Source organism: Pipistrellus kuhlii, unplaced genomic scaffold (genome assembly GCF_014108245.1).
Source record: "Pipistrellus kuhlii isolate mPipKuh1 unplaced genomic scaffold, mPipKuh1.p scaffold_m20_p_1, whole genome shotgun sequence".
Classification (NCBI taxonomy): Eukaryota; Metazoa; Chordata; class Mammalia; order Chiroptera; family Vespertilionidae; genus Pipistrellus; species Pipistrellus kuhlii.
The window spans coordinates 54,951,248-55,073,143 of NW_023425404.1; the positions used below are offsets into that span (position 1 = coordinate 54,951,248).

Below are 121,896 nucleotides of genomic sequence, written 5' to 3' on the forward strand. Positions count from 1 at the left end.
AAAGAATGACAGAGATTCCCACAAATTGAGCTCACCCACGGGGCAGGCAGAGGAAGAGAGTGGTCCCCAACCTTTCTAAACTGCTACAGACATTGACTACTGTCCATCCAAGAGGTTAGAGAAGCAGAAGAGAAGGTAAGAGAGGAGAACAAGAGAAATGAACTTTGTGCTTAAAGTCAGAGGCATCTCAGACAATACCAGGGAGACTAACCTCATGGCGAAAAGGAAAAAAGATAGGGAGCTAACTTCTAAGTTTTTAGATCTCTGAAAAGACCAATTGCTCAAGCAGGAGTAGCCAGGAAGCTTCATCAAAGAGCTCAGATGGGCTGAGAAACAGAACCAGGTGCAACTAGAGTGCAGAGCTCTCACTCAGGAAGCTGGAGAGGGGGAAACTTCTGGCCAGAATCAGGCCTCCTTAGTTACAAAACTCAGCAAGGCTTGTTTCTGAATGAACGAATAATTTTTATACTTATCCACCTAATGGACAGCAGGTGTATAGATCTGTGTAACTGCCTTACATGTATGCTTAGTACTATGTATTCAGCAAATGGTCTATCATCTACATACATATATTTACATGTAGTTATACATTTACCTAAAGGTATATGTTTACCATTTGCATACAGACATATGCGTATACAGTGTGATTCTGGAAGAGTGTCATTATTTTATAGTTATTAAACATCCACATACCCTTCTTTATATATGCTGTAACTGAGGACTTGATTCTTTCTATCACCCCATTTTTTCTGGTCTCAGTATCAAGGATAGTTTATCTTCTCTTAAGCAATTTTCTTTTTTCCTTCTTTTTTTGCCTTCCACGTGTCAGGAATTGTTTTAGGTAAGTCTTTTCTTTTGAACTTGACCGCTAGAAATTCTGGAGACACGTTTTCGACCTACTTGTAGCAAGTGGTATTGGACTCCATGGGGTGCATTTTTAGAAAACGGCTTTCATTCCTGACTCCATTCTATAGACCTTATTTTTCACTGTACGTTTTCATACTTCTTTTGTAGCTTATGTACATAAGCTATCTTGAATACTCATTTACTGGGACAAGATGGCATATAAATATAAAGAAATGTATGAGTGAAGTTGCAGAAGGAGGCTATAGTTATGGTGTGTGATAGTGATAATGCTGTTATCAGGGCAGTCCAGCAGTGATTACAGGGAGTCAGATCTCAGCCCTGTCATGGTTATCTCTGCTATTTACTAGTTGTGTAATGGAAGGCATAGTATTCTCTAACCCTTAATTTTCTCATCTTTAAAATAGTGACCTCCTGATATTTGGGGGAGATGGGTTAAATGAGGCAATGCATAGCAAGCACTTAGCAAAACGCACTCAATGAACATTCGCTATTCTTATCATCACTTGGAAGCAGTGGTTGGCCACCATTCCCGGCCAGGTCTGCTGTCACAAAGTTCTCTCCACCCTCCCCCACCCGTCTCCCTCCCCCCACATCTCCTACACCTGCAGAGGCCAGGCAGCTGTCTCCCACCAGATCAGATATTCATCAGGGCCCCAGAGCTCACCTCCACACCCGCCACCTCTTGCACGGCACAGTGCACGGCACAGTGCACGGCACAGTGCACGGCACAGTGCACGGCACAGTGCACGGCACAGTGCACGGCACAGTGCACGGCACAGTGCACGGCACAGTGCATGTATCTCCAGCCCAGTCTTGCACATTGCTACCAAGAAGACACTCAAAGGCGCAAGCTAAAGCAAGTCCGCAAAAGCCTTACCCAGCCCGGCTCTGAGCTCTGATATAAACAAAAAAGGACTCGTGTGCATGCATGAGCCTAACCAGTGGTCATGGACAACAGGGGGATGGGGCCATGCGTGGGGAGGGGTTTGGGATGGGAATGGGGGAAATGAGGACAAATATGTGATACCTTAATCAATAAATAAAAATTTTTAAGAGGCCTGGGAAAGCACAAGAGGCGCCCAGGAGCCATGCTGAAATACAGAACGACAAGAGGTCTGGGGGGACGAAGGACAGGGTAAGGAGGGTTGAGGGAGGGAGGGTGTTCCCCGAGAGCCGATGAGTGAAGCCGGTGCCCTTGGGCGCACACCTGCTGTCCAGCCGCGCGTTTAGGGGGGAATTCAAGGCACTCGGCGCCTCCCCAGCCCTCCTGCTTTCCCGGACCGCACCGTCGGGCTGGGAGAGGGAGAGGGCTGGGGCCAGAGACGAGGACGGGGAAAGGTGCTGGCCTCCGGGCACTACCCGGTGCTGGGGGCAGGGATCGGCAAAGAGCCGCAGCCGCCGCACAGCTCCTACGGCGATAGCATCAGTGGGCGTGCCCGCGGTGCCGGGAGGGAGCGCGCGGCGGAGGCAGGAGGAGGGCGCGCGCACAAAGTTTGTGCGGCGGCGGGTGCGCGGCGGGCGGCTCGCCGGCTCCGGAGCGGCGGGTGGGCGGCCCGAGGGCGGGGAGGCCCGGGGCGAGGGCCGCGCTGGCGGCGGCGGCGGCCGTGCCGAGGCGATGCGCCCCGCCGAGCCCGTCCCGCCGCGCTAGGTGAGCCGTCCGCACGCGCGGCCGCGGCCATGGGCACCCTGGGCAAGGCGCGAGAGGCTCCGCGGTGAGTAGCGGCCCAGGCCCTCGGGGGCGCCAGGGTCCTTCATCGGGGCGGGGGCCGGGGTGCGAGCATCCTCCGGAGGCCTCTCTGGGGGGGAGATTGTGGGGCGGACGACACGGGAGTCTTCTCTAGGGGAAGTTGCCGGCGACTCATGGGGACGGCAGGCTGAGATCTCGGCTCATGTCAGGGGAGATGCGCGCAGCGGAGACCAACGCAGGGGACGGTCGCGCCGGGAGCGCCCAGCTCCGCGCGCGGGGAAATAGGGAAGGGAGCTGGGTCGTGCGGCCAGAGTTCGCCCGGCGAGCTCCGTGGTTGCAGGGACCGGCCTCCTCCTCCCGCTCCTCGCTGCCCGGCACCTGGGACTCCCACTCGCGGACTTTCCCGGACGCCCGCACCTGCTGGGGCTCCGGGCTCCGGGGCGCCACCTGGCGGCTTCTGCGGGCCCTGCGGGTCTCGGGAGGGCCCGGGAAGGCCGGCAGGGCTTGCAGGGAACAAGCAGAGGTCAGGAAACCATGGAACCTGGGGGGAACCTGTATTCCCCACTACCTGTATTCCCCTCCACCCTACTGTGACTCCGGAGAGATGTTTCAGGGGGGTCTTGGGGTGCAGAATATGAAGAGTGACTGTTAGTGAAAAAGCTCTTGTGAGGAGAAAGAGGCCTGGAAGTGCCAGGTACTTTTGAGTTTGTCCCCTCAAAATCCTGGAATGGGACAATTGCCTGGACAGGGGCCTGGTCAGCATAGGGAAGGGCACGTGGTGCACTCCCCACATCTGTCCGCATGGACTCTGGGTGATGTGCCGGCCATGCCCAGCTGCACACGCATGCCCAAAGATGCGGGAAGCTTTGCCCTGCTGGACTGTAGAGCTAAGGGTCCTTGGTCTTTTATGCACCCGCCCTGTGTCCCCGAGGGTCCGACACCGTACCTTGCACTAGATGGAGGCGAAGGGCCTCAGTACTTTAAATTGAGCCTTTTGGGGAAGGGGATGGTCAGGCCTGCGAGGAATCCTCACTAGAAGCCAATAGAAGCCACCTTGCACGGCAAAGAAAGCCGTGGGAGTTGCCATACAAAGTTGAACCTTATATTGTGACCTCCACTGAGGCCACCTGTGCCTGGAGATGATTGTATTTGAACCATTTCTGAGTGTTGACAGTGTCCTTCAGCTACCTTCACTGGGCCTTAGCCAATATTGGCCTCAGAAACCACCTTAAGTTAATTTGTTTCTCTTAGGGATTTTTTTGTTTGTTTGTTTTGTGTTCTTTTTAATTCACAAGGGAATGGCTACTATCCTTGAAAGATAAGCCTCTGAAGATTAGTAGGTCTATTTGTTCTATGGGTTACAACACCTTCAAGACCTGACTATAGAGAAGTCTTTTATTAATCCTATGTGCAGCCATTTCACCGGAAGAGACAGTTTTGAAGGTTTGTCACAAAGTAGCCAGTCAAGAGGTTGCACAGAAGAGCTGAGTTCCCCAGGTCATGGTTCAGATAACCCCTCTCCCTAGACCTCTCAGGTCACAATTTGGTTTCTAGCAGCTCTTTTCCTCCCTGTTTTCTCCTGCCCCCAGGCCCTCAAATCTCTCTGGGCTCCATAGTTCCCAGGTTGCATTTTTCACACACACACACCCCAAAACTCCCTTCACGTTTTCTCTTTCTACTTGAATCTACCCCAGTCCTTTTTAGTTCCGGTAAAAGCATCTCACCTTGTGAAACAAAGTGGTTTCTGTTACTGCTGACATGAGGAACCATCACTAGAGTTAGAACCAGGGCAGTTTTCAGGGTCCTCAATGATCATTGCTACCACCTGAGAGAAAAAGTGGCATTTTCCTCTTATCCACCAGCTGAGAGACCGAGGGAGACACCTCCAGGCCCCCCGAGGGGAGAGCCATGTGTGGAGGCCCACCCTCTGCTTACAGGTGCCCCTTCTCCAGGGGTCAGAGAGAGGCACTGGCAGGCCTAAGAGAAAAAGAGGCTGTACTGAGAAGGACTTTATTGTTCTCTTTCCCAGCTCCGCCTCCGGTGGAGATCTTCATGGTAAAAAGGCAGCCGCTAAGGCAGAAAGCTGACTAATCCCAACAGCTGTCAACCAGCCCCGGGTTTGGAGACTGACAGTGCCTCCTGGAAGGGCAAGGCGCCCCGGTGGGCACAGGAGGCCTGCCTTCTGCCTGTCTCCGCACTGGTGGCCTGGCCCATTGCCCTCCTCATCCTGGACCCCACACATCCAGTGAAGGGCTCGGAGATGTCCTCCTGGTCTGAGGACTGCCCCGGACACAGGCAAGAGAAGGACCCCAGATCCTGCATTTATATGATCAGCTGTGATGTCAGAGGATGTTACTTTTGTCTTATGGTTGAATTGACCTTCCAGCCTCTCTCGCTCATTCTGATAGAGTGAAAAGTGCATAGTTCCAGGCACAGTAAATCTCGATTAAGCAAATAGAGCCAGAGAGGCACCCCGTACAAACCCCAGATCTAGCACAGAGGAGTTGTACTTGAGCAGGTCATTTAGCCTCTTTCAGACGCAGTTTCGGCATCACGAAATGGAGATGATGTCTCTCTGGGATGTACGCTTTAAAGACCATGCAGATCCCCAGCACAGTGCCTGCCCAGGTCGTAGGTTCCCAATCCATGGTGGCCATTATGACTTCCTCTCATTTTCAGGGACTGATCTGCTCCTGGGGCTATCTTAGGCCCAGGGTAAAAATCAGTAATGGCCAGAAATCCTGTAACACCACCTTTCAGAAATCCCTGCCTCTGATCAGTAGATTCCTAATAGCCAGTGACTGGTTCAGTTTCGCAGTTTCCCTGGGACCACCCTTGGTGAAAACGGAGCTCAGCAGCCGCTGCCAGCCCAGCACCCTGCAGTGGTTGTGAAATACAGGGTGCTCCCTCCACAGGTCTGGCTGTGTTCTGAGGGGCCCCATCGTTCAGCAGTATTCCTTCATAGGCTGTTTATGCCCCAGTGTTTCATTTTGGTTTCAGCACTCTTTTAGCCTCTCCTGTGTGGGATTTCTTGTCAGAGAAACCCTCCCCAACACTCCAGCTGCAACTGGCTCCCCCTTCTCTGAGCACATCACTGCCCTTCCCCTCCCACTCACAGGGCACTGAGGATGGACAGAGCTCTCTTTCCTTGGTCTGGGTATGATTCTCCAACGAGAGTTGTGCAGTGAAGAACTTAGAGATAGATGACGGTTAGACAGCATCAGCTAGCATGTAGTTAGTATGATTTCCAGTTCACAGAGAGCCCTCACATGCGTCGACTGTCCTACTGGCCTTCTCTGACCCATCACCATGTCTTACCCATGGGATAAGCACTTACTGATTGATGGGTGCCCTCGTGTGTTCAGCAAAGCACAGAGGGAGTAGCTAACGTTATGGGTCTGAGGCATGTTTCTTTTTCCTTTGCTTCTTGCCTCCTCTGTGTACACTGAGAAATAAGCAGGCCCGGTGGGGAGGGAAGAGTTAACGATATGCTCAAAGAAGTTACAAGTAACAAGACCCATCACTAGTGAACCTTCAGAGATGATGGACATGTGCCTGTGTGTGTGTTTATGTTTTTTAGTGGAAGGGAAAACAAAATGCTCAATTAACCTTCACGTATCATGTTGCAAGCAACGTGACTTATACTGTGAGGTCGTGATCAAAGGAAAAGCTAGGTGGGAGTGGGCAGAGGTGACCTGTATGCACTCCTAAGCCTTTCCGTATCCAGGCGTGCTCTTTTGGATTCTGTTCTGGCATGAAGCTCTTATGAGCTCTGCCCCTCCACACCCCCTCTTCCCCCAACAGGTAAGGACCCAAGTACAGGCTTAACGGAATGGTATTTAATGATAAAAATGACTCATAATGATTAGCTGTATTATCAATCATGAAAGACAGAATCTTAAACCCCACCAACATTTGTGAGAAAGGCAGGACTAGCTTAAAATCTAAATACCACCATCCTTCCCCCTTCCCCCTTCTCGCCCCCTGCACCCGGTCCTCAGTCTTTGACACCCCCCCCCCCCCAAAGTCCTTAAAGATGTTTTTGAGGCCATCTGAGTTTCTACAGGGTGTTGCTCACGATGAATGAATTTAGTCAAAGATGAGGTCTTCTGAAACTCAATTCTGAAGACCCAAGCCAGTGGCTTCAAGGCTGAAATGGAAAAGTATTTCTGGGACGGGAGGACAGCCAAAGCAGCCCTGCCTCTGCCTCTGCCTCTGCCTCTCCCCTCAGGCAAGGTGACAGCAGGCCGAAGCAGACCCAACCCCCAGAGGACCAGCCCTACTTGCAGCTCTGAAATCTCACCTTGTTGTTTGCTTGGGAGATGTCTCTTTAACAGCCAACCAGTCCGTTGGGTGCATTTGCCAAGTGGGAGGGGTGTATCTTCTATCAGCCCAACTCCCAGGATTAATTGTCTTATCTCCAGTCCTTCCCTCTCTAATCTGCCTTCAGAGCTGGAGCTGCCCAGGGTCTCCTTCCCCTCTGGCCGCTCCGCTTGCGCTCACTGCCTCCTCTCTTTCCCCAGGAAACCTTCCCATGGCTGCAGAGCTACCCCGAAAGCAAAACTAGAGGCGAAGCCAGCCAGCAGCCCCTTCCCCTCCCATCCCAGCCTGGCCCAGATCACCCAGTTCCGGATGATGGTGTCTCTGGGACATTTGTCCAAAGGAGCCAGCCTGGACGATCTCATCGACAGCTGCATTCAGTCGTTTGGTGAGTGGCCCACATGCATGAAAATCACTATCCTACTTGGTGCGTCCTTAACAAGTGCTTTATAGAATAGCAACCTATTGTAGATTGCATTTTGGCTTTAAAAATAGCTTTTTGAGCCTTTGAAATGCTGGAGAGGGTGCGCGGTGCCTGCGGCACATGACTGTGTGGGTGTAACAGGTCGTGATGAGAGGTGTGATTTAAAGTGAGAAAAGTTACCGAGGAGACTTTGCATTTTTCTTCGGATAGAGGTGTGTGTTTTTTTTGGTTTTTTGTTGTTGTTTTTTTGCGGGGCGGGGGGGGCGGGGAGTGGTGGATCATACGATGCTGTTGTGCGCCTGGTGCTTTGACTTTTTGTCCTCGTGTTCTTGGGGCACCCAAAAACCAGGTTCCGTGAGCAGACTCTATTATCAAACAGAAATGTGAAAGTTTTTGAATCATTTGGACAAAAGAAGTCTTAATAATTCCCTTTACAACCTGAATGGTACTTACAGAAGACTGGGAAGGGATGGGGTAAAGTTGGAACTTCTGTGACAGGGAGATACTGATTAATAAGCATTGCCATTGGGGGTCAAAGATCGGAGCAGCAGGCAGACTCATGCCGGCAGTGAATTACCTAAACTTGGTCCTCCATCATCACCTCATCACTTGAAGGATGCACCCCTCAGGGCAGCTGACAAGTAGGTATCTGCAAAGATGCCCTATTTTCAAAAAATTGTATAATCAGTCTTTCCCTTGGTTGTTATTTGTGAAATAGTGATGAAACAGTACTAGGTATTTTCTCCCTTTGAAAAAAAGGAATGATTAAAATTGATGGAAAAGTCATAGATTTCCCCTTTGCCCCCCGCCCCCATCCCTCCTTTTGAGCCCCTCATCTCCCATCATGCAGGAGAGGAGTGAACCCTAGTGGCTCAGCTCAGAGGCACCTGCCCAGCCGGCTCCAGGAGCCAAGCCGCCGGGAGGTGCTCATGTCCCAGGCCGCACGGCATGCAGAAGCGCTGGAACTCAGAGCTGGGACTCCTGGCTGGACTTGTTCAGTGCTTGGCCAGACCTTAATTCTAGAATTGGGAAAGGCTTGACACCTCAGGAATACTCACTTCGTGCGCTTCATTACAACACGGAGAAGAATAGTTTTGATGATTTCAACACTGTTTAAAGCAGTTGTTCTCAAATGTTAGTGCAGAATCGCATGGAGGATATAATGCGTTTGCTCCACCTGCAAAGTTTCTGCTCCAATGGGCTGGGGTGCGGTCCAAGAATTTACATTTCTCACACGTGGCCAGGCGGTGATGCCGACGGATGCAGCTGATCCAAACAGACCGCTTTGCTTTTTAACCAGGAAAAGAGGGGGGATTTTTATTGCTTGTTGGACCTTAACTTTAATTGAGTTTCTATTTATCTACACATTCATTTTTCAGTGGGGGATGAAGTCGGGGGCAGAATGAATGGTTTCCTATTTCAAATGAACCTCCATGGGAAATATGCGGGCAGGGAGAGGCGCTGGGACACAGGGAGAGGCGCTGGGAGACAGCGGAGCCTGGGGGAAGCGTGGCTGTGACAAGCTGTTCTGTCACCTCGTTTCCAGTCTAACACGCCGCAGCTCCTCACACAGGCCTGGCAGTCGGTGTCCTGGCTGTTAGCAGGGCACTATGACTATTTCACGCATGAAGATGTTTATGCTCTTTCCATCTCACTGTTGATGAAAAAATGGCGACCAGCAATGTATTTAGTACTTATCACGCTTTCTTCCTCCCATGTCCGTCATGCCGCTGCTGGCTGAGTATTAACCTTCCAGTAATCATGACATCAACCTGAAAAATACATGACTGATTCTGCAGTCCTTCCCTGAAAAAACCAAGCCCAGCCCACGCCCCTCAGCAAATAGTAGATTATTTCCTAGACTATGTTGAACTGAAGGATGTACCTTAAAATCCCAAAGCTGTAACAATCCCATGGAGCCTGAGAGTCTTCGGTGCTTGACCGAGAAGCATGGAAGTCCCTGATTGCCTGTGACGCTGTGCTGGGCAGTGCACCCAGAGAATGGCAGGGACTGCACACCTGTCCCATTCCTAGAGTTTAGAGCACCTGAGATGTGCCCTGTTCAGGAAAAAAGAAAAAGATACAAAACACAGGGCAGTCAAAAGCGAAGTGCAGGGAGAATAAATCCTTTATGCCATGTAGAGTTTGAGTCAGTTCACCTCCAGGGTGAGGGCCTAGATTCAGGAGGAGAGCCAGTGTTTGTTCAAACCCCTCTTGGGGCCGTGGGAATGTTTCAGGAAGGCAGGAAGGTGAAGAGCTCAGGGCTTCTCGTATTATACTCTGCGGAGTTTCCTGCCACAGAATTTACATGAAAGGGGAAAAGAAGAAAAGACACCGAATGTCTGGAGAGAACGGGAGACAGCACTTAGCCTGTGATTTTTGAGTGGTTGGTAGTCAGTTGACGTGTCCAGTGAGGGGAGGGAGTGAGATTGAGCCGCAGAGGAATGTCGGGGGGTAGGGATGGGCAGCAGCAGCAGAACTATGTCCTTGGGCTCCTACCTGTCAGCCTCCTCAGAGGCGATGGGAGAAGGGTGCAGAGTGAGGCTAATGTTTCTCTCGAACATGATCTCACTGGTTATTTCTCAGCCTTGGGTAGAAAAGTTGTCCTATGGTAGTGGTCGGCAAACTCATTAGTCAATAGAGCCAAATATCAACAGTACAACCATTAAAATTTCTTTTGAGACCCAAATTTTTTAAACTTAAACTATATAGGTAAGTACATTGTTATTAACTTAATCAGGGCACGTGGTATTTTGTGGAAGAGCCACACTCAAGGGGCCACATGTGGCTCGCGAGCCTCAGATTGCTGACCACTGTCCTATAGATTAAAGTCATCTAGTTTAGCTTTGTGTTAATGAGTTTAGATGCCATCACAGTTTAATATTCATGAAAGAAATGGGAAGAAATAGTACTGGAGGATTAGGGAAACCTGTTCTTATTTTATGGTAATCTCTCACTTCAGACCTTGATAGTGGCCACTTCTTCCAATGTGGAAAAAAAAAAAATTGTTTTGAACATCAAGACTGTAATTAGTTCATGTATGTTCTACTGCTTTCCCAGCCTCACTTGCATGCAGTTTGCTTTGAGGGGGGTTGAATTGGCTAGAGATGTGCTGTCCAATATGGTGGCCACTAGCCCCACATGACTGTTTACATAGATATTTCCATTAATTAAAATTATATCAGATATGAAATTTAGTTCCTATTTCAAATCCTTAACAGCCACAAGTGGTAGCTGCCTCCGGACAGAGTAATAGAAAGATTCCCATCATCGCAGGAAGTCTGTGGGGCATACTGGACAGGGTAGATGGCCTACTTGGAAGGGAAAAGCAACAAATTTTCTGGAAACTGAGGGATTTGCTTTTTTTCTAGCATCTCTAGGTAATAGTCTGAGTACTCCCTGAGGCCTCGTGTGCATTTGGCAGTCTTTACTGATGGCCCTCTCTTGAGTAATATTGGCCACTAGTTACCACCCACACTGTTCTCATTGGAAGGACTTACTACAGTGCTTTTAAGAATGGTGATCAACCCTGGCCTGTTTGGCTCAGTAGGTAGGGGATCGGCTCATGGACTGATGGGTCCTGGGTTTGATTCCGGTCAAGGACATGTATCTGATCTGTGAATGCAGGAGAAACCAATCAATGTGTCTCTCACATCGATGTTTCTCTGTTTATCTCTCCCCCTCCCTCCCAGTCTCTCTAAAAATCAATGGGAAAATATCCTCTGGATGAGGAATAAATAAATAGTTAAAAACAAAAAAGGAAGGGGTGACCAGCACCCACAAAGTAAGTGTCCTCTTGCAGGCAAGCCTCCCAGTGTCACATACAAGGTTACCGATTTGGGATTAGAAACACAGAACCCTGAGCAGTTCATTGCTTTACCATGAAGCAACCACCCCCACCTTCTGTTTCAATCAGAGATCACGCTTTACCTTCTCAGCCTGTTATGGGGAGTGAAGCCACTCTTCAGCTGAGCACAATGAGGCAAATCATCACAACCTGGTACATTGATGTTAGATGCGTGTGAGTCACACCCGCTGTTCCAGAGGTAGAAAAGACTGACAAAAATCATCGGGGCTTTTTAAAACGTTTTCACTTCGTAGGAGGGCTGCCAGCATTGGAGACCGAGTGGAAGGCTTCAGACGTCCAAATTCCCAAAGCTCTTCTCTTGTCCTCTTCTGAGTACAAGACAGCTCTGACAGCATCAGCAAGAAGGCTGCAAACACATGCCAGAAAGGGACCCTCCGGAGGCAGCTCTGCTGCTCTCTGCTGGGGCGTGGGAGGCAGCTGCAGGTCTTTGTCTTACCTGTCAGCATGCGGGGAAGCGCAGCCTGGCCTCGTACCTTATATTCAGAACTAAGAGGCCCGATGCACGAATTTCATGCAAGGGTAGGCCTTCGCAGCCCCGGCCACCTCCTGTGCAGCCCTGGCTGCCTCGGCCAGCCCCCCAACCCCGGCTTTTTCCAGAAGATCATCCGGATGGTTATTCCGCGGATAGGCCATTTAGTCGATTTGCACATTATGCTTTTATATTATAGATGATTATAGATGTTGATTTTTTTTTTTCTTGGAGTCCCACATGTATTGATTTCTTTTAAACTCAAAACAACTCTGGAATAGGCAGGTCAGCTCTTATTGTCTCCATTGGACAAATGAGAAAGTTAATTGAGCCTCATGCCCCCAATCTGAGGAGAAAACATGCTACTCAGGTGCTCCTTCCTCTGCCCCAGCAGCCCCTGGGCCCTGAGCTGAGGCAGGCAAGGGTCCCTCTCCTAGAACAGGCTTCCTCCGCTCAGGGGAAGCCCACAGGCCACACAGGGCCTGCCTGTCCTGGTCCCTCATCCTCCCCCAGGATGGAAATAAAACTCCATGAAATATAAGAACTTTATATTTGGATCTCATCTTCATAACAGGTGTCTGCCTGAAATGTTCTCTTAAACAAAGTGTTAATTGATTAAAATTACCAGGTGTTTTATATTAATGCTATCCAAAGACCGCCCAAATAGAAATACCCCAAAACTTCAGGTATAAATCCCACACCATGGAGCAGCTGGATGTTAAGGGTAAAACGCTACACCTGTTTTTAAAGTTAGAGCCAAAGAAGGCAAACACTCACTTGGAACCAAACACTCCATGGCAAAGGGAGGGGTGGGAATCCCTCACCACTCTGCCACTTAGAGTCTGCGCCAAAGCGAGGTGCCCCTGGCAGCAGGAGCACCAGACCAGAAGCCCGGGACTGACTGTGAGAGCCAAGGGCACCCGGACCCACGAATGGGCAACTCCAGGCTACAACGCCAGGTGTGAGAGCAGCGAGGGGCTCATGCCTGGGCCACTGTTGATGACATTGAGAAGACTACAGAGAAGACCACAGCAGACCAGTAGCGTCCTCAGTGGGACCCCCAGTTGCTGGAAGTCCTGGCCACAGGTTTCACATATAGAGGATGGTCCTCCGAGCACTCCCTTCCTAAGGCTTCCAGGTGTCAGAGCAGCTCGCAGGCATGGCTGTCCTTTTTTAAAGTCATGGACTGAATTAATTAGCATTCTGTGATCAAGATGCTGTTTATTCCAAGGAGCCTTTTTGCTGCATGTTTTACAGGCTGGCAACAGCCTGTGCCTTGGGCTGGCAGGTCTGCCTCTCACGTGTGTGAGATGAGGAAAAGGGAAACACCTTTTATGCTCTCATCTGTGCTCTCCTGTGGGGTATTCATTGCCGACCTCCCACAGTAGGAGAGGACAGCGGCAGTCATAAAAATGCTTGTGCATGGGGTTGACAGTGTCTCGGGAATTCTGAGCACTGTAGGTCAGTAAGTCCATCCAGAGAGATGAGATTGATTGCTGAGAGAAAGAGACAGGCAGTCAGGTAGGTCTAGATCAGTAGGCAAACTGTGGGTCAAGAGCCACATGCGGCTAGCAAGCTGCAATTTGCCGCTCTGTTGACTAATGAGTTTGCCACCCCTGACTAGACTCTCAATTCCAATAATTACAGGCTGTTGTTTCTTGTGATTAAGCCCCTATCCCAGTGGTCGGCAAACTCATTAGTCAACAGAGTGGCAAACAGCAGCTTGAGGAGCCGCAGTTTGCCGACCACTGGTCTAGACTGATGGTGGTTGGCTCTGTAAGCTGCTGAGCCTTTACCTGAATTGGTGCCATGAATTTTTTTTCCCTCTTTCAATTGATAGAAAATGGAAGCTCAGGGACATTAGGGAACCTGTGGGTTGTGGCCCAGCTCATTAGTGAGAGGGCCCCTGAGCAGTGAACTCGGCCATTTATGTCCCGGACCCACGTTCTTCCCTCCCATTCTTCCAGAGGTTCTCGCCCTTACCATGAGCGGGCATCGAGGAGGGGGTTCATCTCTCAGGTTCCTGAGCGCCCACTCCAGGGGTCCCCACTCAGTCGGCCGTCACTGTGCTGCTGACGAAGGTGACACGTGAACCGATGGCATGCTTGCTTCTTGGACACCCCGGTCAGTGGTCGGCAAACTGCTGCTCTCGAGCCACACGTGGCTTATGAGCTGCAGTTTGTTGACCACTGCCCCAGAGCCTCCTGCATTTCTATTCCTTCTGTATGTCAGAAATTCCCTTCAGCCTATTCCTCGTTGGCCATGGGAATAAGGAGGATGCAGGTGTGCAGGTGTCTGTTATCTCTGTGGTTTGGTCCTTCCTCTTCTGCATTTTCACTTTTACATTTACTGTGGTAATATAGGTCCCCAAAAGTAGTAGCTTAGCTGGTTGAGGGGTGGGGACAGGAGAGGCGCTTTCTATGAGAACTCTGAAAGTACCACTTTTCCAGCAGATTTTTTAAGGCCATAGATTGACGTGAAAGTTATTAAAGTTCATGATGGAAACACGTTAGGAAATAGTGTGAAAGCAAAAGCCATGTGCTCAGTGATTGACGGAAGCAGCAGTGGTTGGGCAGTGAGACCTGGGAAAGGTCCTCCGAAGTGGAAGCCACCCCTAGATCCACCTCCTCAGGGTAGGACCTGCCTGCCTGTGCCTGGAGCAGTTACAGCTGCTGGACTTGGGGACCTGTTCTGCAGATGGTTGGGGTCATCCTAGAGTGGTTGGGAAGGAAACATCTGGGAAAGAGCAAGAGTGTAAGCTGGGCCAACTGCAGGGGCACACCCCATGCAGGCATGCAGGCTCCCACGCTTCGTTAAATACTGTCACAGCCTTGAAAGACTTAACCTGCAAGAGCAGATTGCCAAATTTTCAGAAATTTTGCAAGCCCATTGTTAAACACGGCCATCATTAAAAATTAAATTGTAGCCTGGCCAATATGGTTTAGTGGTTGAGCGTCAGCCCATAAACCAGGAGTTCATGGTTCCATTCCCAATCAGAGCGCATGCCTGGGTTGTGGGCTCAATCCCCTGTAGGGGGAGTGCAGGGCAACCAATAGATGATTCTTTTTCATCGATGTTTCTACCTCTCTCCCTCACTCTTTCTCTCTCTAAAATCAAATTTAAAACATTAAATTGTATAAACCTACAAGATAAATTCTCAAAACTCATCATTGCCTAGTATATTACCACATTTTACTGTCATCTATGCTCTTGAGGTTGTCTGTTGTTCCCATGTGGTAGGAATGCTAATAGTGGTGAGCAATGGTATGCACAGCTCTTCCCAGCTCCATGTTCAGTGAAGTCGTGCTAGTAGCTTGACATTGTCTGTGCTGGGAGTATTCACCCCATGGAAATGGACAAGCACTGCTAACGAGGTCTTCTTCTTTTACCCCACCCCTGGAGAGGCCAGTGTTCAGCACCACTTTGCCCAGCTACAAGGGTGCTTACATTGCAAAGTTCTGAGGTGAGAAGGCAAGCTACAACTGGACATTGAATTTTGTATAACCTAATTAGAAGGTAATATTTGCCATTGTTTTTGCTCCTTTTATCTAGTATCTTATAAAACAAAGAAACATTATACCTTAAAGGAAAGGAAAGCAAATATCAGTGAAATTGAAAACTTTTCTTAAAGAAGTGACAGTGGAACTTAAAAATTAAAGCTGAGATTCTCATTCTGGAGTCAAAGTTACCACTCTGTAGGGTTTTCTTGTTTTGTTTTGATTTTGTTTTTATTTTACATTTACCTCCTCTAAAAATTCCTCATGGTTTAACTATCCCTTATTTTTGACCAACCAACCCTCAATTTTGTGAACTTCTATTCTTCATGTCTCACACGCTGTCTCTATTTGTTTCTGATTCCATCTGTTTAATCATTTGAGTTCATTTCATGCTACATGGTAACAGGGTGTATATATAACCAAGCTTTTGTTGAGTGTGTTTTCATAAATTTGTTTGCTAACTATATCTCCAGTTTTGCAAACTATCTGTTCATATCCTTTGCCTATTTATCACATTATTATTAGATGGTTGCAAAAGCTTTCTACAAAAAGAGGGAAAAAAAAAGCTTTTAACTCTTTGAATACCACATGCTTCAGGAATGTTTTTCCCTCTCATCCATTTTTACATTGGGGATTTTAATGTACAGAAATTTTACATTTCTATGTAGTTAAATTTTCCATTTTTTTCTGTTTTCTTTTATTAACTTGAAAAAAAATCTAATCCCTATTCCAAAGATTTGGTGAATATTCCATTATTGTTTTCATCAAGGTTTTATTAAATTCATTCTGTGATATACAGTAATTCTATAATCCCCTGTGTGGATGGTCAATAGAAGTTTGTTAGCAAGTTTTTGCTGGAGGAAAAGAAGCCTTCAGCTTTGTTTCTGAGATTACCACTGGCTTACCACCAGAGTGTTTAGACAGTCACTCTGCAGCACAGAGCCTCCGTTTCCTCTCCCTCTGGTTCTGCTGAAATGATTTCTGAGACCGAAAATATCTGGGAGAAGTTGTAATGAGGTCTTAAGTGTGAATTTGAAGAAAGTCCTACAGGAATTTTTATATTTGAAGAAAGTACTTTTTATCTATTTGCAGAGCCAATATCCTTAGGGCAGAGACTTAGGAAACCAACCAAATTTAAATCCATTATTTCTAAATTATTAATACACACTGAATCTATATTGTTATTACATAAAATTTTTATTATGATAACATGTACATAACATGAAATTGACCACTTAAATACATTTCTAAAACATTATTTTAGTAATAGTTAACTCGAGTATTTACTATGGACAACACACGTTTCATATTAGCATATGTTATATGCATATTCTTATTTAATTCCCACTCTTTTGTAAGTTTATGTATTTACAAAAACCTAACTGCAACTCTGCTCTTATATTTACTTTTTATTTTACTTTTTAAGTTTTTATTTATTAACTAGAGGCCCAGTACACGAAATTCATGCGAAAGTAGGTCTTCCTTCCCCGGCCGCCAGCACCGGCTTCCCACTGGCACCCGGGACCCGGCTGTCAAGAAGGTCGTCTAATTAATTAGCATATTACGCTTTTATTTTATAGATTGGTTAGAGAGAGACACACACATTTATTTCCACTTAACTATGCATTAACTTTGAAAATTATTCCTGCTCACTTTAGAAAACTTAGAAAATACAGACTAGGAAAAAAAAGGATATTGCAGTCATCTATTCTACCACCGAGAGCAAGATAAGCAGTGTCAACACTGTTGGGAATACCTTCCTAGATTCTCTTCTGTGCATGTTGATATGTACTGTAATCACATGAGCTCTTTTATGGTAAACTCACTGCAATTAACTCCACTTTCCATAATTCACATTTTAAACAATTACACTCTTAAAATCAGCGTCAGTTTTTATAAATAGGTGTGCTAGCACAGAAAGTTGCTTATTCTATCCTAAAATTGATTTTTAAAATAATTCTACCTTAATCCTTTCAAATGTGGGACATAAAAGTGACAGTTGCTTGGCAACTAAAATGATTCTAATGAGGAATTAAAAACATTACAAGAAGTGTAATTACTCATTTCTTTCTTTTCAAGGCCAAATGCTAAATATGATAACCAGGTGACTATAGTTATAATAAATGAAGAAAACAAGAAAGTATTGCTATTAACTTAAAATTCTAGGTGTGGGCTTTTTTTTCTTTCTTTCTTTTTCTTTTTACTGTATGAGGGAAGTTAGATGGGTTTTGTGGAAGAGAAGCTTTGTTTTCAGAAACAATGAAAAAGTCTTGTGTCCCCTAACTTTCTAAGTAGCAGCTGCAAAAGATCGGAAACGTGAGGTTGTTACAGTTTGGTCCATTGTGGTTCTTGTGCAGAGTAGAAGAGATGGCGGCCAGTGGTGTGATGAAGACCACGCTGCCCGTTGTCTTTTTCCAGAGAGCAGTGAAGGGCCCTGGAGAGAATGCCAAGGTTCTTACCAAAATCTTCAGGCAGGAGATGCTGCCAGGATGGAGCTTGGGTTGGAGGGGCACCGGCGATGAACTGAAATGGACAGAAGGAGTGGTGATGGGAGGTGCTATTCCTGCCAGTTTTGTAGTGAAGGAGAGAATGGGGTAACCAGAGGTGTGAGGCAGTCAGTGATGAAGTCACCGGGGAATTTGAGGGGTGGAGGAGCAGAGGTAAACATTCCTGGCATCCTTTCACTGACCTCTCTGAATTGCTGTCCAGGACTTGTATTGTTCTTTTTAATCTTGTGAAAAGCCCCATTGAAGGGGACAACCAGGGTACTTAGGGACCCAAGTAATGTCCTGCATTATCATTCATGAGTCTATCCTGTTAGAATATAATTACAGCTTTAAATATGATCAGCAATTAATCATTTTGGTTAATTTTACATTCACTTATTGTATGCCAAATGCATTTTCCTGCTTCCTTTTCCTCTTCCTCCCCAGTTTGTTGGTATCATGATACCTCTGATTTTTTTTCTTTCTCAAGATTTCTTTGGCTCTTTGGAGTCTATTGTGATTCCATAAACATTTTAGGGTCATTTGTTCTAGTTCTATTGAAATTGAAAATGCCATTGGTATTTTTATAGAGATCACATTGCTTGGGGTATTATGGACATTATTAATTCATCCTATCCATCAGCATGGTATATCCCTCCCCTTATTTGTGTATTCAATTTCTTTAGAATACAGATCTTGTATTTCCTTAGGTAAATGTATTTTTAGGTATATTATTCTTTTTAATGCAATTAAAAATGAGGTTGTTTTCTTCATTTCTCTTTCTGATAGCTTATTTGTATATAGAAATTTAACAGATTTCTGAGTATTAATTTTATATCCTGTCACTTTACTGAATTTATTTATTAATTCCAATAGTTTTTGGTAGAATCCTTCAGATTTCCTGTATAGTATCATATCTTCTGAAATAGTGACAATTCTACTTCTTCCTTTCTAATTTAGATACCTTTTATTCCATTTTCTTGTCTATTCCAGTACTATCTATACAGTACTGGAATAGACAAGAAACTAATAAAAGGTAATATGCTCATTAGAACAGATAGACCAGACGTCTTCTTCCAGACATCCTTCCAAACAAAGCCACAGTGGTGGGGCTGAGGCAGAGGTGGTTAGAGGCAATCAGGCCAGCAGGGGAGAGCAGTTAGAGGTGATCAGGCTGGAAGGGGAGAGCCATTAGGGGAGATCAGGCAGGCAAGGGAGCAGTAAGGGACATCAGGCAGAGTGGTTAGGGGCATCAGGCAGGCAGGCAGAGTGGTTAGGGGCAATTAGGCAAGCAGGCAGAGGCAGAAGTGATTATGCAGGCAGGTATGTGGTTAGGAGCCAGTGGTCCCAGATTGTGAATAGGATCCCAGATTGGAGAGGATGCAGACCAGACTGAGGGATGCCTCCTTACAACCCATGCATGAATTTCATACATCGGGCCTCTAGTGTTAAATAAGAGTGATGAGAGTGGCATCCTTGTCTTGCTTCTGATCTTAGAAAAGCAGTTTTTAGCTTTTCACTGTTGAATATGTTAGCTGTGAATTTGTCACATAAGGCCTTTATTATATTGAGATATGTCCTTCTGTACTCACTTTGTAGAGAGTTGTTGTTTTTTAATCAGAAGTGGGTATTGAATTTTAGTACTTTCTCTGCATCTAATTTTAGAACCATGTGATTTTTATCCTTCATTTTGTTTGTGTGGTGTATCATTTGATTTGTGGATATTGAGCCACCTTTGCACCTCTGGATCAGGTATATGATGTAGTTGAAGTCAGTGTGCTAAGATTTTGCAAAGGATTTTTGCATCTATGTTCATCAGGGATATTAGTCTGTAATTTTCTTTCAGTTGCAGTGTCTTTGTCTGATTCTGATATCAGAGTAATGCTAGCATTATAGAATGAGTTTGGAATCTTTCCCTACTCTTCAATTATTTTGTAATAGTTTGAGAAGGATAGATATTAATTCTTCTTCGAATGTTTGGTGGACAAATCAGATGGTTTATAAAGCCATCTGGTGCTGGACTTTTGTTTGTTGGAAGTTTTTGATTACTGATACAATTTCATATCTAATCTGTCCAGATTTTTTTTTTCCTAATTCAGTCTTGGAAGATAATGTCTCTCAGAATGTATCTATTTTTTTTCTAGGTTGTCCAATTTGTTAGCATAGTATTTTCTTATAATCCTTTGTGTTTCTGCCATGGCAGTTGTCATTCCTCTTCTTTCATCTCTGATTTTATTTATTTGGGCCCTCTTTTTGTTCTTGATAAGTCTGAGAATTTATTGACTTTGTGTATCTTTTCAAAGAACTAGCTTTAGTCTTATTGATATGCATTTTCTATTGGTTTTGTTTAGTCACTATTTAATTTATTTCTGCTTGATCTTTATTATTTCCTTTGTTTGGGCTTTATTAGTTTTTCTTTTTCTGTTTCCTTTAGATATAAGTTTAGATCATTTATTTTTTATTTATTTCTTCATTGCTGTGAATTTCCCTATTAGAACTGCTTTTGCTGTGTGCCCAAAATTTTAGAATTTGTGTTTTTATTTTCATTTGTTTCAAAATTTTTTATTTCCTCCTGATTTCTTCATTAACCCATTGATTACTTAGTAGCTTGTTGTTTACCCTCTATTTATATTTTTCCGGTTTTTTTTTCTTGTAATTGATTCTAGTTACATACCATTGTTATTATAGAAAATGCTCCATAGGATTTCAATCTTCTTAAATTTCCTGAGGCTTGATTTTTTGCCAAACTTGGACTATCTCTACTGCTGATTTTGGGGGAAATGTTATATAGCAATCTATTAACTCTACCTGGTATAATGTGTTATTTAAGGCCACTATTTCCTTGTTTATTTTCTGCCCAGATGTTCTATCCAATGATAAAGTAGGGTATTAAAGCCCCTTACTATTATTGTATCCATCTCTTCCTTTATGTCTGTTAATATTTGCTTTGTGTGTTTTAGTGTTCCTACATTGGGTGTGTAGATATTTACAAGTGTTATATCCTCTTTAATCTCTTCATCATTATATTAGAGGCCTGGTGCATGAAATATAATGGGTTCCTCAGCCTGGCCTGTGCCCTCTCACAGACCAGGGGGATGTCTGATTGCTGCAGAGGCAGGAGAGACTCCCACCACCGCAGCTGCGCTTGCCAGCCATGAGCCTGGCTTCTGGTTGAGTGGCGCTCCCCCTGTGGGAGCACACTGACCACCAGGGGGCAGCTCCTGTGGTGAGCATCTGCCCCCTTGTGGTCAGTACACATCATAGTGACCGGTTGTTCTGGTCGTTCTACCTTAACAGTTGCTTAGGCTTTTATTATATAGATAAGTCCCTTCTTTTCTCTTGTTACCGTTTTTGTTTTAAATTCTACTTCATCTGATATAAGGATTGCTATTTCTGCTTTCTTTTTGTTTTCTGTGCATGAAATATATTTTTTATTACTGTTCTTAACCTGTGTTAACGTGTTAAGTCTTGACAGTGTTAAGCATAAAAGTGTTAGTCTGAGTTATTTACTTCCAAAAGGACAGATATAAAATATAATATAAGTGGATTCAAATTTCAGCAAGAAACTGCAGCTTCCCATTTATAAAGGTGTTCAGGATCAAAACAAAAACTTTCAGTCTGGTCATAATGGAATATTGGGTGTTGTTATTATGTTCCTGCTATAAACAACGATAAAAATGGACAACATATGTGAAGCAACTATTTTCAACTATTGGATTGTGGATAAAATGAAAAGCCATATCTTGGCTTTTGCCTGGAGGCACTGTACAAATTTTGGTACAGGGAGCTAGGCCCTGGAGAGCAGCATCTTGCTTGGCAGAGGAAACAGAGTTTGTGTTCAGGGCTTCAGGGATTGCTGGAATTTGTGGAATAGGATACAGGAGAGAAGGGATCTCCTTTAGTCTTTGGCCAAATACTGAACTGTGTATGAATATGCTAAGACACCAATGACACCAATTAGTCACTGGAGGTCTGTGAGTCAGAGGAAGCCTCATACGTATCATATCACAGTTCCAACCAATAGGATGGAGAGATATAACACCTTGTACATTCAGTCTGAGAAAGACTGCAACATAGGAGTTGGGTTACTCTAGCCCTAGAATAAGAGCTACCCCTGACCTACACTAGCAAAGCCTAAATCCAGACCTTGATAGTACCAATGTAAGGCTCAAGCAAATTAAATGTCTCAGCATTGTATGCACCATGCCCAGCATGTAATGGAAAATTACAATACAGATAGAAGCAGGAAATAAGAAGAAAATAAGTTCATAGAAATGAACTCAGAGTTAGCACAAATGTTGGAGTTAGTCCATAAGGAATTTAAAACAGCTTTTTGTAAATATGTTGAAAGACTTAAAGTAGGGTGAACAGATGGGTAGCCTCAACAGAGAAATAGAAACAATTACAAAATGGAAATTCTAGAAGTGAAAAATAAAATACACCAAACGAAAAAATTCGCTGGTTGGGCTTCATACTTCATTGAACACTAAAAAAAAAAAAAAAAATGATCATTGAATTTGAAGACAACTCAATAATTCGAAAAAACGGAAAACAACACTAGAGTTTCAGGTGATACAACTGGAGCTTATTTGGAAATGAAAGGACCTAGAATAGCCAAAACAATCTTTTTATGTTTTTTAATGCTGCAGAGGTCTTTCCCCCCTACACTTACATTGCCATGACTTCATAGGGAGTGGGTTCCCGCAGCTCAGCCTCCATTCCATTGGTTCGCACAATCATTTCTGCTTGTCATCCACCTGCTTCTCTGGGTGGAGCAGGCTGATGCTTCAGTGGAACCCAAGTCCCTTTCTCTTTTGGCTTCCTTCCTTTTCTGATCATTTTCCTTCACGTGTTTCAGGGAGCTGTCTTGGCTCTTAGAGTGCCTAATATGCTCAATACATCCATTAATTCTCTTGGCAAGACTCTTGCCCTTAACTTGGTTGTTCACAGTAATAGCCACTGCTTGTTGGGTGACATTTTAGACGGTTAGACTCTTCCAGTTTTGCCATGGTAACATTTGTGGGGCACTCCTTTTTGAACAGCTCTCATTCTCTTAATGTCCACATTATCATCTTTCTTGTAGTTGCATATGTATGTGGGCAAAAGAACAATTCCATGTTTTCTGGAAGGCCTAGAGAACATATCCCTTTGCGTTAGTCATTTTGGCGAATTACTGGAAGATGGCGGTTCTGGCCAAAAGGCCAAAACAATCTTGAAAAAGAAGAATGAAGTTGGAAAATTGACAATACCTGATGTCAAAATTTACTATAGCACTATAATAATTTAGACCATGTAAGTATAGACAAATATATCAGTGGAACAGAATAATGAGTTCAGAAATAAATCCACATATATGGGCAATTAATCTTCAACAAAGGCACCAAAGTAAGCATGGAAAAAGGAATGTCCCTTCAACAAATGGTGATGGAACAACTGCTACCCATGAAAAATAAATGACTGTGAACTGTATTTCATACCATAACTTAAAAAATAATTTGAAATTAATCAGAGAGCTAAATATAAAGTTAAAGTAATAAGGCTTTTGAAAAGTAAATAGAATGTTTTTATAAACTTTTGGTAGGTAATTTTATACAGGATGCAAAGGATTTACCATAAATAATTTCTGCTCATCAAAAGAGCCATTAAAGAAATGAATGACCAAGTTACAGAATGGGAGAAAATACTTGGTAACACAACTCTTTGACAGGAATACATATATATAAACTCCTGTGACCCAATAATAATAAAAAAATAAACAATTAAAATGGACGAAAACACACACATCACATAAATCCAAATAGACACATAAAAAATCCTCATCATCATTAGTCACTGAAAAATGTGAATTAGAATCACAATGAGATACCACTGTTACAGCCACTGAAAAGGCTAAAATTAAAATACAACACCAAGTGTTGGTGAGGATGTGGAGCATCTGAAACTCTTAAGCATTACTGATGGGGCTATAAAAGGATATAATCACTTTGGAAAACTGCTTAGCAATTTCTTATAAAGTAAAATATTCACCTACCCTGGAGCCTATCAATTCCACTACTAGGGCTTCATGGAAGAGGAAGGAAAACATATGTTTGCAATATGACTTGTACCAGAATGTCCATAAGAGCTTTAACCATAAAAATCTAAAACTGGAACAACCCTATATCACTTGACAGCAAAAGAATAACCAGTGTTATTATTCAACAGAATACCAATATATCCATGAAAAGGAATGAACCGCTGATACAATTAACATTGTTTCATCTCAAAAACATTTTGCTTCATGAAAGAGGCATTGTGAACACACAAAAATACATACTGTATGATTTCAGTGATATGAAGTGCTAAAACAGGTAAAACTAATCTGTTGTTTTGCATGTGTATTTTTAAGACTGGCTTTATGGTTGGAGGAATTGACTGGGAATATTAAGAAATTTACTGGGTCATAGAAATATGCTAGATCTTAAAAGGGGTTTGATAGAGAAAGTTATTTTTAAAAAGAAAACAAACACCGAAACAGCCTATCAGAAACAACAAAAAAGTTCCTTCTTTAGGAACTTTAAGTGAAGAAAAATCTTATCACAATTCATGCCCATGAGGTCGAGCTTGCTAGAAGGCAGCAGCAGGTGGCAAGTGGTGATGACTAACTTCTGCTTCAGCTGGGTTACTCTGCGGGGCCCCTCTGTGATGGTGTGTGATCAAACATTCGAGGGGCCCAATCTGAGGGCAAATTTCTAGTAGTGCAGAAACTAGAGACCCCTTCTGATGACTCACTCAGCAGAGCCGGGAGATAAACCCCCCCTTATTTAATCAGGTGACCTGCTGCTAATGAAGTACTCTTTGACAACCCCAAGAACTAAAGAGGTACCCTAACAGGTTTGGCTCAGTGGATGGAGCGTAAGCCTGCTGACTCAAGGGTCCTGGGTTCGATTCCGGTCAAGGGCATATGCCTTGGTAGCAAGCACATCCCCAGTAAGGAGGGGGGGTGGTGCAAGAGGCAGCTGGTTGGTGTTTCTCTCTCATCGATGTTTCTAGCTCTCTCTCCCTCTCCCTTTCTCTCTGTAAAAAAATCAGTAAAAATATGAAGAGGTGAAATGGAAAATTCCTTGAAGGAGGGTTTCATTGAAATGTGCCAAGAACCCTCACGTTGTAATCATCCTTTTGAGTCTGTTCCAATCATTTTCCCAGAGAGGAAAACGATTGGAACAGACTGAAATGCTATAAAATAACCATGGGTCCTCTCCCAGCACAAGTGTTGTCAGTGGTTAAAAGACCCAAGAGCTGGGTGGCAGGAACGGGGCAGAGAAATGTTTCCCTGTCCTAGATGCTGTGCTCCTGTCCAGAGCAGAGCAGAGTCATCTGGGATTGAGCTTCTGGTGCCCCTTTGCCAATTAACACCTGTAAAGTGCTAGACCCCAGGGGACACCTCCTCAGACACCAGAGGCCGGGGGGAGACAGAAGCTGCCCACACCCACAGGCAAAGATCAGGGGCTCCAGAGGCCTTTATTTTAGAGTATGAAGGGCCAGGGTCTCTGGCTTCAGGAACAAAGTATCATCCCAGAACGTGGCTGTGCAGGGGATAGGATAGGGAAGGGGAGGGGAGATGGGGAGAGAGAGGTTGCTTTGCTAATATCCAACAGGAAACTGCCCGTGGCCCAGGCCTGTTATTTTTATCTTGGTCCCTGGCTCACCACAGACAGTGCTGGCACCAAACCCCCTATTTGTTAAACGCTTCCCTTGTATCCAACCCTGAAAACAACTGAAAGACCGCCCCACTGGGTTCTGAAATCGGAAGTGACTTCCTGGGCTCTCTAGTAGCTTCAAGACCTACTACCCCTGCCTGCAGGGCAAGGAATGGGCTCCCTGGGCTAACTCAGCCCACTCAAGCAGATTGCTCATCAGGTCCCTGGAAAGATTTCAAAAAATACAAGTTATGTGCCCCGTTCCTGGACATCCTGATGTGATAGATATGAAATCAGGACATGAATTTAGTGGTGGGGGGGGGGGGGAGGGGTAGCTTATTTTTATTTTCAACCTAACTAGGACATCTTGAAGTCAGATTTAATATATTTATTTGGTTCTGGATAAGCCAGAGCATATTCATCCTGAGATACAAAACCATTGTTTTTTATTTCCCCTGAAACTCCCCATTAACACCAAAGCCTGCTCTCTAGAAAAGGGGGAAAATTCCCCAAATTTTACCTATTGTGAATTTTTTCATTTTGTTGTGTCTCTGCCTCTCAGAGTGACTGTTGCCATGCAAATATGACTTGCAGAGTACTGAAGTCTCCAACACCTTAACACACTCTGTCCTCCGGTTTCCAAGGTTGCTATGCAGATGGGAGGTAACGGGAAATACTCACCACGTGGGGAAAGCATGGCAGCCCTTACCTGCGTCCATTTGGACAGGCCACAGGTCACAGCTGTATTTAAATCAACAGCAAGGACCAGGGACAGATGTACCAGCTGGTGCATATGAGGGACCAAAGGTAAAATAACAGCACTTACCCCACTGTGATACCGTGTTTCCCCGAAAATAAGACATCCCCTGAAAATAAGACCTAGCGCAACTTTGGGAGAAAAAGTTAATATAGGACACTGTCTTATTTTGGGGGGAAACGGTAAAACTCAGCTAAGCAGGGGACATCAAAGTCTTGCCAAATTCCAACCCATCCTTGGTGGCTTCTTGTATATTTTGAGGAGTCTGACTTTGCCTAAAAGTGAGTGACAGACTTGGGAAGCCCTCGAGTCGATGCTCCCCGTAGCATGGATGGCCTTCCGTACAGTTGCTCAGCTCCCAGAGCGGCAGAGAAGGATGTGGGGGGTGAAGATGCTAACGCTGGCAAAGTGGGGGAGGAAAAGAAACAGCTGTAAGTAACCGGGCTTCCTAAACAACAAATCAGTTGAGTTCAGCAAAAGCCACTCTTTATGTCATATTGGGATGTGGCCTCACTGTAGCAGCAAGCACGCGCGCACACACACACACACACACACACACACTCATTCTCTCTCTAGCCCTCCCTTGGTGGCTGTGTCCCTTCAGGGGCTATGCAATTAGGGAAAGATATGCAAGTAAAGATTACAATCAAGTTCAAGGCTCTCTAGAGTGTTCCACCTTGAAAAGAGCCCTGGGCTCAGGTTGTAGATGTAACAGCCTAGCCATTTGATTGGTTACTAGGTGAGAGGATGCTGCTTTCCTTTTTCCTTAGCAGAATTTTAAGATAAAGATCAGACTTGGGGCCGTTCCCCGATTAGTATGTGAGGTCTCCATACCCTGACCCTGACGCATTCCCACACTTCCCTCCCTGCCTAACTAAACTGTGCATCTACTCCTGAATGTAGGGTCTAGTAATAATTAATGTCGTTTTTTAACATTCGTTTAAAATCTTGCTTGTATTGACATAACCTTCAAAAACGTGGTATCTACAGAACGTGTGAAGCACAATTAACAAGTTTTGCTTGAAAAAGTTTGTGTTTGGTTTGGTTTTTGTTGCAAAACTAGGGCTAAGAAGATGGCGGATGAAGAGCATATTCGGCACTGCATGCTTTACGAGTTCCAATTAGGAAGAAAAGCAAGTGAGGCTGCAAAAAACATCTGTAGTGCTCTTGGTCAAGATGCAGTTAGCGCCAGAAAATGCCAGCGTTGGTTTGAGAAATTTCACGAGGGAAATTTTTCGTTAGATGACAAGAGTGGTCGAGGCCGTGTGTCCAATTTTGATCAAGAAGCTCTTCAAGCTCTTTTGTGGCAAAATCCTCAAATTACCCAACAAGAGCTTGCGACAACTTTAAATTGTTCACAAAAAACAATTTCCAATCAATTGCGTGCACTTGGCAAAGTCCAAAAGTTTGGAAAATGGGTTCCTCATGAGTTGACTGACAACAACCGTAATCAAAGAGTCACAATTTGCAGTTCGCTCCTCTCTCGTCAAAACCGTTTGCCGTTTTTAGAGCAAATTGTTACCGGAGATGAACAATGGGTGCTGTATGTTAATTTGAAAAGGCAGCCTCAATGGTTGGACAAAAATGAGGCTCCGCAGCCCACGCCAAAACCTGACTTGCATGTGAAAAAAGTGATGTTGTGTGTTTGGTGGAATTTTAAAGGAATTCTTCATTATGAACTTTTACCATCTACCCAAACCATTACAAGTGCAGTGTATAGTGCCCAATTGGAAAGGTTAGCCCAAGCTTTAAGAGAAAAAGAACCCGCGCTGATTAATCAGAAGGGCGTAATTCTTCACCACGATAACGCACGACCGCATACTGCAAGAATCACTGCTGAAAAACTGCGCCAGTTGGAATGGGAAGTTCTCCCTCAACCTGCATATTCTCCTGATATTGCCCCTTCCGATTACCATTTGTTTCGTTCTTTGCAAAACTTTCTTCTTGGAAAAAAATTTAATAATGAAGAATGCCTCAAAAATGCATTGACTGAATTTTTTGCATCAAAATCACAAGAATTTTACAACAGAGAGATTAAAATGCTTCCTGAGCGTTGGGCACAAGTAGTAGAAAACAACAGCAACTATATTGTTGATTAAATTTTGTTGTATTGTTTAAATAAATTCGATTTTAAAAAGTATTAGAAAACGACATTAATTATTACTAGACCTAATATTGTAACTCCCTCGTCCAAAAGTAGACACCGTTTCTCCCCCACCCAGAACACCCTTCCCTCCAGCTTAGTCTGTCCAAATCGGATCCCTCCTTCAAAGCCCACCTTAGATGCCACCCTTTGTGAAGGTTGAGCCATTGCTTCTTGTGAAATCTGCCTTTCGGCCTTGCCCACACCGCCTTGCCCACACTGCCTTGGCGATGTGTTTCCAGGCCTTACCGTACTCCCTCCACATCAGACCCCGTACTTCCTAGGCCTGGAGCTCCCAGCAGTGCCCAGCCCAGCGATCTCCCAACAAAAAACCCAGGGATCATGATAGTGGCATCAGCCAGGAACACCAACTTTGCCAGTTGCTTATCTGCGGTGACATTCACCATAGTTAACTGGTGCGGCACAGGCCCCACCCATCAGAGGACCGGACAGATGGAACATCCCTTTGTGTGCCTTTCTCGTCCATAAAATAGGCACAGTCCCTGCAGACCATACGTGGGGAAGTGTTCTGCAAAGTGAGCATTCTGCGTACATCAGGCAGGGCTGTTCAGTGGTATTTTCATGGTTTGTGTGTGGCGTTCATAGCCCTGCCTCAGCTTTCCCTCTGCCCTGCTCACCGTTCGGGCTCCAGGAGCTGACCAGGGGGTTGTGCCCACCGAACAGGACAAATTGGAGAACTCAGAAACCAGCGGTTAGGTCCCACAGACAGACAGGATGCTAGCTTCTGCAAGCATCACTCCTTACCGTTTCCATCCTGAGAAGGTCAGTGTTTCAGTAGATAAGTTTTGGACGATCTAATGGAAACCAAATGCCTAGAAAAGGCTTTCTGAACCTGAAGCTTTTCTCACCTGAGGACGCCTGGCGCTGTTGCACAGTGACCTGAGAGTGCGGGTTCCTGAAGACCACGGGGACCGTGGCTGCTGTCGTGTGTCAGAGGGTGGCTTTGTCTGACCCTGCAAATGGAGCAAAAGGCCAGGGACATTAACACACCTGGAAAGAACAGTCTGAATCTTAGCTCCTGCTTTGTCCTTTTAGTGTATTAACTCTTCCTTTACCCTTTCTTAAAAACCTTTGTTTTTTTCCTTCACTATTAGTTCCCTGCATGCCCCCCTGTCTCATCCTGGGAATACAAAGCCGTAGCTATTTCTTCCTTCCAGAGACATTTGACTCTCTCCTCTGAGTTGGTGCTCAGGGGCTGTTTTGTGTTTACTGATGGTTGCTACTTGATGTCTAATCTTCTCAACAGCAATCTGAGTGAAGGAAAGGGCCGCAGGGTAATGTGTGCAGCGGGGACCACAGGCTGTGGGAACCGATAGAAAATAGACACAGCCTTTGCCTTATCCTTGCAGGATCTCCACTGAAAAGGCAGTGCAGGCCCTGGGCAGTGTTTCTAAGGGGTTAGACTCGCAGGTGTCTTCAAACTATGGCCCACGGGCCACATGCAGCCCACAGAGGAGTCTGATCCGGCCCGCCAGGTTTTTTGAGCAGTGAGTGCAGCCGAGGTGTTACAGTAGGAATTAGTAGTTCATATAGTCCGGCCCTCCAGCTCTCTGAGGGACCGTGATCTGGCCCCCACTTTAAAAAGTTTGAGGACCCCTGGGTTAGAGCATCTGCCCAGCAACTGAAGGGTTTGATTTCCAGGCAAGGGCATGTACCTCAGTGGCAGGTTCCATCTCTGGCCTACTTTCATTCTTTCTTTCTCTCTCTCTCCCTCTCTCTCTCTCTGTATGTGTGTGTGTGTGTGTGTGTGTGTGTGTGTGTGTGTGTTCTTCTCTCTACCTCTTCCCTCTCTTCCACTTTCTCTATAAAAAAAAAAAAAATGTTCAGTAAGGGTATAGAAAAATAAAGGCAATGCAGGACTATCACATCAAAACCCCCTAGAATCAGAATGATAAAGGAACCAGGACAACCCCCTGCAGCACCTTCCTGCCACTTCTTAGCTGTGGGACCACGGATGAGTTCTCTTCCCTCTCCTGAGTCTGTTTCTTCATATGAGAAATGGAGAAACATCTGCCAAGCAGAGCTGGGGTAAAAAGTAGGGAGGGTGTCTGCAACATGGCCCTGGTTGGGTGGTGATTATTGTTTGTCTTCTCATTGAGCAGGTAGGCTGGCTCCAGAAACCCGCAAGTGCTCAGGAAAAGGGTGTGCCTCTCACCCTTACCACTCTCAGGATGAGAAGCAGGGGGAGAGGGTTGGAAGGGCAGGGCTCCAGGCAAATGCCCAGGACTCAAGTCTCAGCACTCACTCACCAGATGTGTGACTTCGAGCAGGCCCTCCCCTATAAAATAACATTACCTGCCCCACAGAGTCACTTTGAGGCTCCCAGGAGCTAACTAATGTGCAAGGAGAGGGGAGTCGGAGAAAAAGCACTAATAAATGGTGTGACTAGTGCTTTGACAACAGCCTGAGGGTTACATGAGCCTACGTGACAACTGTCAGGCAGCCTAGATGTTCGGGACCCGCAAGTCAACCAGAAATCATAGCGGTTTAGACTCAGTGCAAGACTTTGTTCTCCCCCAGAAGATAAGAAAGCTTCCTTATCTTGGCTGCTCTCCTATCTTGACTGGCCTCCTGATTATCTCCCTGCTGGGAGGAATGGGGGAAGGACATTGTCCAGCGCTCATTCCGTAGATGAGCAACCTGAGGCTCAGACGCGATCAGAACTATCCCAGGGCTGCACAGTCTGGGTTCAAGTCCCAGGACTGCCACTTACCAGCTAACCTTGGGGAAGTTACCTTTGCCTCTGTTTCTTCATCCTTAGATGACTGTAGTACCGCCGACCTCATAGCGTTAACACACGCAAAGACTCTCTGGGGCACAGGAAACACTCGGGTATGTGGACAAAAAAAAGCAACGCAGAGACAGAAGAGCCAGGAGAAATAGTAGGTATTTTGGAGAGAGGATCAGGCTGACCTTTGAATAAAGTTCATTTCTTCAGTCAGATGCTACTTTTCCACCCACAGTACCTACTATTTCTCCTGGTTCTTCTGTCTCCCCATTGGCACCAATATTGTGAGTTTCGGTGTTGCATTTGGGCTTTTCCTGTAAGACGGTGACAGAGCACCAGCTCATGACTCGAGGTGGTTTGAAACATTCTTATTTGGCTCCTGGCTCCTGAGTAGAGGGCAGTTTCTTCTTTCACTCAGAGAATGAGAGGCTCCTCCCCCACCAGTGCAATTCCCTTTTTCACAGTCTTTCCCCCGGCCCTCCTGCAGGTTTCTCTCCAGCACCTCAGTAAACTCTTCGACATCTGTCTGCCTTCAAGGTCTGAGGGCAGGGTGCAACTAAAACCCAGGAGGGACAGGAAGTTTGGGCTGCCCCCAATGGAGCCAGGACCACCCTTGAGGGGAAGCCATGTCCGAGCTCATCGGCACGGGCAGGGTAACACCCACAGAGGCAGCCACTCTCTGAGTGGTGGTCAGAGGCAGTGCTGCATGAAACATCGAGATCCCATCTGGATTAGCTGGAGACTAACAGGAGCAGAGAGACGAGTGGAATGGTGTTCCCGATCCAGCAAGGGAAATAAGACCATTCACCGTTCAGTGTGCCACAGTGACTGGCACTTTCCTCCATGCCCTCAAACGCAATCGAATCCTCACTACAACCAAAGAAGGGACAGGAGACTTTCAGAATAACTTCAGTCACAAAAGACTAGGCTCAGCAGCACAGCTAAACACTCTTTTTCACTTTAGGCCAGTGGTGGGCAAACTCATTAATCAACAGAGCCAAATAACAACAGTATAATGATTGAAATTTCTTTTGAGAGCCAAGTTTTTTAAACTTCTTCTAACGCCACTTCTTCAAAAGAAGCTCGCCCAGGCCGTGGTATTTTGTGGAATAGCCACACTCAACGGGCCAAAGAGCCACATGTGGCTCGCGAGCCGCGGTTTGCAGACCACGTGTTTAGCAATTCATGTGATAATGCCTGGTGATATGATGATGTTTTGGGTACACGACTCTTCACTGCAGAGAACTATAAACCAGGGAGAGTTTTATGGTGAAAGCCAATTTGTGCTAAGATTGTACTCAGTATAGCTATTTTATGTCAACATACCCCAGGGCTTCAGCCCTGTTCTGCACTGGATTGGAGTTACTTGGGGCTCTTAGGAAGAAGCCACACATTGAGTTTCTGGAGAAGACAGAGTTTGAGGCTAACCAGTCTCAACAAAGCCTTGTTTTACAGGAAGTTCCCTAAATCGCTGCCCCAGATCTTCCTCCTTGTTTGTTTGCATCCTTGTTCTTTGGGTCCGCTCCTCCTCTGCTGGCCTCTCTCCAGCCACCTGCTGGCAGCTCGGTGTCCTTTGTACCCCACCCACCCCAACCGTTGGCCCCGCCAGGCACATTCCTGTGTTGCTGTGGTGGGGATGACCCCTGTGTGTGAGCCAACCAGGCTGCATCACTGAAGAATCAATCTAGGTCATGTGATTGTTCGCAGAGAAGCAGCCACCCAGGAAATTCAATGGGTGCTACTTTCCAGCAATGGCTCTGAGAGTCTGAGGTCATGGAGTCATCCCAGCCAGATCCCTGGGTCTGCCGGTCCACCCCAACTCCTCCCTCCTCTTGTTGCTTAGTGCCAGCCCAGCCTCCCAACCCCCAGCCCCAGAACTGGAGCCAGTTTGCAGACCCGAAGAGGACAGCTGCCCTCGAGACTTCCGAGGCCCCTGATTCCTCAGATGTGACAAGTCCAGTGGAGATGGCAATCCCCAAGGAAGGCTGGCGGCTTGCTCAGCAGAAGCAACACAGCTAAAAGCTCTTTTTCACTTTAGGCGATTCATGCGCTTGGTTAGACATTTATTGATTGCAGTCGCTCATCCAAAAAATCTAGGTCACCCTTCACGCAGAGCTTTGTGCTTGTGCAGAGGCACTGTGCCCAGGGAGGGATGTGCCTGCTGCCATCTGGTTTGGCTGAGGGAGTGGAGTGTCTGCCACAGGAGGACAGAGGGGCCAGCACAGGGGCTGTGAGCTCTCAGGGGGCTTGGTATTTTCACCCACACAGCCTTGGCTCACAGACTCTCTGGTTTCGAGCTGTCCTAGCTAAACGGTGTCAAGAACAGCTGCCCTGTGATGATGTATATGACAAGTGGTGGTGCTATGGGCTCAGATCTCCAGGGAGATGTTTAGAATACATGCACTATAAATGCAACGAAAAGAGGGAAGAGGTTGGTCTGAATGGGTGTGGGGATTCTTGGGGAGAAAGAGAAGTGGGTAGGGGTTTAGCTTTATACCATGGATAGCTGAAAGTTAGAGCTCTTCCCTGCATAACTAGTTTTCACCGCACCCATCTCTTAATTCCTAAGGAGAGTCAGGTTCCGAGGAAAGAGCCCGAGGCTAGGGGCCCGATAGCCATTCCTGTCTAGGAGCTGTCACTCACCAGCTCTGGGGGCCATAGCCAAGGCACAAACCTTGGTTTCCTCATCTTTAAAACCCTCAGCAAAATGGGAATAGAGGGATGAAACCTCAACATAATAAAAGCCTTATGTGACCAACCTATAGCCAACATCATACTCAATGGGCAAAAACTAAAATCATTTCAACTAAGAACAGGAATGAGACAGGGATGCCCATTTTCACCACTCCTGTTTGACATAGTACTGAAAGTGTTAGCCATAGTGATCAGACAAGAAGAAGAAATAAAAGACATCCAAATTGGAAAAGAAGATGTAGAATTGTCATTATTTGCAGATGATATGATACTGTACATAGAAAACCCTCAAGACTCCATCAAAAAAATTATTAGACTTAATAAATGAATTCGGCAATGTAACAGGATACAAAATTAATGCCAAGAAATCTATGGCCTTTCTATACACCAATAGTGAACTTACAGAAAGAGAGATTTAAAAAAAATCCATTTACCATCGCACCAAAAAAATTAAGATACCTAGGAGTAAACCTAACTAAGGAGGTAAAAGACCTGTACTTGGAAAACTACAGGACATTGAGAAAAGAGATAGAGGAAGACAAAAACAGATGGAAGAACATACCATGTTCATGGATTGGTAGAATCAACATAATTAAAATGTCCATACTACCCAAAGAAATCTATATATTCAATGCATTCCCCATTAAAATACCAATTGCATATTTCACAGACCTAGAACAAACTCTCCAAAAATTCATCTGGAATAAAAAAAGACCTGAATAACCTCAGTAATCCTGAGAAAGAAGAACAAAGTAGGTGGGCTCTCAATACCAGATATCAAGTGGTATTATAAAGTCACTGTTCTCAAAACTGCCTGGTACTGGCACAAGAACAGACATATAGATCAATTGAATATATTATAATAGAGAACCCAGAAATCAACCCAAACCACTCTGCTCAATTAATATTTGATAAGGAGGCAAGAACATACAATGGAGTCAAGACAGTCTCTTCAATAAATGGTGTTGGGGAAATTGGACAGATACATCCAAAAAAAAAAAAAAACAAAACAAAAAAAAACAAAAGAAACTGGACCACCAACTTATACCATACACAAAAATAAACTCAAAATGGATAAAGGACTTAAACATAAGACAGAAAACCATAAAAATATTAGAGAAATCCACAGGCAGAAAAAATCTCAGATATAGCTGAAGCAATTTCTTCAACAGTACAGCTCTAGGACAATGGAAACTAAAGAGAAAATAAACAATTGGGACTACATCAAAATAAAAAGCTTTTGCACAGCAAAAGAAACCATCAACAAAACAACAAGAAAGCCCACTGTGTGGGAGAACATATTTACCAATGTCATATCCAATAAGGTTTTAATGTCCAACATTTACTGGGAAATCATACAACTTAACAAAAGGAAGATAACCCAGTTAAAAAAAAAAAAAAAAAAAAAAAAAAAAAAAAGGAGCAATAGACCTAAATAGATACTTTTCAAAAGAGGACATAAGGAAGGCCAAGAGACATATGAAAACATGCTCAAAGAATCATCCAAGAGATGCAAGTCAAAATGACAATGCGGTACCATCTCACACCTATTAGAATGGTTATCATCAACAAATCAACAAATGACAAGTGCTGGAGAGGATTTGGAGAAAAAGGAACCCTCTTGCACTGCCGGTGGGAATGCAGTCTGGTGCAGCCACTGTGGAGAACAGTATAGAGTTTCCTCAAAAAACTGAAAATGGAACTCCCATTTGACCCAGTGATCCCACCTTAGGAATATAGCCGAAGAAATAAAAAACACCAATCAGAAAGGATATATGCATCCCTATGTTCATAGCAACACAATTTACAATAGCTAAGATTTAAAAACAGCCTAAGTGCCCATCAGCAGATGAGTGGATTAAAAAACTGTGGTACATCTACACAATGGAATACTACACTGCAGTAAAAAATAAATAAATAAATAAATAAAAAAGGAATTCTTACCCTTTGCAACAGTATGGGTAGACCTGGAGAGCATTATGCTAAGTGAAATAAGCCAGTCAGAGAAAGATAAATATCACATGATCTTACTCGTGAATATAATGAACAATATAAATTGATTAATAAAAACAGATCCAGAGACAGAGAAGCATTGATCAGATTGTCAAACCTCAGAGAGAAGGTAGGGGAGGGTGGGGGTAAAGGGGAGAGATCAACCAAAGGACTTGTATGCATGCATATAAGCCTAACCAATGAACACAGATACCAGGGTGGTGTGGGCATAAGTGGGAGTGGGGCAATGAGGGAATAAGGACACCTTAATCAATAAAAAAAAAAAATTTTAATAATAAAATGGAGCCTACAGTCCCTGCTGTTGCAGAGGTATGCAACTTGTGTTCAACACAGGTAAGGGTTTGCTGAACCCAAGTGCTTAAGAGCATGATGTGTGGCTATCAGGTGTTCTCATCTTGGGAGAATAGTGGTTCTCCAGGGCTGGCTGATTTCAGGTGCTTGCTGGTGTGTGTGTGTGTGTTTGAGTGTGTGAGTGTGTGTGTGTGTGTGTGTGTGTGTGTGTGTGTGTGTGTGTGTGTCTGGATGCTGTGTCACGGCTACACCTGCCCCTCCATTTCTCCTCCCTACTCTTCTGACCCAGCCGGACAGTGACTCCGTGTGGACAGAACAAAGGGAGGAGGCGCAGGCTCTTTCCTTCATCAGGTGTCTCCCCAGGGGGCCTCTCCAGGACAGGAGTGGAGGGTTAGACCAAATCCCCAGTGTGTGGGGGTTGATCATCAGGCTTTTCTTTCCTGAGTCCCTGGCCTTGGCTATCATCTCACCCCAGGGGTTAGGTGGGAGCAAAAAGAGGTGAGCTTTTTTTTTTTTTTTTTTTTTTTAATAAATCTTTATTGTTCATATTATTACAAATGTTCCTCATTTCTCCCCCCTCCATTGCTCCCCTCCACCAGGTTCCCACCCCACCCTCTGCCCTTTCCCCACCCCCCATTGTCCTCATCCATAGGTGCACAGTTTATGTTCAGTCTCTTCCCACATCCCCCACTCCCCTTTTCCCCGAGAATCGTCAGTTCACTCCCCTTCCATACCTCTGATTCTATTATATTCACCAGTTAATATTGTTCATCAGATTTTTTTTAATTCCCTTGGTTTTTAGATTCACTTGTTGATAGTTATGTATTTGTTGTTCATAATTTTTTAAGACTCTGCGTATAGGCCTGTTGCAGAAGTTTGAAATTGCAGGTCATGGTTAAATTGAGGTTGTGTATTTTCTATCTATTAATATCATGATGTCCCCTGGCCATTGCAAATATATTGCAAGATTTGGAAACAGCCTAAAGCTAATTATAACCAAGATACTTAGAGCTTCTGGACACAGTACTGGGCCAAGGAATAGAAAATGCTCTGGCTAGACATACATGTGCTCACTAGCATGGCAGGCTCCACAGCATCAGCCTGGGCAAGACACACCAGCTTGTCCAGCAGAAACAAGGGCAGGGCTAGATTTATAAGAAACTGGGAACTTCTCTTCTCCCAAATCTCACTTTATGTTAAATTTTTGTCCTTGGCTTGGAGCACTAGCCAGTCCAAAAAATCCCTATCGCAATGCATATCTGAAAGGATTCACCCTTGAAGTCCAGAGGAATTTGCTGATAGGGATTAACTCCTGAATCACCAGGCCAGGCCCAGAGGGCATAGGTCAAGGGTCAGGTGGAGAGTGCAGTGCTACAGGAGCATCCAGGAGCCAGGACCCCAGGTAGGAAGGAATGCAACAGGAAGCTACACAAGCACTGACCCTGTGACCTCAGGTCCACGCTGAGACCTGCAGTCGCACCTGGATGCAGAGCTGATAGCAAGCATCTCTCCCAGCTCCACGGCTTCACGTTGGTGGCTTGGAATGTGACGTGAAGGCAGTGTTCACACCACAGAAATCTGCAACCACTACAAATGGGGGTCCCCTTCACCCACCCCCAGGAGAGCTGTTATTTAAACTCTTCCCAGCCCAACACTGCAGCAGCCAGCCTGCTGCTCACACTTGCCCTGGGAAGTGAGACTCCTTAGCAGACAGTAGCTTTTCCTGATCTCCTCCCCCGTCTTGAGGAGCTGGGGACAGAAACAATCAAGGTGGTGGCAGATGCCTGTGTTAAGCTGCTCAGGTAGTAGAAGCTATGAGTTCCAAGTACGTGTCGCCATGTTCTTCACGTGCACTTCCTGCCCGGTTTGCAACTGTCGGCACTAAAAGCAACAAGCAACAAACTAGTGACCTTTTCAGCTTGCCAGCTTTTGTGTACTTCCCACACAAGATTTAATGGATGTTGTAGTCTTGCTGTCGAGTAGGTTTTGTTTCTTTGAGGCATTTACCACATTGCCATACCTAAAGACTGTGTGTGTGTGTGTGTGTGTGTGTGTGTGTGTGTGTGTGTGTGTGTAGTTGTGTGTGTGGTGTGTTTGGGTCCCCCCCAGAGCCAGTCTTCTGATTTTTGAAGATGTTGGCCTCCAAGAGCCGCGTCAGCCCACCATAGGCTGCAGATCTAACTCTGCCCATGTGTTTTTCTGACACTGGCTCTCCCATTACCATCTTCTGGGCCCCATTTAGGACACTCCTGTATTTTGGGTTATGCCCCCTGTGCTGACAGCCTGCCTGCCCTCCATATACCAATTCCTGACATCTGCCTTTAGAATACTCAGGATCCTACGCACATCAGCAGATTTCCATGGAAACCAAGACAAAGGGGAAGGAAAGACTGCTTTGGCATCTCCCTGGTGTGGGATGTGCTTTGTGTCCATTTTGCAGTGAGTAGTTTCCACCACATCCCCGACAGGCCCCCACTGTAGGAGTCACCCCACCTCCCGTCAGTATGAAGCAAGTTCAGGCATGCAGCCCTTTGCAGATTTCATCACAGGATTCTAACCATCGGGGAGCAGTTCATTGCTCTCAGGGGCAAGCAGCTTATTTAAGATTAAACCACAGAAAGGAAAAAAAGAAAAAGGAAAAAAAAAAAAAAAGAGTGTGCAGGCTGATTTAGAGGATTTAGAGGAAGAGGGCTGGATCATAAGGCCTCTTAAATCTTGAAGTTCTGAGTCACCTCACCATGTATATTAGGAGATGCTTACTAAGCCACCACACTGGATAGGATCTCTCTCCTCTGAACTTGACCACCAGTCCACCGCTTCACTCTTATTTACTGTCTAGTATTGTTTGGCGTCTTGGGTGTGTGTCTTGTTCCCCAACTAGACTGTGAGCTCCTAATGGTGAGTTCGGGACCTAGGACAGTGCCTTGCACAGAGCGGATTAACAATCAGTGTTGATTAATTGTGTCCAGAACTGTTTTTAATCTAAGTAGAATGAGAAGTTGCTATATAGAAAAGGAGTATCCTCTCATTGGAAGGATACAAGCAGAAGCTAGATAGCCACTTGCCTGCGACACTTTTAGAAGGAAATGCTGCATCGGGTGGAAGGTCGAGGTAGATGACTAAGGTCTTTTCCACCCCAGGATTCTGTGATTCCATGAAATGTCGCAATTGCTGCCACTGAGTCTAATGATGGAAAATGGGTTGTAGCTTCAGAGACAAATGACTGTCCAGAAGCCACGTGACTTTCCTGTTTGCTTGAGGAAAAAACAGTCCCCAGGTTGGGTGGGTCTTTAAGCTGTATAGCTCTCTGGCAGCATCCTTTATTCTCCAAGAGGAGGATAGAGTGTGTAAGACTGACATTTTGTACCCACTGAGTTTTCACCCCTTTAAAGGAGTCTTCCCCTGAAGTGTAAGGAGAAGCAGATGGGGATGAGAAAAATCTGCATATTTTATTATGCATTGCACATTTTACTTATTAGAATTTTTAGTTTGACACCTTGCATTTTTAAAAAGCTTCAAGATGCAAACAAAATGAAATTATTCATCGAAATATTTAAATCACCTTACCCCAATTACATCAAAATACCAATGAAATCCAACAGCCTGGCGGGTAGATTCCCCTTGACTTTCAAAACGAGGCTCTCTCCCTCAAAAAGGAAGAAGTGCTTGCTCTGAGAGGAGGTCAGGCAGGAAATGCACCCATGGTGAGGTCAAGTGGAGGGAGATGGCAGTGGGAGGAGGGCAAGTGACACACCCAGGCATTCTCCTGCTGAGAAAGGAGAGCCCGGTGAGGAGATCAGGACCCAGGTGCCCAGGTGCTTCTTCTGTCGCCCGTCTCTGCCTCCCGCAGCTGAGGGACCATCCCCTCCTGGCCTTGCCCTCACTCCACAGAGAGCACATGAGGATTAACAAGCCACGGTGGGGAGCCTCATGGAACTGTGTAAAAGCTAGGGCGAGGTAAAATGATTGTGAATCTTAGACACAGCATGCTTCTTACTTTAAAGGTAATGTTAATGACCAATATCAATTAACCAAAGTGTATAAGAGATTTTCAAAAAATACTGAAGTCCCAATCCCACACCCCAGTGACATCTCTTAGACTTGTATCCTAAGGACAGGAGGAGTTCTTTTAGTTCATCCACTTTGGCCTCCCATTTAACACTCAAATCCCCTATCCCAGGGGGTAGGCAAACTGCGGCTTGTGAGCCACATGCCGCTCTTTGGCCCCTTGAATGTGGCTCTTCCACAAAATACCAGGGCCTGGGCGAGTCTATTTTGAAGATGTGGCGTTAGAAGAAGTTTACATTTAAAAAATGTGGCTCTCAAAAGAAATTTCCGTCGTTGTACTGTTGATATTTGGCTCTGCGGACTAATGAGTTTGCCTACCACTGCCCCATCCTCAGAAATGGTTGTGCCGTTTGAAGCCGAGCGCAGTGGAAGGAGCAAGGGTTCCAGAATCCGACGGACCTGGAGCAGATCCTAGCTCCTCCGCCCATCGTCTCCTTCACCCAGAACAAGTCACCCAATGTCACATTTCCATTTCCTCATCTGTGTGCCATGAACAACACCAACATTGCAGCGCTGTGAGCATTAGAAATGACATTGTTAAAAGATACTTGCCAACCACAACGAAGAGCTGAGTCACAAGCCTTAGATTCTGTCCACATGAAAGAAGCCTGGGGCTGTGTCCATAGCTTCTTTGGACATGCTAATACCCTACAAGTACATTTCACAGTCTTCCCTGCTCTTTTCCATCCTACATGGGAAAGGGAGCACTACTAGCTGAGGAAGGAAAGCTGCGTCATGAAAACTATATTGTCAGATACTGAATTGAAAGGTTACGTCTCTAATTGTAGTATAAATGATTGCATAAGTAGGGGTGTGGAAAGGAGTGATAAGGTATGAAACAGGAAATAAAGTGGGAAATGGTAAAAGGGGCCAGAACCTGTGGAGCTCCATTGGCCATTGTAAGGATTTTGAGTTTTATTACCAGTATAATGGAGTTCATTAAAGTATATTAAACACGTGACCTGATTTATGGGCTTTAAGAGCTCGTTTCTGACTTCTGTGCAGAGGGTTGACTATAGATTGGAAGCAGGAAGGGCATCTAGGCTATTGCCTTGCAATCATGGCTACAACTAATAAAATGTCAGGGATGGAGAGAAATGGACAGGTTTGACATGCAGTTTGAAAGAAACATTTGAAAGACCTCCATGGAAACAGCAGAGGCTTGCTGATTGGTTGGCAATGAGAGAAAGCGAGGCATGAAGGATGACTCCTAGGTTTTTTATTTAAGAGGATGGTTGGTGGTGCTATTTGCTGAGATGAAGAAAAATGGGGGAGGAATGAATTTGGTGGAGGTCGGGGTGGATGGTCGGGAGTTTTGTTTGGATAAGTTAGGTTTGAAGCCAGACATCTGAGTGGATTTGCCAAGTGTGTTGGACAGACTAATTTGGTACTCAGGGCTGAAGATATAAGTTGGGGAGTCGTCAGCATATAGGTGGTATTTTAGCCAAAGGACTAGATGAGTTCACTTAGGAAAAAAATAAGTTAATTTTTTTAATTTAAATTTTAAGGAGTTTTAAATTGTAAAAATTGTTAGAAAAAAGAAGTGGGAGGAATAAACCACAGAGTACAGTGACATTTAAAAGCTCAGCAGAGGAAGAAGAAGCAGAAGAAAAGCCTGAGAGAGAAGCTGAGAAAGTGCGATGTTATGGGAGCCAAGAGAAGAAAGTGTTCCAGGAAAGAGAGAGTTGTCAACGTGGGTTGGCTTGAATGCAACTTGAGTCATAAAGTAAGCTGAGGACAGAGGCATACACTACAGGGTTTTGTGGAGCTGGTTGGTGACCTTGAAAATATAATACGTAGTAGAATGATGGAGTTGGAAGTCAGAATGGGATGGCTGGGGAGGAGTAGGAGTTGATAAATTAATGACAGTGATGTTTTGCTGAAAAGGGGAACAGAGAAATGGAGAGGTAGCTAGAGAGGATGCCAGTGTAAGGTTTTGCTTTATTTCATTGTGTTTTAAATAGGAGACTCTGATGCATGTTTATTAAATGCCAGTGGGAATAAAGTAGGAGAGAGAAAGAGAGAGAGAGGAGAGAGAGGAGGGGGGAGAAAAAGAGAGAGAGAGAGAGAGAGAGAGAGAGAGAGAGAGAGAGAGAGAGAGAAGTTGATGATGGAGAGAAGAAAGTAGATGAAGGCAGGATCAGAGTCCTTGAGGAAGGAGACCCAGAACTCAGTGGAAACCACGGACTCCCATGGGAACAGCAGGCAGTGATGGAATGTGGGTAACTCTGTGGATTTGGTGTCAGCAAGGAGAGTGACCCTGTCAGCTTCCTTCCATTGTTCTCAATGAACTGTGGCTTCAGGTCATCTTTTGAGAATGAGCTAGGACTTCTGAATCCTGAGTTCAAATGCACTGTCTTTTACTTACAGTTTGGCACACTTGGAACAAATGAAATGCAACCACTTTTGTATAATTTTCTTTAAAGAGCTATCAATGATAAAGCAATTCACATTTATTCTTCATTTGATACTTTATCCGGAATTATTCAAGTTCCCAACAGAGAATAGAATTCGCATGGTTTGTTTAATTGAAGACACGTAGATGAAGAAGCTAGTTACAGAGATAAAGTAGAATTAACAGATGTTGCCCCCAGAGATTGACAGCAGCCACAAGTCATTGCTAGTCTTAGGGCCAGAGGGCCAAGGCCAGGGCCAAGAGCCAAGGAGATGAGCAGTGCTAGATCCCAAGGGAAGCTGGGGTCACGAGGGGCCAACAGCAGGATGGTCCATGGGAGAGACCTGCAGCCCCTTTCAGGGAAGTGGTGCGGAGCAGAGAAGGGAGGGCAAAGACATGGCCTGTCTTCCCTTTTCCCATCTCTTGCTGATGCTTCCTCCTGGCCGAGCACAGCTGGAAGCTATCTGGCCCTGGTGATGCAGTCCATGGTGAAGGACAGAGAGCAGGTCAGGCAGCAAAGGACCGGCACAGTCCCTAGTACCTCATGCCATCACTATTGAAAAGATTTTGAAAACCACTCCAAGAGAAATCTTTATACCCAATGCCAGTGTATAGAATGCATCTTATTATTTGACATCAGCTGGGCTTTGGAAAACCTAGCTAACCATGTGTTTGGATATAAAGCATCATGGACCCTTATAACTCACCCATAATCTCCAAATGCAATGTCTTCCTCCTTTATTGTCAGGCAGAGGCCTCCTGCCCATAAAACGAGGGGAGCTTGTTTCAGGACTCCTCCGCGGCCATGGGAAAGTCCGCGCCATGTATTCAGATGGTCATGTTTTGGCCAGTTCCAAAAGGAAGGCATTTTAACTGACATCTATGAACACTGTACTTTGTGGACTGTGACCCTGGGAAGGACCCCCATCATGTGTGCTTTGGGTCCCACAAATCCTGGATCTGCTTCTGCTTTCAGGTACACTGATGCAAATGTTATCCCTTTCCCAATATTCTACCACCTCCCGGTGGGTGGATAATGGGCATCAAAATGGACATTTTGCGAAGGGGAGAATACAGCAGGAGGATGAAAAAAGCAAGGCAGGGAGGGAGTGTGGCGCCAGAGGCAGCGAGAGAAAAGCACTGTGCCTGGAGACCCCTGTTGGGCCACACCGTCCTGTGATGGCGGGTGGTCATGGCTGGTTTCTCTCTGGGGCCTCACTCAGCTGTTGCTCTCTCTGTTGCAGATGCAGATGGAAACCTGTGTCGAAGTAACCAACTGCTGCAAGTCGTGCTGACCATGCACCGAGTTATCATTTCCTCCGCGGAGCTGCTCCGGAAAGTGATCATCCTATATCCTTTCAGCAGCCCCCCTGCAGCCCCAGGCAGGAGCGCTCAGAGGAGCTGAAATCGGAAGTGTGCTTTAATTTGGTTGGTTTGGAATAATTCTGAGTGGTAAATGGGTTCACATGTCACATGTCCTTTCAGGGGCACGGTGTGTGTGTGTGTGTGTGTGTGTGTGTGTGTGTACATACATGTGTATGTGTACCTTCGGTTGGGCAGGGCGATGCTATTGATGCTGATTGCTCGGGGAAGCAAAGAAATCAGCATGCAAACAGTCTTCTCTGGCTCGTAACAAAACTTTTCTTGTAGACTCATTCAACTTCACAGTCGCCCTGTGCAGGTTGACAAGGGTGCAAGCATGACTCAAGTGATGACATGCATTCTGGCTTTTCTGACCAATTCTGGAACCTTCCCCAGGTTCTGGCCAAGGCTTCCTGGTGCCACAGCAACTGGAGTGTGCTGGTGCCTTTTGCCTTGGGCAGCAAACCCAGCTGGACTGTAACCTCCTTGTGGGGTGTGGACTGAGCGGGGTGGGGAATTGCCTGCCCTCTCCCTCCCCCTGACTGCACCGTAAGCTGTGGCCTCCAGAGAGAAGCCGTGGGTGGGTGAGACTGTTTAGCACCCGAAGCCCAGATCCCTGTCTCTGAGTCATGACTTGCAGCTCTTCTCATCTTCACCACCTCTCCTGGCCCTACCTTTTCACCTTATGGCAGGTGCGCACTCACACACACACACCACTCACACTCACACACATATACTCACACTCACACACACACACTCACACATACACACTAACCCACACCCATCGGGACCGAATCCCTTTTCTATACCCACTTATATGTCTTTGTTTTAAATAATTATTTATTTTTGAAAGTATTAAGTATGTATGTCCCCTTTGTTCCCCCGTTAACTCCCTCCAGCCGGCCCCCACTCCACTTACATATCTGTACCTCTCCTCTCAGAGGAGGTGTCTCCAGGGCCCTCCAAGGGCGGGGCCTTGGGAGGGGTTCACGCCATCAGAGTGCAGGTAATAAGTGGTGTCTCGTCTGCAGAGAATTTTAAAACCGTAATAAAACCGACTCAGAGTTGGTCTGCTTTTTATTAACTCCAAGTATCAGCAATTCCAAACAGTGCCAGGGATTAAGTATTTCTCACTGGAAAAATTGTTTGTTGCTCTAAGGATTAGATTGTACCTGAGATGCCCACCCACACAGCGAACGGGCGCCTCTCCCCTTCCCCCCTTCCTGCCCCTGGTCACAGAATCCACCCCATCAGTGACCTCTCCTCTCCTGTCCTCTTAAACTGCCCCGTCAGTGGCACCTGACCCTCAGCCTAAAACACATGGAAATGCCTCCTACCTAAAAATAAACCCTCAGCCCCACCTCCCCTTCATTCCATTGTTAGGGTTAGAAATGTGATGTGCAAGCTTCTTAAAATAGTCTGCACCCGCTATCTTAGATCTCCCCGCTCCCTCCCACTCCTCATTCAGCCATGGCCCCCACCCCTGCACTCAGACTTTCCTCTGATGTCACCGGCAGCCTCCCAATGGCTTTTTTCCGTGTCTCAGTTCACGCTGAGCTCCCAGAAGCCCTGGGCTCTGCTGACACCGCTGCCTCTGTAAGCCTGCCCTCCAGGGCTCCCCCTCCTCCCCGGCACCCCTCCAGCTTCCCACCCAGCACCTTCTCTGAGGGCCTCTGAACCACCGGAAGAGCATCCTGGTGGTTCTCTCAGCTCTTCCTTCCCTGGGCAATGTCTCACCAGGATTTTCACCGCCATTCCTCTGTGTTGATGACTTTAAAGTCTATATGTCTCTAACCCAAGTCATTTCTTTAAAAAGTGTGGACTAGTTTGTCCTGTAGGGACATCAATTTTAATATGTTCAAAACTTTACTCATTAACTCACCACTCCCTCTCCCCAACTACCACCCCGTTAATTCTGCTTTAACACCTGTATTTTCACTTTCAGTTTCAGTTAATGGTGTCATCACCCACTCAGTGGCCTAAACCACATCAGAAGCACCCTCAACTCCTTCCTGCCTCTCACCTCTTTCAGACCATCACCCAATCCCAGGGTTCTGACTTCAGAAATGACTCTCATCTGGTCTCTCCTCTGCATTTCCATGCCAGGGCTGGCTTTGGTCCCAGGGTTTTCTCACCTGTGTGCCTTCTCTCCCTGCGCGCCCTCCTCCCCCTCATTGTCATCTTCTGAAGTTACTTTCCTAAGAAGGGGTAGCCTTTGCTTCCGGCAGGCGTCCTCAAACTTTTTAAGGTGGGGGCCAGATCACGGTCCCTCAGAGAGCTGGAGGGCCGGACTATATGAACTACTAATTCCTACTGTAACACCTCGGCTGCGCTCACTGCCCAAAAAACCTGGCGGGCCGGATCAGACTCCTCTGTGGGCTGCATGTGGCCCGCAAGGCCTTAGTTTGAAGACCCCTGCTTCAGAGCCTCTGCCCACTAGGGGGCTGACATCAGACTCCTCAGTTGTCAGGAGACGGCCCTCCAGGGTCTGAGCCAATTCAGTGTCTCTCCTGCTTTGTCCTACAGCTCCCAGAAACCCTTCCTGTCCAGCCAGTGTGGTTCAGCAGTTGGGCATGGACCCAGGAACCAAGAGGTCCCTGCTTTGATTTCTGGTCAGGGCACATGCTTCGTTTGTGGGCTCCATCCCCAGTAGGAGTGTGCAGGAGGCAACCAATCAATATTTCTCTCATCGATGTTTCTTTTCTTCTTCTTTTTTTAAAATATATTTTATTGATTTTTTTACTGAGAGGAAAGGAGAGAGATAGGGAGCTAGAAACGTCGACGAGAGAGCAACACTGACCTTGTACACCCCCTACTGGGGATGTGCCCACAACCTACGTACATGCCCTTGACCGGAATCGAACCTGGGACCTTTCAGTCTGTAGACCGATGCTCTACCACTGAGCCAAACCGGTTTCGGCTCATCGATGTTTCTATCACTCTCTCCCTTCCTCTCTCTCTTTAAAATAAAAATAATAATAATTTTTAAATAAACCTTTTCCCCTCCACTCTGAGCTTCTCAAATGCCCCAACTGTCATGGGTCCTCACCCAGTTCCTGGTCTGGAGAGCCTTTTCCTTGCTGCAAGCCTAGCAAATTCTTTTCTGACCCTCTGAAATCTTTCCTGAGCTCTCCACCCCCTTCCCCTTGGAAAATACATCTAGTGCCAGTGATGTGCAAACCTATTTAATTCCGGTGTCTCTCGTTCTGTATCATGTAATTGGTCAGTGTCTCTCTCGTGTGTGTCTGCCTGGGTGTCATCTCATCTGCTTTGAGGGGCTTTTCTTTCCGTTCCTTTAACTAAGTACATTGATCTGCCTGGACTTCAGTTTGCAACTTTTGAGTAATACCTATATTCTCTTGTATTTATAGATGACATTTAAGGAAAACTCAAAACCTTTGGTCTAGTTGCTGTCCTTTGAATTGTGTTAGTAATATGGAATTTTGCACGAGGGTATTGAAAAATTAAGTTACAAGTTACTTTAAGAGAAAATAAATATAGTTTTAACCTATATACACACGCCATATTGTAACTTACCTATTTATGAATTGTCTCCCCCAGAAACTGTGTGTCTCCCTCAAGGGCAGGAACCAAAGGCGTATTTTTCTTCTTGGTTTCTCTAGAACTTAGCTAAGTGGCTGTCTCATGCTAGAGCTCGATGAATGTCGTACTGTTGTGGATGCAAAACACTGAGATACTTTTCCTGTGTCTGTCAGGACCTTTAAGTGAGAAACCTGGGCTTTGCTCAAGTCTGGGGTCAGGGGAGGGATTCTAAGAAGGGAATACAAAGTAAGATCTTCTGTCATTGAGACCCAGGTTAAATATTAAAAGCAAAACTATTTTGTCTTCACAGTTAGTTCACCTGTTCTGGCTTGGAGGTAATAGAATTGTTAATAAAATAAGCTCAGATTGTTTCTTGCTTTTCCATTGTTTAGAAGAGAGAGGAAGAAGAAACAAAACAAACAAACATGCTTTGAATAGTTCAGATGCCTGAAGAGCTCAGTCAGAACTGCCCTGGTACTTCCCAGGCACAGGATCATCCGGGAAGGGAAGGAAGAGGGGTGGGGCCTGAACTGTCAGCAACAGGGACCTTCACCAGGTTGCAGGTGCCCAAGCCTCTGGTTGCTGGCCTGTGTCATCAGCATTGGCTTCCAGCTCCAAAGTGAGAAAGCGGTGCCCTGCCTCACCTTGGGCCTCCTTTGCCATGCATCGGGGCTCTGATGGCCTTGGGAGGCCCTGCCATCCGGCCTGGCACCCCGCATGCCCACAGAGGCTCAGCCCCGGCCTGTACCACTGGGCTTGCAGACGCTGCCCGCCCCCCATTTGAAGAGGATAAGAAACCACCAGAGGAAGGTCAACTTCACATAAAGGGCACCATGTTGATTTATATGTCCGTTTAGTTATTTTAAAATAGGTTGGTTTTTGTGCCTTCCTTATTAAAAAGGAAGAATAAAAATTTCGCCAAAACTGGTTTAGCTCAGCGGATAGAGCGATGGCCTGCAGACTGAAGGGTGCCGGGTTTGATTCCGGTCAGGGGCATGTGACTTGGTTGCGGGCACATCCCCTGTAGGGGGTGTGCAAGAGGCAGCTGATGGATGATTCTCTCTCACCAATCTTTCTAACTCTTTATCCCTCTCTGTAAAAAAAAATCAATAAAATATATATTTTTTTAATTTCAACAAGTTGGTCAAATAATGAAAATATAGAATCTAAGACATATCTATCTAAAATGTGCCTTCTGCGTGACCCTCTTTGCATTCAGGGAATGCATTTTCTTTCTTTTATATATATATGTATTTTTATTAATTTTTTACAGAGAGGAAGGGAGAGGAATAGAGGACTAGAAACATCGATGAAAGAGAAACATCGACCAGCTGCCTCTTGTACACCCCCCACCGGGGTTGCGCCCACAACCAATATACATGCCCTTGACCCGAATCGAACCTGGGACCTTTCAGTCCCCAGACCAACGCTCTATCTACTGAGCCAAACCGGTTTTGGCAGGGGATGCATTTTCTTAGCGATGTGGCATTAAGACATGTAAAGTCACCTCATTCCCACTTCTACCTTTTAGGCCCAAAGGAAGGCTGGTGTCCAAACCTGTTACTTCATGAAGTTTGCCAATTGGCCAGGCTTATTTTAATCTCTATTTCATTTGTCAATGTGGGTGTGGTTCTGTTTTGATGCCGTCAAAGACAGATTTTATAAGCAGTAAACCTATTTAAATAAGTTTTGAAAATTAAAGTAATTCTATTGAAAGTACAAATTTCACAACCATAGTATTTTTTTTAGGGACCCGATTTTAAGCTTACAAGTTGTATTCTTTCTATAAGTCTCACATGTTCCACCAAATATTTTTAAGGGACCTTGAAAATGTTTTGGTTAATTTGGAAAATGCTCATTAAATACTCCCGATGGTTTTAAACAATTATGAATTTTACATTTTAGTTTACTTTTAAAGACTTCAGAGGCTCCCCTGAATTCGAAATAGTTTTTATAACTCTAGTAGATTAAAGTTATAAACAGGAAAGCCAACATTATCTTAGATGTGCCAAAGCAATGCATAAACTTAATAAGATTTCAAGTTAAAACCACAATTAATTATATATTCCAAATTGGAGTTTCCATGCTATCATTCTAATATACTCTTAAACTTTATAGGCATATAAAATCTCAAAATGCACAGATGCCTTCCTAATAAAAACATCAATAATGTGTTTTGGGCTGTCTTTTACTTGGCTGTAGTTAACTCTGAGTTTCGCAGGGGATACAGTATGCCCTCCCACTGAAGGAAGGCTGCTCCCGTCTGGTTATTTGAGATCTCTGCTGGCTTCTCCCTGGGTTCATTTCAGGGGCCCGGCTGCAGGTGAGGCCTAGATGGCCATTATGGAACAGTTTTTATTGATAGATGAGAAGAGGCAGAGTCTTGCAGGGCACACAGCCGACATGGCCTGCTTGCTCATTCTGTTTGTGGAAGATGGTAGGGCCTGCCCGGGTTCATCACTGGATTGGATTTTGCATTTCTTTTAAGTGGATATTTTTTCCATCTAAGCTCTAAAGCAGCAATTTTCAACCAATGTGCTTCAAGACTTTTTAAAACATACAATACCTGACTACTTAGCTAGGAGCTCTGACTTCTGTTTCCTTAGATTGTCAAACAAACAAACAAAAAATGACAATAGCCAGCACAACAATAATTGTCCAGTGTAAATGAATTAAAATTATACCTTTTTATTTGTCAAATTGGCAAAACAATATATTTTTTGGTGCACTGCAGAATTTTAGTAATCAGTTCATGTGTACCATGGGATGAAAAAGGTTGACAATCGCTGCTCTTTAACATGTGAACTTGATGGAATCTGCTCTTCTTTCATATTCTTAGGATGGCACCATTTCCTGGAATATTCCAGGTGGTATGGATCCTTAACATGTCTCTGATTGTATTTTGGCTTTATTCACATTAGTCACATGGCTTTGTCCAACTTGTCATCCTACTTACAAGGTCAACCTACTAACATCCTGTAGGCATATATTGTCATTTTCCTATTTATGTCATGGCACTAGATCTGAATACTTATTCCTTCCCCCTCTTCTCTAATCCACTGCACAAATTGTTTACCAGTTACTTGAAGCATTGTATACGATGAGAAAGGGCTGCTCTCTTTAGCTGGTCTCATTGGACTCCTGGTCTCAGGCAGGAGCTCATTGCTGCTCTGGCACTTCTTATAACGATAGTTACCTGTGCAGGCCTCTCCCTGCCATGCACTTCCTAGCTCTACTTCTGCAGAGGAGACACTGTGGCCGCCTTCCACCGCCATTTCAGTGTGAGCACACACCAAGTTGATTTTTATCTTTGGCCAGAGAGATAAGAAAACATTTTTCTTTGAAGATTATTTCGGGAGGGGGTTGGTTTTAGCAAACAACTTCCCCAGATGAGAAGCTGTTTGGTTGCTATAGCAGAAGCTCCATTTGCCTTAACCACCGCCCACATATAAGGATGCCTGGGCCAAGAAGTCACCAGGGCTGTGCCTGAAGATCTGCTACTTTGTAAGGTAAGGATTCTGCATGCATTTGGGTCTTTGTGGCTTGGGGTGAAGGAAAAGACTGCAGCAAGGTGAGCTAGTTTTTTCCCATGCCCCTGCCTTCCCCTTCCTGACTGTCTTCCTGCGGGTCACGTCTGGGCAGCCTGGGAGAGCGGGCGTTTTTCCTGGTGTGCCTGAGCTTAATGTTGTAGGCCAACACTTCCCTCAGTTCACAGTTTTTTGGTATCAAAGGACATGGGGAGAGGTTATCTTGTTTGTTTTTAATCTGAATCATAAAAGTAATATAGCTCCTATCAGTGCATTTTGAAAATACAGAAAAGAATATAACTATAGTAACAATCTCTCATATCCAACTACCTGTTTTGGCATTTTTTTCTTTGTCTTTTTTCTGAGCAGATTTTTTAATCATAGTTGCAATTAAAAAACAAAGTTTTCTATCCTATTGTTCTCTCTTAACTTTAATATCATTGAAAGTGTCTTTAGTCATGAAAAACTTTTGTAAGTATTATTTTTAATGGCCATGTAATAGTCTGAGACCTGGTAAAGTGTAATCTACACATACATGCCCACCTTGTGACCTTCGGCTTGTCTGTAGTTGCCTAATTTATGCTTATCTCTGATGTGCATAGCTGTGCCTAGACCTGCCTTGGCTATGAGACACCTTATCCTATCCAAGCCTTTAACACGAGGAGGGGCAGAGAGCTGTAAAGAGGTGGTTTGTTTGTTTGTTTTTCCCCTCCCCACTTCCCTGCCCCCACTCGTTATGTTCTATGTTAAGAATATATATTCCAGCTGAAACCGGTTTGGCTCAGTGGTAGAGCGTCGGTCTGCGGACTGAAAGGTCCCAGGTTTAATTCCGGTCAAGGGCATGTACATTGGTTGCAGGCACATCCCCGGCAGGAGGTGTGCAAGAGGCAGCTGGTCGATGTTTCTCTCTCATCGACATTTCTAGCTCACTCTCTCTCTCCCTTCCTCTCTGTAAAAAATCAATAAAATATATTTTTTTAAAAAAGAAGAAGAAGAAGAAGAACATATATTCTAGCCTGACCTGTTTGGCTCGGTGGATAGAGCATCGGCCTGTGGACTGAAGGGTCCCAGGTTTGATTCCGGTCAAGGGCAGGTACCTTGGTTTTGGGCACATCCCTGGTGGGGGGTGTGCAGGAGGCAGCTGGTCAATGTTTCTCTCTCATCAATGTTTCTGACTCTCTCTCCGTCTCCCTTCCTCTCTGTAAAAAGTGAATAAAATATTTTTTTAAAAGAAAAGAACATATATTCCATGTTCCCAGGAATATAGAAAGGCAAACCCACCTGTCTTTTTGTCAGTCCTCTTTGAGGGAAGGACACACCAAAGTGACCTTGCCTTCCGCTTTGGCCTGTGTTCTACCCCCCCCTCCCCCCATGCAGGTATTGGATAACGGAATTCTGGACCATGTTCAAAATGGATGCCACCTTGACAAACACCATGGAGGAGTTTCAGGAGCTGGTGAAGGCTAGTGGGGAGGAGTTACACTGCCGCCTGATCGACACAACTCAAATGTGAGTGCCAGGGTGTAGAGGCATCTCTGCTCCGCTGGCCCTGACACCCACCTGGTGTGGCTGTGGCTGTGGCTGTGGCTGTGGCTCTCCCGCTGGGAGCGGCCCCTCACACAGGCAGGTTCAAACCACCTCACCAAGTGAAAAGCTTGACATTTGACAAGCAAGCAGAGATGCCCTGGTGGTAAAGCTGTGGGTGACTAATACGAGCAGAAACCATGTAAGGCCCAGTCAGAAAGAAATCGGGTAGCAAGACAGTGACTAAAACGTGCCCAGGTTGTGAGAAACTGAAAGCACGGTGTCTACACGCACGCAGGACCACGGGGCGGCAGCTAATGCCTGGAGGCCCCTGAACTTGAAAATGGGGAAGGATGGCTGACGGCGTATTGAACAGAGGGCGTCTGGCCTGTGGAGTCTGTGAAAGACACGTGGACTTCGGGAAATGGAGAGATCGCAGGGATATTTCCCATTACCTCCTGGATTTCTTATTTATGAGGTCAACCCACTCTGGAAATACAGGGCAGGGTAGGGTGCACACACTGCATACTAAAATTTTCACAGGGTGGCCACTTTATTTCCCAATAGTGCAGATCCTTAGAATATAGAATTCTGGAACTGAAAGGAATTCTAGAGATGGTTTCATCCAACATCCCAGGAAACAGACTCAGCAAGGCTGTCTGGCTCATCTGGGGTCACAGAATGCTAAGCTCGTGGCCGGACACAAGCTCAGTACACTGGGTCATAGCCGTGCAGAAAGGTAAACGTCACATGTCATAGTCCCCAATACATCAGTTTGTCACTTTAGACTCTCTGGACCTCTACTTAGAATAATACAACTCAAAAGATACAAGAGGCCAAAACCAGTTTGGCTCAGTGGATAGGTCCCAGGTTCGATTCCGGTCAAGGGCATGTACCTTGGTTGCAGGCACATCCCCAGTAGGGGGTGTGCAAGAGGTAGCTGATTGATGATTCTCTCTCATGGATGTTTCTAGCTCTCTATCCCTCTCTCTTCCTCTCTGTAAAAAATCAATAAAATATATATATTTTTTAAATACAAGAGATTTTCAAGTAACAATTCCCTCATTTTAAAGATGCAGAACCTAGGCCCCAGGGCACTTCTCAAACCTTAATCTCCTTGTCCCAATGCACTGCCAGTGTGACTTTTCTCTACCAGTGTCTCCGGGGCTGTTCTTTAGGAATTAGTCAGTGAGATATAGCCTCACCAGATACATTTGAGAAAGAGTGAGTTAAACTTGCAAAATTTGCAGTGCGTCTCAGAGGCTGTAAATGTTCATTGGACAACAGGCTGCAGACTTTGTAGCATCCCCCACACTCATTTGGCCACCAAGCTCTCTGTAGAGAGAGACGGGGTTCCCAGGAATACCAGTTTGGGAAACACACATCTGCAACCTGCTACCTTACAAAGGCTTTTCCCCTTTGCTTCCTTAGTGTAGGAAACAAGCTGAATCAGACACACACGCGTTAGTTACAAGAAAATAGGGGGGTTGTGGGGGGAGGGGAGAGCGCAGGCTCTCTTGGGGACTCAGCTGGGAAGTGGAGGGAAATGCCAGCAGTCACTCAGAGTGTTCCTCCCCATGACCCCTGCAGCATGACCCCTCACCATGGTTCTCTGTGCCCTTCCACCATCTTGAGATTTCCAACCAGTTAGAGTCCCTATGACCCTTATGAGAACGATGGGCACTGAGGAGGCATGGAGAGAGCAGACGTGCCGGGACTGAAGACCAGGAAACTGGGGCAGTGCCTGAGCCCTATTTCCCACGGCCTTAAGCCCCTTTCCCCCAGTCCCCATGTGCATTGTAAAGATTCACAGGAAGCAAGCCAGGCTTCCTAGTTGCTGCCATAGAAGAAGTTGATTTGGGAAAACTGTTGATGCATAGTTTTGGCCAAGGAAAGTGAGCTAATGGTTCTTTGTATAAGCTCGTGCAAAACTGGACTGACTTGTATTCAAAGGCAATTTTGATGTATTCTTTTCCCCCTTCTCTCTTTCACGTTTACCCACAAAAGCAACGCCCGTGACTGGTCCAGGAAACTTACTCAAAGGATAAAATCGAACACCAGCAAGAAACGGAAAGTCTCCCTGCTCTTTGACCACCTGGAACCGGAAGAGCTGTCGGAGCACCTCACCTACCTGGAGTTCAAGTCCTTCCGGAGGATCTCCGTAAGTTCCCAAGGGACAGGAGAAAGCTTCCCTGGGACAGCTGGGGCATTTCTGCAGAGAAACAGCAGCCCCTGCACCTCCTAACCCCCGAGGCCCTCTGCTGGTGGGCCTTCCCGTTAGATTCTGTACCATCCAAAGAGCCAGTGCCCTGAATTCCTGGGTGGTCCCTCCCCCTCCATCCTCCATGCCCACCCCTCCCCCCCAAGTGACATACAGTGGGCACATCTATAGTGTGTATACACACACACACACACACACACACACACACACGCTTTTTAACCCTGTGTATCATTAGGTTGCCAGAAATTTTATCGTCTCATTTTCCTCCCTCCAAAATGGAGCTATCCTCTAAGACACATGTGTCAAACACAAGGCCCGTGGGCCAAATCCGTCCCGCCAGGCCTTGCAATGTGGCCCGCACCATGCTGTCATCACTGCACTCCGCTGCGTTTCCATCACAATGACAGTTTATGACTGTTCAGTAAACCATTCGGCCCACAATTTAGGCTGGATTTTAGATTTTGGCCCCTTCTCTGATTGAGTTCGACACCCCTACTCTAAGACTTTGAGTTCATTCTAGGGTAGGTCTGAATGGCTGTGGAACATGCCAAAATAAAGTAGATGCTACTGGTCCAGCCCAGAATATACCTAAGCCCATGAAGTGGCACTGACATGGCCCAGCCATTGCTGATGATTCTAGAGATACACTTTGCTGACCCAAACTTGCTCCTTACATCTCCATAATGATGCCAAAGCACACTGGTGCCACACGAGACAGCTTGACTGCACGCAGGTGCCACCGACCCTCACTGACCAATATGCTTTCCTGGGGAACGGCACCTTTAACCTGCCCTACCCAAAAATGGTCTCCAGCTTTGCTCTCAGTCTCTTGTTGCTGGACTCGTTTTGTAGAGTGACAGGGTGACCAGGGTTTCCCAGATGAGGGGATGGAGGCCTGGAGATTAAGAACTGGGGCTGGAATTACATGCCTGTCTGTCACTCAGCACCAACTTACTCAGTCTGATACTATTTGTTGTTGTTGTTTTTTTGTGTGTGTTTATTTATTAATCTTCACCTGAGGATATTTTTTCTATTGATTTTTATAAAGGGGGAGGGGGAAGGGAGACAGAGAGAAACATCCATGTGAGAGAGACACATCGATTGGTTGCCTCCTGCATGTGCCCCAATCAGGACCAGAGATAGAGCCTGCAACTGAGGTGCATGCCCTTGGCTGGAATCGAACCTAGGACCCTTCAGTCTGTGGGCCGACACTCTAACCACACTAGCCAACCCCGCTAGGTAGAGCCTGGTTCTACTTGAAAGGAGTCCCGCAGCCAGGTGACAGACGTTATTTCATCTTTCTCCCATCATGTTGACATCTGCCTTTACACAGCTGTCTGCCAGCCAGGAACCTCCCAGCTCCCTTTTGGAAATAGTCTTCCAGCGTGAAGACTCTGCACTGGCCCCGGACCCCTCAAGGCACCCCTGACAGAACCAGGGGACTTGCTGGAGGCCCCAGCTGGGGAGTTTCCATTTGGCAGTGCCTTCCCATCATGAGAGGGACACTGAAAGGAGCCATTCTCAGACTGAAAATTGCGCTGCTCCGGGCCCAGCTGGCAGGGCTGCTCGGCCCAGGAATGAGAGCCTGTGCTCCCGGGGTTGTTTGCAGTGGAGCACAGCATTTGGAAGCCTCCTGGCTGTTGAATGGTACAGCCCCTCAGAGAAGACGGCTGCCTGGGGTCTTTGTTCTTCATGCACAGCTCTAAGCAGTTTCCCAGCCAGCAGTCTCCCCTCAGACATGGACCAGAAGGAGATGGCTCCCTGCTGTGAACTGATGGCATTTGCTATTTCCTGTTTATTGTCATACTTGGGGTGAGAGGAGCGAGATTACTGGGATAATTCTTTTAAAAAACAAGTAAATTTGGTGTTATTTATAGTGGGAGGAATATACAAATGAATTCACTGGAATGAGTCACGGGAATTTTCTGTTAGAACCAGGAAGATTTTTGCCTCGTGTGTGTCTCCTAAGGAGTAGTTTTGGTCCTACTCAGAGTTTTCACCCTGAGTCATCACAGCACCGTGAAATAGGCTCTGCTCATTTGCATTTATTTTATTTAGGTTGTTTCTCATCAGCATACTCCTAGTCAGGCCGGACTAAAGTTACTCCATACTAAAGTAACCCCCTGCTCCTCCCTCACAATCCCGTGGCCCGACAAAGCAAAAGTGTGTCTTTCACTCACACGACATATGTAACATGGGTCTCGCAGGGACCCAGATGCGGAAGGCTTCATCTTACACAGCTTCTGCAGCTGTGGACCGGCAGCATGGCGGATGGTTCAGTGGCTCTTACACCTTTCCCTCAAAAGTCCCATCACTTCCACTCCCATGCTGCTGGCCCAGCTCTGAATACATGGTGAGCAGTGCCAAACGTCCAGAGGAGCGCTGGAGCAGGCAGGCAGGTGCCACCTCCCTTTGGTTATCCTGTGGGGCAGGATTGTAGGGGGTGAGGCCACGATAGCTCCAGTCGCCGCTTCTACAGCTGTCTCTGGCACCTGTTTCACATGTGCTGTTTGTCAACCACAGTCAGTGCTGTTGTCCACTTGGGAAACTATGGTCATGGAATTGGCTAACTAGGTTTCATATACCCAACTCACTTGGCCTCGGTTCAAGTTCAAATTCCATTCAGGCAGATTTGTTTTAGCATGAAGGTAATAATTATCCCATTATTACCACCTCACATTGATGTAGCACTTGGAAAAATTAAAGTGGTTTCATACCTTATAATGTTTAATCTTCATAATTTCATGTGCTAGATAGAGCAGATATTAGCATCCCATCAAGGTAAGAAAACAGCTTGCGGAAAGGGAGGGAGAAAGGAGAGAGGAGGGAGATGGAGAACAGGGGGGAGAAAGTCTTGTGAATTCCTTTTTTCCCTTAACCTCGGCAGCAGATGTGAGATTAGTCCTGAAATTTTTATTCTATTCTTTAGAATTTAGAGGTACCAATGTCACCCAAAATACCAATGTCAACCCAAAATACAGCATTTGAATTACTCGTGTGTTGAATGAATTAGCACACATCCATGTATGCCTAATGACTTTTGGTGTAGAGACCATGCTGTGGGTAGGTTTCCTTCCCACCATTTTGGTCAGCCAAGTAGAGGACATACAGGAGAGGTGGGCTCGTCGGTCCCACAGAAGGTCCGAGCCATCAACCGATGCCCCTCCGATGCCTCAGAACACCAGAGTGGCAGTCTGATGGGGTCCTTTTCCCGCAGTTCTCTGACTATCAGAACTACGTGGTGAACAGCTGTGTGAAGGAGAACCCCACAATGGAGCGGTCCATAGCGCTGTGCAACGGCATCTCCCAGTGGGTGCAGCTGATGGTGCTCAGCCGGCCCACCCCCCAGCTCCGGGCAGAAGTCTTCATCAAGTTCATCCAGGTGGCTCAGGTGAGTGGTGGAGCCAGTGTGGCCTGGGCTGAGGTGAATTTCCCCTCCTCCCATAGCCAAGAGTCCCCCTCCTGAGCCACAGTGGGTCATATCTAGACCTCATGAACTGTCCTGAGGTCTAGATATGGCACCTTTCCTGGTTCCCACACAAGGGCACTATGGAGAGGACCAGCTCGAAGCTTGGGGTTCCATTTTAGATCTGTTTAGATATCTAACATTTCTTAGAAGGTGCTTACCAGCCTACATGGTCTTCTCAAATCTGGCCCCCATGACAAAGGAAAAGGGCAAGTCCAAGTCTTCCTGGGGCTGGAGTTGTCTTAGGTCTTCAAGCCCACAGTTAAATGTCTGAGCTGAGTTTGAGAGGCAGCATATTAAGAATTTGATAAGAGGAAACGGTACACTAAGTCCTCAATGTCATCAATAGGTACCATGATGTATAATGAAACCAGTTTTAATTAATATAAATTTATTTAGTGCGCTAGTTGACATGGCATTTCATCAACATAATAATGAAGTGATGTTGACTGAAATTCAAGGACCTGGAGTTCTATGAACACATATTTGAAATTCCTCAGAGATTCTAGGTTCTTTGTCCCAATTATTGATCAATATAGGTACTGGCACTTGTTCCTAAAAAATAAAACAGTGCAGGAGATATATAGGATTATGCTTATTTGTCCAGTACTAAATGGTCCAGTGTTCTCAAAGTATGGTACATGGACTGCCTGCTCTGATATTAACTAATGGGATATTAAAAGCTCAGATTCCTAAGCTCCACCCCAGATCCAGGCAATCAGAAAATCTGGACTTGGGTCCAGAAATCTGGTGCTGACAGACAAGTACTTTGGATGGTTCTTAGAAATCATTGATCTCGGTGGTCCAGGACCAGCACAGAGGGAGGGAGACCGACGCCTTGCCAGGCTTGGGATTCCTGGGTCTGGATTAAGCCTAAGGGGAGAGCAGGAAGCTGCAGCACTTGGTTGCTAGTGCTCGACAATGTAAGGAAGATGAGGCCCAGAGTCAGGGCGGCCTCTGAGCTCGCATTTAACAGGCATGTTCAGTGACTGTTCTCACCTGGTTTATGTGTCACAGAAGCTCCACCAACTGCAGAACTTCAATACTTTGATGGCTGTGATAGGCGGCCTGTGTCACAGCTCCATCTCCAGGCTCAAGGAGACAAGCTCACACGTCCCCCACGAAATCAACAAGGTCAGTGCTACTGTCTCTTCGGAAGCCTCAGCACATTCTGGGACAGCGCCCTTTCCTCCTCCAAGGGTAACCCAGGAAGAAGCGTTTGCCAACCACACCATCCCGTCAACCGGGCAAAATACCCAGGAGGCAAACCCCAAGGAAACGCATGGAGTGGGGATGTCACAATCAGAAAGTGCCTGTGATTCAGTCTCTCTATCGCCGCCAGTGCCCCTGCTGGTCAGGTGAAATATGTGCCTCCTTCCCATGCTTATATGCCACTGAATGTTCATTTTGTTGATAATCCTCACCAGAGCATTATTTCCATTGATTTTTTAGAGAATGGGAGGGGGAGAAACATCAATGTGAGAGACATCCTGATTGGTTGCCTCCTATACATGCCCAACCAGGGCTGGAATCAAACCCTGACCCTTCAGTCTGAGGGCCCACACTATCCACTACGCCAAACTGGCTAGGGTTGTTATTGTCTTCAATTCTGACTCACTTGCCCAGAATATTTTCCCCAAAGGACCAGTGGTTCCATCTGCATGTCAAGTACACTTAATACAGGGACACATTGAAATCCTAGCTCTCCAGATCCCTTGGAGTGACATTCTGGATAGTTGAATTTTCCCAGATGAATTGGAAATGAGCTTTTCAGGTGCCATTTTGTAACAGTGTTTCATTGAGGAATATTTTTCTCAAGTGTCCAATGCATTTTCCTACATTCTTAGATTTTACAGGACCAAAGTTAATCCTTTATAAGTCTGATATAAATATAAGGCATGATTATACTGAAGGTATCAGTGCAGCTGTGTGGTATGAGATAATTTGAGCATTTTCACCTATTTAAGAGGGCCACCCCTCCTTTCCTAGCCCCTAACCCACTCCTCCCAAGCTAGCACACACTCCCTTCTTAGTGAGAGACATCTGTGCTCGTGGCCTCGTCTGTTTCCCCAGGTGTTCAGCCTCCTTTTGGGGGTCTCCAGTGAATCACCCTGCTCTCATAACACTCGGCTATGAGGACGCTGACTCACCCCCTCCCAATGGTCTGGTCACCTCATAATTAAGTCCCTAGGAGTTCTGCTGAGACCAGCCCATGTCTCAGAGGTGGCAGAAGAAAGCCACAGAGACCATCATTTCATTTATAAGATACAAACTCGCTCCTCTTCAGCTCGGGGTCCCAACAGTGCTTCCTGTCTGTGGCTGCTGGCCCCTCAGGGTGGTACACATAATCAGTTAAGACCAGCTTAAAGCAGGTGTCCCCCAGTATTTACTTCACCTTCCAAGGAGAACAAAAATACATTATTTTGCTGTTGGTCTCTCATCTGTGAGCACCTTCCCTACTCACACGCCCCTGCACTGTTTGCTTGAGACGTGTGAGGAGGAGGTGTTGCCAGCTCAGTGGCTGAGGGAGGCTATTCCAGAACCTTGGGCTCTTCACTGGAGAGAAATGGTACTACTTAGGCCACACTTTTATTAAAAGGATCTGTGGCATAGTGTTTACAAAGGTAATTTTGTGTTGTGATGTGGTTGACAGACAATCTTGACTTCCCTTCTTTGCTTCTGAGAAAGTTGGTCAGCACAGTGGGGAACGGGGTCCTGTGAATGGCTGGCTGACCTGCGCCAGGCGGGTCAGAAAAGAACCCAGGTCGGCTGCTGCCTTTGGAGCCAGTGAGCAGCCCTGCCCCTTCCGGGGCGGGGGAGGGGTGGGTCCTCTGCCTGTCCTTTCCTGGAAATTGGTCTGGTCTATTCTGTCTCTCTGGGTCCGAGTTTCAGTGGGCAGATGGAATGTCACCTGCTTCCTAGACAAAGACCTGCGGTGAGCGTCACTGAGAGAAGGCCCAGAGAGCAGCATGAAGAGTAAACTGTGCAGGAGACTGAGGCTCTGGTGCCTTCCCAGACCAGCAGCACTGTCAGCACAGCCTGTATCACACTCCAAATGGTAAACAATGTCCTTCTGGCCTAGGACTCAGAAGACACTGGGAAAAGGAAATGCGTGGCTTAGGGACAGAGCTCAGAGGGACACACTAGTCTCTGTTCTCTTGTTCCTTTTTTACTTTCAATCAGACGCTTATATATGTTTTTGCTTTTTATATATATATATTTTATTGATTTGTTTTACAGAGAGGAAGGGAGAGGGATAGAGAGCTAGAAACATCGATGAGAGAGAAACATCGATCAGTTGCCTCCTGCACACCCCCCACTGGGGATATGCCCACAACCAAGGAACATGCCCTTGACTAGAATCGAACCCGGGATCCTTCAGTCTGCAAGCCGACGCTTTATCCGCTAAGCCAAACCGGTTTCGGCTATGTATGTTTTTAATAGAAAATTTTTAATGTAAAAGCAACAAATAAGACCTCAGTTTTCCAGTTATGTTGCAGAATCAACTAAAGCACACCTGTATTTGTAAGTACTCTCAGCCTTTTGACATAAGCTGTAGTTTGAATTGGGGATCATGATCTGCACCTTTTGGATGAATCACCTCTTCCCAACAGATTAGGGGTGGGGTGCAATCATAATAGAGACTGAAAGCAGACAATACAACCTGCCTGGCAGGTGCAGTGATGGGGTCTCCTCTTCTGCTTTTTAGGTCCTGGGTGAGATGACTGAGCTGCTGTCCTCCTGCAGAAACTATGACAACTACCGGCGAGCCTACGGGGAGTGCACCCACTTCAAGATCCCCATCCTGGGGGTGCACCTCAAGGACCTCATCTCCCTGTATGAAGCCATGCCCGACTACCTGGAGGATGGGAAGGTGAACGTCCACAAGCTGCTGGCCCTTTATAATCACATCAACGAACTGGTCCAGCTGCAAGAGGTGGCCCCGCCTTTGGAGGCCAACAAGGACCTGGTGCACCTGCTGACGGTGAGGCTCACCACTGGGTGTGTGCCAGGCATCACTCTCTGCACCTTACCGAACATTAGCCCAGCTAATCCTCATACAAACTAGGTCGTAGGTACTGCTATTATCCCCTTTTTATGGATGGGGATACGGAAGCACAAAGACATAATTTCCCAGAGGACCAGACATTAATAAGCAGCAGAGCCTGGATTCAGACCCAGGAGGTAGGACCCTAGTGGCTGTCCTCTAAAGCAGCATGCCTGACTCCTGGAAATGTTCTCCTCTTCCTGCAAAAAGTCAGTCCTCAAGCTCTCTGGGAGGAGCTGAGAGCAAATCAGGATACAGGCTTGGTAAGAGATGGGGACTAAAACAGGTTCATTATTTGATTTCTGTTCCTGGAAGTGTTCGAGCTAAGGGGAGGCAAACACTGGTGCAAGGACCAGGATCTGCACTTCAGGTGCAGGGGGAGAGCAGATGGACTCCCTTCCAGCTCAGCAACTGTGGGCACCTAACTCTAAATATCCTGTCTCCTCCTCTGTAAAATCAGGATTATTCTGTGAGATGACTTCTAACTTCTTTGAGTTCCAAAATTATACAATTTTTAATGTGCTTTTTTGGCAGAATGAAATAATTATAACCTCTTCCTACCTCACAGGATGATTCCAATGGGGCCCTGAGCTTTGCATCCAACTAGCCCTTTCTCTAAAGGCCAGGTGACCTTGGTCTTGGCCTTAGATGTCATCTGTGGAAAGATGTACAGAATCCTAACTTTGGGGGAATCACAAATTCTGTAATGAAAGCTGGATGTTGTTCCCAGAAAAAAAGATACATAACCCAAGTATTTTTGAGCTCTGAACCTCCTGAAGCCCATCCATGGACTGTAGGATCAGAACAAGATTATTTGTAAGACCTCTCTCCTCTAAAATGTTCAAGCTCTACTAAATATGGAATTTATTAACTTTGAATATGGTTTAATAATACCGTTATTTAAACTGGGTGCTGGTGCAAGAACCAAATTTTAATAGTATCAGACCATACAAATTATCCTTTCAGATTATCTGTCTGTCTGCTTTGGGGAAGAACAAGTGAGGTGTGGACCTTTTGACCAAACATGGCCTAAATTCTACATAAAGGCTTACAGGTTAAATTTTCATTTAAATGAGGGCATCTTGAGATTTGTCCAAAATTTAAAAACATTTAACAAAAAAGAATTAATGCTTGCCCCATTGCCCTACTGTGAATTTTAAAAACAAACTACTAAGAGCCTAGAAGAGTAAACCACTGGAGAGGAAGAACCAAGAAAGAAATACAATATCCTAGCAATTAATCATTGTTTCCGATCTACAGTTATCCCTCGATCTCTATTACACTGAGGATGAAATCTACGAGCTCTCCTACGCCCGGGAACCAAGGAACCACAAAGCCCCTGTGAGTTTTCCTATTCCAATTCTTGCAGGTAACAGGATCGGCCTTTTAGTTCAGTTTTATAAGAGTATTGTGTGTGTCCTTTGTGCCCCAACCTGTGCTAGGCAAAGGGAAAACCTCCACATGTGTGAGGAACAGTTCCTGACCAAATAGTCTTCTTGAAGGGGTAACTAATGTGTGAACAGTAAATCACTAAATACCCTAAGAGCATCAGATTGCATGGTGGATTGACCAGTGGTTTGCAGATGAGACAGGAGAGAATATTGTGGGACAGAGGGCCCGCTCCCTCCTGTGTATTATAAAGTGGCCCCGCATCAGTTTCCCTCCTGTGATTTGTTGGTAAGCATGTGAGCAATATACAGACTACCAAAAGCTAACTTCAGAGGATTTCCAGCTTGGTAGACAGAAAAGCCCCATCATTCTGCAGTCATCTGGGTCTGAAAGACAGTCTACTAAGTGTTTTGACCCCTGTGCCAAGACCTCCAACAGCACAGAGCTAGCGCTGCAATCGGAACATACCAGGTTATATGACTCTGCCTCTCCTACTAGTAACTCCCCACAGTAGTACTCCTCCCTTGAGTACCACTTCCCAAAACAAGTGGTACTCAAGGAAAGATTTGCCCCCACAGAAGAAATTCAGCTTACCTGTGGCTAAATTTCATCTTATCTATACAGAAGATCAAGTTCTAGCTTCCCATTGTAATTAACAATGTTCACTGAAAATACCTGATAGATTCCCTTTTCAGAATGTTGGAAGGCATTTCAATGAAAAGGGTACCTTGTTTTTAGAAGAGCTTTTCATTTGGGCCAAGTCTTAAATACTTAAGAGTGGATTCCATCTCAGCTTGTCTAGGCCTCGGATTTTTTTTATGCACCTTCCTGCCTTTTAGCTATTTTCCTCCTCATCCTATCTCTATTAGTAGCCAGTAGAGAACGGAGAGGAAATTTAAGTGATCCACTTTCTTTTTGTTGATAGCTCTGACAAAAGGTTTAGAGATCATGTATGTGAGGAGCGTAAACAGTAAAACATAATGCTTGTGAAAGCCAAAATTATGTTCTAACTTTCAGTATGTGGGCACTCTGCTCCCTGCCACAGGCATAGCTGGGGGTCGTACGCAGCTGGTTGCAGCCTCAGGTAGCGGGAGAGGAAGGAGCTGTAGATTATACTGCATTATAGTCATGGGGATCTCTTTGATTATTTCATTTCAGCCACTAACACCTTCAAAGCCACCAGTAGTAGTGGACTGGGCCTCTGGAGTATCTCCCAAACCTGACCCAAAGACTATAAGCAAGCATGTCCAGCGGATGGTGGATGTAAGTACAGCTTTCACCAGACAAAAGCAAGGCCCTGCCTGGCTTCGTTTTGTGTGTGGGGATAAGGGAAGGGGGTGCAGTGGTAGAAACACAAGGTGAGGAACTGGAGACTCGTTCACGTGTGAGCCCAGGGACAACTGCTTCTCACACTGTGGCTGCAGGACAGCTCAGAAGTCACATCGTGACAACACACTTTGGCCTTATGTGGGGGGAAGTGAACCTCCTTCTGAAGACCCAGCAGGAGAGAATACATTTAGAGTTTGTCAGTTGATCTGGAGGCAGAAAGATGTTGGGAAAGGTTTGAGTAAAAGATAATGAGAACCTACAACTGAAAATCTTGGCACCTATTTGAGTGCACTGTGCTAAATGCTGAGGGGCAGTACATTCGGTCCATATTTCTACATTCATCCCCATGGACCATTCCAGCATAACAAAAGAAAGTAAGCCAGAGAGTGACAGGACAATGAGTGAGGATTAAGAGGGGAGGGAACCCTTCCAGCTGCACTACAGCTTCGCAGAGGAAGTGCCACCTGCTCTGAGCAAGGACAGAGCGAGGGAGACCACCGCACAGCGAGCACGCACTGGCCAGGGTGGTGGTATAACTGCTGTGCTAATGGGTCGAAAGCCCCTGGCCACCCTCCAGAGGTGACCCACGCTTCTTGGCGGCGGCTTCACAGCATTTCTTCATCCCTGTCTCTCAGAGGGGGGGAGGCGGCTCCTACCAGGCGCCCCAGCCCCTTTGTCACTTGCCTAAAGAATGATCACCAAAGAAACTCCTTTTTCAGTCTGTCTTCAAGAACTATGATCTTGACCAAGACGGGTACATTTCTCAGGAAGAATTTGAAAAAATTGCTGCGAGTTTTCCGTTTTCCTTCTGTGTGATGGACAAAGACCGGTGAGTTTGTGTACGGGAATGTGGCTGTGAGCCCTTCAGTAAAAGTAGTTTGTGCGTAACTAAAAAGAACTCATAAACTTTGATGTGTCGCTGCCATGATTACTTAATGAATATTCAGGCTAAAGAGCAATCATCAAATGAATGCCTGCCTATCTGGCTTTGGATTGGACCACAAGCAATCATGAAGCCAGTTTAATAGTCAACTACGAATTTTATAAAGTTTAGTCTCCTTGTTTTGTCCTTCCAGATCATGAAAAACTAACATTTATTAATGATCTGCATATGTACTTTTCATAAGATTACATCTTGGTTCTATATATAAAACCAAATATATGGTTGGTAGGTTCAAGTTAGGTATTATTACTGTCTGAAGTCAGAAACTGCAGCATAAGGTATTTCTCACCCTATACACACAATTTCCATAATTTTTCTTAAGTCCAATAATAGTGGTTAAATTTATTAAGAAAACCTAGGTTAGCCAAAGAACAACTCCATAAAAGTGAGTAATGCTGCCTCTACTACTTATTACAAGCTATTCATGTATGATTAAAAGGAATGCTCATGGCGGTAATTATCAGGTAATACATAATGTCCTTCCACTCAAGGATAAAAAGGTGAGATCTCTCCCTCCCCCCTCACATCCTGGTCTGTCCTTTGCTGGCAGGGAAGGCCTCATCAGCCGGGATGAGATCACGGCCTACTTCATGAGGGCCAGCTCCATCTACTCCAAGTTGGGACTGGGCTTTCCTCACAACTTCCAAGAGACAACCTACCTGAAGCCTACTTTCTGTGACAACTGCGCTGGATTTGTAAGTTGTCCTTGGAGTGCTTCAGGGTTGAACTTGGGGAGGGGTATAAGACAGGTGAAATGACTAAGCCGCACACAGACCTCGGAGCCCTTATCAGCTCATCCCAGCTTAGAGCCTAAGCAAACACCTAGAATAACCTAGTCCTCAAATGCATTTGTGTGCATTCATCTTTTTCCATTCCTTCCCGATTTATATTTCCCTCTGGTACGGGGCCCTGGATAAATAAGTATTAAATATGGGATATATATTTTTAAGTATTATATATTCCTATGTTGTTTCAAATGTTAGGAAAAAACATCCTCACCCCTCCCTACTTCCAAGGAATTACCTTTTAGAAATCATTGGGCTCTGCCCATCCTCTGTCCCACCCCTGACCCAACAGTTTTCTCCAAACCCAGTACCTGACCCGGTGGTTCTATAGACTTATTCTTAGTTTGGGGTCCTGATATGATTCCGCTTGAGGCCTAGAGAAGTCCTGACTCATAAATCCTGTGAGCTTCTTGAGAACATTTGATTGATCAGCACAAACTCTTCCAGTTTTTAATTTAAGGTCAGGAGGGACAATACATGAGAGAAATGAGGTTTCCCTCCCTCTTGAAGTAGGAAGTAGAATGAAGGAAAATCAAGAGTGATGTCAATGCCTTGCCTCCTAACAGATAGATGAGTGACACTGGTGCATTTTGTCTCTTGTCTCGTAGCTCTGGGGAGTGATCAAACAAGGATATCGATGTAAAGGTAAGGCTCAGCTTTGTCGACTGCATTCTTTTCCCTGGTCTTAGGTATTTTCCTATAGATAGTTTCTTCATAGTAGTTGTCCATTCAGTCCACAACTTCTGAGCATGGCCTATTCCTCAAACTGGCTTCCCTAGAGCAGTGGTTCTCAACCTTTCTAATTCCGCAACCCTTTAATATAGTTCATGTTGTGGTGACTCCCAACCATAATATTACTTTCGTTGCTACTTCATAAATGTAATTTTGCAAGTTAATGAATCATAACATAAATATGTGTTTTCCGGTGATCTTAGGTGACCCTGCTAGTGGTTCTCAAACTACTGTAGAGCCTAACACCATCGGAAAATACAGATGTTTACATTACGATTCATAACAGTAACAAAATTACAGTTATGAAGTAGCAACGAAAATAATTTTATGGTTGGGGGTCACCACAATATGAGGAACTGTATTAAAGGGTCAGCAGCATTAGAAAGATTGAGAACCATTGCTCTAGGAAGGGAGGTCTCCTTAGAGTAGGCAGTACATGTGGGATAATCAAGACACCACCTCTTCCCTCCTCGGCAACAGGGGCCCCTTCCTCAACTTGTGGTAAGGGCTACAACAGGACTGACCAAGTGAGAGTGCTGGGTTCACTGGGCGTCCTCGCTCCAGAAGACAGGGCAGGCATGTGTGACAAGAGGGCCCTAGAGAAGAAAGCGATGTGTGCTCAAAGACTCTGACTGGGCTGTCTTGTCCACAGACTGCGGGATGAACTGCCACAAACAATGCAAAGATCTGGTTGTGTTCGAGTGCAAGAAGCGAGCCAAGAACTCAGCAGCTCTCACTGACAATAACACCTCCGTGGGGCCAACATTCAAACTCTGCTCATTGGGAGCCAAAGATCTGCTCCATGGTAAGGAGGCATTGGGAACATCCATCTTGGAAAGTGAAATGGGAAGGATGAAGGTTAAAATTACCTTTATCCTTCTCTTTCTTTTCTTTTTGTAAATATATTTTAATTTATTTTAGAAAGAGAGATAGAAACATCAGTGATGAGAATCGCTGATTGGCTGCCTTCTGCACGCCCCACACTGGGGGATGAGCCTGCAATCCTGGCCTGTGCCCTGACTGGGAACCGAACCATGATCTCCTGGTTCATAGGTTGAAGTGCAACCACTGAGCCATGCCATCCTTCTCTTTCTTAACAGAAATCAGCACGAATACCATTATGGAAGACATGCCTCTATATTATGTACCCTATATTTTAAGAGTTGCATCATCTTTGGGTACAACTGCCCAAATTTTCATGCAGAGAATAACACAGAGGTCTGTCTGGGGTCTCAGTGTGAAGTCTGAAAAAGACAGTATCTTTTTATACTTACTTTACTCCTCCAAAAGAGACAGTGAAATTATTTCAGAGTAAATATAACAATCTAACAACAATTAAATAACAGTATAATTATGAGCTTTATTTGGAAAAATATTTAATGTTAATTTAAATTATGTTCCCCTAGTGAAAAATTAAACTAGGTAGGATCCTTAAAAGTATTACAAGTATTTCTAGTATTACAATTGTTGATTTAGATTACAAATGGTAAGAAAAAACTCATTGTCCAGAGCCATTTTACTTTACCAATCCAATGTCTTAGCTGGAAATTTTGCTAATAGGAAAGCATATTTAAAAATTACTGCTGAATCTTTGCAAAGCAGTAAATATAGATGATTTGCTGCCTATCTTAAAGCCTACCACCCATCTCAAAGTCATCTGTTCCTACTCTATATCTCCTGGAACTTATTTGGTTAATATCTAGGCTGGGTTCTGGATAAGGTTGTTGGTTCAAAGAAGAAAACCAGAATGACTCCTCTCTCCTTTTTTTTTTTTTTTTTTTTTTAAATATATTTTATTGATTTTTTACAGATTGGAAGAGAGGGGGATAGAGAGCTAGAAACATCGATGAGAGAGAAACATCGACCAGCTGCCTCTTGCACACCCCCTACCGGGGATGTGCCCGCAACCAAGGTACATGCCCTTGACCGGAATCGAACCTGGGACCTTTCAGTCCGCAGACCGACGCTCTACCACTGAGCCAAACCGGTTTCAGCGCTCCTCTCTCCTTTTCTAATATCATAGGAGGGCAATATATTTGCTAGAACTTCCCTATCACAGTTAAGCTGCGCCTATTGTACAAATTTGCAAATAGGTGCCACAGAGAATTCCTAGCAGCTAATCAAGGCCATCTGTATCAAGACCAAAACCTGAGTGCTGACAGATATTTATGAAACAGTAGAGGCTACTGAAAAGGCAGGGGCTTCAGTTTTCCCTCTAGGGGAAATAGAAAAAGATGCTCTTTCCTCAGGGTGAATGAGGCTGATACCAGCATCCATGGATTGGCCAGCAAAATCCCTAAATATCAGTCCCCTTCACCCCCTAAATTGGGTGCCTAAAAATGAGCCCATCTGGGGGGGCCTATGAGCTTTCTGAAACAAATGTGTCAATATGAGTCTCTGCTTTTCTGAGCTAGAGCACTAACACGTCTCATGTCTCCCTCAGCACCTGAGGATGGACCTTTTCCATTCCCTAATGGGGAGGCTGTGGAACAAAGTGAAGAGAGTAAAGATCGGACCATCATGCTCATGGGGGTGTCCTCACAGAAGATTTCTGTTCGGCTGAAGAGGACTGTCGCCCACAAGGCCACCCAGACCGAAGCACTGCCTTGGATGGGCAGCGACGGCCCTTCTGGTCCTTTTGCACCATCTTCCCCAAGGAAGACAGCCCAGGACACTCTGTACGTGCATCCTAGTCCCACATCTCCGTGCCCCAGCCCAGTCTTGGTCAGAAAGCGGGCTTTTGTCAAGTGGGAGAATAAAGATTCCTTCATGAAATCGAAGGAGGAACTCCGCCACCTCAGACTCCCAACTTACCAAGAACTGGAACAGGTACCTTTTCCTTTGTTTTTAGACTTTGAAAGAAATGGGGCTACACCAAGGAAGGGAATGTAAACTGAAGATTCAGTCCAGGTTGATTACTAGGAGATTAAAACAAGTAAAGAGATCCTGGCTTTCTCTCAAAGAAACAAGTGGGGACACTGAGTCACATTACATAACTACAACAGGACATATACAGGCTCCCTGTTGCACAGAAGTGACAGGGCCCAAACTGTTCACAATAGGCTCCAAAACAACTAGTGATCAGTTTTACAGTGCTGACCCCAAACCCCTTTTCTATATGGCACTTATAGTGAACTTGCCTAAGTCCTCCTTCCTTATAGTTTTTACTCTATTTATCAATGTTATGTTTGGGAACCTTCATGGTTACCTAGGCATCTTCCTAAAAGAAGGCAGGTGATCAGTGTGCTACAAAAAAAAAAAAAAAAAAAAAAAAAAGTGTACTATTTCACCAACTGAAAGGGCCTCCCTCTTAATGTAAATGAGGGAGATCATTTCTAACACATCAGGTAACGTACTGAAGAGCTAAATCAATAGTAGTTGGCAAGTGCATAGCTGAATATAATATACAGCAATATAATCCATAAAATGGTAAAAATTGTGTTTTTTCTGTTAAGCCCACAATGTCTAATAAGATACCAAATGGTGGCAAAAAAGGAGTTTGGTGCCAAAGATTTGAGAAAAGGGAATAATGAGGGGGGGAAGAAAAAAAAAAGAAAAAGAAAACTAGGAGATAGAATAACAGGTAGTTTCCAAATACTCTACTCTGTAGGGTCAATTACTAGCATATTTATTTTTATTTAGCGTACAAAGCTCATAGTGAGCTGGCTTACAAGACCTCTTGTTTATAAATATAGTTTCTTACCAATGGCAGGTAAGTTAAGTCATTTTAGAGATCATTCACTTTATTACAGGGAGGAATGCCTATCTACCCCCCTCCCGCCCCTGCCAGTATCAAGGTTGGCAATGTCTTTTTGGAGATCTATCACTATCATTACAAATATAGAACCAACGTTCACCTAGGTACAATAGAATGCCTTACGTAAGTCTATATAATACACAGTGAAGTTGTGCAAGATGGCCTCAGGATTCCCACCTTGTTCTCGGTGTTGTACCTCCCCCGTCAAACTCCAAGAACTGACTTAGAGGTACATTTAAAGAAACAAGTTATCCTAGCATGGCTCAGTGAACCAGGAAGTCACAATCTGATTACTGGTCAGGGCATATGCCCAGGTTGCGGGCTATCCCCAGTAGGGGGGCATGCAGGAAGCAGCCAATCAATGATCCTCTCTAAAATCATTAAGAACATATATTAACCCTTTGCACTCCGCTGTCCCCTCCCAGGGGACATCGGAATTCTAGCATATCACTCGGATGTCCCCTCTCAGGGGACATTGCAGTTTATTAGTGATTATGGGGAACTGAGTTAATTCAACGCACGTTTCCGCCGTTAGCGTCGAGTAGCTGGTAGCCAATGTCCAGAATGGTTCGGAGTGCAAAGGGTTAAAAAAAGGAAAGTAAGTTATATACATAATAAGAAGAAAATTTTGGTTTGGTGTCTGGAACAAAAACATATAACATTAGGAGAAATGAACAGATTTTTTGGATAAAAGGTACTCTCTCGCTCAGAATATTTAAGACATGTTTTAAGTCGATCAAAAAGTGAAAGAAATCTTAAAAAGCGAACCCAATAGAAGAGAAAGAACTTTACAAAGAACATCTAGCCCCCAGATGTTTCTTGCAAACTACCCATTAACGTCTGTGACCTATTCGGTCCTCGGTAAAATACAGGGCCAGGATTCCATATGCTCTCTTACAGTTTGCTTCAGAGCTTGACATTTTACATGTCCATGAAAAGGAACAATGTAGACAGCAACAATGACTTCCTGATGCAAGAAATGGGTGGTAGAGAGATTTCAGATGGATAGGTCCAGAATAATTACTAACATCTAATACCAGAACTCATAAACCCTCTTAGCATTTGCCTCTCTTTACATTTATTCTTGTCATAGGGATAAGAATTCACAATTATGTTTTAAAAAAAAACCTCACACCAATGAGTCCCAAAATCCTAACATGATTAGTCTACCTACAATTCAAGAGCCCCATCCACCCTGTAAATTCTAAAAAGAAGTACATTATTAGTATTGATCTTACAGAGTATTTAGAAAACTATTGGCCCAGTTGTCCCATAACCTATTTTCCTACATTACTCTAGCAATAAACAGTTAGAATTAGAAAACCTGTAACTATATATTAGAAGGGTGTGTTAACTACTTGTTATAGCACTAAAGGCCTGATGCACAAAATTCGTTCAAGGGGCTCAGCCCTTGCAGCCGCCACAGCTTGCCTCAGCCCTAGCAGCCTGCTTTGTCCAGAAGGTCGTTCAGCTGTCTGGTCTAATTAGCATATTACACTTTTATTATTATAGATAAAGACTTAACGAGTATTAAAAAGAATAATCTAATTTCATTTCTCAATGAATTGAAAGCTTAAAGAGGTAAATTGTGATATCAAAAATATAAAAGGTGAGAAGTAAAAAGGTAGAACCTTTATAGACAAAAGAAGATAAGGTGCTACCAGGATAAAATGACTATTTTATCTATGGTATGCTTTTTATAAGCCATATGGTATCCACAAAGCAAAAATCTAAAGGAGAGTTGTGAAGAGCTAAAGTGAAACATAAAAAGGGGAGACAAAGCAAGTTACCATGGAAAATTACCACTTTACAAAGGTAAACAGAGAAAAAGGAACAATGCAGATACAGAAGGCAAACAATAAGATGGCAGTAGTAAGTCCTTATACATCAACAATCACTCTAAATATAAATAGATTAAATTCAAAAGGCCATATGGATTTAAAGCGAGGCCCAACTATATGCTACCTATAGCAAACTCATTTTAGTCTAAAGACATAAGCTCAAAATGAAGGGAGAGAAAAGGAATATTCCCTATGAATAGAAACTAAAACAAGGTGGCCATAGCCACACAAGACAAATGAACAATTGTAAATATATATATGCAGCCATCATTGGAGCACTGATATATATTAAGCAAATACTAACAGATCTAAAGGGAGAAATAAACCATACAATACTAATAAGGGACTTCAATACCCTACTGTCAGCAATGGATAGATCATCCAGACAGAAAACTAACAAGGAAATTGTAGAACTGAACCACACAATAGAACAAATCAACAAATCAACAAATATACATAGAAAATTCTCTCCAACAGCAGAATATAAATTTTCCAGGATAGATCATATGATAGGGCACAAATCACAGCAAATTTAAAAACTGAAATCATACCAACTATATTTTCAGACCACAATAATATGAAACTAGAAATTAACAAGAGGCAAACTGAATAACCATTAAATCAAAGAAATCAAATTCTATCTAATTAAATTGTAATATGCAAATTAACCATCACGCTGTCACAAAGATGGCGGTGCCCATAGCCACAAGATGGCAAGGGTGGGGTGGTGGTGGCCACTGAGAGCAGGCAGCGTGAGCGTTCCACACCCAGCTGCGAATGGGCCTCTGGGCCACGGAGAGCCTCTGGGCAGTGGGCGTGAAGCAGCCAGGCCCCTCAGAGAGCTACTGGCGCATGGATTTGTGTGCAGGGCTACTAGTTGGAAATAAAAAATTACCTCTACACAAAGGGAAATACAACATATCAAAACTTACAGGATGCACCAAATGCATATCTTTAAAAAAAAAATCTCAACCTAACTTTATACCTCTTGGGACCTAAAAAAAGAACAAATTAACCCAAAGTTAGAAGAAGGAAGAAAATTATTATGATCAGAACGAAAATAAGTGAAATAGAGATAAGAAAAATAATAGAAAAGCTCGACAAAACTAAAAGCTGGTTCTTGGAAAAGATAAAATTAGAAATGCAAAATGTGATATTACAAGTGTTACTACACAAATACATGACACCATAAGAAACTATTATGAACAATTATATGCCAATAAATTAGATAACCTAAAATAGATACATTTCTAGAAACACATAATATACCTAGACAGAAATAGAAATCTGAACAGACTAATAATGAACAAAGAGATTAAATAGTAATGAAAAACCTCCCAATACAAAAAATCCCAGGATAATGAAATGGCTTCACTAGCAAATTCTACTCAAAGAAGAATTAACACCAATCCTTCTCAAACTCTTTCAAAAAATTGAGGAGGAAGGAATACTTCCAAATTCATTCTACAAGGGTATCACAAGAAAACTTCAGACCAATATCACTGATAAATATAGATACAAAAATTATCAACAAAATTCAAGAACACATAGAAAGGATTATATACTGTGGTTAAGTGGGGTTTACCCTTGGGTGCAAAAATGGTTCAACATATGCCCAGTCATATTGAGTATAGTACTGAAAGTCTCAGCCAGTGATTAAACAAGAAAAAGAAATAAAAGTAATCCAAAACAGGATTATCTGTGGATAATATGAGTCTGTACTGGTATATAGAAAATCCCAAAGATTCAACCAGAAAACTGTTGGGACTAATCAACAACTTCAGTAAAGCTGCAGGATATAGCAATCAACTGAATTTCTATAACATCTAAAAAAATCCATTCACAGTAGCATCAAAAAGCAATAAAATACTTGGACTATATTTAACCAGGAAGTGAAAACTCTATACAATGAAAACTACAAGACTTTGCTAAAACTGAAGAATATATAAATAAATGGAAAGACACCTGTATTAATGGCTTAGAAGAATTGTTAAAATATCCACACTGTCCAATGCAATCCCCATCAAAATACCAGTGGCATTCTTTAGGAAATAGAAATAACAATCCAAAAAATTGTATAGAACCACAAAAGACCCCAAATAGCCAAAACAATCCTGATTTTAAAAAAAATTGGGGGAGGTACCTGATTGCAAACTTCACCATAAAGCTACAGTAATAAAAATAGTATGGTATTGGCACAAAAATAAACATGAAGACCAATGTAGCAGAAAAGAGAGCTTGAATGAAACTCCTGTTTATACAGGTCAGCTAATATTCAATGAGTGAATAAAATGGTTACCAGGCAATGGGGGTGGGAGGAGAGGACAGATGTTAAGGGTACAAATTTACACCAAGTGATAAATTAGCCATAGAGATATAATGCACAGTACAGAGATTATAGACAATATTGTATCATCAAACTCACCAAAGCGACTAGAATTATTCCAACTTCTAAAAAAAATTATGTAACATGATGGAGGTGTTAATTATAGCGACCATGCAATCATATTGCAATACATAATTATCAAATTAATAGGTTGTACACCTTAAATTTATGTTATGTACCAAATATATTTCAATTAAAAAAAAACAAAAAACATCAAGACTGGAAACCAACTGTTGTCCATATAATTAAATCATTGAAAATTAGATAACTGGATTCCAGTTTAAAGGCTGAAAAAAAATTCCTGTCTTTGCCAAGAGTTCATTAGTTTTCGATGATTTGGGGGTAAAAATACTTGAATAAAATGAACTATGATATATCATATTACAGTATTCTGAATCACTGCTTTCATACCTCAAACCTGACCAGAGACTTTGTTTCTGCCAAGTTTAGGTCTCCTGCTACACAACTTCCATAGGTTGTGTCATTATCCACCTACTTCCGGGAATGGTTTATTCCGCCTATTAGCCATCACATCATTGATATGCTTAACAAAAACTAACTGCTGTTTGTACATGTTCATTTGTTGTTTAACTTATTATTTTATATTAAGGGTAAAAATTTTTTAATACTCAGCCAACAATGCATGGAAGATGCCAATCAAGTGTAGTACTCGCAATATTGTAACTGATTTACTATTCATTGCTGCTTTACTAACATACCTCATTCTCCGTTCTCTTTAGGAAATAAATACACTGAAAGCAGATAATGATGCTCTAAAGATCCAACTGAGATATGCACAGAAGAAAATAGAAAGCCTCCAACTTGCAAAAAGCAATCATGTCTTAGCTCAGATGGAACAGGGTGACAGTTCTTAGCCCAGAAACTCAAGCAGCACAATCTGTAGATAAATGGATTAGAGATCTCATTTCCCAAACCAGTTAACACAAAGATTGGGGAACCTTAGAGTGACCAGTTTTAAAGGGGGTACTTTAAAAAGGAAAAGCTAGTCTTCCCACCTCCCACCCCCAATGTGTGATATTGTTTTCTCTCTCAGTCAGTTGAATCAAAGGGGAGGAAAACTGAAAAACGCAAAATTTTTGCCATTCATACCACAAACATATTTCCCTGAAACTAAAGGCAAAAGCATGATAAAAACATGACTATAGTTTTCTAACAAGGTAGCTTCTCTTATGTGGCCTGCCTGGCTACTGCTTCCTTAGAACTAAAATCCCTGGAAAATGAATTTGCTTCCTTCCCTGGGGTTTTCTGTAAATTGGGAAATTTACTTTGTTCCACTCAAAGCTTACTTATCATATTAAAGTAGATTCACTTCCTGTACATTCCAGCATTCTTTATGAATCTGGTTCCCGATTCACTACCTCAAATCTAATCAATTAGCCCTTTCCCCACCCCCATCCTTCCTCACTGTGCTCATCATATACACAAGGGTATCTACCTAGAGCTGAACTTCTAGAATATAAGTGAATATAAGTTCAAATTGTGGGGGCCTATTCAACAATATGACACTATCCAGTTGCATATCAACTAATAGTTTGTCACAAAGTCATAATAAAATAAGTAATCAAATTATTGTAAATACCTGAAAACATGGCTATTACCATTTTATATATGACTTGACTAATTAGCTAAAATAAATGTAATGCAAACATGTCTGTCCTCTTCAGTGAATAGAATTAGGACTTTATGGCTATTTTTTTTAAAAAAAAAAAAAACCAACAGTCTGCTTACCTCTTTGTGTGCCATCTTTACCCTTTTTTTTTAAGTAATTTTTTTAGCTGAATTTGTGCTTACCAGTATACTCCCTTCACTATTAATACCATTTAGAAATAAGCTAATTGTATCAGAGCCTTCAATAAGAGCTGACAGCATGTATATATGTGTATATATTATGTATATACAGTACCAGGCATGTATGTGACTTGGAATTTTGTTTCCTCCTTCATAAAATGTGGAAGTGAATTAAACAACTTTTAGTCATTTACATAAATTCACAAATATAAAGTTCAGTTTGTTATAAGATGAAGGATTTACTTACAATGTAAACTGTATTATTTGCAAACTCACAAGAGCCCTGTAAGTTATTATTAATGAAAGCTAATGATAAATTTGTTCATTTAGCTGTCTGGGCAACTGATCACAAACTCCTTTGTTAGACTCTTTATTTCTCTAAAAAAGTCCAATGATAATTTTCTTCTTTTTGGGGGGGGGGGGGGGGCAGGGGAGGGGAGAACACAACTTACCTTCCATGCTTGGAAAGCCTGGTAACAAATTGACTTGAAATACATAAACAAGTTGAACAACATGCCAAGAATATAATACCAGCCTTTAGAAGTTCCAAACCTAAAGCCAACAACACCAAGTCTTAGAGTACAAAGTACATATACACAGTGTAGCTTCTTTGGAGGATTCAGACTATTTAAGAAGTTTATTTGATGAAAAACTGCATACCTCCTTATACTGAGCTTTAGTGACAAAGCTAGTGACTAATTTTCCTTTGTGTTTTAAAAAAATCACTTTACACACAGACTTAGTCTTTTCTAAGTCTAAACTAAAAAAATCTCACCACCTAATATGTAAACTTATAGAAGCTACTCTACTGTGCTACTTACATTATATGGAATATAAGTTTATGATCCTCTTTAAAATTCATATTCTTCACTATTATCCTTTTCCTCTGATATAAACCAAAAACAGTACAGCTCAATTTTCTTTAAACATAGCCACATAACAGTAATTTTTTCATTTTTCTTCCCCTCCACCCAAAATACAGATTCCAGGTTAGTTTCTATGTAAATAATTTGTAATCAATAGGAATTCAAAAGGTCAGTCCTCTTAGTCAAATTAACATGGCTAAAGGATCTTACCACTGAAATGGATAGGAAGTAATTTCATCACAGGTTTTTACAGCCCACCTAGGGCCAAAGAAGTAGTGTATAAATTAATATTATTTGTGTGGAATCTACAGAAATAATTTGGCATTGACTTTTGGTTGTTAAGCGTAGGATACAAATTTTTGTGTCTTGTACTGACTTGAATAAGTTTGGGCATATATTTATCTGTCAAAACAATGACAAGTTTTGTTTTAACAGCAATGTCACTTCTCATTTTCTTTGGTAACTTGAGTTGCCTTTTTATTGGTTGTGAATTTCTAAAGATATATTATGTAAAAGAACTACAAGAAAAAACAAATGTACAGATTGTAAAGTTTTTTTATATCTAATGTAAGTTTTCTTTATGTAATATTTATATGATAAAAGACATTAGGACCCCTATAGCATAGATGTCTTGTATTTCTTCTATAGTTCATAAATATGTAGAAGCTTCACCTGAATTCTTATTTAATCCACAGCTGAGACCATTCCCCTATTGTATAATATTAACCAAAGAGCTCTGGAAGAAAAAACAAAGCAACTAACTAGTAAATTTTTTTCTAAATCTTTTGATAACACAAAGAAGTAACAGTACAGAAATATTCAACCTTTTCCCATCTTACTGCATTATGACTTAAAGTGATCCCTAAATATTAAGTCTATAAACACATAACAATGAAGGAGACAGATCTGAGGCTGTCATTTCTCTGTGGCTTTGGTCTTTAATTACACAGTTCTATCCAAGAAAACTGACAAGTAGAGAAACTTTGAAGCTGTGGGTGAAATTGGTAGAGAATGATGGTTCTATCTAGTATAATTTGTGCGCATCATTATTTAGTGACTAGAAGCCTGGTGCATTAATTCATGCACAGGTGGGGTCCCTCAGCCTGGCAATGGAGGCCTATAGGGAGGGCTGGCTGGCCGGGGAAGGGGCTGCCAGAGGTTGGCCAACCAGTCCCCCACCTGGCGGGAGGGACCACGGGAGGTTGGCTGGCTGGCTGGCTGAGCAAAGGGGCCGCAGAAGGTTGGCTGTGGGAGTGCACTGACCAACAAGGGACAGCTCCTGCATTGAGCATCTGCCCCATGATAATCAGTGCATGTCATAGTGACTGGTCAACCAGTTGTCTGGTCATTTGGTCATAATGGTCATTTAGGCTTTTCTATAGATTGATAGATTGATAGATTGATTGATGAGATAGATAGATAGATAGATAGATAGATAGATAGATAGATAGATAGATATACACTGAGTGGCCAGATAGTTATGATCCCTGAACACATAATAATCTGGCCACTCAGTGTGTGACTGTGTGGATGTGAGTGTGAGTGTGAGTGTGTGTGTGTGTATTAGAGGCCTGGAGCATGAATTCGTGCATGAATGGGTTCCGGCTAGCCTGGCCAGAAGGATGGGGTATGGGCAATTGGCCAGCTTGCCTGCTGGTCAAACTCTTGGTCAAGGGGACAATTTGCGTATTAGCCTTTTATTATATAGGATATACACTGAGTGGCCAAATTATGATGCATCCAGAGATAATAATCTGGTCAGTGTATATAGATTAGAGAGAGCCATGATTTCCCTTAATCCCCAGCCAACTTTTGTGTAACAGACCAAAAAAGGAAGAGAAATTCCAATCACTGAAATCCCAATACAGAATGCATTGATACACTTGGATGTGGGTGTAGTCATCATTTTGGAAATTCATTATACTATATACAAAATAATTAAGTCACTCTGACAACCTAAATCTAAAGAAGGGATTAAATTTCCTCTCCTCCAGTTCCAATTCCCATCCCAAATCTCTATCCTGTGCTCCTTATACTACATAATATTACTGCTTAGGACATTCTCTGGTCACAGATCTTTTATGGAGTTTCAAATCTTCTTTCAACACAAAGACAGGCAACTAAATGTTTTTGGTTTAAAATGTTTTGTGGTTGCTGTTTTTTTCTGTTTAGTGAGTAAAGTTTCCTTGATCTGAAGAACACAAGGGAATAGGTTCAAAGAAAACACATGACCCCTCTTTTGCTGAGAGCTGACATGTTATGTGGTGGTGGTTATGTATGGACAGGACTTACATTATTTATACTAATGCAGTCCAAATGTGAAGGTAGTTACCTTTTTTAACACAGAAACTCCCAGTAATGACATATCTATAGATGCTATGAGATAACAAAGGCTAGACCAATGCAAGAAAAATTAAAAAGGGGAGGGAAAACTAGGTAATATGAAAATGAGAACCAGGCAAAAAGGAATGAAGCAGCACACAAAAAAAGGTACTGAACTTTAGGAAGCAGAGAAATAGCATTCATCATACTCTTCATCTGTATTGCACTCAATTTATAAAACATTTTCACATTATGGCCTTTCAATAAAGCCCCCGATGGCCATATTGCTATTTTATTATTTTTTAAAATATATTTTTAGTGACTCAGAAAGGGAGAGGAAGAGCTAGAAATATCAATGATGAGAATCATTGCTCAGCTGTCTCCTGCATGCCCCACACTGGGACTAACTATAGCCCGCAACCCGGGCAAGTGTCCTGACCAGAAATCAAACTGCGACCTCCTGGTTCATTGGTTGATGCTCAACCACTGAGCCACACCAGCTGGGCACCTTGGTACTATTTTAGATACTGCTTAGCACACTCTTCTACAAATTTTTACTGAACAAAGATTATCATTAAAATCTTAGCTCAGAAGAAAGAATAAGATAGTTGAGTCTAGACCACTCAGCTTTTATTTAAGTGAAGTTTATAGGAATATGTAAATGTGTTACTCCAGCTCTGACATGATTCCAGGAGCAAGTGCTAAACCTGGATAAAATTTACAGTGAGTCCTGTGGATAATCCAACAGCACTCATATGAAAGTACAAATCTTACAAAATTGATGAACTACTGTTTCTGTCATTATTCATAAACCTCTAGTGATAAAAATTGAATATAGTTATAAGCCCCTTCTAGGTCAGCAACTAAAGCTTCCGAAAAGAAATAAAGCAGAAATGTAAAAGTTTAAAAATGAATGTTTTAACTAGCAACTCTCTTGAAATACTTTACCTTAGTGGTCTCTGCTTACATATTTTTAAAAATTATTTTTCAGAGTTCATAGCTACTCATAAAAATGTTTTCTTAATTATGGAAAACATTCTTCTCCAATAATCACAAATAAAATTAAGTATTTTCATTAACTATAAGCACATTTAAAAATAATCTAAGTTTACAAATAATCAAAAACATTTGTTTTCCTATACTTAACGAATTTCTTTGAAGGGTTATCTTGGAAAACACATGGCTAAGACTACACACAATGTTACTTTTAAAGTTTTAACATTACTTTAGGTTTCACCACAGGGTTTACTCTAAAGCAAAATAAAACAATAAGAACTGCCAAATACCAACATCCACTGGTACTCAGCTTTTTATCTATTCAGCTGGTTAGAGCATAGAAAGTTGTTATGCATAGGTGTTGACCAGAAGCCTACATTGAGATACAGATTTTACAGTGGGAATTTAAAAAATCTGTATGGCTATCACTTTTTCTCTCTCTGTACATTGAGAAAAATATATAACTTGGCCCACTTCTTAAACCATTCACAAGAGGCACACTATGAATTCCCAACAAATTTCACTTGTACTTAGGTCTATATGAAACAACCTGGATAGTGCTCAAGCATCACATAGATTCCTCATCTGACAAATGAGGATAAATCAATCCTTGAGATCTTTGATCATTTTAGCCCATAGCACCCCTCAGCTAGCGCCATAATTCAAATTCACAACTCCTAGTCACCAGGCCTTTGACTGCTCCAACCACATATAATGCTTCTCTAACACTGTATTTTCCAAATCTAACTGTGAATCAGAACTACCAAGGGATGCCTTGGCCTACCTCTGATTTATTAAAACTGAAAAGTACTGCTCTAATCCTATGTAATACAGTTCAGCCTGCCATTTAACATTCTAATATCTAAAATAATGGCCCAAAGGATGAAGAAACAATTTACAAGAATATTTTTACACCACCATGTAAAACTGGTTCATGTTTTTGTCCCTTCAGAGTAATTCTGACTTCAACCAAACTTTGCTTTGTCAAACAAAATCACAAATTTAAAATCCAGTTGGAAAATAAATCAAATATGCATATTAAACGTAGACCCAGGCTTCAATTAGTGGAATTTTAACAGAAACCTGGGCAGAGAAATCACTTCTATTAAAAAAAAAAAAAAAAAAAAAAAAAAAAAAAAAAAAAACAAGTCAGAACAACTACCTTTTAAACAAAACTATCAGTACCTTTCCCTATTTTGTAAAGTAAAATTAAGAAATATAAAACACAGGAATACAGATGAGGCAACAGTCTAATAACAAGTGGGGTCTGTTTTATGTGTGTCAAACCTGAATAAAATACAGGTAACAATCTAAATTCAATCATGACAATAAAATACTTTCCATTTTTCCAAGTCTGATGTTAATATTTACAATTTTAAAAATAGCCTTTACTCACTTTTTTTGTTTTTTAAAAAGACATAACATGCTCAAGGGTAGACAAATATGAAAAAAAATCATCACTCTGTCCAAGAAATCATACAGTATTAAACAATGTTCTTACATATTAACCCAATTCAAGAATGATATCAAGGAATCTAACAGTGTTTACTTCATAGATGACATTCAAATATGTTCTTTACAACACTATGCCTAATGTAGCTATCAAAAAGTAAGCACTGCTATCTAATTTTTGTACCTTTCAGTATCTTCTATATCCACCACCACCTCCTCCTCCATATGGATCTCCATAACCTCTTCCACCATAGCCTCCTCTTCCACCATAGCCCCCTCTCCCCCCATAGTCTCCCCTCCCCCCATAATCTCCCCTGCCTCCTCTACCACCCCCTCCCCCACCTCCTCCCCACCCTCCACCCCCTCCCCCACCACCTCCCCAGCCACCTCTTCCACCCCCACCACCTCCTCTACCCCCACCTCCACCCCAACCACCCCTTCCGCCGCCTTCTTGTCTCTTTTGCCAAGGTGGCATTTCAGGGGGTGGTGGTTCGATTTCATTTGGCCGTCCTCCCCTGTCAGGCACCCTTCCCATCAGCACCTGTATGAAGAAACATTTTCTTTCAGTTACTAATATTTTAAAAATTAAAATTGACATAAAGGACTCAAGTAATACTGAAATTATTGTTCTAATAAAGAAAAAGAAGCCAAATATGAAAGTATCAGAATGACAGTATGAATTAATATTGAAAATATAAATGCAATGTACAACAAATTCCTTACAATGTGGTATTATTGTTAAACAACCTAGGAAAATATTTCTAAAACCAAAAGGCTTGTTATTTTCCATTGTTTAAATGTGTTTAGCATAGCCTGTAACAAATGTAGTACCCATAATACTAAGAAACCTTTTTAGCAAAACATTAATATACTTAAACTACAGACCTTAAGTTAAAATCATATCCATTTATACAACAACTCTGGACTTTCCACTGCTACTGGTTTGGTAATGGACTATCCAATTGTATTTTTAAGCACATTTTTATCTCACAAGTATGAAGTATATGTGATAACATGTGGCTAGGTCAGAGACGAATATAATGACTATAACCCAGGGTAGCATTGCAAAGAGATACAAGGATTCTCAGTGAGAATCCTCTATTATGAGAAACTTAAGCTTACTAACTTTCAATGATACTAGTTATTATTAAAAAGAAAATACTTGCTGTCCTTCCTTAACCATGCTTTATGATACTTTAAAGGATAAATCAAGAATTTGGTTTAAGACCCCAGACTTCTACAGAAAGGCTATACTCTATCTGCCCATGAACAGAGAAAGACAGCTGTGAGGAGGATGCCTCCCCACCAACCACAGCCAAGAGTAAGCCAATAGCTTCCTGCTGGTCTGTTTCAGGAAAGAAGGTAAAACAGTAACTGCCTCAACCAAACTGACCTATAAGTCAGTTAGGTTCTACTTCTATTGATCTTCTAAGGAAAACTATATTTTAGTAATTTATGTCATAAAGAAAAGACAAAAAGTACAACATTCTCACTGTGGGACAAGATTCAAAGTATGTAAACATTCTTTTAAAGTCAGCAATAATGCCCTAATTACCAAATCAAAAACTGCTTTTCTTGGTTGTCATTCTCATTGGTCTCTCCAAAAATATGCTATGTTGGTGGGTATACGGGGACACTGCTCCAAAAACTGATCATAAGATTGCTTTCAAAAAGATGTTCTAACATTTCCTCTGTTCATCTCTGTCCCCCTGAAAAAGTCCCAGAAAGAACCCATCAATGTTTCTCCTTAATACCCAGGTTTCCAATTCAGTTCTGTTTTATATCACTTTAGTAGCCTCTTAGAAGTATTTTGAAAATATGGAGTTCCAAAGTACATTCTGCCACATGGGTGTTTTAGAATACTGACCTAGCTACAGGGCCAATGACAGATTATACCTGGTAGCAGCACTGGTTAGATTAAAGTTGCTACCATGTGCATTGACACCATATAATGTGCTGGGGTGGGTATGTGAACACTTTCTACCCTGCAATAAGATGATTTAAAAACTTCTTGACTTTGCACCATGTCCAAAGGGATACTACTGGGTTGAGTTCTATTTGTAATAGAGAGAAAAAAGCCATTCGGTTAAGCAAATGATTCAGAAGAAAGGGGATGGAAGAATGATGGTAGATACCTGATGGGGAGGTATGCTGAATGCTGTCATCCTTATGTTTATCCCAAACCAATCTATTAGACTTGTTTGACCCTCTTATTTTCCCTTGAAGGTTTAATTAAGTTCGACCATATTCTGTCAACTGTTTCAGTTTCAGTGGAATCTTGTATTTCTGGTTTAGTATAACAAGAAATTGTTCCCTCAAATGTGGGGGGTGAAAAAAAAAAAAGGTTGCCTCAAATAATTAGGCTGTAAATTATAAACTCAGAAAAGGGATGGACAATTTCACTTAAAGAAGTAGAACTCTTGTTGCTATAAGAGTAAATAACCTGAAGCAAGATACTGAGTAACATACAGGGTGGGGCAAAAGTTTACAGCTGTTTATATGGAAAATAACACAATAATCCCATATAATAAAAGAGTAATATGCAAACTGATCGAAGAGTGGAATGACCTGTTGCTATGACACACACAGACCACCAGGGGGCAGGTGCTCAATGCTGGAACTACCCCTTGGTGGTCAGTGTGCTCCCACAGGGGGAGTGCCACTCAGCCAGAAGCCTGGCTCACGGCTGGCGAGCACAGCATTGGTGGCAGGAGCCTCTCCCGCCTCCACAGCAGCGGGCATCCCCTGAGGCTCCCAGACTGCAAGAGTGTGCAGGCCAGGCTGAGGGACCCCCTCCCCCAAGTGCACAAATTGCATGTACCAGGCCTCTAGTTAATAAGTAACAGTAAAAAAAATAAATTTTTATGTTTTGCATACTCACACTATAAAATTTTGCCCCCATCCTGTATTTAAAGACAGAACACTTTCAGAAGATAAAGAAGACTGGTCTAAAATAGAAGTAGGAGGCATGAACACTAGAGCCTGAGCAATGATTAGGCAAACTGATTTTTTAAACCATCCATCTGGCAAGATAACCTGCATCAAGGATTTATTTCTCACTATACTGAATGAAAAACTGTTTTAAAATTACCCAAATCCATTACTTCTGCTCTTCTGTAAAGTTGTCATAGGCTGCTCTATCTAAATGAAGACTATTTTCTAATTGAGCTAACAAGTATTTCAGATTAGTTTATTGTTGTTAAAACAAAAATTCAGACTCTATGAACTTGGTTAAGACCAAGCTTGTCAGAGAAATGAATCTATACCAGTGGTCGGCAAACTCATTAGTCAACAGAGCCAAATATCAACAGTAAAACGATTGAAATTTCTTTTGAGAGCCAAATTTTTTAAACTTAAACTTCTTCTAACACCAAATCTTTAAAATAGACTCGCCCGGGGCTCTGGTATTTTGTGAAAGAGCCACATTCAAGGTGCCAAAGAGTCGCATGTGGCTCGCGAGCCACAGTTTGCAGGCCACTGATCTATAGTCTATGAGTCAGGAAACCTCCGAGAGATTCAGTTATTTGCCCACAGTGATTCCTCTAAGTAAATGAACCCAGATTTGTATGGCTCCAAAGCATGTACTCTTCCCTTTACACCAAGGATATAGGGATTTCATTAACAAAGAATGATTGATTACATTCTTAGAAAGAAATCTTCCTAAAGCTATTGATAAAACAATTCTTAATTCCTATAATTCAGATAAAACTTTGGTTTAATTAATGAGTATAGAGATTCAAATGAACATGCACATACAAAACTAAGCCTAGATGGACTGAAGCCCTTACACCACTGTCTTTTCTAGAGCACCAGGATATAAAGGAAAAATGGATTAACATCTGTAAAAAGAGCATCAAATTGAACAGGAAACCCACTGTATTGGAGAACATATTTGTCAATAATACAGCTGATAAGGGGCTAATTTCCAAAATATATAAAGTTCTCATACAACTCACCAAAAGGAAGATAAACAATCCAATCAAAAAATGGGAAGAGGACCTAAATAGACACTTCTCCAAAGAGGACATACAAATCGCCAAGAGACATATGAAAAAATGTTCAATGACACTAATCATCAGAGAGGATGCAAATTAAAATGACAATGAGGTACCACCTCATACCTGTCAGAATGGCTGCATTAATAAATTAACAAACAACAGGTGCTGGTGAGTATGTGGAGAGAAAGGTACTCTATACACTGCTGGTGGGAATGCAGACTGGTGCAGCCATTATTGGAAAACAGTGTGGAGTTTCTTCAAAAATAAAAAATGGAACTGCCATTTGACCCAGTGATCCCACTTCTAGGAATATATCCTAAGAAATCCGAAATACCAGTCAGAAAGAATATATGCACCCCTATATTCATAGCAGCATTATTTACAATAGATAAGCTCTGCAAACAGCCCAAGTAGCCATCAGTAGGTAAATGGATAAAAAAGTGGTGAAATTTATACAATGGAATACTATGCAACTGAATAAAAGAAGGATCTCTCAACTTTTGAGATAGCATGGAGGGACCAGAGAATATTATGCTAAGTGAAATAAGCCAGTCAGAAAAAATCAGTATCACATGATCTCACTCATATGTGGAATCTAATAACAAAGTAAACTGACAAACAAAAGAGATCCAGAGAATGGAAGCATGGAACAGATTGATGAATATCAAAAGGAAGGGGGGGGAGGGGAGAAGGGAGGAAGTCAACCGAAGATCTTATGTACGTATATGCATAACCCATGGACACAGACAACAGTAGGGTGAAGACCTGGGGAGGGGATGAGAGTGGAGAGAAAAAGGGAGACATCTGTAATACTTTCAACAATGAAGATACATTTTAAAAAGTAAAATAAAGTCTGTAAAAACATCAAATGAGGATATTATAGATTCATGCTCCACTGTAAAGAAAAACCAACCTTATTAATGGCGCATGCCGTCTTCTCCCGACTAGAGCCACTACTTGTCCTAATGATCTTGGAAAGATCTTCACGAGCAGCAAGTAAATGTGCCAATGTAATCGTTGTCTTGGGTGACAAAGCATAACGCTTAGGCTGATAAATTCTGGCTATGTCATCTGTTTTCACCTAAATGACAAAAGATAGGGGAAAAAGTAAGTGAACCAAAGGACATTTCAATGAAAGAGCAATAGCAATCATAAATATATGATAATTTATATCTAATGAAAAATGTAAACCAACAGATGCTAAAAGAAAACATAACTACCAGGATCAACTCATTAAAAACTCTCTCTCACACACACACACAAAAAAAACACACACAAAAAAAGGCACCACAACCACATATAGAACCTACCAAAAAAAAAAAAAATTACAAAACTTGAAAAATTGTAGAGAAATACTAATTTTCTGGATGGGGACACTGAATATTATGTGTTTTCTCCAAAATTAATAATAAATTTACTGCAATCCTGTTAGAATGCTTTTTGAAAGGATAAGAAGGAAAAAAAAGGAATCTAAAGATAATCCAGAAACTAAATATTTAAGAATGACAAAAACAATTCTGAAAGAGTTCTACCAGATATTAATATGAAGTTATCATTGTCCTAACTGCTCACATTCTTTGAATACTTATTTAGATGTGCCAGGATACTATTCACTTAATAGTCATCTTTTAATTCTCAAAATACCCATTTAGAATGGTTGGATTTATTGCCCCCTTTTGTATCTGGAAAAAAATCAGACTTAGAAAGCTTAAACAACTCCCTTAAAATACAAAGAGAATCCCAGGTTTGTCCACTTACTAATAAAGATCTATTTGACCCACAATACAGAATACTATCCTATCTCAGTCAAATTACATGGAACTTGGGAGAAAAAAAAAAAAGAGAGAGACTGATGAAGCAAAATAAGCAACTGAGATTCAGAGTCCCATATATGTGTGAATGCAATAAATAATAAATAAAGAAAAGTGAGAAAAGAGATGGATAATTCTAAAATGGTGCTGGAATAAACTGTTGGCCACTCAAAAAAATAATAAGGTATACCATATTGAAATTCCAAATATATTAAATAAAGAGGTAATATGCAAATTGATTGTCATACCCTTGCACAAGATGGCCGCCCCCATGTGGTCACAAGATGGCTGGCAGGGGAGGGCAGTTGTGGGCAATCAGGAAGGAAGGGGAGTGCAGTTAGGGGTGACCAGGCCGGTAGGGGATGGAAGTTAGGGGGAACCAGGCCTGCAAGGGAGGACAGTTGGGGGCGACCAGGCTGCAGGGAGGGCAATTCAGGGCAATTGGGCCAGCCAGGGAGGGCAGTTGGGAGCAATCAGGTCAGCAGAGGAGCAGTTTGGCGTCGATCAGGCTGGCAGGGGAGTGGTTAGGGGGTGATCAGGCTGGCAGGCAGGAGAGCGGTTGGGAACCAGCAGTCCCGAATTGTGAGAGCAATGTCCAAGTGCAGGCCTAAACTGGCAATCGGACATTACCCAAGAGGTCCCAGATTGGAGAGGGTGCAGGGTGGGCTGAGGACCACCCCCCCCACTCCACTGCATGAATCTCTAGCATATTATAAAGCTTAACATTTCTATACATCAAAAATATAAATAAATAAAACAAAATCAAAAGACAATGGGGCCAAAACCGGTTTGGCTCAATGGATAGAGCGTCAGCTTGGGGACTGAAAGGTCCCAGGTTCAATTCCGGTCAAGGGCATGTACCTTGGTTGCGGGCATATCCCCAGTAGGGGATGTGCAAGAGGCAGCTGATCGATGACTCTCTCTCATCGTTGTTTCTAACTCTCAATCTCCCTTCCTCTCTGTAAAAAATCAATAAAATATATTTAAAAAAAAAAAAAAACAATGGGGAAATTTTTTTCAACAAATAAAGCAACTAGCTAACTTCCTTAATATAGAAAAAGCTCAATCAAAAGGAAAACAGGAAGATCTCAACAGGGGGAAAGAAAAGACAAGACACAAAAGAACTTTAAAAAAAGAGAAAAACTGAAATGACTAATATGCTTATGAAAAAAGGGTTAAAAATTTCCCACTTATAAAAACACACAAATTAAGAGAAATTAGTCTTTTATAACCATCAGGTTAGTAATAAAATTGGTAATATTCTAAATATTAAAGAGGCTAAACTGAAGACAAAATTTCATTTATCTTACTGATAAGAGTTTAAATTCATACCAACTTTCTAAAAAGCAATTTTGCTATGTGAATCAAGAATATGGAGTGTCAATAACCTTTGACACAGTAGCTTTCGATTAAGGAATCCACTATAAGAGTATACTTTGAAGTTGATAAATATATAATAAAAGCCTAATATGCAAATTGTTTGAGAGTTTTGCAGCTCACTATAATGTACACTGACCGCCAGGGGGCAGCACAGAACATGGTGAGCACTGGCAACGCAGCCCTGGCAGCAGTGGAGGTGCTGTCAGCCCAGATGGGCCCCGACAGGAGTGGGACCAAGGCGGGTGCGAGTGGGTGGCCCAATTGCCCCACTGATCACCTGCAAACGGCAACCAGTTGTGGCGGTGGGGGGCAGGGCTGCCCTGGGTTCCCAGTCGCTGAGGGAGCCGGGCAGGGGACCTAACCCCAATCCATTGCAGGCAGAATGGTGGAGCAGGTGAAGGTGCGGCACCAAGCCATAGCAGGGTGCCAGGAGGGGCTTGCAGGGCTGAGCACCAACTTGAGCTACGAGTCTGGGGACACGAGCTGAGGCCCGATCCCTGCAGGCCTCCTGGAGGGACCCCACCTGTGCACAAATTCGTGCACCGGGCCTCTAATCCTATATAATAAAAGGGTAATATGAAAATAGACCAAATGATCGAACAACCAACCGGTTGCTATGATGTGCACTGACCACCAGGGTGCCCACGTGGAACATGGTGGGCAGGATGGTGGAGCAGGGGCACCAGACCAAGGCGGGGCACCTGTCGCTGTCTGCCATCAGGGCAAGCCTCTGGTAGTTACTGAAAATTCTTTGGTCCTGCGAGCCACAGTTCCGCCTGGCACTCTCATCTGCTGCGGTGCCAGTCCCAATTGCTCAACACCATCAGTGGGTGCGAGCAGCAGCTGCCAGCCCTGGTCACCCCTGAGGGCTTTTATACCTCTCCCTGCTCCTTATGAAACCTTTTTTTCATAAACGTATTATTCATTAGCTTGCCCCTCAGGGGAGGCAGAGAAGCCTGCTCCTTATGAAACCTATTTTTTCCTAAGCATATTAGTCATTAGCTCACCCCTCAGGAGCCGGGGGAGGTGGAGAAGCCCTCAGGGACGACCAGGCTGGCAGGTGCCGTCCACACCCACTGATGGTGCTGAGTGATTGGTACAGGCGCTGGGTGCAAGTAGCAGCTCCAGCATCAGCTGCAGGTATAAGTGAGGCCGGCACCAGCAGAGGGTGTGAGCCCCGGGCAGGACTGTGGTGCATGGGAGCAAAGAATTTTCAGTAACCACCAGAGGCTCGCCCCAATGACAGCGACCAGCGCCCCACCTTGGTCTGGCATCTCTGCTCACCTGTTCCACCATCCTGCCACAACCGACACTCACCAGTACACATTGCCGCCTATTGCCGATGCCTGCCATGTTCCACACGTCCCCTGGTGGTCAGCACATGTCATAGCAACTGGTTGTTTGGTTGTTCTGTTGTTTGATCTATTTGCATATTAGCCTTTTACTATATAGGATTATACATATTAACATTCCTGGTATTAGTTATGTAGAAAAACTGTATAAAATATGAAAGTAAATTATGGTATCACAATGTGATAAAATATAATAGGCATAAACAGATACTAAAAGGAAGTACTGTTATATGAGATGACACAGATGAACCGCTATAGAAAACAGGTTCCTCAAAAAATTTAAAAAAGAAGTATCACATGATCCAGCAATTCTACTTCTGGTTATTTATCTGAAGAAACCAAAATCACTGACAACATGTAAACAACCTCCATTAAGTTTCCAGAGGTCAGTAAAACCAATAACTTTTATACATCTAAACTCTACTGCATTTCTTGAGGTCAGCAATCATGTCATCTACTTCTTTGTTAACTCACAGATCTTGAGGCAACTGAGCTTTTTGTGTACAATGTCCCTTCAATGACATGGACACACACACATCTCTGTACTTTATCCTGCGTGCATGCAGAAGAGAAATAGGCTTTAACCATCTGAGAAGCTGACTATGTATTACAAATACAGAAATCTTCTAAAAATGTTCTAAACATAATCACATAGGGTACTGAAATGCTCATCCAGAACAGGTGCAACATAGCGCTTGAGACATGAGATGCTGAACAAATGTTTATTAAAAGAAAATATATAAATGACCGTCTTCAACTCTGACTCACAGCTATTCTATTATTATGCTAAAAATGTTCCCTGAATTAATAATAGTTTTCATTTCACCAGCAGCCCTGTTCTAATCACTCTTCAATTTTCTACATCTGTCTGTCAGGTATTTGGAAGGAGGAAGTATTTCCTACGTATAATACATGAGGGAGTAATTCTAAGCAAATGAGTCAGACTGACCACACTAGGTTATAAAAAGGCATACAACAACAAAGAGAAAGGAAAAGAGAGATACAGAAGGGAACCAACATCTCAGAAAATGAAATATGGAGACAAAAATATAGATTATTTGTAGAATAGTCTATTCCTCTAGACCCTGGTGCCACACTGCCACTTTTCCTCCCCTGGCCAAAGAAAAAAATAAGGCTTCCCTTCTCGAAAAAATGAGCAGCTACTGAGAAAAGATCTCTACGAGTTGGCATTAGGAACTCGCACAGCACGATAGCCAGTTCCAAAGCCTCATGTCAACAATTCCAATCAATGACTGGAGTTCCCCATCAGTTTTTCAGTATCATGCTCTTTAAAATGAACAACCAGCAACCATTGTGCATTTGAAGAAAGCTACCACAAAAGAAAAAAAATAAATAAATAAAAAATTATCCAGTAGGAAACAAAAATAATGAGGAAAAAATATGAGGTTTTCTTTTTTACATTTTTCATCCTAATCAAGAAAATAGCATTATCAATTGGCTGGTGTGGCTCAGTGGTTGAGCATCAACCCATGAACCTGGAGGTCATGGTTCAATTCCCAGAAAGGGCTCATGCCCCGGTTGTGTGCTTGATCCCTAGTAGGGAAAGTGCAGGAGGCAGCTTGTCAATGTTTCTCTCTCATCAATGTTTCTCTATCTTCTACTTACTTCCACTCTAAAAGATCAATAAAAACATATTTTAAAAAGATAGCATATCCATAAAACAAGGAAGAAAAATTCAAGAATTAAAAAGAAGTTCTGGAAATTAAAAATTGATTACAGAGCCCAGCCGGTGTGGCTCAGTGGTTGAGCAGCAACCTATGACACAGGAGGTCACAGTTCGATTCCAAATTAGGGCACATACCAGGGTGCGGGCTACATCCCCAGTAGGGGCGTGCAAGATTCTCTCTTATCACTGATGTTTCTATCTCTCCCTTCCTCTCCCTTCCTCTCTCTCTAAAAATAATCAATAATATATATATGTATATAAATATATTTATACTTATAAAAGGATAATATGCTAATTAGAGTGGACATCTTCTGGACGTCCTTCCGGACAAAGCCACAGTGGCTGAAAGGGCTGAGGGTAAGCAGCCATGGTGGTGGCTGCAAGGCCCGGGGCTCAGGCAGCAGTGGGCTCCATCAGCCGACAGTGGCAGCAGCAGTGGGGTGATGGGTGTGGCGCCTTCCCCTGATCAGCCTGGTCACCTACTGCAGAGGGAGGCCAGAAGCAGCAATAGTGAGGGGGTGATGGGGAGCATGCCTCAGCTGTCAGTAAGACATCCCCTGAAGGCTCCCAGACTGTGAGAGGAGGTATGCTGGGCTGAAGGACCCCGCCCTCCAGAGCACAAATTTTCACGCATCAGGCCTCTAGTATATAATAATAAAAGTGTAATATGCTAATTAGACCAGAAGTCCTTCTAGGCAACCTTCCAGACAAAGCCACAGAGGTGGGGGTGGGGGCGAGCCCCTTGCACGAATTCCATGCATAGGGCCTCTAGTCCTACCTAATAAAGAGTAATATGCAAATTAACCAACACTCTGCTACACTCACAAGCCATGCCCACCAGCCAATCAGAGCAAGTATACATATAAACACAACCAAGATGGCTACAGCCACAGAGAGCAGGAGGGAGGCTTGGGTTTCCCCGGCAATGGAGGAAGCCAAGCTTTCCGCCTGCCCTTGCCGGCCTAAGCCTCCACTCAAGGATACAAAGTTTCAATTATAGAAGGTAAACAAATCCAAACAGAAATGGCGGCAGCCACGGAGCTAGAAAGAGGAGGCGGCTAAGGTTGCCCCCCACAATTGAAGAAGCAAAGCTTTCTGCACACCTTGTCTGTCCCAGGCCTCCACTCTAGGCTACAAAGTTTGAATTATAGAAGATACATAAGTCCCCACAGAAATGACTGCCAGCCTCAAAGCCAGCAGGAAGCTTGGCTCTACCCCAGGCTACAGTTTCAATTGTAGAAAATAAATAAATTCCAGATACCAGGGCCTCCACTTGAGCCGCCAGGGGGCGTGGCTGGCCTGCAAACCACCACAAGCCCCCTCTCTCAGGCCACCCCACACCCCAAGGGAACCCCCACCCTGATCCAGGACACCCTTTAGGGCGAACCAGCTGGACCCCACCCATGCACCAGGCCTCTACCCTATCTAATAAAAGAATAATATGAAGATTGACCATCATTTCAACACACAATATGGCTGCCCCCATGTGGTCAAAGTTCCTGCCCCTATGTGGACATAAGATGGCCACAAGATGGCCAACAGGGGAGGGCAGTTGGGAGGCATCAGGCCTAAAAGGGAGGGCAGTTGGAGGCGATCAACCATGCAGGGGAGGGAAGTTATGGGTGACCAGGCCGGCAGAGGAGGGAAGTTGGGGGCAAACAGGCTGGCAGGGGAGCAGTTAGGCATCAATCAGGCTGGCATGGGAGTGCTTAGGGGGCAATCAGGCTGGCAGGTAGAAGCAGTTAAGGGCAATCAGGAAGGCAGGCAGGAAGGCAAGCCAGCAGTCCTGGATTGTGAGAGGGATGTCCAACTGCCCACCGGGATTGGGCCTAAATGAGCAGTCGGACATCCCTCGAGGAGTCCCAGATTGGAGAGGGTGCAGGCTAGGCTGGGATCCACCCCCCGCCCTCATGCATGAATTTCATGCACCGGGCCTCTGGTATGTATGTGTGTGCATATTAAGTATAAAAGAAAAAGAAAGCCGAAACCGGTTTGGCTCAGTGGTAGAGCGTCCGTCGCGGACTGAAAGGTCCCAGATTCGATTCTGGTCAAGGGCATGTACATTGGCTGCGGGCACATCCCCAGTGGGGGATGTGCAGGAGGCGGCTGGTCGATGTTTCTCTCTCATCGATGTTTCTGGCTCTCTCTCTCTCTCCCTTCCTCTCTGTAAAAAATCAATAAAATATATATTTAAAAAAAAGAAAAAGAAAAAAAGAAGCAACAGCACATGATAATACAGGGTAAGAAAAAGAAAATCCAATTAGGAGGATGAGACATCTAGTAAACTGAATAATAGCCCCACAAAATGTCCACATCCTAATCCCTAAAACCTGTGAATATGTTACCTTGCAGGTGCAGATATGATTACTAGTAAGTTAAGGATCTTGAGATGGAAAGATTATCCTTGTTTATCTGGATGGGCCCAGTATAATCACAAGGATTCTTCTAAGAGACAGAGGCAGGTGAAGTGACAATGAAAGCTGAGAGAAAAAGGTCAAATTTTCCCACACTATTGGTTTTGAAGATGGAGGGGAAAGTCAAGAGCCAAGGTATACAGGTGGCATCTGGAAGCTAGGAAATACAAGGAAACAGATTCTCCTCTGAAGAGTCTGGAAAGAATGCAACCCTGCCAATTATCTTCACTTAGGATTGTGATCTTTAGAACCATAAGAGAATAAATGGATCTACCTTTATATATATAAAACCCTAATATGCAAATAGATCGAAAAGCAGATCAACTGAACAACCGGTCGCTATGACGTGAGCTGACCACCAGGGGTCGCGCACAGAACATGGCGGGCATTGGGAGCAAGAGACAGAGCACAGAAAATGGCAGGCATCAGCCGTGGTAGAACAGTGGAACAGACGAGCGGGGGCGCCAGACCAAGGCAGAGCGCTGGTCGCTGTAATCAAGGCGACCCTCTGATGCTTACTGAAAATTCTTTGCTCCCGCATGCCACGGTCCGGCCAGGCACTCACACCTGCTGCCAGCTCCAATGCTGCCGCTTACACCTGCTGCTGGTGCCTGGCACCGGTCCTGATTGCTTGGTGCAGTCAGCAGGTACGAGCAGAGGCTGCCAGCCCCGATTGCCCCTGAGAGCTTCTCCACCTCCCCCTGAGGGACTTGGGTACCTTCAGTGGGTGTGAGTGGGGCCAGCACTGTCAGCTCATGGGAGCAGCAGTGGCAGGAGCAGGGCTGCTGGCAGACAGGGGACCAGGAGCTGTGGCAGGAGAGGCTGGGTTGGGGTGCAGAGTATGGTCCAAGAATTGGCCCTGGGCCCACTGCAGCCTCGTGGCACACAATTCCTTTCAAGATGCATGAATTTGTGCAGTGGACCCCTATCCTAGATATATAAAAGGCTGATTTGCAAATCAACCAGTCACTATGACGTGCAATGACCACCAGGGGGCAGACCCACAGGGGGAGTGCTGCTCAGCCAGAAGTCAGGCTCATGGCTGGCAAGTGCAGCAGTGGGGGCAGGAGCCTCTCCCACCTCCACAGCAGTGCTAAGAATGTCCAACTGATGGCTTAGGCCTGCTCCCTGTGGGCCTAAGCTGTCAGTCAGACAGCCCCTGAGGTTTCCTGGACTGTAAGAAGGCGTAGGCCGAGCTGAGGGACTGCCGTCCCTGGCCCCTGGGTGCACAATTTCATGCACCAGGACTCTAGTATTATATAAGCAACTAAGTTTGTGGTAATACATTTCTACATCCATAGGAAACCAATACAAGACACCAAATGGAGAGACGACATCAGAGCCAAGAAGACAATCAAAGCACCCCAGCAGACAGCAGAACCCAGACATGTGAGACAAGCATCTTGGATGTTCCAGCTCAGCCCAGCCCAGGCATCAGTTGAAGCTGCATAAATGAACCCAGCTAACACAACATGGGCAGAAGAAATGCCCAGTTAATACGAAGAGTAGCATGCACAGATTTACTTTATAACCTGAAACAACTTTAAAACAGGACAACCCACATGAACCAGTGATTTTTCAGATACTGGGCATCAAGGAGCACAAGACAGTACTCCTTGAAACAAGGAAGCAAATAATTCCCAGTTTACTGTTTGGAGAGTTTTCAGAATATGTTGCAAAATAGGACAGGGAATTCTAAACAAAGCCTGGGTATGGTTTAAAGGCATAAAATGGCAGTGATGAGAGACAGCTCTCTAGAAATCTACCTACAGAGATTCTACTTGTGGATGCCTCCATTTTCCAACCCCCTCTTTAACTAGACCATACTCCACAACCTTAAGACACTTTTAGGAAAACTTGTTCCGGCATCCATACTACCTGTATCTATTCTTAAATCCTGCTTTCTTGATCAGTGGCTCACTATACCTATCTCACTGTTTCATTTTGATGCCTTCCTTAATGCAACCCTTGCATAAACCAAAAGCTATGAGTTTAAAATAAGTGTGAAACATTTGTATAGAAATTAAGATAACTGCAAACAGGGATTTACACAAGGCCAGGATCTTTATATAAGACCAGGAGTGGGCTTGGGTATGTGTTTCAAATACAGTGAAAAAGTGCAAATGTGGTGCAGTTACATAATAACAGACAAGGTTATCTGAAGAGCCATCACAGAGTACCACCTACAGGACACAAATGGGAAGACAGCCTTACCTTTGCTCTATCAGACCATCCAAAGGACTGCACTGTTACATCCAATCGCTTCATCAACATCCGCCGACGGCACTCATATTCACAGGAAAGAGCATCGTTGATTCTTTCCAGTTGTTCCTAAAGAATTTGGAAACAAATATCATCAATTTTAGGTTCTTTCATTTTGCAAAGAAAAGAAGTTTTAAAATTATGGTCAATACCTCCTACTGATTCAAAAAGATACTGTACTTGAGGACCATTTTCTGATCCCATGAGATTTTTCATTAAATTACACAAATAATAAAGAGTATTTGATAGAACATTTGTGATATTCAGTATATATTAAACATATAAGTTAAATTTTACAATTGGTGAATTTACCTCATCTTCAATCAAATGTGTTAAGTAAGACATATATCAATACTTGCTAAGTAATAGAGACCAAAAAGGAAAGAAAATACAAATAATGTCCTAGCTTGCTGGTTTTGAACTACTATCCTTTTCAAATCATAATTATACTAAGCCAAGACCGGTTTGGCTCAATGGATAGAGCGTCGGCTTGGGGACTGAGGGGACCCGGGTTCGATTCCGGTCAAGGGCATGTGCCTTGGTTGCGGGCATATCCCCAGTAGAGGGTGTGCAAGAGGCAACTGATCAATGACTCTCTCTCATCGATATTTCTGGCTCTTTATCTCTCTCCCTTCCTCTCTGTACAAAATCAATAAAATATATTTTAAAAAAATTTTAAAAAAATCATAATTATACTAATATCCTGGGCACTATAAAAAACTCTTGGCCAGATATTTTAAAAAGTAATAATCAGAGTGAAGAAGTGTTTGGACTTATCTGTATATATAAAATACTAATAAGCAAAAAGACAAAATGGTGGAACAACTCAACAACCAGTTGCCATGACGTGTGCTGACCACTAGGGCATGCGCACGAACATGGCAGGCATCAGCAGCAGACGGCAAAGCACAGAACATGGCAGTCATTGGCACAGTGGGATAGTGGAGCAAGTGAGCGGGGGCGCCAGACCAAGGTGGGGCTCCGGTCGCTGTCATCAGGGTGAGCCTCGGATGGTTACTGAAAATTCTTTGCTCCTGCACACCGCAGTCCCCCAGGCACTCACACCTGCTGCCGGCGCAGGCCTCGCTTGTATCTGCTGCTGGCGCTGAAACCGCCTCTCACACCCACTGCCAGCTCTCGGCACTGTCAGTGGGTGCAAGGAGCAGCTATTGGCCCTATCGTTCCTCAGAGCTTTTCCACCTCCCCCTGCTCCTGCGGGGCAATTGGGGCAGCAACCACCAATCACATCCACTGATGGCGTTGGCCCCGCTCGCACCTGCTGCTGGTACTGCACCCAATCCCTCCGCTCCATCAGCAGGTGTGAGAGGGGCGGGACGGAGCGTGGCTGCTGACAGACAGAACCAGGGACTGTGGCGGGAGGAGCCAGGCGGAGATGTGGAGGATGAGCCAAAATGGATGGACCCCTGTTCCCACCAAGCCTCACAACCTACAGTTCCTTTTAAGGTGCACAAATTCATGCATTGGGCCTCTGGTTATTCTAAATACCAATTCATTTTAGTTTTCCAAAATAACATATGCACACTACATACTGTAAACTCTAAATGCTTATTTTAAAATTAAGTCATATTCACTAGGTGAATTACACACAACTAATAAAATGTGGGTGATGGGGACTTACTGTTTGTTCCATATTTAAATCCATTTTCAACAGTGGTTTTCCCACATGATTTTTCTGGACTTTTGAGAGAATATCTTTCACCTAAAAGTAAATATAAATAGATTGTGAAAATGTATACCGTATTTTTTGGACCATAAGACGCACATTTTTCCCCCCAGAAGTGGGGGGAAAAAGTCCCTGCGTCTTATGGTCCAAATATAGCCTACACATATATTGAAATACTTTAAAAAAAAGTTTTTTTACTTGCCCGGCTCTGTGTGGTCTCTGTGTGCTTGCCCGGCTCTAAAATGGTTCTAAATGCTGCTGTTTACTTTACAGGGTTGATTACATGTGTTTATGACTGTGATGTTGGGTTTTAATGCACATAAAATATTTTAGGACACTATTTGTTTCAGAATCTTTTTTTCTTCATTTCCATTCTCTAAAAACTAGTGCGTCTTATGGTCCGGAGCGTCTTATGGTCCGAAAAATACGGTATTCTCTAATTTAAAACAATTTTATTCTTTAATGCTATAGAATAAATATGTTAAAGTAAAATAACCTTAGCCCTAACCAGTTTGGCGCAGTGGATAGAGCATTAGCCTGCAGACCAAGGGTTCTGGGTTCGATTCCAGTTAAGGGCATGTACCTTAGTTGCAGGCTCCTCCCCAGTCTGGACCCTGGTCGAGGCTCTTGCAGGAGGCAACCAATCGATGTGTTTCTCTCATATCAATATTTTTCCTTGACTTTCCCTCTCTTCTCAACTCTCCCTAAAAATAAATGAAAAATATTCTCGGGTAAGGATTAACAAAAACAAAAAACAACAAACAAAATATAACATATTTTTACATACAAGGAAAGAATATCACTACAAAGCAGAATATCTTTTTTGCTTTCTTAATATATATGAAAGGACAGAAACATCAATGATGAGAGAGAATCACTGATTAGCTACCTTCTGCACACCCCCTACTGGGAATTGAGCCAACAGGGCATGTGCTTTTGACCAGAATCAAATCTGGGCCTCTTCAGTCAGCAAGTGGATGGTCTATCCACTGAGCCAAACAATCTAAGGCCAGAATATCTTTTTCAAAGAGCATTAGAGTTGGAGGCTTGGATTTTCTTAAGATGGCACTCTCTTAAATCCTGGAAAATGCTCTAAAAGGATACCTTTGATGAGCACATTGATTTTTCTCAGTTAAGTATTATGTACACATTCCAATTGTAAGTATTCTGGTTTCATTGTTCAGCAGGCCACCATAGGAGTCCAAGCCCACTCACTTATCGTAACCACATACAAATTTCATTATTTTTGCAAACACATAAAAATATAGAAATATTTCCTTTTGATAGATGCTGAATGGAAAAGGAAGTCCTTTTACCAGTAAGTAAATATTTAGCCACAATGACCCCAGTAACAACTACCTTATAATTAACTTGTCAGCATTTGAACAGAGGCATTATAGCCTGCCTTAAGGAGGGAAAAGAGGTTTGGGGAAATTATTAATACTAACTGGAACCCATAAAAGGAAAGGAAAAAGCTTTTAGAAAGAGGCCAGAAATCTGTTTCATTCTGAAAGAGTCCCAAACATTTTAGCCAATACCAGATCATTCCTAATCCAGAGGAAATGAGGAGAAAAGAAACATTGAAGAGTAATATGTTAACTCTAGAACAATGTTTTTTGAGCTGGGATTTTCTTATTCTTTTAGCTGTGCCCATCTGGTGTGGCTCAGTGGTTGAATGTTGACCCAGGAACCATGAGGTCACTAGTTAGATTCCCACATGGTTTGCAAGTTCTACCTCTGCCCCCAAAAAAGTTTCTAATATTGCTTTCATCTTAATAATACTATTGTAAAATTCTCTCACATTCATTAAGGCAAATATTTTTCTTTTCAGTTCATAAAAAAAAAAAAAAATCAATGGAAAAAAATAACTTTATTTATTGAAAGTTTTAGTTTAAAGCAGAGTGTCTAAACATGGAGTGAGTGTCAGTACCTATTCTTAAGGGTGAGAATTTTCTTTTCCTTTAAAATAAACCCTATAATATTCCCTTGCTCCTACAAAACCTAGAAAGTAGGTCAGAATTTAGTCTGTGAGAGTAGAATTCTTTCTAACATATGGCTCAACTAAGAAAAAGGGTAATTTAATAATTGAAAATAACTCAAAAAGCTTGAAGTAGGTAGTTTGTGGTTATTTTCACTCCATCAAAATACTCATTCATTCACTCTACAACAAACATTTACTAAATACTTATCCACCAGAAACTGTGCTATCAAAGAGAACTACATTGCAATTCTATTAACAATATCCACTAAAAAAATTTAATTTGACTTTGACCTTAGAGGATAATTCTACTTGTTTCACTATGTTGTATTTCAATCTTGTGTAGGAAAGAAAGACTTAAATTTGCAAAGCGATTTCTATCATGCAACTCTCAAAAGCCTGAGGCAGATTAGGTCACATACATATTAACTCCAAATCCAAAGTTGTTTTCATGAAGATAAACTCTCTTGAAATGGAATGTATCTTATAGTTAAAGGAAATATTTTCATTTTTAATACAACATTTCCATGTTAGCATTTAGTTGAATTTTGGAAAAATAAAAATAAAACAAATACAATACCTTTGACTCCACTTGGTTTAACATAAGTGGAATGTCAGAAGTCGCTGAGTTGGGAACACCAAGGGTATCACAGATAGCTTGAACTTCCTGATAAATTTCACTGTTTTTATCTAATTGAGAATTTTTACGTTTCTTGTTTTGTAATATCTGTAAAGCTTGAAGTTCTGTACTTAAAAATACTATAAGAAAAAGGAAAAACAAATAATGTTAAAATATACACAAACTTCTTAAAAATCACATTTCTGGGTATATATCCAAAGGAACGGAAATCAGGATCTCAAAGAGATATGCATTACCATGTTCACTGCCATATTGTTCACAATAACCAAGATATAAAAACAACCTATGTTCTTTGACAGATGAATGGGTAAAGAAAATGTGATATATACATACAAAGGAATGTTATTCAGCCATTAAAAAGACGGAAATCCAGCCATTTGTAACAACATGGATGAACCTGGAGGCCACTGTGCAAAGTGAAAAAAGTCAGACACAGGAGTACAAATACTTCATGTCACTGTGATGAGAAACCTAAAACAGTCAAACTCATAATATAGAAAGTAGAATAATGGTTGCCAGAGGCAGGATGAAACAGAGTTATTAGTCAAATATAAATTTTTAAGAACTAATAATGTTTTAATGAATTTTTAAAATCAGAGGGACCTTGGCATAAGTCCCCATAAGCCAAGTTGGATACATAGTGATCAGATTATATAACGTTAAGTCCTAGAGATCCACTACTTCATAGCATTGTGGCTACAGTTAACAGCACTGTACTGTAATTTTTAAATATTTAAAAATTTGCGACGAGGATAGATCTTATACTGTATTCTTAACACACAAAATAATAATAATAAAGTGCACCGAAACCGGTTTAGCTCAGCGATAGAGCGTCGGTCTGCGGACTGAAAGGTCCCAGGTTCGATTCCGGTCAAGGGCATGTACACTGGTTGCGGGCACATCCCCCGGTGGGGGGTGTGCAAGAGGTAGCTGGTCGATGTTTTTCTCTCATCGACGTTTCTAGCTCTCTATCTCTCTCCCTTCCTCTCTGTAAAAAATCAATAAAATATATTTTAAAAATAATAATAATAATAATAATAATAATAATAAAATGGAAGAAAACAAACAAAAAGACTGTGCCTACCCATAGTTTAAAGTGCAGTAGGAGAGACACACCTGTAAATCAATAATTTAAGAATGTATAAAAATGTGTAATATTCTGATAATATATTCTCTCTTTCATATGCACAGACTGCTCAAGCCAAGGGAGAACCTGTAACTCTAACTAATCTACAAGCAGATAGAGTAATCTGAGTAATTATCTGCCTTCAGGATAGACCACCCCTTTACTGTCACCATTTCATTTAAGTCTTTCAACGGACATATTTAAGAAAATTACTCAAAATTTTAAGATGGTTATAGTCTTATTTTAAATTAACTTTCATCAGAGTTGTTAAAATATTAGGGTTCTGCTTGTCTTTATTTGTTTAAAGTTACACACACACACACACACACAGTTTAACACAGTAATTTCAACTTCAGCTAAGCAGAAGTATCTGAGAAACTTTAAAAGTATATAGTAAGTGCCAGGATCCCATCCTCAGAGATTCTGGACACATCTGAAGTAGGAGTAGGACATCTGTGGTTTGTTTTACATCTAAGGTGATTTTCATGGGCAGACAAAATTGAGAGACACTGATTTAAAGACTTCTCCATGCAATCTACACATCAGACTGTCTAAAGAGAAAACAAAAACCTTAAGTCTAATAAGTATTAAACTTTGCTTATGAAGATATGGCAAGGTCCCTCTGATTTCAAAATTTCATAAAACAAATCACCAGTTCTTCAAAAATTTGTATTCTTTCTAGAACCTTGGCTGAAGTCTGCCTTGTCCTATGGAAGCAAGCTCTATGTAAAAGTATAAGCAAGAGTTCAATCTAGTATTTAAAATGCTAATCTATGCAGATGGTAAACAATACAGTAAAAGTCTTCCCACCACAGATCCTCAGATTCTCCTTTCCCTGAGGCAATCACCATTAGTTTCTTGGCTATCTTTTTAGGTATATATGTGTATGTATATTTAGCATATGTATCTACCACCTATGCTCTTTAATTTATTTTCTACAAGACATAGTACTACAAATGTTCTGTATATTCAATTTTTATTTGCCAATATAACTTAGAGACCATTCCACATCAGCACATTTGATCTATTCTCATTCTTATAGCTATAAAACAGTAACATTGCAAAGATGTGTATCACTTCAAAGATGTACCATCACTACTTAACTACTACAAACAATGCCATAGTGAACATTCTTTTCATATATCTTTGTACACTTGGGGAAATAAATATGTATATCTAATCATAAAATTGCTAAGCCAAATGGCAGGTGAATTTCAATGGTATTAATAAACCCTCCCAGAGGTTGTACCAGTTATTCTCCCACCACATTCTAATGCCTATAGTATATGAGAATGCTTATTCCCCCAAACTTTATTATGACTTAAAAAAAAACTTTGGGGGTGGGGGAGTATTTGCTAGCCTGATAAGTGGAGGGGAAAATGATACCCTGTCATTTTATTTTTTTATAACTCTTTAACTTTGAGGGATATTATGCATCTTTTCATGTTTAACAGTGATTTAATTTTTTTTTTTTTTGTAGAATGCCTTTAACTTATGTGCATTATATATTTTTCCTTCTTGATTTACAAAAGTTCTCCACATAGTAAGGAATTTGGCCCTTTTTATTTTATACATGTTGCACACACTTCCAAGAAGATAAAGAGGTTCTTACATATGTTTTCAACACACTCAAACTAAAGATAAAAATGGAATAAATGCTGGTAAAATTGTGAACTGGTATAGCCTTTCTGGAGCAAAATACGGCAATATATACTTAGACCAGAGATCTTTTTTTTAAATGTTCATAATCTAGCCCTAGCCCGTGTGGCTCAGTGGACAGAACATCAGCCCTCAGACTGAAGGGTTGAGGGTTCAATTCTAGTCAAGGGCACATACTGTGATTGCAGGCTCAATCCCCAGCCCGGGGCCGGGGCATATGCAGAAGGCAACTAATCAATGTGTCTCTCTTATATCAATGATTCTCTCACATTGTCTCAGTCCTTCCACTCTCTCTAAAACGTCAGTGGAAAAATATCCTCAGGTGAGGATTAACAAAAAGAAAGTTCACAAGCTAAGTAAAAGTAATCCAAAATTATAAAGAAATTAATGTAAAATAAAAAAATAAAATAAAACACCCAAACTTGCCCTAACCAGTTTGGCTCAATGCATAGAGAGTCGGCCTGTGGACTCAAGGGTCCCAGGTTCAATTCCGGTCATGGGCATGTATCTTGGTTGCTGGCACATACCCAGTAGGGAGTATGCAGGAGGCAGCTGATTGATGTTTCTCTCTCATCAATGTTTCTAATTCTCTATCCCTCTCCCTTCCTGTCTGTAAAAAAGTCAATAAAAACATATTTTAAAAAACACCCAAATGTGAAACCTATTAAATAAATATATGTCCATAGCATAGAATGTTATGTAACCAATTTAAATATTTTAAAAATATTAAATGATGGGGACATGTTCACAATATATTAATTGAAGAGGAAGAGGAGAAGGTACTATATCTGTAACAAGATCTCAATTTTATTTAAATGTGGTGGACAAAGGAAAGAGAGAAGGGAAAGAAAATATGCCAAAAGGTTAATTCACAATTCTCTCTGAGAAGTGAGATTATAAATGATTTTGTTCTTTACAATTTTATCTATTCTGTAAGATTTCTATAAGCATGCAATTTCTTTATAACATCATAAAGTTTACCATTCTATTTTTTAAGTGTACAATGGCATCAAGTACATTCACACTGTTGTGCAACTATCATCAGATCCATCTCCAGAACTTTTTCATCTTCCCCAGTTAAAACTCTGTACCCATTTAACACTAACTCTTCAACTTACCCTATCCCCAAGCATGTATTTTTACAATCAGAAAAGCTATAACAACTTCTCCTATATCTCCTCTTTAATTTTACTTGCACCAGAAGCCTATCTTACCATTACTGCTGAGCTTCTTTACAGTTAAGGCAAAAAGGGAAATATGATGAATTCCATAGTTCTCACTGACTGGCATAAAGAACATTCAAGTTCCTCTAGGCCAGTGTTTCCCAAACTTTTGACATATGTGTACCCCTTCTATAATTTTCATAATGCTGAGTACCCCTTGTACTCATGAGAACGTAGAATTAGGCGCAGCTAAGCAAGGTGCAGTGCCTATCCCCACCAAACTCTTCCCTGGGGGTATGCGTACCACACTTTGGGAAACACTGCTCTAGGCCATGCTTTTTAGCTTCCTTTCTATTCCAATAAACCTAAGGGATACTGTGACCTCCCATTAATAGCAATGGTTCATTAAGTTAGTGACTCACACTGAATAAAAGAAAATAGTATAAGAAATTAGGGGGAAGACATAATATTTATTCCACCCAACACACAACGTAATTCAGATGTCAATACTTCCAGCCTCATCACTAGTTAAACACACACAATTCCTGCTCTAGTGCAACAAACATCACTAACACTGGAGTCTACAAGGAATATATTACAGGGATCTTTTTATAAATGGAACAACCTAAAACAATAGAAATCTTCAATAACAGATGTCAGAGAAATTCTTTCAAATGGTCACTGTTTGCAGAACTTTGAGAAGAGCATAAAATTTAACTGAACTAAAAAAGTTTTGAAGGAACCTAGTGCAAATAAATGGATTTTTATTAATGGTAGTTGTTTGGATATAGAGTAATTTTACTCCAAATTAACCCCTAATGAAAAGAGGCCACACTTGTCCAGGCCAGGTAGCTCAACTGATTAGAGCATCATTCTACTCCAAGGTTGTGGATTCAATCCCCAGTCAAGGCACATACAAGAATTAACCAAAGAATGTATAGATAAGGAGAACAACAAATCGATGTCTCCCGGCCCCCCTTATTCTCTTTCTCAAGATCAATAAATAAAAATCTTAAAAAATGAAAAAGGGCCACACTCAGTAGAACTCTTGTGGTCCAAGGGTGCTTTTTTTTTTTTTTTTTAGTTGATATATCACTATGCCAAGAGTAGTTTCTGGTACAATAGTAAGTGATCAATACATATTTCTGAACCTATTTATACCATTATCACTCAAAGACTATCACTAAAGCAAGATCTAATAATCTGCTTAGTAGTCTAGTTTCAAAGAATTTTATGATTTAATAGAATTTTAGAGATCAAAAGCTTTAGCCACCTAGACACAAATGCTAAGAGATTCATTAATTGAAAAAAAAATTATTAAAATACTACATAAATCACAAACAGCTCAAATAAATCATAAGTGTTAGAAGTCTTACATTAGTAGAATTCCTTAGTAGAATGTATACTACCTTTATATAAATATCCAAGTCAACTTCATATTTTAAGTCAAATATTAAAACCTTTTAAATAGATAAGATATCTAATGCTTCATTAATAAAATTTCATAAATTTTGACTTAAAAAATTTAAAACAAAGATCAAATACATGCATTTAAATGTTCAAAGAAAGAACTTACATAGAAGTTTCAAGCAGTCATCCTTCTTTTTTAGACGCTCTTTAATATCTCCTGATATGAGTACAGAATATGGACATGCCATTTCTTTTAAAAAACCACTTATCTCAAGCTGGAAGCTTTCTAGATCATCTCTCCCTTTAAAAAAGTAAAATCACAAAACATTTACTGAATATTTACCATATAATCTATACATTCATTTCAATTTCACATTCAATTCTAAATTTTCCTTTTGACATTAAATCCTTACATGTGTGACCCAAAATAATTTCTACATTTAGAAAGTCACACTTAAATTCAGAAACGTAAGTATCAATTTAAGAATATAAATATGTAATTGTAAGATTATAAATATTTTTATATTTAAATTTGATTAGTATTTTCCAATATATGTTCCAAAAGCAGATAAAATAGGAATACTTTTGTATGAGTAATGAAAATATTAAAAGCATTATTATGGCTATAATTATTAACTGGCTTCAGAGCTAATGATATTTCTATGGATTCAGATCATAAATGCAGATCTAACTAAGCCTCATTGCTTATCTTTCTTTCATAACCTAATTATATGGGAGCCTGTGTCATGTGATTTGAAGTTAGTTTATCTTACTTAGTTTCAAAGGAATTCTATTAGATTTGGCAAGGGGGAAAAAAAGCAATATAAAAAGACAGCTTCAAAAGAGAAGTCTACTTTGTCCCCTAGCAAATGCCCAATAATTTATTTTTTCACTTTATTACACCATCTGAAATTCTACCAGACCCACAATGACTCCAATTATCAATACAGCAATGCATTAAATTTTATGAACAAGTACAGGAATCCTATATAATAAAGATGTGATAAGCAAATTAGTCCTCATGCCCTCACAAGATAGCTGCCTACGACCAGGCCGGCAGGGGAGTTAGTGAGGGACAATCAAATGATGAAAAGCAGGCTGTGTGGGGAGACCAGGTTGGTGGGGGGAGGGGGAGCCATGAGGGGCAACCAAGCCGGTGGGGGGAGCAATTGGGGGCAATCAGGCCAGCAGGGGGGACATTTGGGGGTGACCAGGCCAGCAGGGGAAATCAATTGGGGGTAACTGTAATCAGGCTGGCAGGGGGGAGCAGTGAGGGGCAACTAGGCCAACGGATGAGGCAGTTGGGGGCAACCTGGCCAGCAGCAAGGGACAGTTAGGGACGACCAGGAAGGCAGGCAGGTGAGTAATTAGGAGCCAGCGATCCAGGATTCTGAGAGGGATATCCGACTGCTGGCAGTCAGACATCCCACAAGGGGTCCAAATTGGAGAGGGTGCAGGTTGGGCTGAGGCGACAACCCCCCCTTGCACAAATTTCATACACCAGGCCTCTAGTATTTTATAAAAGCATTCCTATGTGAATCCAGATCCTAAATTAGGGATTACCTGTACTTAAAAAAAAACCACAACAAAACCCCACCTTAATTCAAAAAAGCAGCATTCAAAAATTAAACTTCTTAAATAACCAAATTCAGTCTACTTTTTCTTAAAAATATTAAGGTTAAGAAATCAGATAAACAGAAATTGTTTATAATCTTATACAAATTTTAAAAATGAATTTTGGATTAATATAACATTTAATCCAAAGATATTTAATACAATATACTGAAGTTCTTAATATTAATGATTTTTCTTTGTATAGATTTTCCTTTTTCTAGATAAAACTGTAAATCATAAGCTATCATTTCATTTTATTATTAAACAAAAAAGTAAAAAAAACACAATGGCAATACCAGCTGAAGTGATACTTTCTTCCAAGTTGCATAATGATTTTATTTGAGAGCCTAACCAAACACAGAGGTCTGAAAACTCAGGTGAAGATAGTCCACCCTCAGCTGCCTTGGTAAGGGCTTGCTCTTCTAACAGTGGTCCCTTATACCTAAAAAGAAAGAGATATAAAAGGTTAAAAATGAACAAAAACCTCATATTCTGCATCATAGCCTACTGCCTGTTTTTGTAAATAAAGTTTTATCAGAGTACATCTGATAAATGTATCCATTTACAGACTATCTCTGGCTGCTTTCACCCTGCAATGGCAGAGTCCAGTCATTGTGACAGAGACAGCATGGCCAGCAAAGCCTAAAATTTCTACTATCTGCTCTGTTATAGAAATGGTTTACTGATTTGTGCTCTATCTAATTAACATTTGGCTTTTTCCCTATATTTTAACATCTTTTAGTAAAATTATCGTCCAATTTTAAGAGAAATATTACATATAATAAAGTCAAATAGAGCTAAATCTAATCATTATCCTGGTTACAAGAATAAGAAAAAAGGAAGTAGTGACAAAACAGATGCAAAATTTAAATTTAAAAAATTAAAGTTGAAAAAGACCTATGAGATCATTTTAATCTAAACCTTTTTTTTTTTTTTTTTACTAGAAGTCCAGTGCACAGATTCATGCACTGGTGGGCATGGCATGTAGGGATGGATCAGCCCCCTGTGTCATCCTGGTCAGCTGAGCAGTGAGCATATCACCCCTAGTGGTCAGTGCACATCATAGCAACTGGTTGACCAGTTGTTCTGGGCGTTCTGCCATTCAGTCACTGGGCTTTTATGTATATAGATACTTTCAAACACTGCTACAAAGTATACTTGAATAGTACCTTAAATTTTTTAACCATCTTATAAATTATCTTAATTGAATTAAGTATCAGTTTTCTACTTTATTCCTCTTTCTGCAATTGAGCTTTTATTTCACATTATAAACATATTTGATGGGTTTTAATCCACTGTAGTTATTTTTCTTTTCAAACAGTCCTATCTTTGGTTACTGAGAGGCCATTCTTGTTTGATTTATCCCCAGTATTCTTTGAATACTTTCCTTGATTTCTTTGACAAGATGTTCTTGTCCTGTACTTGTAATTGGCCATTTCTCCAAGATGCCCTGATTCTTTTTAATGGTGTTTAGAGTACACAACCTGGTACTAAAGGTTAGTCACTGTGTCTGAAGCTTTTTCAAAGGACTTATATCAGGATTTCACATTGCTATTTACAATTCAAACTTAGAATTGTGGGTTTTTTACCTAATTTGTTTTGTATTTTTATCTATTTTCTATAAAATTGTGGTTTTTTACTATTTTTATCTATTTTCAATTTAAAAAAATATGGTTTCTAATGGCATTTATATAATCCTAGTAAAAAATATTAAGTTACATATAGTTTCAGAGTAGAAAAATCAGCATTTTTACTAACAACAAAATCACTGAAAACAATTTATGTTTTTATGTTTTAGAATGTATTCCAGTAAGGACATATTTTTTTTAAGTTCCTATCTGTGATTAAACCACCTACTCAACGTATTGACAGACCTTTGTTTCATTTTGCTTTAAAATTCAGAAATTTGTCTCATTTTGTCCTGATTTCATTTTTAATTTTGCTCTATAATTACGTAATTATATGGTTTCAAAGTCTAGTTTACAAAACAAGGTACATTCAGACAAATCTACTTAGCAATCTCAATTGTGTTCCCTCTACTCTAGTTCCTTCCCTCCCCCAAAGGTAACCATATTTATTAGTTTTGGGATGTCATTCCACAATGTTTTTAAAAACAAACATAAATATACTTTTCCTTTTTTTTAGATAAAAGGTAGCCTACTACATACTGTCCTATTCCATGCTTTAAACACATATATATTCACATACACATATTTGCATACCAGTGGCCCAGAGCACGAAATTCATGCATGGGGGGAGGGGGGAAGTGTTCCTCAGCTCAGCCTGCACCCTCTCCAATCTGGGACCCCCTCGAAGGAAGTCCTACTGCCGGTTTACAGGGATCGGGCCTAAGCTGGCAGTCGGACAACCTTCTCGCAATCTGGAACTGTTGGCTCCTAACCACTCACCTGTCTGATTGCCCCTAACTACTCTGCCTGACGGCCTGCTTGCCCTCAACTGCCCCCCGCCACCAGCCTGCTCGCCCCCAAATGCCCCTCCATGCCAGAGTGCTCGCCCCCAACTGGCTTCCATGCTGGCCTGCTCATCCCCAACTGCCCCCATTGCTGGCCTGCTCGCTCCACTTTCCCTCCCCACTGGTCTGCTCACCCCCAACTACCCCCTGCTGGCCTGCTCACTCCAAACTGCCCCCCACACACACACTGTCCTGATCACCTCCATCTGACTCCCACTTACGGCCTGCTCACCCCCAACTGGCCTCCCTACTGGTCTGCTTACCCCTAATGGCCCCACCCCCCACCAGCCAGATCACCCACAACTGCGGTCCCATCCTGGCCTGATCACCCACAACCGCCCCCCCCCCTTTGGCCTCTACCTGCCTCTACCTCAGCCCCACCACCATGGCTTTGTCCAGAAGATCTCCTGGAAGGTCTCCCAGACTAATTAGCATATTACCCTTTTATTAGTATAGATACTAGAGATCAATAGAAATACTACTCAATCATTTTTATTGTCATATAGTACCTCTGTCTGGATGCACCCTATTTTATTCACTTTGCCCTTACTGAAGGACATTTGCGTTAGTACATTGTTTTCCTATTATAAAAACTGGCAGATTTTTGTCAGCATATATTGATATTTGGGATAGAGTCCTGGAATTAGGACTGTTAGGTGAAAGAGTAAATGGATATGTAATTTTGCAGGATACTATTATATTTTCCTCCATAGAGGTTGTATAAGTACCCATTCCTCATAATTCACCATAGTTAATTTGGATTTTTGACTATCTGGTATCTCAGTATAGTTTTAATTTGCATTTCTCTTATGAGCAAGGCTGTACATCTTTTCACATGTTTATAGGCCATTTGCATTTCTTTTTATCTGAATTCTCTAGCGGTATCTCATAAAGTATATTTTCAAACCTCCATTTTACAGGTAAGAAATTAAGGGTTAATGAGGTTAGTATTCCTACTTTATAAGTACTAGGCCAGACACAGTGCTAGTAATATATATATATATATATATATATATATATATATATATATATATATATATATGTGTGTGTGTGTGTGTGTGTGTGTGTGTGTGTGTATATGTATGTATATATATTCATATTTATAAATACATTTATTTATAATTCATTTAATGTTTACAACAATAATTTGAAATTAGTATTATCCTAATCCTGGGTCATAAAGTAACTAGATGATGACATAATATAACTTAAACCCAAATATGACCCCAAATGTCCATGTGAACTATAAACTGCTGGCTACACTAATAAGGAAACTAAGCCAATAACCTGGCTAAGTTATGCAGCTGGGTAAAGGCAGAGCTGGGAATAGACCACTGTCTTTGCTCCTTTAGCCAAGACTGGTTCCTCTATGCAATTACCTTTCTTCCATGTCTTACAGTGCCTTTCATTGAGATTTAATTCATAAACATCTTTATTTCCCCCTATTTGCTTGCATTTCTGCAATAATCATAAACTCTTGAATAAATGTATCTAATTCATATAGTTGGTGATATTTTAACTCAAATGCCAACCATAATTAAACAAACTGATTAAATCACCAGAAATAAATAATTTAGAGGGAGAAAACCTCACAATCCTTAATGCCTCTGGGTTCATCAGATCGATATAAAGGAAAAGAAAAAAAAATGCATTTAACAAACCTAACATCTAATAGCAATCACAATACAACTAAAATTTATAAACAGCTCTTATGGTGGTAGGCCAGTGTTATGTGCGTTATGTATATGGCCTCATTTAATTGCCATAATGTCCTAAAAGGTATTATTATTATTATTATTATGCTCGTAGTTTGTTCAATATATTCTTGTTTAATTAGGAAAGTGCTACTCTTATTCCAAACACTGCAGAAACCTCCCCTAGGCTTAGACTCCCCCAGAAGTCCTCCATACAGTGGAACCATAGCTGCTGGTCTGACACTTCAAACTGGCTGATCCAATCTTCAATCTGTGGAAAACCTCCACAAAGACACAGCCAGATTCTACCTTACTTTGCTTTCTATTTGAATTAGGCAGTATACTAGCATAAAACATGAGATCCTTTCCCGTCATCTGCCCAACCTATTGGCTTGCTTCCAATCCAGTTCTCCACTTCTCCCTGCTTCCCAAGTTCTTCCGCTGTGTTGCATCCATAAACAGCAACTGTCCTATGCTGTCAATCCCTTTCAGAAAGATTACCCCAACCACTTCTAGCTTTGGTTAGTTTACTCTCTCAATCAGATGGCAAGGTCTGTCCTCTTTGCTTTCCAATGTAACATCCGTATCATTGCTCCCTCATATTCGTAAAAATATCTCCAGCTCTCTCCAGGCTCAAGCCAGTCAGATTCGCCACCCTCTTTCTCTTGTAATTTTCGTCTACCAATCTCTTAGGTACTCCCCAACATTCCCTGTGCTCACTTTTCCTTTCCATTACTTTTTTTTTTCATTATATTAAGTTTCTTCAAAGCCCACATGTATACCCTCTCCATTACCCTGAGCTCTCAATTCTCTTAACTTCCTCTTTTCCATCCTTTGCCACTACATCCTAGACCTTACTATCACCTGGAACTACTCCACCTTGGAAATCATTAATTCAAATATGTCACTTCCTGACCACATCCTACTATCTATCTTTTCAGCTTGCTCTTTTGACCAGTCACCTACAACTACACTTTTATATCACCTCTACCTCCACATTCTCTGCATTTACTAGCTCCCTGCTATCTTCACTTTCTTCCCTATTCAATTTAGATTTTAATATATACTTCATTGTGGTGCTAAATAAATACCTACTGCAGAAATGAATCCTTGATATCATCATCTCCTCCAGCTCTAATATCCAATCAATCACTAAGCCCTATAAATGCACTTCTTTCCATATCCACTGCCACTAAGAAACCATCGCTTCCTGCCTAGAGTGACTAAATTCCCCAATCCACTCTCCACCTTCCTGACAGAGGTAACTTTTCAAACTAGACATCTAATCACTCCCTTTTTTAAAATCCTTCAATCGTAAAGATGGCGGCATAGGTAAGCACAGTACTCGTCTCCTTCCACAACTACATCAAAATTACAATTAAGCTACATAACAACCATCATTCAGAACCGCCTAAAATCTGGCTGAACAGAAGTTGTACAACCAGAGGATTAAAGAAGCAGCCACAGTAAGACTGTGAGGGGAATGGGCAGCTCTTCTGGAAGGAGAAGAGAGGGAGCAAGAAACTGAAAACCTATATGAATAAATAATGACAGAAAATTTCCCTTACCTGGTGAAAGAAATAGATATATAAGTTCAAAAGCACAGAGTCCCAATTAAGATGAACCCAAAGAGGCCTATACCAAGATACATCATAATTAAAATGCCAAAGGTTTAAGGTAAAGAAAGAATCTTAAAAGCAAGAGGAAAGCAGTTGTTACCTATAAGAGAATACCTATATGACTGAGCTGATTTCTCAACAGAAACTTTGCAGGCAAGGAGTTAGCAAGAAATATTCAAAGTGATGAATAGCAAGGACCTACAACAAAGATTATTACTCTTCCCAGCAACACTATCATTTAGTACTGCGCTTCGCAGACAAGAAAAAGCTAAAGGAATTCATATCACCAAACCAGTATTACATGAAATGGTGAAGGATATTCTTTAAGGAGGAGGAAGGAGGAGGAAGGAAAAGAAGGAAAGAAAAGGGTGGAGAAAAAGGGAGGTGGAGGAAGAGGATAAAAAATATGACAGTAAAATGGCAATAAATATTTTAAAAAATGAACAAGGAATCTAGTGTGAACAAAATAAACTGATGAATAAAATAGAACCAGAGGCATAGAAATATGCTTAAACTGCATCCCAAAAAAAGATCATGATTCACTCAGTTTATAGCATATACGAGACCGGAACATTTTTTCACAAGCTCCATACATGATTATGATGCACAATCAGGATTGAGATCCACTGTTCTACAAAATCAGAGACTCTCAGAATTGAAAGAGACTTCTGAAATCTCTGCTCCTTTCACAGATGAGAAAACTAAGTAATTTTTACCCTATCATTTATAACAGACCATATCACTAAACTGTTCTTTCACATAGATGTCCACTTTTAATTCCTCCCTTTAGTTACCTGACAAACTAAAGTACCTTCATGATATCTCGTGCTTCAATCACAATAGAAAATTACTTACAATCTACAAAAATAGTATTTTAACTGTTCAAGTATAACACCTATTCAATTATAACACCTATTGTAAGTATACAACTAGAGGCCTAGTGCACGAAATTTGTGCACTGGAGGGGGTGGTCCCTCAGCCCAGCCTGTGCCCTCTCGCAGTCCAGGAGCAGAGGGGGGCAGGAGGAAGATATCTGACTGCAGCAGAGGCAGGAGAGGCTTCCGCCAGCCACCACAGCTGGGCTCGCCAGCTGTGAGCCCCACTACTGGTTGAGCAGCGCTCCCCCTGTGGGAGCACACTGACCACCAGGGGGCAGCTCCTGCATTGAACAACTGCCTCCTGGTGGTCAGTGTGTATCATAGTGACCAGTTATTCCACCATTCATTTGATTTGCCTATTAGCCTTTTATTACATAGGATAGTACTTTTTTTTTCTACTTTTCATCATCATTATAGGAAACGTCAAATTCTTGTCCTCAGTTATTTAGGAAAAATCAACTCTAAAGTATGTAGTTTTTACTTTCCATATTGAATACTCTGAAACTAATTTTCCTTAATAAAAGTCAAGGTTATACCAAACTTCGTTTTTCAACCACCTATAATATAAACAAATTCAAGGAATAAAGAAAGCAAAAAGGAGACTGACTTTACCTTTTTCACAAACTACAGAATCCCACTTATTCTTTTTTCTTTCTTTTTTTTTTAAATCAATCTTTATTGTTCATATTATTACAAAGGTTCCTCATTTCTTCCCCCCTCCACCAGGTTCCCACCCCATCCTCCGCTCCCTCTCCACCCCCCATTGTCCTCATCCATAGGTGCACAGTTTATGTTCAGTCTCTTCCCCCCTCCACGAGAACAGTCAGTCCACTCCCTTCCCATATCGCCGACTCTACTACAATGAACAGCTATTATTGTTCATCAGGTTTTTCAATCTTTTTTGTTGTTGTTGTTGTTTTTAATTAATAAACTTTTACACTTCTAAGAATAAATTTTAAAATCTAATAATTTTAAACCTTGGTTTTTTTTTCTGCCCTGGGAATTGAGAAGCAAACTTGTTTACATGTAAACTTGCCCTCAGGCTATCAAAAGGTGTAGCCATTCAAGTATAAATGAACACATTGTTTAAAGATAGCTACTGGTTGGAATTGGATTACCTGTTCTGGGTGGGAAGGGCTTGTCTTCCCCTTTCTCCATCAAAATTAAGGTGTTAGCTTTAAAACCTCTTTTTGGCAAGAGACCCCAAACTCTCAGAACTTTAAATTTTTCAGATAGTAAATCAGTTACTTAACATTTTCTCAAATCAATAATACCTCCACATGCCCAAGGAGAATTCCACTTATTCTTATCTGGAATACTTAGGAGTTTAAACGTTTGAGGCCTAAACACTTCAACACTTCAATTAAGTATTTTAATTTCTTGTTCTGGTTACTTCCTTAACCAAACTAAGTGAAAATTTCCAAGGGATTTCACAGAAGAAAAAGAAAAAAGAAAAAAAAGTCCCTAAATAATCAGTGGCTCTCTTCTTTCATTTGGCAAACATTTACTCAGGACCTACTAAGTGCAGGACTTTGTAACTCTGGGTCACTTGCAAAGTAGGTGCTAATCAGGGTCCAAAAGCAACCCATAGAGGATCAAGTGCAGCTTCAGGAAAAGAGAAAGGGAGTAGGGGGTTCAAGCTTCACAATAGCACCTCAAAGACAGTCAGACCATTTAAGAAACTCCAGCATGTAGGATGGCAAACAATTGTGCAGAAGACTCCATTCTCTTTAACGTGCATTTTTTTTACTCTAAACTACCTGCTCCTATGTGTACCTCTGTGCACGCTCTTCTTTGAACTTTTCTTCATTCATTCACCCACGATGTATTGTGCCAGACACCACTAAGGATAAGACTGGGAATAAGACCAGAAAAGCACCTGTTTTCCTGGAGCTGACTGGGATGAGGGTGCATTCCAGATACAATATGCAGGTCAAGATAAATTGTGAAAAGAATAACGGCTATGAAGAAAAGCAGGTTAAGTCTGAGGCAGAGGCTGAGGGAGAGGCTATGCTGTATAGATATTGCTCCCCAGGCCTGGAAGAGTTAGGACCATTCCCGGAGTTCCCACAGCACCGCCAAGTATCACTCTGGACAATAAATGCCACACTCTGTGGAGCCCCCACGACTATGAAAACTAGCAGTAATCTGAAACTGGCTCTTCCTCCGCTTAGCACCTAAAGAAGAACATAGTAACAAGAAATAAATATGCTGTTAACCAACGGTGGCTGAATGAATGGACTGAACCAAAACATTTTCCACCGTCAGGGAAGCTGGAGAGATGCGCCCCTGAGCCCTATTGAAGCCATAGGTGAGCCCTAATTAAGACACAGGTCGCACCTCAGGAGAACCAGCACCTCCCACCCCCCGGGCTCCGCAGCCGCGGAGACAACAACATCCCCGCGGGCTGGGGGGCGCGTCCCGGGAGGGCTGGTGCCGGCCGGGCCCCCAATGCCGGCCGAGGCGTTCCAGGCCAGGAGTTTGGAAGAGGGGCCACGCGCCCCGGCTCCCCGGCCACACTCCACCCCCAGGCCCCAAACGGACTTCTTTCCCGCCTCCCGCTTAACTCCGTCGGCGCCGGAGGGGGCGAGGCGGGAAGGAGGCCTGCCCCGGGCTGCCGGAGTCCAGCACAGGCCCAGAGGCGGGGGCTGCTGCAGCCGGGCCGCGGGAGAGCTTACGATTTCGGGGTTAAGACGTTCCTAGGAATACGCACCCCAGCGCCTCTAGTGTGTCCAGAACGTCCCCTTCCATCGTGGGTTCGGGACCCGGCTCGGGCCCTCTCATGATCCTCCGGGAAACAGCTGTCCGCCGCTCTAAGGAGCCCGCCGGAAACCGGCGTCACCGCGCCAAGGTTCCGGGCGGGATCTTGGCTAGGATTGCCTGCAAGTGCCTCTGAGTGGGAGCTCAAAGGTTCCCGGCCTGGAGGCAGTCTGTGCTCAGAAGGCTTTATTTAAAATAATAACAGAAATAGTAATAAGAAGCGTTAGTTCTTACCTGTGGAAGTCAATCTTAGCAAACATCGCGATTCTACCCGAGTTTTTCTCAGTCTATCAGACTCCAGCCCTCTCTTTTTATAACAAAAATACCTAAGTACCAGAATAATTAACTTGAGCTAAAATTAGTACGTAATATCATGTATCCACACATATAATTTTTAAATCAATATACACGGCAATGCTCCAAGTTTAAGAAATAAGGGGCTGCTAATTTATACTTCTTTTGTTTCATTGCAAAATGTGCAAGATTGATGAAACTATCAGACGTTTGCACCTATCTACAGAATCTTATACACAATATGCATCCTATTGCTGAAAAAGTATAGGTGAATTGTATAAGAGACATCAATAAAAGTTGCATGTCACCATCTTAGAGTATTCACTAAAGGAATAATCAAATGTAAAACTTATAACTAACAATAAGAGAAAGGGAAAACAGAATAATGAAAAAAAACACACATAGACTAAATCTAAAAATTAAAAACGGGGGGAAAAAGAAAATAAGTTAAACCATAAGACAGTGGGTAGAAATATTAACATCAGAAAAAATAGCTGCTAATGCAGGAAGTATCAGAGAGACATAAAGAGGGACACTTCATAATAACAATAAAAGTATCAAGACCACAAGAGGCTATAACAATCCTAAATGTTTATTTCCTTAAGTAACCAGTCTCAAAATATAACCAAATGAACTTAAAGGAGAAATACTTAAAGGTGAAACATTCTGTGAACTCTCAGTAATATGTATTGTAATAACTATGTACGGTGTCAGATGGATACTAGACTTATTGGGGTGATCTCTTAAGTTACATAAACATCTAATTACTATGTTGTACATCTGAAACTAATATATTGTATGCCAACTAGAATTGGAAGATTAAAAATTTTGTAAAGTAAATTAATTGTAAAGTAATTTTAGAAAACAAAAACATATGATCAGAAAACATCCTCTAAGGACCAATTTAAGGTAAAGATTAAACATACAGGCTTCTTCCTCCCGTGACTGTTACAATTGAATTGGCCACAGACTACCAAGAACAAACTTATAGTCTGACAAAATCAGATGTGTTGATTTTCAGTGAGGGAGCACACTGCAGAGGAACTGTATTAGTCAAGAGTCTTGAGAGAAATAGAAGCAACAGGATATAGATGAGATTTATTATATAGAATTGTCTCATGCACTTATGGAGGGCAAGTGCCACAATCTGCTGGCTGTAAACTGAAGAACCAGGAAAGCTGGTGGTATAATTTAATTAGAGTCTGAAATGCAAGAACCAGGAGCTCCAGTGTCTGAGGGCAGAAGATGGATGTCCCAGCTCAAGAGAGAATTTGCACCCTAGCTGGTTTGGCTCAGTTTGTTGGAGAGTCATTCCATACCTGGCAATGTTTCTCTCTCTTTCTCTTCCCTCCTCTCTAAAAAAAAATCAATGAGCATGTCCTCGGGTAAGGATAAAAATAAAACGAGAGAAAGAGAGAGAATGTGCCCTTCTCTCACCTTTTTGTTCTGTTGGGCCCTCAAGAGACTAAATGACGCCCGCAAACATTGTTGTCTACCTTTACTTGTTCTACTGACTCAAATGGTAATATTTCTGGAAATATCCTCACAAACACACTGAGAAATAATGTTTTGCCATCTATCTGGGCATTCATTAGCACAGTCAAGATGATGCATAATTTAAGCATCACAGGAGCTGTGGCATGCCACTCAACAAGAAAGAGAAAGAAACATCTAGAGTAAGGTTTGGATTCCACTGAAGGATTCTAGAATGTGGCCATCAATTATGGATTAGATCCTGCTTCTGAGGTAGAATTAAAAATGGGAATCAATGAGGGATTAGGTGCTTAAAAGATACTCTTGACTAATGCAATCCTATTAACATTTACTAAGGTTCTATAAGCTACACTGGTCTCCAGACACTCACTTTTTCACCTGAACTCCAAAGATACGTTTACAGAGTCTGTCTCTCTCTCTCTCTCTCTCTCTCTCTCTCTCTCTCTCTCTCTCTCTCTCTCTCTCTCTCTGTGTGTGTGTGTGTGTGTGTGTGTGTGTGAACATGCATGCATACTTATGTGGATGGGGAAGGGTGCATCGCATAGTACATGCAATTGGTGTTGAATAATTATTCAAATCTACATACTCTGGATATTTATAGGAGATTATAAGCTCAGGTAACTAATAAATAAGCACACATATTGTACAAGGTGCTGAATTATACCCTGAGAATAAAATCGTGATCCAATATCATCCATGTTTTCAAAGATATGGTTACACAGCAAATCATAGTCAAGGCAAAATGTAGTGTGGGCAGTGAGCCCGCATAGCACTTCAGAAGGAGGGGAGACACTTGCAGTCTGGCAGAGGTGGAGAGAACTCCTATCAAGCACAGAGTGGGAGCTGGGCTTTGACTGAAGAGAAAGATTTAAATACAAGCACGAAAGAAGACATTTTTAAGGGATTTAGATGAGGGGGTAGAAAACAATTAAAGAAAGGGTCACTGGACCAGTTTGGGTCAGGAGAAAAGCTCCTGAAGAGAGGAAAATAATATGTTTGGAAATGTAAGTTCAGATCAATCTGCTGAGACCCTGAGGATTAATGTCTTATTTGGTAGGAACTGGAAAACCATTGTAGATCTCTGACTAGAGCAAAATCAAGACAAATGTGTATTTAGAAAAATGTACTTCATAATTCAATGCTTTTTACTGGGAGAGAGAATGGAGACCTTCTGGATGCTGCTGTCTAGAGATAAGGTAATAAAAGTATGAATGAACCTTGGGGCAGAAGGAATGAAAGGGCAGGAGCAGCCACTGTATTTACTGAAAGAGGGAAATAGACATCTCACCACTGATGAAATGCAGTGAATGGAAGAAAAAAGAACCATAGAAGAGGCCATATGTTTTTTTAAACTAAAGAACGCTTGGAGAATACGTAACCGAGATCCATTTTACTGGTGAGCTGAATTCCAGAGAGGCTGAGTACCTTGTCCCATGTCACACATGTGGTCACTATTAGAGCTGAGGAGCTGCCATGAAGCCCAAGCCTGTCCCATGCTCAGCCTCCTGTGTGTAGGTGAAGACCTGGTAATCAATAAAGATGGTCATAGGATAGACCAGTGGTCTGCAAACTCATTAGTTAACAGAGCCAAATATCAACAGTACAATGATGGAAATTTCTTTTGAGAGCCAAATTTTTTAAACTTAAACTTCTTCTAATGCCACTTCTTCAAAATAGACTCGCTCAGGCCATGGATTTTCTGGAAGAGCCACACTCAAGAGGCAAAAGAGCTGCATGTGGCTCGCGAGCCGCAGTTTGCCAACCACTGGGATAGAGTAATGGAGAAGACTGACAACACCCC

General features: G+C 42.7%; 2 protein-coding genes across 3 annotated transcripts; one reads left to right on the plus strand and one right to left on the minus strand.

Annotated features, from left to right (window-relative positions):
• The first annotated feature begins 2,327 nt into the window (after positions 1-2,327).
• RASGRP1 (RAS guanyl releasing protein 1) lies at positions 2,328-78,555 on the plus strand. Of its 2 annotated transcripts, XM_036446490.2 has the most exons (17): positions 2,330-2,579; positions 7,078-7,262; positions 43,652-43,757; positions 50,759-50,821; positions 52,217-52,348; positions 54,371-54,524; positions 57,802-57,975; positions 59,068-59,184; positions 61,760-62,035; positions 63,359-63,439; positions 64,646-64,750; positions 65,536-65,645; positions 66,310-66,454; positions 67,153-67,189; positions 67,929-68,081; positions 69,720-70,105; positions 76,001-78,555. In XM_036446490.2, exons 1-17 carry the CDS (start codon positions 2,545-2,547, stop codon positions 76,133-76,135), a joined length of 2,394 nt encoding a protein of 797 aa, XP_036302383.1. In that variant the 5' UTR covers positions 2,330-2,544; the 3' UTR covers positions 76,136-78,555. The 2 variants fall into 2 exon arrangements, with proteins under 2 accessions (XP_036302392.1, XP_036302383.1); XM_036446499.2 differs by lacking the exon at positions 57,802-57,975 and having other exon boundaries at positions 2,328-2,579.
• A 3,947-nt stretch (positions 78,556-82,502) lies between these two features.
• FAM98B (family with sequence similarity 98 member B) lies at positions 82,503-118,403 on the minus strand. Its single transcript, XM_036446511.2, has 8 exons — positions 118,261-118,403; positions 109,180-109,325; positions 107,436-107,570; positions 101,852-102,030; positions 99,249-99,329; positions 97,562-97,678; positions 87,617-87,784; positions 82,503-83,246 (listed from the first exon to the last, which is right to left on the minus strand). The coding sequence occupies exons 1-8, from the start codon at positions 118,329-118,331 to the stop codon at positions 82,893-82,895; spliced, it is 1,251 nt and encodes a 416-aa protein (XP_036302404.1). The 5' UTR covers positions 118,332-118,403; the 3' UTR covers positions 82,503-82,892.
• Between the last annotated feature and the right edge of the window lie 3,493 nt (positions 118,404-121,896).

Coding starts and splice junctions, on each gene's coding strand:
- RASGRP1 (XM_036446490.2), top strand. CDS start 2,545: ATGGGCACCCTGGGCAAGGCGCGAGAGGCTCCGCG. Junction 7,263..43,651: donor CAGCTGCATTCAGTCGTTTG/GTGAGTGGCCCA, acceptor TCTCTGTTGCAG/ATGCAGATGGAAACCTGTGT. Junction 66,455..67,152: donor GTGACAACTGCGCTGGATTT/GTAAGTTGTCCT, acceptor CTTGTCTCGTAG/CTCTGGGGAGTGATCAAACA.
- FAM98B (XM_036446511.2), bottom strand. CDS start 118,331: ATGAGAGGGCCCGAGCCGGGTCCCGAACCCACGATGGAAGGGGACGTT. Junction 107,571..109,179: donor AGAAAGTATCACTTCAGCTG/GTATTGCCATTG, acceptor ACTTTTTTAAAG/GGAGAGATGATCTAGAAAGC. Junction 99,330..101,851: donor TAAACCAAGTGGAGTCAAAG/GTATTGTATTTG, acceptor ATTTACTTTTAG/GTGAAAGATATTCTCTCAAA.